The sequence below is a fragment of the Astatotilapia calliptera genome, chromosome 5 (genome assembly GCF_964374335.1).
Source record: "Astatotilapia calliptera chromosome 5, fAstCal68.1, whole genome shotgun sequence".
Taxonomy (NCBI): Eukaryota; Metazoa; Chordata; class Actinopteri; order Cichliformes; family Cichlidae; genus Astatotilapia; species Astatotilapia calliptera.
The window spans coordinates 34,484,567-34,628,745 of record NC_137426.1 but is presented as its reverse complement, the minus strand read 5'-3'; the positions used below and the strand labels follow the sequence as shown (position 1 = coordinate 34,628,745).

At 42.2% G+C, this 144,179-nt stretch overlaps 5 protein-coding genes across 6 annotated transcripts; 4 read left to right on the top strand and 1 right to left on the bottom strand.

Moving 5' to 3' along the window:
• The first annotated feature begins 26,669 nt into the window (after positions 1-26,669).
• nucks1a (nuclear casein kinase and cyclin-dependent kinase substrate 1a) lies at positions 26,670-50,879 on the top strand. The gene is made up of 8 exons (XM_026169026.2): positions 26,670-27,028; positions 39,432-39,481; positions 40,888-40,972; positions 41,920-41,966; positions 42,064-42,213; positions 46,170-46,319; positions 47,588-47,737; positions 49,520-50,879. Exons 1-8 carry the CDS (start codon positions 27,012-27,014, stop codon positions 49,771-49,773), a joined length of 903 nt encoding a protein of 300 aa, XP_026024811.1. The 5' UTR covers positions 26,670-27,011; the 3' UTR covers positions 49,774-50,879.
• Positions 50,880-65,418: 14,539 nt separating this feature from the next.
• Positions 65,419-79,158, top strand: slc45a3 (solute carrier family 45 member 3). Of its 2 annotated transcripts, XM_026169025.2 has the most exons (8): positions 65,419-65,564; positions 66,849-67,295; positions 68,067-68,308; positions 71,359-71,471; positions 71,927-72,396; positions 72,475-72,740; positions 74,008-74,277; positions 77,290-79,158. In XM_026169025.2, exons 2-8 carry the CDS (start codon positions 67,136-67,138, stop codon positions 77,431-77,433), a joined length of 1,665 nt encoding a protein of 554 aa, XP_026024810.1. In that variant the 5' UTR covers positions 65,419-65,564; positions 66,849-67,135; the 3' UTR covers positions 77,434-79,158. The 2 variants fall into 2 exon arrangements, with proteins under 2 accessions (XP_026024810.1, XP_080158262.1); XM_080302136.1 differs by lacking the exons at positions 65,419-65,564; positions 66,849-67,295; positions 68,067-68,308 and adding an exon at positions 69,416-70,077.
• A 3,287-nt stretch (positions 79,159-82,445) lies between these two features.
• LOC113023003 (uncharacterized) lies at positions 82,446-88,866 on the top strand. The gene is made up of 3 exons (XM_026169024.2): positions 82,446-82,674; positions 85,192-86,368; positions 88,548-88,866. Exons 1-3 carry the CDS (start codon positions 82,536-82,538, stop codon positions 88,714-88,716), a joined length of 1,485 nt encoding a protein of 494 aa, XP_026024809.2. The 5' UTR covers positions 82,446-82,535; the 3' UTR covers positions 88,717-88,866.
• Positions 88,867-100,213: 11,347 nt separating this feature from the next.
• On the top strand, positions 100,214-122,370 carry elk4 (ETS transcription factor ELK4). The gene is made up of 6 exons (XM_026169022.2): positions 100,214-100,428; positions 113,066-113,280; positions 117,442-118,215; positions 120,171-120,413; positions 121,923-122,042; positions 122,123-122,370. Exons 2-6 carry the CDS (start codon positions 113,074-113,076, stop codon positions 122,219-122,221), a joined length of 1,443 nt encoding a protein of 480 aa, XP_026024807.2. The 5' UTR covers positions 100,214-100,428; positions 113,066-113,073; the 3' UTR covers positions 122,222-122,370.
• Positions 122,371-127,542: 5,172 nt separating this feature from the next.
• slc60a1a (solute carrier family 60 member 1a) lies at positions 127,543-143,604 on the bottom strand. Its single transcript, XM_026169021.2, has 10 exons — positions 143,241-143,604; positions 136,995-137,193; positions 135,515-135,769; positions 132,122-132,245; positions 131,924-132,039; positions 131,180-131,353; positions 130,146-130,293; positions 128,664-128,734; positions 128,249-128,369; positions 127,543-127,917 (listed from the first exon to the last, which is right to left on the bottom strand). Exons 1-10 carry the CDS (start codon positions 143,468-143,470, stop codon positions 127,865-127,867), a joined length of 1,491 nt encoding a protein of 496 aa, XP_026024806.1. The 5' UTR covers positions 143,471-143,604; the 3' UTR covers positions 127,543-127,864.
• Between the last annotated feature and the right edge of the window lie 575 nt (positions 143,605-144,179).

Genomic DNA, 144,179 nt, shown 5'->3' with positions numbered 1-144,179 from the left:
CGTCTGACACGTTGCTACTGTTCATCCGGTCACTGTATAACTGTTGCAGGAGCTTGGGCCACATTCCCAGTAATAGGTCAGACTCGTTCCTAGTGCGAGTTGGATTCTGGTAGGGTTTCCATTTGTTACCAATTCTGTTTAGAGTTTTAAGGACGTCCCTAACTACATCCCTAACCTCACCTATGGTCACAAGTTCTGTGTAGTGACTAAAAGAATAAGATTGCAGAAACCAACAGCAGAAATGAGCTTTCTCCAAAAGTTGACTGACTTCTCCCTTAGAGATAGGGTAAGGAGTTCAGTGATCTGAGAGTGGCTCAGAGTAGAGCCGCTACTCCCCAACATGAAAAGAAGTCAGTTGAGGTGGTTTGCCTCCCAAGGAGGTGTTTCAAACATGTCCCACCAGAAGGGGGCCCTGAGGCAGACATACCCCTGGAGAAATTACATCTCTCAGCTGGCCTGAGAACGCCTCTGTGTTCCCCCTAGATAAGCCAGAGGAGGTGGCTGGGGCAAGGGGGGTTGGGGCATCTTTGCTTATGCTGCTGCACCCTCAAGCCAGCCGTAGGTAAGTAGAAGAAAATGTATGGATGGATGGGATGAATAAAAATAACCACCCCAAAAAACCACCAAAAAGATACTAGATACACCAGGTTATACACATGATGGCCCTCCTTCCTTGTGTAGGCCTGCTGTGTTTTCCCCCCGTTTGGTCTCCCTGTGTTACGTTGCAGGTTAGTAGTAGGTGGAGTTAATCAGTGCTGCTGATGGTGGTCCATGCCTGCAGCATTTAAGAGCTGTCTATCTCAGCTTTCTCTTTCTTTCTATCTCCGTCTCCCTCTCTTACCAGACATCCAACCCACCCAGCACTATGTTTCTTGTTCGGTTGACTTTGGCATTGCTCCTGTACAGCACCACCACTTAACAGACAAACACTCATTCAACTGCTGTCATGCCAGGAACCTTTTAACACATTTCATAACATCAATTATGGTTTCTGGCTTTTCTTTTCTTTTTTTACAACTGACATGTAATTTTTCATGAACAGCTGGACATTTTGCAGTCTGAGCCCTCACAGTTGTGTAGTGGAGGGATCTTCCTTATTATATGTTCTTGTTAAACAGAGAATGTGAAGATGTAGAGCAGCGGTCCCCAACCTTTTTTGCGTCACGGACCGCTTTAATGTCAGACAATATTTTCATGGATCAGCCTTTAAGGTGTCGGGGATAAATACAACCAAATAAAATGATACGATCAAAACAAAAACTGTGGTATTTTGTAAATATAATGAAAATAAACGCGAACTGTGTAATTGTGTAACTTTATTAGCAGCGTCCTCCTGAAAATGCACCAACAACATTAGGAGTAAAATCATCCTCTCTGCCCTTTAATGCTCTCTGGTCACTATATGAGTGACCAGCGTAAATATTTCTTTTGAAATAAGACACACAACTACAACACGGGAAAAGACCCAGGGAAACCAAGTTAATGATAAAAACCCTGAAAACCATAAATTTCACACCTGAGCCTCAACTCTTGCGGCCCAGTACCAAACGACTCACGGACCGGTACCGGTCTATGGCCCAGGGGTTGGGGACTGCTGATGTAGTTGTTGTTGTTGTTGTTAATTTATTTCAAACATGTAAACAATATACAGGTACATTTAGTAAAGAAAATAAGAGAGAGAGAAAAAATACTATACAAAAGTCAATACATTTCAACATAGCTACCGTCCTGATTCATTTACATGTTGAAAGGGAGTGGGAAGAATTACACACTTATTTAATCCCACCCCTTTGCCAGAAGTTATCAGTTAATGTTTAGTCAGCTTCATTACTGATATAATCTGTAATAAAAATAGTGAACAGATTTCTGATATAATATATACTATATACTATGAAATCACATCATGAAATCTTTTAAATAGAGACATTCACTTAACTTCAATATTTTCCCTTTCTTTATAGTTCGAGAAGATCATATTTTTTAACTCTTTTTGAACTGTTTTATGTTTGGAAGTTGCTTTAATTCCGTATTCAAACTGTTCCACAGTTTCACTCCATGCACAGAAACACAAAAGCTTTTTCTTGTAGTTCGTACCTTATAACTTCCTTCTTGCAAGAAAAACATACTCTGAATATTACCTGGCAGTTTTGCTTTGAATAGAATTTGTGCTGTTTGGAATTTCACTAGTTCGTCACTTTTCAATATTTCAGACTGCAAAAATAGTGAGTTTGTATGTTCCTGTAACCTGCATTGTGGATGATTCGAACTGCTTTTTTTTTTTTTTTGAAGAGTAAAAAGTGAATGTAGTGTCGTTTTATAGTTGTTGCCCCAGACCTCTGCACAATAGCTTAAGTATGGTGAAACCAGTGAACAGTAGAGAATATGAAGTGATGTTCTGTCGAATACCTGTTTTGCCTTGTTTAGTTTGCAATGCTACGTGATACTTTGGAATGAACATATCTTACGTGAGCTCTCCAGTTAAGTTTTTCATCTGTTATTACCCCCAGAAATTTATTTTCACTGCCTCTTTCAATATCAACACCATTTATTTTTATCTTAGCATTTGTATTTAAACTACTACGTAGAGGACAGTTAGCTACTTGACTTTTAAAGTTTAGCAACATTTTGAGTGCTGTTATTCCCTCATTTTTTTTATTTTTTTTTTTTTGGGGGGGGGGGGCTAAAAATGTTTAATGTTTTGATAGACACACACCTAACCTGATCTAACCTCTGTTTCAGTGTCTAACTGCTGGTCACTCATTTGCACCACCCGCTACATCAGTCACTGGCTTTAACACAGACATCCAGGCCTGACTGGCATGTCGTCAAAACTGACACAGTGAGCATCTTATCAGACACAAATATTGTGCTGTCGGCTGGTATTAGTTTATTTTGTCAGTCTGAAAAGTCACTTCTTTCTGTCATGTGAACTTTTTAAATAAGGTTATGAATAACCTTATTTATAAGAAAAAACAGCCAAAAAAAAGCCCAGCCATGACTCATCTGTGACACACAGCAAGCATAGATGGTTTGTGTTTCCAAGACTTTGCTTTTTAAATAGCAGTCGCTGCTGGTGTGTGTGTTCTTTTTTTCTTACAGTGTAATTAGGTGACTGAGTTCTCAGCAACACTCACATTCACCTTATCTTCTCCAGCTAAGTTAGCGCATCATGTTGGACGGGTCTTAAAGTGGTCTGAAAAAAAACGTTCTTGAAATGAATACGGTGTGTATAAATAAATAAATATATATATATATATATATATATATATATATATATATATATATATATATACCGACCAATAACCTGCCTCAGTACTACATGGAAGCTCCTGTCAGGTATCATATCGGCTAAGATGAACAGGCACATGGGTCAATACATGAGCGGGACACAGAAAGGAATTGGCAAGAATACCAGAGGTGCAAAACACCAGCTACTGGTAGACAGAACAATCAGCCGAGACTGCAAGACCAGACTGACCAACCTGTGCACTGCCTGGATTGATTACAAGAAGGCCTATGACTCAATGCCCCACAGCTGGATACTGGAATGCCTAGAATTGTACAAGATCAATGGGACCCTAAGAGCCTTCATCAGGAACTCAATGGGGATGTGGCGTACAACACTAGAGGCCAACTCCAAGCCCATAGCACAAGTCACCATCAAGTGCGGGATCTACCAAGGAGATGCTCTGTCCCCACTGCTGTTCTGCATAGGCCTGAACCCCCTCAGTGAGATCATTAACAAGACTGGCTACGGATACCGACTACGGAACGGAGCAGTTGTCAGCCACCTCCTGTACATGGATGACATCAAGCTGTATGCCAAGAGTGAACGAGACATCGATTCACTGATCCACACTACCAGGCTATACAGCAATGACATTGGAATGTCGTTCGGACTGGAGAAGTGTAGTCGGATGGTAACAAAGAGAGGGAAGGTAGTCAGAACTGAGGGGATTGAACTACCAGAAGGCAACATTGCAGACATAGAGGACAGTTACAAGTACCTGGGGATCCCGCAGGCAAATGGGAACCATGAAGAGGCCGCTAGAAAGGCTGCAACCACCAAGTACCTGCAGAGGGTCAGGCAAGTCCTGAGGAGTCAGCTGAATGGTAAGAACAAGATCCGGGCCATCAACACATACGCCCTGCCCGTGATCAGATACCCTGCTGGGGTAATAAGCTGGCCAAAGGAGGAGATAGAAACCACTGACATAAAGACAAGAAAGCTCCTTACCATGCATGGAGGGTTTCACCCCAAGTCCAGCACCCTGAGGCTGTACGATAAGCGGAAGGAAGGGGGCCGGGGACTGGTGAGTGTCAGCACCACAGTCCAGGATGAGACAAGGAACATCCAAGAATACATTGGGAAGATGGCCCCAACTGACCGAGTGCTCAGTGAATACCTCAGGCAGCAGAAACCCAAGAAAGAGGAGGGAGACGAGGAACCATCATGGAAGGACAGGCCCCTGCACGGTATGTACCACCGGCAGATAGAGGAGGTGGCTGATATCCAGAAATCCTACCAGTGGCTGGACAAAGCTGGACTGAAAGACAGCACAGAGGCACTAATCATGGCAGCACAAGAACAAGCTCTGAGCACAAGATCCATAGAGGCTGGGGTCTATCACACCAGGCAAGACCCCAGGTGCAGGCTGTGTAAAGATGCCCCAGAGACAATCCAGCACATAACAGCAGGGTGCAAGATGCTAGCAGGCAAGGCATACATGGAACGCCATAACCAAGTGGCCGGCATAGTGTACAGGAACATCTGTGCCGAGTATAACCTGGAAGTCCCGAGGTCAAAATGGGAGATGCCCCCAAGGGTGGTGGAGAATGAACGAGCTAAGATCCTGTGGGACTTCCAGATACAGACGGACAAAATGGTGGTGGCTAACCAACCGGACATAGTGGTGGTAGACAAACAGAAGAAGACGGCCGTAGTGATCGATGTAGCGGTTCCGAATGACAGCAATATCAGGAAGAAGGAACACGAGAAGCTGGAGAAATACCAAGGGCTCAGAGAAGAGCTCGAGAGGATGTGGAGGGTGAAGGTAACGGTGGTCCCCGTGGTAATCGGAGCACTAGGTGCGGTGACTCCCAAGCTAGGCGAGTGGCTCCAGCAGATCCCGGGAATAACATCGGAGATCTCTGTCCAGAAGAGCGCAGTCCTGGGAACAGCTAAGATACTGCGCAGGACCCTCAAGCTCCCAGGCCTCTGGTAGAGGACCCGAGCTTGAAGGATAAAACCGCCCGCAGGGGCGTGCTGGGTGTTTTTATATACATATATATATATATATTTGCATTATTTTAAGATGAAAGTGAGAAAAGGATTAGTTGTTTCCACTGAATTCCAGCTTGATGTTTTACTGTGCAGAAGTGGGCATCTAAGATCATTTCCCGCTCATGCCTGTGCTTTACATAAATCAGCCAGTTAAGAATTAAGTTAAGCAGCACAGGCTCCTCTCCATCTATCTCTCTCACACTCTCTGTATTTCTTTTTCCACTTATCCACAGCTTTGCCTGCAGCTACTCATCTGAGAACAGAGCAGAGAAAATGAGGGAATCAACTCCAAAGTGGTGCAGGATGATATGTAAGAACAATCATTGTGCCAGGAGGCACGATAAGCCTTTGAAAAGGAGGCTCATTTATGGAAGTTCTTTACCCTGTTGCTTTTTCTGTTTCCCTCTCAGAGCATCAGTGGGTTGTTTGCAGACTGTCAGACAATGAGTTCATCAACTGAGGGTGTCACAGTCAGGTCAAGAGACATTTTAATCAGACGTTCACACACACACAGGCAGAGGTATTAAGTCAAACATTTGGCCAGCAGGCATCCACCAGTAGTGGCTGACTTGAATTTGTAATATGTTCCCTGTGCCGACGGGCTGTAATCCAGCCCAACTACAGTCCTGCACTGCCCTCTTTAGGTCAACATGGGAAGTGACGAGGACAGAGGCAAAAATGTAAAAAGGTCATTTTGGTCCCGTATTCAATAAATGTCCAAATTGTCAGGAGTAAGACTATTTAGTTCAAGCATGAATTTAGCGCTAACCTTATTTACATATAACCTCTGAAATTTAAAGTGCAGTGAGAGCTGTTATTGTAAAGTCTAGATGAGTTATGTTATGTTGAATATTGACACCAAAGCTGTAATGGTGGAAAGTAACTGAACGACTTAAACTAAACTAGCAACACTTGAATTCAGTTGAACTTTTTGTCAATTTTACTGTACGTATTTAATTTCATTTATTGCTTTAAAAATGATTGAAGTCTTCTTAAATCATTTCAATTGAAGATTAATCTTCTGCCTGTACCTCAAACATTTTTACACCACACTCTCGCTGAACTCAATCCTCCTGTGCAAGTGTGCTGCAGCTGTTCATTACACTGAATTATATTACATACTCATTTTTAATATCAATTGTGAATATGCCCCATGAAAAGCAGTCAGAAACACTGAATAACTCTGTGTTATGCAGTAGCTCCACGTTTTTGAAGCTTATATGATGATGACTTTATAGATGGGCTATTTAACAATGAGCTGCTAACATATTTATAGTTTGAGTTGGACAACTAAAGTCTTAAATGCATTTTTTTTATAAGAAGCAAATCTTGCTGTTGATGCAGAGTAGGTGACAAACCACTGTGCCGTGCTCACCAGACACCAGATTACCGGGAAAGAAAATCATATCTGGAGATTTTTTTTCTTCTGATAACAGACAGGCAGCCATGCATGATGTCTCTATGGACAGATGAGGTGTACAGGTTCTAAACCATGCTTTCTGGTGTTTCATGTGACAGTAGCGGACATTTTCTAAATCATTTGCCTATTTTCTAAAGATTTATTCACTATAAACAGGGAACAATTGGTAAAATACATAGCTATAGGTGCATGTGAAATCGTGTCATGCTCTGCCACTTTGAATTGTCCAGTTGTTCACTCACTCATTCACTGTATAATATTTGCTAGAAGGTACAGTAATAGGGAACAAGTGCAGACAGGTACTAATACATTTCAGACACCACATGGATGTTGTGCTACTATGCCGTGATAGCCCTGATTATTTTTTATTTTAAAATGGTATCAGAATATCTGGGGCCATGGACAAGTCAGGAGTTCTGTTTTTGACTGCAAACACTTGCATTTCACATTTTAATTAGTCCGGCCACAGAACATTTTCTACTTTGCCTCAGACCATTAGAAATTAGCTTTAGCCCCCAGAACAAGGTGGTGGTCTGGATCATGTTCATTTATGGGGTTTTTTGCATGATAGAGCTTTAACCTGCATTTGTTGATGACACTGTGAACTGTGTTCAGAGGCAATGATTTCTGGAAGCTTTCACGAGCCCACACAGTGATTTCCATGACAAAATCGTGCCTTTTTTAAATATATTGCCACCAGAGGGCACGAAGATCAAAGGAATGCAGCGTTTTGGGGTTTTTTTGTCCTTGTCGCTTGTACACAGAAATTTCACAATTTTTTTGATATTGTCAAGGATCGCTGTGTGGCAGGCTGGAGGAGGACCCAAACGCAAAACTCACAGACACGGGGATGAACTCAAAAATCACAGCTTTAATGCTGGAATGGCAGAACATAGGAAATACAAAACTAAACTGGGAAAAGTAGACTAACATACGCAGAGAGACACAGGGAGATCCACACAACATGAGGGACGACGTCACACTGAACAGAGGGAGACACAGACAGAAATACACAGAGGGTTAACGAGGGAAGTGGGAGCACACGGGGAACACAGCTGACACAGATAACCATAACGAGACAGGGCGGGGTGAACTGAACACTGACGGGAGAGGTGGAACAGGGAGCACAGAGGTTCAGACAGGAGGAGAGAGAGCACGAGTAGAACACCAACATAACAGGCAGGGGAGACACGGAATAAACACGAAAGGGGACGAGGGCTCATAAATACATAGAGGGCACACAGGGGGAAGAGAGAGCACGGGGAGAACTTAGACATGATGGGCAGGGGAAGCATGGAATAAAACATAAGGAGAGACGAGGGCTCACAGATACACAGAGGGGCACACAGGGAGACATGAAGGGCAAGGGATCAAAACTAGAAGCCATAGAATAAATCACAAGTACAATAATACGAAAATCACAAAGAACTAAAAACGCTGGGTCAGGAGACCCAGGACCGTGACAGTACCCCCCCCTCAAGGGCTGGCTCCAGACAGCCCAAACACAGAAAAACAAAACCAAACAGAAAACAACCCAGGGCGGGCGGCGGGGGCCCAGGACGGAGGGCTCGGAACAGAAAACAAAGAGCACAGAAAACACCGGAGCCCAAGAAAACAACCCAAAACACAGAGCAGTTCAGGGGGCCGACCGTGCGGAAGGCAACGGCGGAGACGCGGAAACAGTTCAGGAGGCCGACCGTGCGCAAGGCAACGGCGGCGACGCGGAAACAGTTCAGGAGGCCGACCGTGCGCAAGGCAACGGCGGCGACGCGGAAACAGTTCAGGAGGCCGGCCGCGCGGAAGGCAGCGGCGGCGGCGAAGGAGACGACGGAGCAGTTCAGGAGGCCGACCGCGCGGAAGGCAGCGGCGGCCCTCCAGTCTCAGGCGTGCTGGCCATGGCCTGGTGGGCGCAGGGCCAGACGAGGCAGAAGATGCGGAGGCTGGACCAGACGAGGCAGCTGATGCGGAGGCTGGACCAGACGAGGCAGCTGATGCGGAGGCTGGACCAGACGAGGCAGCTGATGCGGAGGCTGGACCAGACGAGGCAGCTGATGCGGAGGCTGGACCAGACGAGGCTGCGGCAGACGAAGGCTCTGAAGAGGAGGCTGCGGCAGACGAAGGCTCTGAAGAGGAGGCTGCGGCAGACGAAGGCTCTGAAGAGGAGGCTGCGGCAGACGAAGGCTCTGAAGAGGAGGCTGCGGCAGACGAAGGCTCTGAAGAGGAGGCTGCGGCAGACGAAGGCTCTGAAGAGGAGGCTGCGGCAGACGAAGGCTCTGAAGAGGAGGCTGCGGCAGACGAAGGCGCTGAGGCCGGGCCAGGCGAGGTTGCAGAGGCTGAGGCCGGGCCAGGCGAGGTTGCAGAGGCTGAGGCCGGGCCAGGCGAGGTTGCAGAGGCTGAGGCCGGGCCAGGCGAGGTTGCAGAGGCTGAGGCCGGGCCAGGCGAGGTTGCAGAGGCTGAGGCCGGGCCAGGCGAGGTTGCAGAGGCTGATGTAGCCGGGCCAGGTGATGACGAGGCGGTCGCAGATGGCGGCTGGACAGGCTCCTCGGGCCCTCCAGCTGATGCGGCGTGAGGCTGAACGGGCCCCTCGGACCCTCCAGCGGAGACAGGAGGCTGAACGGGCCCCTCGGACCCTCCAGCGGAGACAGGAGGCTGAACGGGCCCCTCGGACCCTCCAGCGGAGACAGGAGGCTGAACGGGCCCCTCGGACCCTCCAGCGGAGACAGGGGGCTGAACGGGCCCCTCGGACCCTCCAGCGGAGACAGGGGGCTGAACGGGCCCCTCGGACCCTCCAGCGGAGACGAGGAGGTGCTGGCCGGGCTCACTGGAACCCCCAGCGGACGAGGTAGATGGCGGCGTGGGAGCCGCGGAGTCCTGGATGAGCTCATCCGAGCCTCCAGCAGGAGCCGATGTAGAGCCAGAGAGGATTGGGACCCCGGGCTCAATGTTAAGCTGGCTAAAAAACCGCACTGCTACGGGGAACTGGGCCAAAGGTTCAGGTGCGAGCTGAGCTGCCGGACACACGGGGACCTGAGCTGCCGGACACACGGGGACCTGAGCTGCCGGACACACGGGGACCTGAGCTGCCGGACACACGGGGACCTGAGCTGCCGGACACACGGGGACCTGAGCTGCCGGACACACGGGGACCTGAACTGATGTCTGTAGTAACGGTGGTGGTGAGAGTGGAGTAGGTGGTGGAGTTAATGACTCCACAGGGGAATGAACTAGAGGTAGTGACGGTTGTGGTGCTGGTGGTTGAGTGGGTGACTGTGCCACTGGGGACTGCACTGGGGACTGCACTGGGGACTGCACTGGGGACTGCAGTGATGGTTGTAAAGTTGGAAACCGAGCTGACGATAAGGCCGATGATTCCTCTACCAACTGAGCTATTGACTGGGCTAAAGATTGAAATAAGGTTTGTAGTAAGTCAGGCTGTGGATGTGACTGTGCTATGGGAAACGAGGCTGAATGTGGTGGAGGTGGCGACTGAGCTTCGGGCCGGGCGGCTAACAGAGATTCATGGCGAGCCACTCCTAGCGACTCTGTAGGCCTTAAGCTGTCCATCTTAGGAGTAGCAGTCTCTAAAACAGTCATTGCACAGGAAGATCCAGGTTTAGCAGAGTCAGAGTCCGTAATACCGGGCACAAAGGGATCCGTTATGGACACAGGAGCATTCACACAGACCGTTTCTAAATATACAGGTTGGGGAGCAGCATAGTCCAGGAGTGAAGAAACATCATTCACAGTCTTATACTCAGCAGGTACAGGGACCTCAGAACTGTTAACTTCACGGTGTTGTTCATGAGTATGCAGTTCGACAATAGTCTTTTGCTTCTCTAAGGTGAGATTATCAGTCTGTGTGTTAATTGCTGCTGACCTGGGAGGAGCACAGGAAAAATAGTCACACTGAAACATGGGCGTGAGGGTAGGCAATGCAGGTTCAGGATTAACCGACCCAGAATTACCAGACACGGAGTTAATGGCCTCTGGGATGACGCGCATGGAGCTTACAGTGCCAGGATTCTTTAATTCAGCATGAACAGCAGTCTCTGGGGGGGTAATAAACTCAGTCTCGTGCTTAAAAGGTGCGGAGGTGAACTTAGAAACATTAAGAGCCCTGGAAACACAGTCATATTCAAACTCGCTATTCATTTCTGATGTGTTACGGACCTGAAAAACAGCGGACTCAGGAGCAGAATATTGTCCGAGTTGGTCCGACTTGGAAGTGGTATGGAAGAAACAGTTAGTGTCACTCACCACCGGAGTTTGCTCAGAAACGTTAGGGCGGCGGCGGCGTGAGCGCCGTTTTCGCCGAGAGGGGGGAGGAGATGAGCCGGGCCGCGAATCCTCCAGCGGACCGGGCTGAACGTCCTCCGACCCCTCACACTGGAGAGGCAGCTCCGGGCGGACGCCTACGGTGGAAACAAGGAAGTCCCGGATGTGGGGGTGCAGCGCGCCGAACAGCCACGGGAGTCCGGACACCATCCGCTGTAGACGGGCGGCTACGACCTCCCGGTGTTCGTCTCCTGGCAGCGCCTCCCACTCCTGACAGTGGTACTCCACCGTATAGATCAAATCCTCCCGGAGCTCAGCGGAGGGGTTGTGAGTTGCTGGGTCCATTACTGGTGACGTCGTACTGTCACGAATCGCTGTGTGGCAGGCTGGAGGAGGACCCAAACGCAAAACTCACAGACACGGGGATGAACTCAAAAATCACAGCTTTAATGCTGGAATGGCAGAACATAGGAAATACAAAACTAAACTGGGAAAAGTAGACTAACATACGCAGAGAGACACAGGGAGATCCACACAACATGAGGGACGACGTCACACTGAACAGAGGGAGACACAGACAGAAATACACAGAGGGTTAACGAGGGAAGTGGGAGCACACGGGGAACACAGCTGACACAGATAACCATAACGAGACAGGGCGGGGTGAACTGAACACTGACGGGAGAGGTGGAACAGGGAGCACAGAGGTTCAGACAGGAGGAGAGAGAGCACGAGTAGAACACCAACATAACAGGCAGGGGAGACACGGAATAAACACGAAAGGGGACGAGGGCTCATAAATACATAGAGGGCACACAGGGGGAAGAGAGAGCACGGGGAGAACTTAGACATGATGGGCAGGGGAAGCATGGAATAAAACATAAGGAGAGACGAGGGCTCACAGATACACAGAGGGGCACACAGGGAGACATGAAGGGCAAGGGATCAAAACTAGAAGCCATAGAATAAATCACAAGTACAATAATACGAAAATCACAAAGAACTAAAAACGCTGGGTCAGGAGACCCAGGACCGTGACAGATATTATGTATTGTAGATGTCATGTTTCGGCTGTGTGCAGGCAGGAATTGGACCCAAACACAAACTCACTAGAAACGGGATTGAACTCAAAATGGCAGCTTTTATTGCTGAACAAAGAACTCTACAAATCCTAAACTGAAAAGAATCTAACAACAAACAAACACACACACACACACACACACACACACACACACACACACACACACACACACACACACACACACACACACACACACACACACACACACACACACACACACACACACACACACACACACACACACACACACGGAGAAACACATAGCATGAGGGCAATCACAACACTGACACAGAAACACAGGGCTTAAATACACTGGGAAATAACGAGGGGAATGAGACACAGAAGGAGAGCACAGCTGGGAGAAATCGGACATAACGACACCCAAGGGAAGCGAAACTCAATACATTCACGTAGGACACAGACCTTCAAAGTAAAACAGGAAATGTAACATAGACGCAGACTTGACTAGGGGAGACAGAACAACTAAGAAACACAGAGAACAATAACAAGGAGACAGAGGGCAGCTAAATACTCAGAAAACTAAAGAGAATACAAGAAAGCCAAACTAAGACACTAGACTAAAGAATAAACTGGGGCAACAAAGAGAACTAAGTTCATAATACAAAAACTCAGAGACACAAGAAACTCAAAACACTGGGTCACCGACCCAGGACCGTGACAGTAGAAGATGAAATATTTACAGTCTTCACAATTTTATGTTGAAGGAGATCATTCTGAAATTGTTCCCCAACTTGTTGATGCAGATTTTTGCATATTGGTTAACCTCTACCCGTCTTTACCTAAAAATCCATCCTCTCAGCATCAGCAACATCCAACCTTTAGGAGTGGTCAAATCAACAACCTGGTTCATTTTTAAAACGAACGAATCCTCGGGGCACACACACAAATATAAACACAGTGGTATGAAAAAGTGTTTGCCATCCTGTTTGCCACACTTAAATCTTTCAGATCATCAAACAAAATTTAATATTTGACAAAGATAACAGAAGCAAACACAAAATGCAGTTTTCAAATGAAGGTGTTTATTATTTAGCGGAAAAAATCCAAACCTATGTGACCCTGTGTGAACGAGTGATGGCCCCCCTTTGTTTTAACATAAATTAGCTGTGGTGTATCACATCTTTGGAAAGTTGAGTTCAGTTTCTCAGCCTGATTATTATTATAAGACCTGCCTGACAAAGTGCAGTAGACCAACTGATCCTCAAAAGCCAAATATCATGCCCTGATCCCCAAAAAATCAGTAAGATCCAAAGAACTGTAGGCCTCACTTGCCTGAGTTAATGTCAGAGTTCATGACTCCACCATAAGAAAGAGATTGGACAGAAATGAGTTCCAAAGACAAAACCACTGCTCAGCAAATGGAACATAAAGGCTCGTCTCAGTTATGCTAGAAAACATCTTGATAATCCCCATGACCTTTGGGAAAACACTTTCTGGACTGACAAGACTAAAGTTTAAATTTTTGGAAATGTACATTGTGCCTTGGTTTAGTGTCTGGAAGAGTCCTGTCTCAGTCAATTATAGATGATGTGAGAGGGCGGGTGTGTGTGTTTAGGGCACGGATGGCTTGGGGATAGAAGCTCCTCTTGAGTCTCTCTGTCCTTGCCCGGAAGATGCGGAACCTTCTACCAGATTGCAGAAGTTGGAACAGTTTGTTGTCAGGATGGGACGGGTCCTTCAGTATCTGCGCTGCTCTAGTCCGGCATCTCCTGGTGTAGGTGTCCTGAAGCGGGGGGAGAGCAATCCTGCAGCAGCGTTCTGCTGTACGGATCACTCTCTGGAGAGCTTTTTGGTCCTTCACACAGCTGTTCCCAAACCACGATGTCATGTTCTGTGTGAGGATGCTCTCCACAGCGCCTGTATAGAAAATCCTGAGGATCTTTGGAGAGACCCTGAACTTCCTCAGTTGTCGTAGGTGATACAGGCGCTGCCTAGCCTTTTTGGTCTGGATCTGAATGTGGGCAGCTCATGTCCGGTCTGAGGAGATGTGGACACCAAGATACTTGAAGGACTGCACCCTCTCCACTGGAGCTCCATTGATGATGATGGGCTTGTAGTCTCTGTGCTGACCCCTTCTGAAGTCCACCACCAGCTCCTTGGTCTTGCTGACGTTCAGCTGGAGGTGGTTGTCCTGGCACCACGATGCCAGATTCTTCACTTCATCCATGTAGGCCGCCTCATCGTTGTTGGAGATGGCACCCAACACCACTGTGTCGTCAGCAAACTTCACAATGGTGTTGGAGCCATGGGTGGCCACACAGTCTGAAGTGTAGAGGGAGTAGAGCAGTGGCGAGAGGACACATCCCTGAGGTGCTCCTGTGTTGATGGTGATGCTGTTGGAGAAGCACCTGCCCACCCTCACCACCTGAGTTCTGCCAGTGAGGAAGTCCAACACCCATGCACACAGACGGCTGTTGAGTCCCAGATCCCTCAGCTTTGTGAACAGTCTGCAGGGCACTATTGTGTTAAACACTGAACTGTAATCAACAAACAGCATTCGCACATAGTTACCCTGTTTCTTGTCCACGTGGCTGAGAGTGGTGTGTAGGACGTGGGCGATGGCATCCTCTGTGGATCTGTAGGCGAACTGCAGCGGATCTGTGGTGTCTGGGATGGCGGAGGAGATGATGTTCTTCAGCAGCCTCTCAAACACCTTCATTACTACCGAGGTCAGTGCAACTGGCCGGTAATCGTTCAGGGATGAGGGTTTGCTGTTCTTGGGCACAGGGATGATGGTGGATCTTTTGATGCATGTGGGGACCACAGACTTCGCCAGGGACTCGTTGAAGATGTAAGTGAACACACCTGCTAGCTGGTCAGCACAGCAGCGCAGCAGACGGCCGGTGATGCCGTCTGGCCCCGCCGCTTTCCTTGTGTTCACTCTCCTCAGTGCCGCTCGGACGTCATGCTCCGCGATGCTGGTCACCGGTCTCTCGCTGATGACGTCACTGTCCTCGGTAGTCAGGCAGTAGATAGCATTAGCCGCCTGGCTAACCTCAAAACGGGCGTAGAACCGATTCAGCTCGTTGGTGAATGCAGAGTCGGCGTTGATCGGCGCAGTGTCCCTGGCTTTGTAGTCCGTAATGGTGCGTAGTCCGTGCCACATACTCCGTGTGTCGCCCTGGTGGAAGCGGCACTCCACACGTTCCCGGTACCTGCGTTTGGCATCTCTCACCGCGCGCCGCACGCCATATGAGGCCGCTTTGTAGGCGCTCATATCGCCAGTGGCGAGACCCGCGTTGTAGGAGGCGGTCCTGGCGTTTACTGCAGTGCGGATCGATCTGTCCATCCACGGTTTCTGGTTTCGGAATGTGGTGACTCTCGCAGTGGGGATAATCTCCTCCGCTAGCATATTGACGAAGCATACTGCTACTTCCGTAAACTCGTTGATGTCGACTGCGCATGCTCTGAACATGTCCCAGTCTACGTCGTTGAGTGCGTCCTGTAGCGTAGCTTCTGATTGGGCAGTCCACCGTTTTACTTCCTTCGTGGTCACGTCTTCCCTCCGTATGCTTTGTTTATACTGGGGAATGAGGAAGATGGCGTTGTGGTCAGACTTCCCAAAAGCCGGGTGTGAGACAGCTTTGTAGCCCTGCTTGTATGGCGTGTAGCAGTGATCCAAAATCCGATCCCCTCTCGTTGGACACGAGACATGCTGGTAAAAGTTTGGCATGACTTGTCTGAGGTTCGCTTTGTTAAAGTCTCCTGCTACAATGAGGGCTGCGCCCGGGTCCTTGTTTTGAAGCGAGCTCAGCACATCATGTAATTCGGACAAAGCCATACCTGTGTCCGCTTGGGGTGGGATGTAGACCGCCGTGGCAATGACTGAGGTGAACTCACGGGGCAGATAGAAAGGGCAGCACTTAATGCTCAGGAACTCCAGATGTGGCGAGCAGCCGCTGGAGAGAGTAGAAATGCTCCTGGCATCACACCACTTTCTGTTTACCATGAAACACACTCCTCCACCTTTGGTTTTGTTCGACTCTGCCGTTCTGTCCGCGCGGAGCACAAAGAATGAATCCGACGGAGTTACGGCCTGGTCCGGCACGGTGGGGGACAGCCATGTCTCCGTGAAGCACAGAATGTTGCAGTCCCTCATCTCACGTTGGAAGGTGACCCTTGCTCTTAGGTCATCGAGCTTGTTCTCCATGGATTGTACATTGGCCAGTAGGATACTGGGCAGTGGTGCGCGATGCGCCTGCTGTCTCAGTCTGTTCCTAATACCAGCGCGTTTTCCCCGGCGCTTCTTTGTTCTGCGCCTCGGATGAGCGGCCCGTCCTTTGTTGTTCTCCGCGCCGCGTAGAATCTCTGGCGGCCAGGAAGGGTCAGGTTTAAAAGTGTCCAAGATTAGATGTGCAACCTTGGCACCGATGTTTACAAGTGATCCGCTGTCGTATACTATAAGACTAGAGGATTTTGGGATGTAAACCAGAGCAAAAAATAAGTAAAAAACAAGAAAAGTGGATAGTCGGAGCGGAGCGGTCAGGAAGGCGTCTGGACGTGGCCGCGCCATCTTGGATATCTTGTCTGTGTGGTAACGACTGGGTTTTTCAACAGGACAACGCTACAGTACACAATCCCCGCAGGACAAAGGACTCCTTCCAGGAGAATAACATCACTCTTTTGGACCATCCTGCATGTTCCCCTCGTCTAAATCCAATTGAGAACCTTTGGGGATGGATGGCAAGGGAAGTTTACAAAAATGGACAAACAGTTCCAGACAGTAGATGCCCTTCGTGCGGCCGTCTTCACCACTTGGAGAAATGTTCCCACTCACCTCATGGAAACACTTGCATCAAGCATGCCGCAACAAATTTTTTGGAACTTTGACTTCTGTTTTGACACTTTGACACTTCACCTGTTGCCTACTGGTGGTGGTCAGAGGGCCCGGTGGCGCCAGTGTCCGGCAGCCTCGCCTCTGTCAGTGCGCCCCAGGGCAGCTGTGGCTACAATGTAGCTTGCCATCACCAGTGTGTGAATGTGTGTGTGAATGGGTGGATGACTGAATGTAGTGTAAAGCGCTTTGGGGTCCTTAGGGACTGAGTAAAGTGTTATACAAATACAGGACATTTACCATTTGAGGGGCTTACAGGGGGTTTTTGGAGGTGAGCTGAGCTTTTCATCAGCTGCAAAACAGCCTGTTTCATTTTAAGCACTGTTTTCAATAAATTGCATGCTCAAAAAATGTTTTGTCTCACTCCTATTTCTTCTTGTTGCATGTTGAAGCTCTACTTGGAACCTTGTTAAGATGCAAAATACGATTATTTTTTTTTTTGCCAAGTGGTCTTAAACTTTTGATCGGGACTGTATGATGGTCTGGGGCTGTTTTGCTGCCTATCCTGGAAGACTTGCTGTAGTAAATGGAACCAAATTCTGCTGTCTACCAAAACATCCTGAAGGAGAATGTCAGGCCGTATGTTCTTGACCTGAAGCTGATGTGCACTTGGGTTCTGCAACAGGACAATAATCCAAAACACCAGTCAGTCTGGTGTGCTTTGCTGGTGTGTTTACTTGGTGCTAATTCTGTGTAAATGAGAGGGAGACAGATGTAAGAGATTGAAGACACAAGGTGGAGAGTTAGTGAAAATGAGTGAGTCTAAATACCTGGGGTCAACTATCCAAAGCAACAGACAGAGCACAAGAGAGGTGAAGCCTCTAGCTTGCCTAAGAGAACTCAAGCTGTTTTGCAGTTTTGTGGATTAGAGAAAATTAAAATAAATTCAAACTTGTGCGCCTAATCCTTTTTCTTGTTAAGTCATTAAGATGTCTGCTGTACAATCACTCCATCCAAAGAATAGTTCAAAGAAATCATTAAAATCTCAAAATTTCTCTGACATTCATTCATCCATTCTCCCTCACTATCATCAAAACACCACATGATATGTTTCATCAACCTGACTGTTTCAAACACAGTAAGAACCCCTGAAAGGTTTCCTATCTTTAAACATTACCTCTCAAAAACTGGGTGGTAGTATTTGAGGTATTTGAACCTCTGACAGGGTCCTTGATGACCAGGGGGAATCTGGTTGTATTTACAGGTTGTGTTTTTGCTGCATTGCAGTTGGCTAAACGGGCCACCTGGTGTCAGTGTTACACAGATGAGGACACAGAATAACAAGCTCCCAACTCCTTGTTTCTGACTTGCACTTAACATTTTAGTGTGATTGGCGCTTAAACATAGAGCACTAGATGGTTTAATCCACAAACACTGTTTGGAATTTTTAGCTGGAGGTCAGTGCTGTTATGATGCACAAATGACGTTCATCATCAAACTTTGAAGAGGTTTATTACCAAGGCTGAAAGGTTCAAAGGCTTCTGCTGTAGTTCCATAGTGATGGTTACAGCGCTCAGACTTGAGCATGAGCCACTGGCCAATGTGAAGCCACCAAAAGAGAGGGAGATGGAGGTATAGAGAGAGCGAGAAGGGGGCTGGAGTTTCTTCCCTGGTTGCTATGGAAACATACCTGCTCCTCACTCACAGCATCATCCCTGAACACAGAGACAGAAGTCTGTCTGATGTGCAAGAAACAGAAGACACAAGGCATGCATTCTAACAGTGTTTCATCACGATACACAAAACTCCTAAAACACTGATCAGAATTCAACAGCCTGTCTCCTAAAATCCAGGGTAGCATCATCACCGACACACACGCACACACAGTATAATGGGAATAACTCACATTCCAAACAAACCCTCAACACAGCCTACAATTTGACAGAACCTACTCAAACTCACTGCACGCGTGGGTGGACCTGAAATTCAATGAGCCTAGAAAACAAATGTTACTTCCATTCAGTGTCAGAAAACTCAACTGCAATTCTTAACAAAAGACTGTATATTTCTGTGACAGTCTTAATTTTATATACTCTCAGTAACTGATTAGTTAGTGTGTAAATACCGAACAATTAAACTGCTGTACCTGACAGTTTACCTCTCACATGGCCCGATCAGGTCCAGCCCTTATCCTTTGGACACCAAAGCATAAGGGCTCAAGTTCAGACTGTTTCATAAAAGACCACAAAAAACTCACCATTAAAACTCTGGTTTAAATGGAAAAAGACTATCTCTGAACTGAGGAAATGGAGCCTTAGAGTACATCTTTCAGCATCTTACCATGCTAGGATTGCAACCTTTCCTTGACTCTGTGAATAATACTCATTTCAAAGAACAGAAATGACACTGATCAATGGCAGTGACAGTCTGCATACTAACAATGAGGTCATGGCCCATGATTGGTCAGTGCTTCTAGTTTTCAGTCATTATGCATCTTTGCTATTTATAAGGTTGGGGATACCTGCAACCACCTGAGACTGAAGAAGTCCCTTGGATGAGTGACAATAAGTTTCTCCTGCTGAAAATGCTGTGAATAGAATTAGCTTTCTGGGAGTTCCTTACCTGGAAGATTGAGCGTTCATGATGTATCAACCATGCATCCATTTACTTTTGCCCCATTTCACCCACCACTTCCCTACTGTTTTTGTGATTTTGTGGGAAATCACATTGCTTTTAATTTGAAGGTAACTGCTATTTTATCTATTTTTTGGTTTCGTTATGTATCTGCAGGTTTGGAAGCAAATACAGCTTTATTTCAAATATGCTGGAACAGACTTTGCTACTGAGTTTGCTTCTCCTAAAGATGTTAGCTCACATAAACTGTAGAGGCTTTTTTGGTTTCCTACGTATTTGTTTACTAAAACCAGAGGTAACGCCATGTGTATTGTTGTGTTCAGCTGAAAAAGCACAGAAGACTGGACAGGAGCTGTGATATCTGGGACAAGGCCCAGCTACTCATCTTTGTACCTGGAATGATGAAAGAGTTTTAAATGACAGTAGAGCTAGGAGCAATGCACTCAATGAAAAGGACTTACAGGGAGTGAATTGTTCATGGAGGTAACTGATAGGCTTGGGCAGAAACAGGACAAACTGGCAGGTGTTACAACCAATGACTGTTCAAATAAGGACAGTGGATGCAAGGATGTGGGATCTGAGAGCAGAAATTCAAGAATGAGAAGAGAGGTAAGGATATTTCAGAGCTCTCAGATGCAGAGGCATTTCTTGCTTTTACTGAATTATGTGATTTCACGAATTACTTAACTAAATAATTAACTAAATACCAAACTGCAAGGCCTATTTGCATGCAAAATATACAGTCTGGTTTTCATGAGAAAGTTACCATTTCTTTTAAGCCAGGTTGAAAGCATCATTCTTACTGGCATACCAATGGAGAAGATGTTGGTTCTCATCTGCCTTCATACGCAAACAAACATTCTTAGTGATGATATTTAACAACTCTAAATTATTTCAGTTACAATCGGCTTGTAGATCCACTGCCCTTCGCATTTCCAATTTAGAAACTGAATGTGAGTTTAATTCACTTGTTCAGCAGAAAAATTAAACTCACTGAACAAGATTAAACAGCTAAAAAAATTTGCAAAACAGCAATCAAACTTTGTATAATTAAGAGACTGAAAGTTCACAAAAACATGTACATTTTGTTTGTGACTGCTTTTTGGGAATGTTGAAAAAAATGGTGAATAATTAAAATTTTATTATGCCTCTCACATTTTTCTAATGGTAATATCTAGTCTTACTAATAGCAGTTTATAAATAGACAAATTTAATATTGCACAAAATTGAGTTCGGCTTATTGGTGCAGCCCACCACAACAGTGTCAATTTCTCATAAAAAATAATTGCCCACTCCTGGTTTGAAAAAATACAACATAGACCTCTGGGGGCTTAAACCACATCATAAACTGGTTTATATAATTACATAATTGCTCATAGATAAATATAGCCACAATTACAAAATTGCATAAAATACATTTTTCAGGTAGAAAAGTTAAGTTAAGAGAGATGCTTTCGTAAATACACCTTGAGACGTTGCCACAGATGTGTATGTGTCACTGTCCTGTGAGTGCAGACTTTCTGCATTACATTTGTTCTGTAATTTTCAACAGAAAGCATCCTTTAAAGCTAGCTTCACAAGCTGATGAATGTATTTTGTTTCAAAGAGACATTTTTCAGAGTCTTGCTGGACTGACTGACTGCAGCTCAGGAGGTATTGGGTCATCTATTAATTGGAAGGTTGGTGGTTCAATCTCTGGCTGTAAGAGTCTGCAAGCAAAGTATCCTTGGGCAAAATACTAAACCGCAAGTTGTTCTCTGATGTGTCAGTGTTACACAGAAAGCATTTAGGTGTTTGTCTGAATGAGGCACAATGTGTAAAAGTGCATTTAGTCCTACAGTAGTAGTGACAAAAGTCAATTATGAGTTATGAATTTCTATTTAAAATGGACTGTAGACAGATGAAACTGTTTCCAAGTGAACCCTGTAGCAAAGATATTTGTTATAGATCATCTCAGTCAAGACTGTTATCTGCAGATGTCAGGTGAGCCACAATCATACACTAAAACGTTAAGTAAAAACCCAGCCACAGGCCAGTGTATTCCTAGTGCCAGTCCCAAGCCTGGGTGAATGGGGAGAACTGCTTCATGAATAGTGTCCAACGTATAATCCAAATCAAATCAAATCAAATCAAATCACTTTTATTGTCACATCACATGTGCAGGTACATTGGTACAGCACATGTGAGTGAAATTCTTGTGTGCAAGCTTCACAAGCAACAGAGTTGTGCAAAATACAATAATGTAAACAAGCAAAATACAAGAATGGCTACATCTGAAACTAATAAATACAGTGGGGCAAAAAAGTATTTAGTCAGCCACCGATTGTGCAAGTTCCCCCACTTAAAATGATGACAGAGGTCAGTAATTTGCACCAGAGGTACACTTCAACTGTGAGAGACAGAATGTGAAAAAAAAATCCATGAATCCACATGGTAGGATTTGTAAAGAATTTATTCGTAAATTAGGGTGGAAAATAAGTATTTGGTCACCTCAAACAAGGAAAATCTCTGGCTCTCACAGACCTGTAATGTCTTCTGTAAGAAGCTTTTCTGTCCCCCACTCGTTACCTGTATGAATGGCACCTGTTTGAACTCATCATCTGTATAAAAGACACCTGTCCACAGCCTCAAACAGTCAGACTCCAAACTCCGCCATGGCCAAGACCAAAGAGCTTTTGAAGGACACCAGGAAAAGTATTGTAGACCTGCACCAGACTGGGAAGAGTGAATCTACAATAGGCAAGCAGCTTGGTGTGAAAAAATCAACTGTGGGAGCAATCATCAGAAAATGGAAGACATACAAGACCACTGATAATCTCCCTCGATCTGGGGCTCCACGCAAGATCTCATCCCGTGGGGTCAAAATGATCATGAGAACGGTGAGCAAAGATCCCAGAACCACACGGGGGGACCTGGTGAATGACCTGCAGAGAGCTGGGACCAAAGTAACAAAGGTCACCATCAGTAACACACTACAACGGCAGGGAATCAAATCCCGCAGTGCCAGACGTGTTCCGCTGCTGAAGCCAGTGCATGTCCAGGCCCGTCTGAAGTTTGCCAGAGAGCACATGGATGATACAGCAGAGGATTGGGAGAATGTCATGTGGTCAGATGAAACCAAAGTAGAACTTTTTGTTATAAACCCAACTCATCGTGTTTGGAGGAAGAAGAATACTGAGTTGCATCCCAAGAACACCATACCTACTGTGAAGCATGGGGGTGGAAACATCATGCTATGGGGCTGTTTTTCCTGCCAAGGGGACAGGACGACTGATCCGTGTTAAGGACAGAATGAATGGGGCCATGTATCGTGAGATTTTGAGCCAAAACCTCCTTCCATCAGTGAGAACTTTGAAGATGAAACTAGGCTGGGTCTTCCAACATGACAATGATCCAAAACACACCGCCCGGGCAACAAAGGAGTGGCTCCGTAAGAAGCATTTGAAAGACCTGGAGTGGCCTAGCCAGTCTCCAGACCTCAACCCCATAGAAAATCTGTGGCGGGAGTTGAAAGTCCGTGTTGCTCGGCGACAGCCCCAAAACATCACTGCTCTCGAGAAGATCTGCATGGAGGAATGGGCCAAAATACCAGCTACTGTGTGTGCAAACCTGGTAAAGACCTATAGTAAACGTTTGACCTCTGTTATTGCCAACAAATGTTATGTTACAAAGTATTGAGTTGTATTTTTGTTATTGACCAAATACTTATTTTCCACCCTGATTTACGAATAAATTCTTTACAAATCCTACCATGTGGATTCATGGATTTTTTTTTCACATTCTGTCTCTCACAGTTGAAGTGTACCTCTGGTGCAAATTACTGACCTCTGTCATCATTTTAGGTGGGGGAACTTGCACAATCGGTGGCTGACTAAATACTTTTTTGCCCCACTGTATATGTACAATATATAATAGTATATGCATATTTTACAAATTAAATAGAGTAAACAATGAATAGAATATATAAAACAAATAAAATAAAATATACAGAGTGAGACATGTGCAAAACAGTGGCATTACTGTACAGTAATCCTGGCCAAATCAAACATGCAGATCATAAAGAATGAGATTTCTATATTGGATTGGTCAGGGCCTGGGTTAACAACAACTGTCTCGGCTGTTTGTTAGACAACAGAGACAAATGAAGATGAATGAGGGAAGGCATGTTGAGAGGTAGTGAGAGAGAAACAAAAGCTGGAGTATGGAGATGAGAGTAGCGACTCTAAATGTTGGTACTATGACTGGCAAAGGGAGAGAGCTAGCTGATATGATGGAGAGAAAGAAGGTAGATAAACTATATTGCCTGAAGTATTCACTCACATATCCAAATCACTGAATTCAGGTGCTTCTCCATCTGGCAAGCCAACGGACAAGTCTGGGTTTGGCAGCTGCCAGGAGAACAGTACTTATCTGACTCCATTATGGCAAGTATAAGGTTTGGTGAAGGGAGGATAATGATGTAGGGTTGTTCTTCAGGAGTTGGGCTCAGCCCCTTAGTTTCAGTGAAAGGAACTCTTTCACCATAGACAATTTCATGCTCCAAACTTTGTAGCAGCTTGGGGATGGCCCCTTCCTGTCCAACATCCCTGCCCACCAGTGCACAAAGTAAGGTCCATGTATCATGTCTTTAGTCTGGAAGAACTTGACAACTAAAGGGAACACCTTTGGAATGAATTACAGTTAGAGCGCAAGACAGGCCTTCCTATTCCTACTAACACGCTCCTAAACCTTGTGGAAAGCCTTACCAGAAGAGCTGAAGACATTATAGCTGTAAAGGGTGGGGAGACATCATATTAAACGGTATTGATGAAGAATGGGATGTCACTCAAGTTAATATGCAGACAAGCAAATACTTTTTGCAATATAGTGTCTCAGCTGTTTCTGGATGATTGCATTTGCCAGTTTAGCACAGTTAGCAGAGCTTTTAAAAATCATGACTACGACCAGTATGTTGATGCAACCTAAAATGTGACTTTGTTACCTTTCAGTGTTTTCACGTACCTATATGGCTCAAGTACATTGGGTATATTCAGAGAAAGTACCTGAATTTTTAGATCACTCAGATCAATGAAAAAGAGAAAGTGTGGTTCATTTGGCAATATTACATTGTTGTAATCATTCAATTACATATTCTGTCAATAGAGTTGGTCATTAGAGGTTTGCTTACTCTGCCTGACCAAAATGTGTGTTTAATAGCAATAAGCAGATCCACCATCACTTAAGGAACTACATTGAATTTGATATCTATATTTTATAGACTTTTTACATCAACAACTGACTAATTCTGGTAATTTGACCCATGAATAAGAGAATGTAAAGATCAGCAAATATCTGAAAAAAAAAAAACATTACAATACAGACAAGAAAACAGAAACAGAAATTCATCATAGCTTTTGTATGTACATGGGCTGTCACTGTATTGCATGTGTGCCCTTCATTCAAATGTGTGTTAATGAAGAGGACAATCCCTAATTAGATAACACTAGTTGGCTTCTGATTTTATTTCAAATCATATACATGGTGGGTATTTCAGGTTGTTAAAAGCCTTTTTTGGTTCTGTTTTGTTGTTTTGTAGATTTGATACCAGTGAAGAATATCAATGAGAACTAGAAGGGACATTCTGAATTATGTGCCCCTCCACTGTCCCCCAGACTCTAGGACAGGGGTGTCCAACTCCAGGCCTCGAGGGCCGGTGTCCTGCAGGTTTTAGATGTGTCCTTGAACCAAGACAGCTGATTTAAATGGCTAAATTACCTCCTCTACATGTCCTGAAGTTTTCCAGAGGCCTGGTAATGAACTAATCATGTGATTCAGGTGTGTTGACCCAGGGTGATATCTAAAACCTGCAGGACACCGGCCCTCGAGGCCTGGAGTTAGAAACCCCTGCTCTAGGATGTTGATTTCCAAATGAAATGCAGCATTTACTTTCATCTGAAAAAAAGGACTTTGGACCACTAAGCAACAGGCAAGATACCTTTAAAGTCTCTGGTTCAGGAGCAGCTTGATGTTACGAATGCTTCCTGAAGATGTCTGTGTACGGTGGATCTCAGTCCACTCCTTGTGATGTTCCCCCAACTTTTTGAATATATTTTTCTTGTCAGAGCTCTCAAGGCTCCGGTCATCTGTCTTGTTTTTGTATCACACGTTTCCCTTCCAGACAACTTTCCATTAATGTACTTGGATACAGCACATTGTGAACAGCAATGCTTTTCAGCAAAGATCCGTAAAATAACCGATTGTATTCTGGACAACTTGGTCAAGGCATCAGTCTTCCCCATGACTGTGGTTGTATGTACATAACTAGACCGAGAGATACACACTATTTTAACTTTTTGAACAGTAATTTAGTCAAATCAAATGAAATATTCTAATAGTTTGAGGTAATTTCAATTTTGTTTGTTTGTTTGTTGTTGTTGTTTTGGGGGGGGGGTGTTAACTGGTGAGGCTAAACAAGAATAGAATAACATTACTTTTGGTTTTTGAATAGCAGGAAAAAAAAATATTTCTAATCATAATTTTAACCAAAATGGAGCAGTCAGCAACAAGTATAAACCCAGGTCAGAAACACTGCTATTAAACGTAGCCTGAACAGCCCAGTCCAGTCACAAGAACCTAAAAGAAAGGCTTATCAGGGCTCAGTCTGCATTATAAAAGTGGATTTTATTTAGTAGTTTGGAGAAGAAATCTGTTTTCACATCCAGGAGGCTACTAGATTCTCACAGCAGTCTGAGAATGAAACATATGCACAGCAGTATAAATTCTTTTACTGAGACAGGGATAACATGTTAACTGACATGTGGGCTAAAAATGTATAAATGCAACCGCTACCTGCGCTTCATGCTGCAGCGGTCTGCCAGGTGAAACAGAGGAGAGAAAGGCTTGTCTTAGTAACAGCCACATCAAAGAGATTAGTGAAATACGATATATGTTCATATGAACATACATGCACATTATAACCTATTGATGCAACGTTGCTTTATGGTCTTGTGGGACCCACACTGAATTGAATGTATGTATCCAACCTGAGGGCCTCTTTTTGTTTTCTTAACAGTGTCATTTCAACCGAGCCTGTTAACGGAGGCGGGGAACTATATGCTAAAAATGCTCTGATGAGCAGCTAAAATGTCCAAGAAGAAGAAAAGTCGTCGTTTAAATCAGCCAATGGCAGCAGCGGAGCACCGCGCTGCGCCTCTCATGGTTCATTGGGGGGCGGGCCTTGCCGGGGAGGCCCCACCCCTCAAGGCCGCGTAGTTTGGTTGAGCACAGGCTGCAGTTTCAGTTTGTTTTATTCACCATTTTGAAGGTAGCTGGAGGTAAAAAAAAAAAAAATAAGAATTTTTGCGTTAGGAGGACTACTGGCTGCCGTACTTTTATTTTCACGCGCTAGCTCGGACGGTGGAGTTGTGCGTCAACCTCACTCCCCTCGGTGTTTTGCAGAGCGGGAATCTATATTCCTTCCCCCCCCTGTGCTTTTTCTTCTCCCCCTTTCTCACATCCTTAACCTCCACAGTATTCCTGCAAAATGTCAAGACCAGTGAGGTAGGTGTGCTAAATATGTCTTCTGCTCTCTCCGAGTTAATAACGACCCCGTGCTGGCGCCTGGCGTAGCCGATAACGTGCACGTCTCCACCATGTTGTGTTTTATGAACTGGGAATTTGTTTATTTCATGAAAAAATAATGGGAATGTGTGCATGCGTGTGTGTATGTGCGCTTCTCTTCTCGCGTGTGCACCCTCATTTTTTCTAATATGGATCCCAGCGCTGTGGACTGTTCGCCATGTCTTGTGTGGAGATACGCGCAGCCCGCCGCCGTGTCGTGTCTATCATGCTTTTAAACGGATCCATGATGTGCATTGTTGGCTGCTATGTAGGCCAAGCGGAAAATTAGTCGGTGTGATTTAACCAGCTACGTTTTACGGCTTACTTAAGCCAGGTCAGATAACGTTTTCCCCATTTTGTTTGAGAATGAGAATATGGCTACCCATTCATCCAGGGTAGGCTCCAGAAACGCCAATACACCCCCACACGAAAAAAAAAAATCTCCGGAGGAGGTGGTGGTCGGCCTCGGGATTTGATCTTGTTACCGCGCAGACTATGAGTGTCGTGTTGTAGTCGCCATTACATCGCATTTCGGGGGGGGGTTCGTACTTTGAGAACATTTTTAAAAATGGTGTCAGCCAACGAAAATGTCGTTGTTGTTGGGGGAGGAGGAAAAAAGAGCACTGAGAGCGGGTCTACATTTACAGAGCTGGCAGTAAATTAACACTGCTGGCTGATGTCAGAGGAAGGCGGAGAACTACAAGAAGTCACCACACCCCCTCCAACCCCCATCCCCATTGCAAGATCCCCGCTGTGATTATAACGCACGAGGTGCATTCAGACCTTTTATTCAGATTAAAATGCCTTTTTACTGTAAATCACATTAATGCTAATCTAATGTAAATTCAGTTCTCGAAATTTTGTGGCGACAACATGGAATCTTTTACTGGGTCATTCTCGCAGAGACAATTGGGTGAATATTTAGGGACTGTATGAAAATTACTCCTTATTTTTTTTTAAAAAGCTGTGAAGTTAAAAGAAATCCGACATTAACTAATGTTCTTCTTAATCTTATATTCGGGTTGAGAAAACAGGGTTTCTGCCTTTCAGAGTTTATAAGCTTTTAAAGGCATTGCATTAAAATAAATTGTAAAAATAAGGGCTTAGTTGGATTTAAAATGTCTTGAGGTATTTTTTTTGTTGCGTTCAAGACACGCCTAGACTAAGAACGTAACAATGTTAAAATATGCTTTGTAGGATTTTAATATTTACTTTTTCTTTTTTTACATGCTAAACACAAAGTCTGTACGTGAGCCCTCAACAGGTATAAAACAAAACTAAACATGTCGATTAAGACAGGTGAAGTCAATGAACTTTGGACAAAATAACACTGCCTTACTCTTTTTGTCAACACTCAGAGCACAGCAATCACATTTGAATAAACTTTATTGGAATTGTTACTTAACAAAGCTTGAACATGTGCGCCATCCAAATGTTGCATGCCATATAGTCATTGTCTGGCAGTAAGTGATGGATTGCAGGGCTGCCTCATATAACTGAATCAGAATCAGAAAGGGGTTTATTGCCAAATGTTGAGCAGGTTTACAACATTAGGAAATTGCTGCTGTGCTTCAGTGCAAACATACTGTCATAAATTGCGATTAAATAGACATGAAAAAATAAAAGTAGGAATAAGAATTAAAAAGTGCTACGTAGAAAGATATGTGCATGAGATATACATGAGATATACATGAGATATATACATGAGATAAGAATTAAGAGTGCTGCACTGTGAAAGATTTGGGACAATGTGCGCCAACATAAAACCTGAAAAGGATGAAAGACTAGTGCTCTCAAAACGATTAAAAAAAGCAAAACTCAAAAATGTTTAAGCATTGAGTTATAATTTTAAAGTCACGAGGACGACCAGTAGAACAGGACAAAATGTCTTTAGGAACATAAATACTTTCATGCTGAAAAAAAGCAAAACAAATAATTAGCATTCGTTACATAGAAAGGGCATTTGATACCTTGGGCAAGCTCTGCTGGGAATAGCATATTTTTTCTGTTTGTTTGTTTTTTTTCTACACATAAAATTAAAAAAAATAAATAAAATCAACTCGATTAGACACTTCCACAGATCCATTGATGAAGTCATTGCAGTTAAGATTTTTGCATTTTGTTCTTTATTGAGGTTGCCAGAAAGTCAATACTAAAAATGACTGTTGGACTAGATACTCATTTACAAAAGTGTTGTCCCTCAACCGAGACAGCTTCACACAGCACTGTTGCAGATACTCAGGCACACAGCCCCTCCCCTCACTAGCAGCTAAACACATGAACAATAGTGGACATTTAAAAAAACTTTGAGGAATTTTGTAAAGCTCCATTTTCACCAACATTGACGCATTACAGAGTTATAATAAATGCTAACCTGCCACTGTACATTTTAATGTTAGCTATTAGCCGCCATCCAATAGCTACATTAGCTGCCTGTTAAATCCTCATTAACGTGGTGGCTAGCGACAGTGGCTAATAGGGCTGCCACGATTACGTCGACTAGTCACGATTACGTCGACTATCAAAATCGTCGACAACTGATTTAATAGTCGACGCATCGTTTGAAGCTTTGTAAGATCCCAAAAGACGCAGGAATAAGTAGTAGGATTTAAGAGTGTAATAACGGACTGAAACAGAAGATGGCAGCACTGCATGTACAAGGATGCCAGCTGCCGTTAAACCCCGAAGAAGAAGCAGCTGTGTCCCAGAATTCATAGCGCGGCCCAGCTCAGTTTCCAACGATGGCGGCAGCTAGTTAGTTTTAATGTTACTCTTATTATTCTTTCTGGGTCACAAAAAAAAACGTTTAACATATGTTCAGGCGAGAATGTAGCTGTGTAAACCTCAAATATCTGCTCAGTTTATCAAGACACCACATATTTTCAAAAGCGCTCCGACGTTTTCGGAGACGTCTGTTACCCACTAGCTCGATAGCTAGCTGGGGGCTAGGCTCACTAGAGCTGTGAGAACACCGGACTCCCGGCAAATCGTTTTCAAACCCACCGCCGTCTTTCGCTACTCAGGTTAAACATGATATATAAGTCACTTAGATAACTTAAAAATGTTATTGTTTGGCTTTTTTCAGTGTTTTATTTGTTCCTGAGTAAATCGGTTTGGCTGAGATTAAAGTTATAGTTTTTACACAGCTGAATAAACGTCAAGCAGACAGCTGATTATCAGAAGTGTGAGATGCTCGAGAATATCCTCCAGTGTCCTGTTATATTTTAGATAGCAAGGAGTTTATTAAACTTCACCGAAACAATCTGCAAATTTCATTAAAATTTAACAAACTATCATCTTGTCTTTATTTTTAGTTAGCACCTTAAACACTTACAGCTGTAAGCTAATGATAGTCATATAAGAGCAGATGCTGCTGGTGCAATAAGCTGTACGTTTTACGTCCAATGGATGATGATCTGATTAGTCGACTAATCGCAAAAATAATCGGTGACTAGTCGACTATCAAAATAATCGTTTGTGGCAGCCCTAGTGGCTAATAGTAAAATAATACATTAATATGGGAGCTATGCTGCAGGCGCTGTCAGTTCTGCCCATCTGTAACATTCATAGACAGTGTTACTTTAACATAATGCAATTATTTGTGCCTATAGTGTGTTACATTACATTACATTACAGTCTGCCAGAAATGATAGCAGCCTACTTTACCAGCTCTGTTTGAATAGAAATGAAATTAGAAGCCATGTCAGCAGAAGCACAGCTATACCTCAGACACCTTAAAAATATTCTTTTTGTTGCGTAGCACCACCCAAAAAAATCTTGAACACATTCTTTACAGGTATGTTGCTTGTGTTACTCATGCTATTGTTTTTAATGCTCAAATCTCCTGATCAATAATTTACTAGTAGTTTAAACTAGTAGTAACAAGAAATAATTGCATGAGACTATAACATTCCTTGATAATCAAATGTTTTAAATATTAGTGAGAAGCGTGGTACCTTGCGCTGTGTCTACAACTGCAGTATATGGTGATGCATTGCTTTGGTAGCGAGGCTTTATCAGTTAACTCTAATATAGCCAACTTCATGTATCTTTTTTTTGGAGGGGAGGCAAGAGCTCCACCTAGACCTCGGCAGCATAGCTTTACATTTTCACGACCTACTGGGCTACAGAATTTAACCATAGAAAATGGTTCGATTGGAAATACACTACACTTTGACCTACGCCGTAACCTGAACTGGAATATCATTAAAATGGTGTTTTTACAAGAAAAAAAAAAAGATGCAATTGTACACTTGTGTGTTCAACCCAGCTGTGACGACAATGGCACAATGTGCCAGATTCTAAAAATTAAGAGGCGCACAGCAAGTCAGATGGCCACAAAAGCAGTGGTGCATGCTACATGATGTGACGTCAGAAGTCGTCCCGGGCCACCCACGGTGGGTCACGTGGCGAGAATAAAAACACCATAAGAAAACGAAAGCTGTCAGTAAAGTCAGGAGAGCTATTCTGTGTAATTAAGAGCTGTTTACAACTGTTAATTTGGTTGTTTAATAAACAAAATCTAACGTTGTGCATAACATTGCGCACACAGTGTCAGATTAATTTGGAAATATTGCTAATGTCAGCATTGCTAGCACCAGCAGCCAGGGTTGTCAGCCTGTGTACAGGGTGTTTGACTGTTATTATTATCGTGATTTGTCCCCCCCCGAGCCTGATTCTACTGGAGGTTTCTTCCTGTTACAAGGGAGTTTTTCTTTCTTACTATCACCAAGTGCTTGCTTACAGGAGTAGTCTATTTTAGGGTCTTTACCTTTACGATATAAAACACTTCAAGATGAATGTTGTTGTCATTTGGCGTTATATGAATTGAATTAAATATGCCAATTCAGTCAGATCAAATGACCAGTTCTGTAGCAGCTTTGTCAAATTACTTAGCCTAATAAACTGTGTGGTTATCTATATCTTAACACTGCTTGTTTATGAGCACATTATTTTATCACTGAAATTATAATGGGTTCTGTTGTAGATTAGTGGAGGTAGCAATTATTCTTTGTCTACCATCTGTGCTTGTATGCTAACATGAGATTGAGTCTGATATTCATTATACTTATGCCACATTATGCTACACTGGAGCTCAGTTTGCCTTAATTCTTGTATGAACTGCTAGCTGCACTCCTTTTTTTATTTTTTTATTTTTTTTAATGCAGCTGGTAGTTTTACTCATAGGCAGTATAAAAGCTGCATTCTTTTAAATGGCCACCGGGGGAGATACAGTTGCTGCAAAAAGACTGCCAACCCTTTATAGTCAGCATGTGTTGATCTTTTTGATGTTACATCACGTTGCGTGCACCACTGTATTTGAGGTGCTTCAGTCAGTCGTGCCCCGCTTCATTTTTGTAACCTGGCGTATTGTACCACGACCGTCACAGCTGGATTGAAGACAGTACGATTGTGTCAGTGTTCATCATGTTAATGATGGTCCAGTACAGAAGCTCAGTGATACAGGTGACTGTGTGATGATGACGTGGCAGCGAGCTAAGTGACCAATGCACAGGGTATACTGGCGCCCTGTCTGTTTGAAAACGGCTTTCTGATTTGACTTCTATAAGTAGTTTCCTGTTAAGTTTGTGGTCTGTTACTATTTTCAGGCTGTGTTGAATAAAATATCAAGCCCGCTTTGTAATACTTAGTCATACCGTGTTTCAGGGTAATACTGTGTATCAACGGTATACTCATTAGTTAGAAACTTCTGATTGACAAGGCACTGGCCAATTATCATTCACATCTGGTTTCAAAACACCAAGATGGCATTGTTAAAATCTTCAGAGAGTTCAAAACAAGATTTCTAATATCAGTTGGTGACATTGTTTTGCTGTATCCATATTTTGTACCGTTTTAGGTTTCACCAAAGTAACATTACCGGTTTAATAAAAGGCAAAATCCCACTGCTGATCTTATTCAGGACAGACCTGCTGTTTTGCTCTGGGAAAGTTGCCGTAGTCAACTCCGTCCGTTTCAGGTCCCAAAGTCAAACGAACACTACGGTATCACTGAGAGTTAAAAACTGTCTAATTTCTTTCATCTGTAATAAAATGATCAGCGTTGCTGCTTTACCAGGTGTAACAATTAAGTTTAACATCCAGGCATCCATGAAAACAGAATTTATTAAATTCAGTTAGAAGTTAGCGGGAAGTTAGCTCGCTAGCTTCCACCTAAACATGATATAGCATGTTCTGACTGAGTGATTTCTGAAACAAATTAAAACGTACAGCTCTGCTGTCACTTCAAACATAAATGAAGACAGAAAACTAAACAGCAGTGACATTTGTAGGGTTACTGAAGTTGGGCTAGCTGCAGAGGTGGGACCAAGTCATTGTTTTGCAAGTCTCAAGTAAGTCTCAAGTCTTTATCCTCAAGTCACAAGTCAAGTCTCAAGTAATGTCAGGCAAGTCAGAGTCGAGTCTCAAGTCACTGGTGTAAAAGTCCGAGTAAAGTCACAAGTCTGAAATTTTGAATTTCAAGTCCTTTCGAGTCTTTAAAAAAAAAAAACGAAAAAAGAATGTTGCAGTTATGCTAAATGTAAATATTAGACCATGTAATTTTTAAATCTGTGTTTTTCTCAACACATGACAAAATAGTGAACTTAGAAAATATACACAAATTGTGAAATTGCACCTCTTTAAAATGCAGCTCAATTAAACCTAGCTCCAAGAATAATTTTCACCGACAGTTCTGAGATAAGCTGCATGTTATTCTTGGATGCGGTTGTAGGACCGGCTTTAAAATCGCATGACAAAAATATCATACACATTAAAAAAAACGGTATCACCAACGTAGCCTGGACAACATTTGCTAGTTAGATGAAGTCATGATCTCATCGTAGCATATTTATATGCATATTTATAATCATACGGTTCTTGGAGTGAGTGCACACACTCATGAAGTTTAGTAACTTCAGGTCACTGCAACAAGTCCAGGTACAGTTTACCGACGGATGGGTGCAGGACCTTGAAATGCACCGTGTAGAACGAAAGACCATCGTACGTATCATAAGTTTACCAGTCTCACAAATCGTCGTCATAAATACACATTCGTTAACCGTTTATTAATAGGACCTTTGAGCTCAATGGTAATAGCAGTGGAAATAATTTCTGGTACCCATCACAGAAATGTAGCAGTGACAACAATATTGTATGCTGTAATCGTACTGGGCAATTAGTGATACAAAAAACCTGTTTTATCCTGTGAATAAAAGTATATGTTTTTGTCAATGTACCATAATAACAGAAGCGAAACGCAATATTGTGTCAGGACAATTCACTATTTATGCACAATAAACAAAGGAGCATAGCGCGACAATTTCTGTTCAGCGCCAGACTTGCTTGTAACCTATATCACCAATTATGTTATGAAAATGACGTATTAACTACTAAAAAACACTGACCTTCGTGTAAATGCTTGGAGCAGACTAACCTGTGAGCTGGAGGGTTCTGGGACGTTATATTTGATCTTTGAATGGCTGCAATCCAGGCCACCCGTCGCCTCTTTGTTACTTCGGAAACATGGCTCGAACAATTTCTCTTCAACGACGTAATCCGATAACAACCGATCTCTTTACCCGTCGGCTTCCCGTGGCTGTCATGCGACCGGCTATTGCAGTTAATAATACAACGGCTTCTTGACATTTTTGTTTCTTTTTATCGCTGTGTGACTGATTTCAATTGAAAGCCTGCGTTGGCTAGTACCTCTTGCCACGAGTTCCCAGAATCCTTTGCGGTTCTACCCGTGAATGACGTCACATTTTCAATCTCTATATAATATGCATGTTAAATTTTATATTTGGGGTAAAATATCAAGTCTTTTCAAGTAAACCGGTTCAAGTCCAATTCAAGTCCCAAGTCATTGGTGTAAAAGTCCAAGTCAAGTCACAAGTCTTAGAACATTTTTTCAAGTCAAGTCTAAAGTCATAAAATTAATGACTCGAGTCTGACTCGAGTCCAAGTCATGTGACTCGAGTCCACACCTCTGGCTAGCTGGTATATAATGATGTGCTACGTGATTGCTAGCGACACAGCAATGTTAGCATAATATAAACACAGTGAAGCTGGAGGATGAACGCTAACTTTTTTCCACTCGATAAAAGTTAAGTGAGGGTTTCTGGTGGTTAGGGACAAATGCAATTGCATGGCAGGATGCTATAAACGGATCAAACTTCAGTCAGGAGAACAACTGAAATAATCCATCCACAATACGAGGTTAGTCATTAATATACTGCAACAACATGGGAATAGAGCAGCTGCCAGAGAATTCAACATTAATGAATCAATGATAGGGAAGTGGAGGGAGCGCAGGTTTCCTCATATTCCAAAATTGCTTCGTCTCTTTGCTTTTACTGTTGCCCGGCATAATTAGCAGATGATGTTGTTTGCAGCCGCTGCAATGCTTTTGACCAAAACAGGCACAGCTTGATGACCCCATCAACATGTGCTATCGCGGTAGAGCGGTATAGTCAAAATCTCTACCGTTGGCCAGATTTATATCGTTTCTACCGTATACCGTTTATACTGCCCCCTAGGGCTGGGCTATATCATACCGTTCAGGGTAATACCGGTGTAATTTTGGGCAACAATAGGAAAATAAAATATTGCGATAGAATATGGGTAAAACGCGCATGCGCAGTGCCTATGTTTACATACGCACATGGCGGCGACGTAGAATGAGAAGAGCGAAAGCGGATTGTTTAATGAAACGGATGAACCAGAATTGGTTTGTAAAAATGCTGCAACTTCAGTGGTGTGGAACTGGTTTAGCTTTCGTCCGTCAGATACACAACAAAGCACTGTTTTTGGTAGAGCTTGCTAGCGGGCCGTCGTTATTACCATGTTGTTTGGAAAATACGGCACACTTAAAATCAACCCTTTGATTTTTCTGAAAATTGACAGAGCCCCTTATAATCCCGTGTGCCTTATGTATGAATTCTGGTTGTGTTTACTGACCTCGAAACAATTTTCTGTGGTACATGGCGCTCGAAAATCTGTCAAATGTTTTAGTACGACTTTGCTAAGCTACGAACCCGCACCGCTTGATGGATTGTCGGAGCATTACGGCTATCGTAGGCAGGCGCCTCGCGGAGTGATACGTACTGTGCTTCAACATAATATTACCGTATTGTGTGTGTATAACCTCTTTTTAAGTTTTGTGGATATTATACATGTTTATGCTGAGGATATGTCAGCCAGTTTCCACTGGAAATGCCTTTTGGTTAAACTGTCAGCAAGGAATTTGCACTGTTACGTTTTTATATAACTTTAATGCACATAAAAAACAGATGCTTGTTTAAGTGAAAATACATTGATGGTTTTTTTGCACTAATAAAGTTGTGGAGTTGTAAAGTATTTTGTCTAGTGTCAGTTATATCGTCAGTTATATCGTTATCGCAAATTTTCAAATGTATATCGTGATAAATATTTTTGGTCATATCGCCCTGCTCTACTGCCCACCCCTAATTCAGGGGTAAATTTTTTCCCAATGATTTTAACCTGAACTGTCTGTTTGTCTTGGTCAGTGCTGCTCTTCAGTTTTCCAAAGGGCGTGTTACCTGAAGTGCAGTCAAATACTGTCACTGAGACTTCCCCCATACACTTGGCCCAATTAGCCTTTGTAACTGTAGAAGGTAGACCAGTGTCCAGTTCAGGGCCCCCTGGCTGGAAGGCGTTTTATGTCTCGTACCAAATAATACGATCGAGACATTCATACACAGCCAGCACGTTGCCACTTGCACCACCTGAACTGCTGGACATTACATATGATAGCTTTGTTGCACTCTAGTCTACACTGTCTAATATCGGGTTATGGCAGTTAGGGCTGCCACGATTAGTCGACTAGTCACGATTATGTCGACTATTAAAATCGTCGACGACTAATTTAATAGTCGACGCATCGTTTGAAGCTTTGTAAGATCACAAAGGACGCAGGAATGAGTACCGGTAGTAGGATTTAAGAGTGTAATAACGGACTGAAACAGAAGATGGCAGCACTGCATGTACAAGGATGCCAGCTGCCGTTAAACCCCGAAGAAGAAGAAGCTGTGTCCCAGAATTCATAGCGCAGCTGTCAACAATGGCGGCAGCTAGTTAGTTTTAACTTTACTCTTTTTATTCTTTCTGGGTCACAAAATAAACGTTTAACATATTTTCAGGCTTGAATGTAGCTGTGTAAACCTCAAATATCTGCTCAGTTTATCAAGACACCACATATTTTCAAAAGCGCTCCGACGTTTTCGGAGACGTCTGTTACCCACTAGCTCGTTAGCTAGGCGGGGGCAAGGCTAACTAGAGCCGTGAGAACACCGGACTCCCGGCAAATCGTTTTCAAACCCGCCGCCGTCTTTCGCTAGTCAGGTTAAACATATATATAAGTCACTTAGATAACTTAAAAATGTTATTGTTTGGCTTTTTTCAGTGTTTTATTTGTTCCTGAGTAAATCGGTTTGGCTGAGATTAAAGTTCTAGTTTTTGCACAGCTAAAACTGTCAAGCAGACAGCTGATTATCAGAAGTGTGAGATGCTGGAGAATATACTCCGGTGTCCTGTTATATTTTAGAAAGCAAGGAGTTTATTAAACTTCACCGAAACAATCTGCAAATTTCATTAAAAATTAATAAACTACCATCTTGTCTTTATTTTTAGTTAGCACAAACACTTCAAGCTGTAAGCTAATGATAGTTATATAAGACCAGATGCTGCTGGTGCAATAAGCTGTAGTTTTACGTCCAATGGATGATGATCTGATTAGTCGACTAATCGCAAAAATAATCGGTGACTAGTAGGGCTGAACGATTATGGAAAATAATCTAATTGCGATTTTTTTTGCCCCAATATTGCGATTGCGATGCGATATGCGATTATTTTTTAAGGTATTTGTCTTCTGTATTATTAAACAAAGACAAGCAATACATCATATAGTATGGCCAATACTATATTACATTAATTTTAAACTGTTCTTTCCTGGAAGACAGACCTCTGTTATGATGACATGAGGTGATGCATGAATTGATGACTGACATTTTTATTTAACTTCTTCAATCACAACAGTATATTTGAACATACACAATAGTTTATTTTTAGCTTACAAACATCTGAGCATAAAGTGCTGACAAGGAACCCTGGTGTAAACATTAAAATGAAAGTCAGTACAATGTGCAGATTGCAGAAATATACATAAAAAAAATCAGTGGCTTTACCACACTCAGTTTTTCGACATCTGTGAACTACTAGACAGTCATTCAATTAAAAAATAATATTAAATAAATAAAACTAATAAATAAAAAATACACACATCTTACTGATCTCTGCAGTCAGTAACATTACACATAAAGTGCAAACATAATAGCAATTGTATAAACACACACACAAACACGCCTTTAAAATTTAAAGGCGTGAAATTGGACGGTCTAGTTCTGATTAGCGTCACCGCTGTCTCGGTGGAGTTTAATAAACTCGGCCGTCTGCTTCTTGCTATCTAAAATATAACCAGACACTGGTGTAAATTCTCGACTGTCTCATATTTCTGTTTAATAAGTTTTCTGTTTGACGTTTAGTCAGCTGTGTGAAAACCAAGGAGGAACCCACCCGGGGGATTAATAAAGTTTTATTTTATCTAATCTAATAACTTTAATCTCAGCCAAACCGATTTACTCACGAACAAACAAAACACTGAAAAAAGCCCAACAATAACATTTTTAGGTTGTCTAAGTGACTTATATATTACGTTTAACCCGAGCAGCGAAACTCCGCGGTGATCTGAAAATGATGTGCCGGGAGTTGTGCCGTTCTCGGCCGCATCAGTAACCCTCGAGCTCCCGGCTAGCTGTCGAGCTGGTGGGTAGCAGACGCCTCTGAAAACGTCGAAGCACTTTTGCAAATATGGGATATCTTGATAAACCGAGCAGATATTTGATGTTTACACAACTACTTTCTTGCCTGAAAATATGTTAAAAGTTTATTTTGTGACCCAGAAAGATTAGTATGAGTAATTTTAAAACTTAGTAGCGGCCGCCATTGCTGGAAACTGGAGTTTGGCTGGGCCGCGCTATGAATTCTGGGATATGGCAGTAATTTGGACAGCCTTCGGCGCGTCGCTGTGACGTAATCGGTCTACAAATGCGGCCTCAGGAGGATGCAGCCCATGAATTGTATAATATAATCGCAGTATAATCGCAGCCTTTGCGGTTAGAAAATTGCACTTGATCATGTCGCGATATTATCGCAAATGCGATATATCGTTCAGCCCTAGTGACTAGTCGACTATCAAAATAATCGTTTGTGGCAGCCCTAATGGCAGTAACTTAATGTAATCTAATGCAGTGTGTTCTTCTTCACAGGAACAGGAAGGTGGTGAACTACTCACAATTCAACGAGTCTGATGACGCAGGTAAGTGAGGCTTCAGATGTGTTTCATTACAAATGGAGTGACACAAGGGCAATGTACAGATTAGTCTCTGCTATAGATATTTAGCATCAGTGCACAGTAATGACACAATTTAAGGTAAAAAGTATGAGGTAAAAAAAAAAAAAACCTGTCCTGTGAGGCGATACTGTGTTTTGGTACATTTATATGCGCACAGTTTCTCTTTACTTTGTGTCGACCAGTAAATAAATACCTCTGCAGAACAAATGTTCCAGTTTTGTGTCTGAAAGTAAACAGAATTTTAGCTGAGATATCAGATTTTAAATCCCCAAATATCAACGTTGGTTTTTAAAATGCTTCATCAGTTGGAATCTAAAAGATATTCAGTCTCCTGAGAAAATCATGGTCCAAGTTTCCAAGTTGAGGCAAAGTGTAACTTCAGGTGCTGGTTTGGCTCATGGGGCGAGAAGGTGGCTGGGTACGGCTGCCTTCCTGACCAATCGTTACTGCGATATCCAGCCAAAGCAACAAGTACAAAACTAATGGTCTTCTGTTAGTTTTAAGTATAAGCAAGCTAGCAATAACTGAGCCTAACAGCTGGTTTTATTCTGGTAGTGTTTTTCTTTTAATACAAAGAAGCAGTTTGTTGCTGCAACATTTTTGCCTCTTCTGGATTATGGAGATATTCTATATATGAATGCTTCTGCTCAGTGTCTCTGGATGGTTGATACTGTGTCTCATGCTTCTCTGAGGTTCAGCACAAACCGTAAATTTCAGACTCACCACCGTGAGTTATACCCTCTGGTATGATGGCCTGCTTTGGCCAGTCAGTCTCATTTATACGGTTTTATATATTAGGCAATACTCGGATTGCTGCCTTCCTATATACGTTCCCTGGTTGCAGTGAAACATGCTGGTCATTATTCTCTTCGTCCGCATGGTTACTTGTTGCTTTCTGTTCCATTTGCCTGAACTGAACTTGGCAAAAGAGCTTTAGTCCATTTAGCAACTCTCTGTTTGGAACGAGCTGCAGAACAACGAAAAAAATAACAGAATTCATTTATTAAGTGATTTTAAATCAGAACTAAGAATCTTTGAGGCCAGTTCCATAACATGCAACTGTTTCAATTAGATTGCTCGTCATTTTAATTGAATTTTATTTTATTTATTAACCCCCCCCCCAGAATATTTTACATTTATTTGTGTGTGTGTGTTGTTGCCTTTGTTTAATTGTGTAATTTGTGTAAAATCTCAGTGGGATCTTCCTGGTTAAATAAAATAAAAAAAAATGAAGTCATTGAGAGTAATTTAGGGTGGTGACTTTAGCATTTAACTCAAAGCACTGTGATGTCTTAACTGGTATCTTGTAGAGCTGCTAGCATGATATTGAGTTGTGTGTCTTAAAGGTTAAAAGTGCGCTTTCTCCTTAGATGAGGAGTATGGTGACGACAAGCCGAAGAAGGTGCGACCAGCCCCTCGTGAGCACAAGCGCTCAAAGAACTCGCAAGATGACAGGTGAGCCCTAAGTGGAGATTTGGTAGGATTGTTGTGTCTGGTTACAGTTTCTAATGCAGCGTCAGACACTGTGATCAATTCTACACTTTATCACTTGGATGTAGGGCTGGGCCATATTATACCGTTCACGGTAATACCGGTATAATGTTAGGCAACGATAGGAAAATGAAATATCGCGATAGAATGGGAGTAAAACGCGCATGCGCAGTTCCTTTGTTTTCAAATAAATTGTTGATTTAATATATGTTTGAAAAGGAGAGATCCAGGTAACAGTTATCAGTTTTTCATACAGGGCTGGAAGAAGGGAGGACAAAGTACATCACATGTTGTGTGTATCATGTAGTTGACACATAGGAAAAATCAGGATATCAGAATATGCATATTTTTGTTAGTGAAAGAGCTCAGTGGCAGGATATTAACTGTGCCAGAGACAAACACTGGCACCGTTTATGAATTTGTTTAATAGTTCTTGGATATCAAAGCAAGTGCCAGTTATAGTGCTGATTGCTCAGTCTCTTACTGCTGCTGCCACCTGTGGCCCAGCCCACCACAGGTGGCCTTTATTCTCTCTATCATGTGTGATTATCGCGCTGTTTAATCGGCATGTTGGTGTGTTATTTGGCAGATAAAATCACAGTTATGTGAATAAATTAGTCAAGTCTGAGAGACTGAATAGAGGAGAAAATGGTTGTTTTGTATTTTTACATTTTTTACTCAGTAATGCAACAGTAGGCAAAATGAAACATGCTTCCCACTGAATGAATAATGTTGAATCAGTGAGAGTAACACTGGCTGGAGCTCATCAGGACATCTTTCAGACCAGTCCTCAGCACATTACGTCCATATTATTTCATCCATGCCAGTCCATTGCAGTCTGTCTTGTTGAAGAGTTCCTGGCTGCCTTTCCTGAAGACACTGTTTTGTTTATTTCTTGTTCTGCTCCCCAGTGAGGACTCTGATGACAAGCTCTCCAAACCCAAAAATGATTCAGCAGGTAAGTCAGTCTGAGCTACATGAAAAAGGTTGATTCTCTCTGAAAACAGCTGGAGTTTGATTAACGCTCACTGACTTCCTCTGTGTTGATACTAAAGATGACTTTGGCAGCGATGATGAAGACAATGACTTTGGAGAGGAGGATGAAGATGGAGGAAGTGACTATGAAGAAAAAAGAGGGAAAAAGGGAAAGAAAGCCAAGGTGGAGAAGCCCAGCAAGCGGGGGCCGAAGAGAAAACGGGCTGCAGGTAACGCAAGTTTGTTTGAAGGCTACTTCTAATTCTCTGCTACAACTCTGGCAGCATCAAACACTGAAGACGTATGCAGCTTTTAATGTTGATCAGCTTTGTTTGTTGTATATGGAATTTTACTTTGGACAGTGTTATCCACACACACGGTCAGATTGACTAAGAGGGGCAAATGATGATGCGCTCGCAATCTCAGGAATGCGGTGATGGAGAATGGGAAGATCTGGGAATGCTCTCAGGGCTTCAACTGGCATTATGCTAATTTATAAACAAAAGAATGCAACAAATCAAATAATGACCAGCAAACCTTTGCAAGAGTGGTCGGAAAACAAGCAATCAATCATATCAAAAAATCATACGGTAAATGTGTAGGTTTTCCTCATTTTCTGCATAAAATTCAGATCACTTAATGACAGCTGAGGAAGAAACAACGTTCTGATGTCAATGTGTTTGTGGTCTAACTGATCCAACAAGCTCTGATCCAGACTGTGGCATCGAGGTAGGTCTGGATCAGAGTTTAGGTGGAGATATTGAGGTGTTATTTATCTGTTAAATGCCAGGTCTCTCTTGGAAATGAGACTTTTACCTGGATAAATAAAGGACTAATAAAAAAAGTTTGAGTGATCGAGCACATGATTTTGATTTGCTCAGCTCTCGTCGACCCTCTGAGTAAAAAAGGTTCAACCTCTGAGAGCGGCACATGTGTTTAACATTTCCACAAAGTGTTTTCTTGAGAAAACAAAACCACTCAAGGAATAAGTCATAGTTTTGAGATTGATATTAGTCATGGACTGTTTACTGGTCGCCTGGTAACTGGTCTAAAGGAAAAACTAACCAAGAGCCTCATTCTTGGTAAAAAGCTCTACCTTTATGTAGAGCTGGGCGATATGAGATTTTTTCATATCACAATATGTTTTTTTCATTTCAGGCGATAACGATATCTATCACGATATAAGCCAAATAACTATATTTGTAAGATTTAAATGTGCCGTTGCTCACAAGTAAAATGTGAAATAATCAGCAGCTTGTTTTTATTTAAATATTTATTTCCCATAATAAGTTCAACAGGGTAGATGTACTTAAGGAACATGAGACTTTTTCAGATAAATAAAGGCAAATATTGCAAACTACACAAAAGGCAGCCGCTAAAGCGTTTAAGTTTTAAAATAGAACAAACGAAACAGACTAAATTGTCAATTCCACTTAGAAACAAAATATTAATTCTAAAAATAAATCTTAGTTTGTTTTACAGAAGAACAGACAAAACTGACTAACTTTTGTCAATATCAAATAAACTGAGAACTAAAAGGAAATTCTCAATCTCTCCTTGTTGTATAGCTGAGCTTTTCAAACAGTTTTAACAGTTACTTTAGTCTGACAAAAGCCGAATGACGAATTAGCGCTTCCAGTCAGAGACTGAGGCGACGTCCACACGTACACGGGTATTTTTGAAAACGGAGATTTTCCGTTTTCGTTTTAAAAATAATCCCGTCCACACATAAAGGCAGAAATGAAGGAAAACGCTGCTATGAACATGCCAAAGCAGCAGGTGGCGCTAGATTCCTAACCGTGCAGAAATGTTGGCCAATCAGAAGTCTAGAAGCCTCGGTGGGAAAAAGTAAACAAAGCTGGGGCACAGAAGCAGAACCGAGTCGTATGTGTGGACGGACAGTAACTGTGTGTATATGTAAGCATTTAAACACTGCAGAGAGTAGAATTAACAGTAACAGTATTGTAGAAATTCATTTCACCGAAACAATAACGTGGCGCACAGTGTGACGCATGCACCAGTTTATTGTATTTCCAGACTTGCTTTCGGCACAATTTACAGTGCACGCTACTCTGTTTTTTGTCAGACTTGAAATAGCCGAAATACCTTCACACTACGGAACTTCTATGGCTCTTCCGTTCGACAATCTCTCCGGCATTGGAACCATCATCTGTTTTCTCTTCGGTCACGCTCGGTTGATTTTTCTAGTCGGCACACTCATTTCCTCCATTACGCGCTGGCTCCATTACCCGCTGGCTGCTTCCCAAACAAACACACGTGCGGCTTGGCACTTGTGCTGCACGTAACAAGTCACGCGACGTGACGCTGCGGCTGTGATTGGTTCGGCTCTGCACTACTTAATTTGGATTGGCTGACCTTTTTTTTTTTTTTTTTTTTTTAAGAGGACAAGAGCGGCGAGGTCTATCGCGATAGCTTAATTTCTCTATCGAGTAAAAGTTATATCGCGATACATATCGTTATCTTTCTATCGCCCAGCTCTACCTTTATGTTTAGTTTTTTAAACTCTCAGAAACAGGCTGTAGTCTGAGCTTCAGATGTGGCGCTATACATTTTAGCCGCATCAAAGAAACAAAGGAGTTGGCAGCTAAAATGTCAAAACTGTCTAAAGTTTGATCTGTTGTGCTCTGTCTGTATTCTTAGATGTGACCAAACGAGGCGGATGTCAGTTTATCAGCTTTGTTCTGTGTAGCCATGGCGGTGTGTTATAGCTTCAGGAGACTCCACAATGTTATCCTCGTGGTTTTATCTTAAACGATAAAGAGATCATTGACATCGATCGCTTGACATTACACATCCAGCTGGAGGATATCTCACTCAGCCCACCACAGCTCGAGAGCACTGGATGTGCTCTCCTGGACATTTATTCCTCCCACACTTTCAACTGATTGAAGCGTTTGCTGTCCTACAACGGTCCCCGACACTGTGATTTATTATTACTGTGAATGGAAGCTACGGTGGACGAGGCTGATCAGTCACTGTCATCTGCTGAGCTGCGATTATAAATACTGACAACATATCGGTATTTGTAATTAATATATTAATTAATTAATTGATGGTCCGGACAATATCCTGTTCGTATCTGCTGCCCACTTTTTAGTTATAGCGGAGCAACTTTATGCTGCTGATTTAAATCAGCCTTTATATTTCTGCCTCATCAACAAACAAGTGAGTAGTTACACACAGAGAGCTCTGTGTGTGTGCGTGTGCAGTGGAGCCAGCAATGTGGGCCTTCAGATGTCCTACATGGCATAAATGGCTTACCTGCAATGCTCCACTGTGACTTTTCATTACACATCAGGGTTGTACATGTTGTGTTTGTGTTGTATTGCTTTGCTGCTAAGCTGTTTAGGCAGTATCCCCTCACGTATGTTCATTAGTTACAGTATGGATGTGAACCGTGCACTCATGCTGGTAGCCTGCGTTTGTGGTATTCATACTGGAAGTGACTCCTCAACAGCAGCAGTAATAAGTTTTCTGTGTTTGGGGCACTCGGTATACATCATGGAGGGTGGATGGCACCGCCTAAAGGCCACAATATACCTGCTGTAATGGTCGTTTCACTCACCGCAGCAACCACAGGAAGCCTCTGCAGTAATTACCTGGACAATAGGTGTCGCCAATCAGACAGTCAATACCAAAGCTAAGACTTTGGAGAGGGGGCACAAACGCTGACGTTTTCAAACTGTTCCAAGCGGTCTCTGAGCTCCTGAGCTGGAATATCATTAAAATGGCGGGAATAGCCGGCATGATTATGCACTCGTGTCCTCAACCCGGCGGCGGCGGCCACAGCGCAATGAGCCCAATTGCAAGAATCTGAGCACGCGACAAGTCGAGCACAATGGCACTGTTAATGGGTGCATGCTAACCACCAGCCTGCACTGGCATGGCTGCAGCTGTTTTGGTTTTTGCTGATCTCGCAGAGGAATGATGGGATGGGACAGTAGAACTGTCCTTTTTTTGTTTTTTACGACCAGTTGATGTGGAGGATTTGTTGTGGAATTAGTGGAAAGATCTACGTCTGAATAGAAATAAAGTTGCATGATACCGGAGATCAAATAAAAGCACTATACAGAGCAGCATTAAGGCACTGTTTCCGTTTGTCTTGTTTGTTTTACCCATCATCCTCTGAGTCGTTGTGTAACTGTCTGTGTGTGTTCTTGTGTAGATGACAGCGATGACGACAGGGAAGTGAGTCGAAAGCGTACAGTGCGTCAGGCGGCCTCAAAGGCCGTGTCCAAACAGAGAGAGATCCTGCTGGGAGATGGAGGCAGCGAGGATGAGGAACATGAAGATCAAGAGGAGCCCTACATGGACCGTATGTAGAACACAGCACACTTTGATACAGCAGCTCATGTCTTCACTAAAAACAATGTACCTGTATCTTCATTTGCTAGGACACAGGCAACAGTGAGCTGTTTTTGTAGTATGAATTTTTATCACAGCTTAAATGGTATTTTAACTAGTAATTGTTTTCAGACTTTAGGTCTGGTTTTTAGTTTGATCTATAGCCTCCATTCTTCGTGGCAATAGTACTCATACTGTGAGCATGCATGCACCTTTTCTGGCCTCTTTAAACCATAGATAAACCATCGTGTTAGTGATGCTTTTGTTTGAAGCCTGGAACGATTTGGTTCTTTTGAAACTGTACAGGAAGCCATGCAGTTCAAAAGCTTGACAAAAACAAGACACCATTCATCTAGCTGTTCATCCAGCACATAAGCCACTGTACATACCTCACTCTATCCAGGTATTCACACTGGAAATAGCCGGGTGTTTACTTTAATTCACTGTGTTCTCCACAACATATACACATGATGGGAAAATGGAGGCATTAGAAAACACCCAGATACAATATTTGGTCCCTTTCTGCTAACATAAACAGTGCATTTGATTATAACTCCTGTGTCCTGGAGGTTAATGTTCAACAGCGTGTTTATCTCCACAATTTACAAACTGAACTTCAAGTTGTTTTCACTCACCAGAGTTTGTCAGCTAAGCTAAGCTCAGTAAGCTTTTTTCTCATAACTTAATTGGTTCTATTACTAGTTTTAGTAGTCTTTAGTCTTGTGTTTTTGCTCCCTGTATGTTTCTAGTAGAACGATAAAGCAGGTTGAGTTTGGGGGCAGAGCTACATTGGGATCGACAAGTCTTTAGATCATGAACATGCAGACCTACCCCTCAGTTTCAAAATGCCTGGTTTGCTTCTTGGTGGGACGCTGCTAATCAATAGGTGACGCTGAGGTCACTACTCCCATCTTTTATGTATAGTCTGTGGTATCACTTGTCTGTGATATCAGTAGACTCCCAAGTCTTGCAAATTGGATGTGACCCAGAGAGCCACAACAGTCAAACTGGAAATGGAATCATCCTCTAAAGCCGCAGTGCTATCATGGTATTAACTGGAACTGGAAATGGATGAAGACATTAAAGTACCTCAGTGTTTGAAATGGTTTTTGTTTTAAACTGAAGCTGGGGAGGCTTTAATATTCCAGGCATGCTGTGTATGTATGTAAACAGTGACTCTTGTTCAGTTGGATACCCTCTGTGCTCGCTCTCTGAGATTCTTCTGTGTCCTGTTTGCAGCTGACGAGTCTGGCAGCGATGAGGACTTCATGGTGGAGGATGACGATGACAGCGACTACGGTCACTCCAAGAAGAGAGGCAAGAAGGTGATTCGACGGCGACGGACAGACAAGGAGAAGAAAAGCCCCAAGCCACGGCTAAAGGCCACAGGTGAGGCAGCCAATCAGAATACAGGTGCAGGAAGATGGGTCCCAGTATGCCTGTGACGTGGCTTCCTTGCTCACCGTAACTTCATTGTGCAGTCACAGGAGGTCACTGCAGTATTCTCCTGAACGATAGGTGCCGCCATTCAGACAGTACAACCACAAAAATGCTGATGTAGGAAGAGAAGTAGTCAAAACCGGAAACAACGACTTTCCAAGTGTTTTTTTTCCCCCCACAAAGTTTTCAAACAGCTGCAACATTTCCCTCTGTATATCTGTGTATCTCTGAGCACACAAAACCTTCAGTTTTTACACCCAAGTTGTTTATTTTAGAAACTGTCAGAATATTAAATTAATATGTTAAGTAAGTTGACATGCTGGCTGTGAATCCTGTTCAAAAGTTACAATCTTAAATGCTTATACGAGGCTGGGTTGCAGGCAGAGAAGCCCAAGCCTTCCCCTCAGTCATGTCCAGCTTATCTGGGGAAACACGGAGGCATCCCCGGGCCAGCCAAGCAATATAATCCTTTCATTGAGTCCTGGGTGAGGTGTTCTAGGCATGTCCCATTAGGATTTGACCCAGGGGGTGACCATCTCTAAGTAGCAGTGCTATTTTGAACCCCTCTTGAATGACTCAACTCAGAACCCTATCGGTGAGAGAGAGGACAGTCACCCTTCTAAGAAACCTAATTTCCACTGTTTGTGTCTTATTTTTTGCCTTCAAAATAATGAACGATAATAAGCTGCAGCTCCATCTGGTGGCAGATGGCTACGTAACATTTAGGACACGGCGATTTGTAGCATTTTCAATGGAAATGTTAACAAATAGATTAAATAACGAGTGCGTCGAGTACTAGTGACAATAGCGGCGATCAGTCGACTAGTCATTACCCTGCCCTCCCTTCTCTCACCCCAACCGGTCGCAGCAGATTGCCCCGCCCCTCCCTGAGTCTGGTTCTGCCGGAGGTTTCTTCCTGTTAAAAGGGAGTTTTTCCTTCCCACTGTCGCCGAAGTGCTTGCTCATAGGGAGTCATATGATTGCTAAGTTTTTCTCTGTATGTAGTATTGTAGGGTTTACAATATAAAGTGCCTTGAGGCGACTGTTGTTGTGATTTGGCGCTGTATAAATAAAATTGAATTGAATAGTCGTGCACATCGTGTTTTGTGTGCTCTAAAACGAGAGCTGAACAAAATTTTCCTGACAAATGCAGGAGAAAAAAAACACACTCCGTTCCTCATACTGTCAGAAAAACTTTCCTGTCAGGATCAAGTTTGTGCAACCCGGCACATTCAGAATAATCCACCTTGATGAAACTACAGCACATCACCACTTTACTGCTCACTCAGTGAGCATCACATCCCTCTGTGTTTATCTGAATCTTTGTCTTGTGAAAGGGAAAAAGTGCTCATTTCTTCCAAAAGTACAAATATGAATGTGGATAATGACATTAAGTCATAAATAAAAGTAAGTCGCTGCTTGCTGACAGAAATACTGCAGCAGGCTATTACAGGACTACACATATGCAATGTACATTAACAAGTACTTGTTAAGGTTGATGGTGCAAAAATGTGTCACTGAGTGGATCCTGATCAGAAATGGAAACAGAAAATATGAATTGGTTTGCCTTTGCTTTGCACCTTTGCTTCAGGTGTGTGCCAGTGCAGAGCAGTGGGTACCGACCAGTGTTAAATATATTCCTCATTGTGAGTCAGAGTTACATGGCAGCCCGCCTGTGTGCATTTACCTGTGCGATTAGTCACTGACTGATTTGTGTCCTTCTCTCTGAAGTGACCCCCAGCCCAATGAAAGGAAAGGGGAAGGGGCGCCCCAGCACCAAGGCGATGGAGAAGAGCTCACCCAAAGAGGAAGAAGAGGAGGAGGACCCAGAGAGTCCCCTGGAGGAGGAAGAGGAGGAGCCCGAGAAGAAGGAGAGTTCCCCAGCTCCCAAGAAGACAAAGGAGGCCGCAGGAGGAGAAGAGGAAGAGGAGGACGAGGAGGAGGAGGATGGCTCAGAAGAGGAGGCACCCTCTGGAGAAGACTAGAAGATGGTACCCATTTGAAGCCCATCCTCCACATCTCTCTCTGTCTGTTCTCAGTGGGTTTTTTCTGTTCTTCTTTTTGTTGTTTTGTTTTTTTTCTTTTTGTTTTGCTCTGCGTTTAGACTTTTTGTTTTTTGTTTTTTTGGTTCTTTTGGTTTGTGCCGGTGGCCTGGCTCAGTGGTTTGGACTTGGTGTGCTTCTTTAACCTCCCCCCTCCTTCTCGCTGCCTCCAGCTTGGACATAGTGCTCCTGTGGCTGTACAGCATATGTAAGGACTTAGCATTTTCTCTTCATCCTTTCTGGATTTTTGTGTGAAAACTGTCAGCGCTAGCAGGCATCCGTCCCGAGTGTGAACACACCCCTTCACTGCTGTGTATCTTTGTTTCCTCCTCGCGGTTATCAGGCATGACTGGCCACACTCTTTACTATTTTTTTTTTTTTTTTACTGATATGTGTCGGTAAGTTGAGCACTGTATTTGCAACATGACGTTGAGTGAGCACGTGCAGGCAGCGGTCAAGCCTTCACCCTCTCTGGTTTGCTTTTTTGGCACCAGGTGGTTGTTTTAGACGGTTCTTTGAGTTTGAGCAGCGTCTTTTAAATTCTTTTTAAAGCTAGCTCCGCTTCCTTCAGACACTTTGATCTACATAGTTTGCGGCTGCTGTGTTCGCTACATGTCAGACTGCCACCGTTGCACATTTCAAGAAGACGCGCGTGTGTGCCTTTGCATACACGCTTAAATTTTCATTGGGGTACTTTTTGTATTTTTCCTCTAAGCCCATCAGCTGCCTTTGTGAAATGGTTTCTGTTGTTGTACATCAGGCTTTCTAATAACCTCCTTTTAAAAAACTCACGCAATTTCTATTCCCTGCATGGCTACAGCATCTTCTGAACACTCAAGCCCTTGTGCCAGGCATCCTGAAACCGTTTTATTTTAAGAAAGAGGTGTTTTTGTTTTCTTTTCTTTTGTCTTTATGTTTTCTTTTCAGAGTTAAAAAATGAATGTTTTTCTCCTGTTGGTTATTGTTCTAATTCTCTATTCAGATTTTTTTTGTAATGTTTGTTTTTTAAGAAAAAGAAATAAAATGTATCTTGATTTTAAAGAAAAAAATGTCGACCCTATCCAATCTGTTCTTGCCTGATGGTTTGATCAGCCATCCCTTCTTTGACTTATTCTGTCCTTTTCATCCCCCTCCCACCCCCAAACACATCAGCTTTAGCGAGGTCCATGTTTCCTGGAGGCTTTTTTTTTTTTTTTTTTTTTTTGCCCACATTACTGTTTCCACAAGTGGACACCTTTTTGACTCCAGATTTCCACAGTCCTGCGACTCGGGAGTAGATTAAAAGCGGGCAGCTCGGTATATATCCGGCATTTGTTTCTCTGTCAATGCCTTAATTTTCATTGAGTTTCGGTCGTGGCTCTGATTATATCGTCACTGGAGGCCCGAGAATGTAATCTGTCCTCAAGTTTTAGGTCTTTGCTACAAACGGCAAATTAGGCTTAAAACGAGTCAACAATCTGTACGATCAGCAATCCAAAGCCATAAAACGATCTCAAAACTAGTGACTCGGAGATCAGGTGCAGCACTTGTGAGATTAAACGTTTTTTGTTGTTTCTTTTTTTTTTTTTTGCAACAAATAGTGTTTGATGTCAAAGCGAAAAAACAAAGAAAAAAAGCAAAACAAAAAAAAACAAAAAAAAAAAACAAGTGTATTGCGGTCTTGGGAGTGTGTTTTCACATCAAGTCTGAGGCTGCAGTAAACGTCAGTCCTGGATGTGTACAGGACCCACTCGAACCTAGTCCCTGGTTCAGAAGCACATTCGATTGTTTTCCGACTGTCCTCGTTCGCAGGTTAAAGTGTTCTTTCTACGTTCAGGTCCTGAATTGGCACCCATCTGTAGCTACTGTCATTTTCTGATTGGAACTTAAAAAAAAACAAACCTCTCTTTATATCAACCTAACGCTGTTAGCGGTAGGGTCAGATAGCGGCTCGTAGTTCACAGCACTGAGGGCTTGAATGACGTTCCTATCATCTTCCCGCAGGAGCCACATGGCATAAGGCTATGAATTTCTCCTCACTCATTCATTCTACAACTTCTGTTCTCTTTCTGATGTCTTTTTTTTTGTTTGTTTTTCTTTCAATCTACCTTCAGTTGTACTGGCAATGTAAATGTAAGCCAAGTTGTGATTCCTACAGGAGACCAAGTGGAGAAGATTTTGTCAGTAGTATGGAAAAGGAACACTGAACTCTTGAATCTTTTTGCATGTTGTGGAAAAGTGCGAAGCGGTGATGATGATGATGGTGGTAATGGCAATATTGTGGTCTTACAAAAAAAAAGTATTAACAACGATGTTGATAATGTTTTTGGTTTCCCAGCTTCTAATAAAGGCAACCTACTTTTTATACAGATTAACTACTTGTTTTGTGCCGTTGAGCTCTGTGTGGGTGGTGACTGGAGGGATGAGCAAGAAGGGTTTGATGGGTAATAAACTGCAGTGCTCCCTGACTACCACTCGGGGGCGGCGTGTTCAACAGCACCACTATGTTTTCAGATGTTGATCAGGTCTGGTCACCAGATGCTATATTTAGATGGGCTTAGTGACAGTGCTGCTGAGGCACTCCTAACCCAGAGGGGGTAGGAAGAACATTTGATCTGTGTGTGTGTGTGTGTGTGTGTGTGTGTGTGTGTGTGTGTGTGTGTGCATATATTCCCTCAATTTTACACTAAATGTGGGACCTTTCTATCTAAATAGATTTTACACAAAACACAGTACAGTTTATTTTTTTAGCTGGTCCACAATAAATTATAATTGCCCCAGCCACAAACCATCAGTCTAATGCCACCTGAGCTCTTTAGAGCTTTACACAACAAAAACTTTAGTAAGGCCTCGAAAGCCAATAAAACAGGATATAATAAAAGTGAACACTGATAATATAAAGTGAAAGGTCAGAGGCTGACTAAAACTACAGCGATTGAAAATAAGGATTAAAATAAAGTGCAGAGGTAGTTTGGTGTAAATCAGGGGTCCCCAATCCCAGTCCACAAGGGCCGGTGTCCCTGCAGGTTTTAGATCTCACCCTGGGTCAACACACCTGAATCACATGATTAGTTCATTACCAGGCCTCTGGAGCACTTCAAGACATGTTGAGAAGGTAATTTATCCATTTAAATCAGCTGTGATAGATCAAGGACACATCTAAAACCTGCAGGGACACCGGCCCTCGTGAACTGGGATTGGGGACCCCTGGTGTAAGTGTTGCACCTTGTTGCAATCAGTGTTATAGTTGAGAAAAACTGAACCATATCTAGATGTGGTAAAATGTTTAGTAACTGAAATACAAACCAAAATGGAAGTAATGTTGTGTACTCAAGAGTACACTTCAAAAAATGGGGAAAAAAGGAACACTTTTTAATCAGTGTGGCATAAAGTCATTAAACGTTTTGTGATATTGATCTGGTCAGTGAAGTAGCTGAGGGGTGTTAATGAGATTAACAGATGGTGCACAAGAGAGGCAGCAATGAGACAACCCACAAAACAGGAATGGGTTTAAAGGTGGAGGCCAAGAAACATTTTTTCTCATCTTTTCTGGCTGTTGTCTAGTTTTCCAGTCGGCAAGGGTCAGTGTCACTACTGGCAGCATGAGGCGGTATCTGAACCCTGCAGAGGTCGCGTACGTCCAACTCCTCCAGGATGGCACATCAATACACGCCATTGGCAGAAGGTTTGCTGTGTCTCACTGTGCATTCTCAAGGAGATTCCAGGAGACAGTCATTCTAAAAGAGCTGGACGGGGCCGGAGAGCGTCCTTAACCCATCAGCCGGACCAGTATCTACACCCTAGTGCGAGGGGGAACAGGATGAGCACTGCCAGAGCTATGACATTACCTTGAGGAGGACACTGATGGGAATGTTTCTGACCAAACAGTCAGAAAACAGCTTCATGAGGGTGGGCTCACAGTCAGGCACTCTGGAGCCCAAATGATATTTGCCATAGAATATCAGAATTAACAGGTCCATTGCTGGCCCCCTGTTCTTTTCACAGATGAGAGCAGGTTCATTCTTAGCATATCTGACAGACTTGAAAGGGTCAGGAGAAGCCGTGGAGAACATTATGCTGACTGTAACATGGTTCAGCATGACCAATTTGGTACTGGCTCAGTGATGGTCTCGTGATGCGTATCCACAGAAGGACTCTTTGAGTTCAGCTGTCTTAAGGTTAATCGTTTTCATTTCTCTAAAATGATGTGGCATCGTTTCATTCCTAACACATTACCCAGACCTTAATGTGTTTTCTTTGTGTTGCTTTAAATTTTTTAAATAGTATATAAATGACATTTCTTTAGTTATTGTCAGTGACTTTATCTGAGACTCACTGAATTTTGGTATAGTTCTGCAAAATGATGCCCCTGTTGAACAATTTGTGAAATTTAGCTTCTCCTAGATATTCCACTATCATGTGTGAGTGATATTGGAAAGTGGAGGAATCACAGCAACCTAACCACCGTAAAGAACGTAGGTACAAACAGGGGTCGTTGAAGTCCATAGTGCATCTCCAAAGCTCCCCTGGCATTAACATCAGCACAAAAACTGTGCTGGGAGCTTCATGGCGTGGGACCTTACGATTTCCTTTCTTCATGTATGGACAAAAGTGTGTCCTGCTCTCCAAAATCATAGAAAGCCTTCCCAGAAAAGTGGAAGCTGTAATATCTACAAAGGAATAGGAGCAATCCAACGGATGTAGAATGAGATGTCATAAAAGCTGCTGGAGCTGAAATGTGTAGATGGCCCAATACTTGTCTATGTAGTCTTGTCTATGTGTTCTTTCTTTTAACTCTCTGGTATGTCATTTATGGAATCACCAGCAATCAGCTGCGTTGATTGTATAACAGCATGTCTCAAATTAAAGCTCATCTTCAATATTTTTTAATACAGACAGTGGAACAAGCACCTGTAGTGTCGGTGCCCCATATTGTTGTCTGCACTGCAGAGCTAACCTCGCCTTTGTGGCAGGTTTTTAAAACTTTTCAAGAGTTGTGTTTTGGTTTACATATTTAGTTGAAGCAGGTTTTTGTCCAGAAATGTCTAAAGGAGTGTAGAGAAATCAAAAAACCCAAAATGTCACGTGTCTACAAAAACAACTCAAAGAGGAAGGCTATCCTGCTTGGTGTCTGTTTGATGCTTAATAGTTAGTTACATTAGTAACATATTAGCCATCAACTTTGTACTATGTAACTAATGTATCTCTTCCATACAACCACAAAATATTTTAATGTAATTTTTTGAAGGTAGTAGTCTAAAGTAATCAATAAAAAATTACTTATCCTAAATTTTCATTTCTGTTTGATCACGCTTGGCATGTTTTAAATGTTTCTGGTAGAATTTGTTCATTATCTACAAAGAAGATGAAACTTTAAGGAAGAAATGGTGAAGTGTCAGGGTATCAACTAATGCTTGCAAGCTTGGCTCGCAAGCTGCATCCATAAACTGCAAAAATCCAACACACAGCCATGTGTAGCATCCAATTAGAGCCAATTAGTAGAATAGTGAGGTAACAGAATTTGACTGTTCACTGTAACTGAAATACAAATTCGGATGAATGGCAGGCTATATTGTTTGTGAGAAAATGTCATTAAAATGCTAGAAAAGACACCAACTGCATAAACACAGTGAAGAGGTTCAACTATCAAGGCCTTCCAGACAGCTATCAGCAATACTGTCCATGGTCCTAATTCCTAACAACCACCTCATAGTTGGGTGAAAGGGTGAAACTGTCCAAAGAGACCAAAACAATGGTCTCTACCAGGCTGTAAACATGCTTTTTAATGCTGTAAAGTTGGTCAATTCAACATGGGAGCCAATAGGGATTTACTCTGTTTGGAACTAGCCTCAAGGTCCCATTAGTAAGAGTGCAGTTTTTACCATGCCCTGGCTTCATTTTTATGCTGTGTGGCTCGCCTCTCTTGGCCTGTTAAGTGGCAATGCAAACACACATGTATGTATCAATAAAGACAAATTCTTTGGTCATCTTTCTGCTGATTCCTGATGAAAATGTTTATATACCTGTGCTATTGCGCAGGTCAACTTACCGTTACTATTAACAGCAATTCATCTGGCAATGCAGCCTGACTGTATCTATGATTCTGACAGCATCTATGCATGTATAGCTATGAGTTCTCAACCTTGCAACACTAAATCTCCCCATGTTTGCTCTGACACAACAGTGGCACCAATACCCTCTCTACTGTCTGTGGTTGTGCTTCTTTGTGTGAAGGCGTAAGCACATGTTCTCTCTCAGCTTCCCTTTTTACAACTTGTGTACATCTCGGCTCCTCAGCACTTTTTAGTGCTGCATTGTTAACACTATGAGTTGAACACACAAAACACACAAACCAAGTCGTATTTAAGGTCACAGCGGTAGAAGCCAGTGACTGCTAACCAGATGGCAACATGCTCGTTTTACTTGGAATAACAAAGTGAGTAATATTGATTTTATTCTTACTGTCTGCTGTTTTATTGTCTCCAACGCACCAACACTGTGTTTCTTACACAGCTTTCTTTCCCTCTATTGTCACTTCAGAAAGCAGCATGCTCTGTAGCTTTGGGGCTCTAGGACTTCTTTTCTAATGTGTAGAATAAAAAGTAAATAGACTACAGAGCTTGAAAAGCTTCTTCAGAACTGTAGAAGCTTCTCAGATGAGAGGTGAAAATCTTCAATAAACTTAAAGAAGTCCAGTCGCTTTTCTTTCCAAGCTCCTTAGATGACCTGGATGACAGAACCGACACAGACAGTACACAATAGAGTTTTTTACTTCCACATATCCATGCTGTTACACTGGTATAAAGTTCAAACAGATATAAAGGTCATAAAGCTATCATTAAAAATGGCAGTTAAAGAAAACAGCATTTTATTCACTCCTGAAAACTGAAGTTCTGCCTATCAACGTCAGGAAAAAACAAAAAAATAAGTAGTCGACTGGTTTTTCAGTTTTTTGCTAAGCTGTAATAAGCTGACACCTCTGCTGCAGTCACTGACTTTAAATGCTAAAAACGTGGGGAATTATCAAAAAGGTTTAAAAGCTGCATTGACCAGCGAATCAAAAGCTTATGAATTTTACATTTGTAATTGTGTACAGTTGTGTTTATTACAGGGTTTATGTGTGGGATAGGGAGAGTTTTTAGTAACTGTCAGCCAAGCGGAAATCTGAAGAATGAAGCCGACATTAAAAACACAAAAACAGAAAACCAACAGTTAGAGTTCCTCTAATGCCCACTTGAGGCTGACTACAAAAGTGAGTCAATTCCCTTAAACTTGGACCTGACCTCCCCACTGCGTTTGGGGTGTTGCTGCTTTATGGCTGAAGCTTGCCATAAAGTAGATATCATAAGCCCCTCCTGCACATTTTGGGGGTTTTTTTCAATTACAATTCAGTTGCTATGACGACGTCATTGTCGTCATAGCAACCCATCTGTGGGTCCCGCAACGTAATTAATATGGCACACGAACGCTACAACGCTACAACAAAGATGGACGTCGAAGCAGAAATGTACCTGCTGCTCGGTCTGTGGCTTTTCGTCAGACTCTAGGACCATGATATCGTTTTTTGCAGCCATTGCTGGATTTCAAAAGTGACAGGTTTGAGTTTTGTGAATGAGAGGCTCTTGTGACTCATCGAGTGATGCTACTGACCAGCCAACCTGTGGCATGCAGTCTGCCAATGTCACATTTTAGTACCTGCTTGAATCACTTGGGACCCTGGCCGAGCAGGTACTAGAAAAGTACCTGGTACCAGGTACTATGACCTAACGGAAAACCCTTAAAACCGTAGCGACCCGTGCCGAATCGATCCGAGTAGGTACTAATGGAAAAGGGGCTTTAGTGTTTGGAAACAGGAATGTGGCAGGCAGAGGGTGGATCAAAACTGACTCGAGGCTAACGGGAGGTGACTGTACATTAATTTCAGTTCGGTTTCTACCTACCCTTTATTTGCAGTTGGCCATATTTTGATTGGGCATTCAAGTACAGCACTGGGAAATCATGGGACAAAGTCCAGATGTTGTGCAGCAATAAGGTGACCATTTTTCCAGAATCTCTCTTGTATCTGCACAACCACAGTGTTACCTGTCTCCTTCATTAAAGCAGCAGCATTGTTTTTGTCATTTAGACACGATGCTCTTCCTCTTCCATGCTACTGTGTCTTCTCTTTCCCCTTCTTTCTCTCAGTTGTCTTCTGTTGTTGAAGTAGTACTGCACTGCACAGATGATGGTCTGCATCAGCTTGTAGAAAAACTTCAAAAACTGTAGAAACACGTCCTCCTCCAGATGTAAAGACATGTCATAGACTTCACTGTCCCATCCTGGATCAGTCTCCTTCCTTTTATGTCTGAGTAATGAGCGAATTTGAAAAAAAGATACAAATAAATCTGATAATAAACACTTTCAAGTCAGAGTCTTCCTGAGCATACAAGCTGTCGCATGAGGTTTAAGCAGTGCCGATCGCAATGAACAAATTGTGTATTGTATCATCCGCTTGAATGGCAACGAAAGGGGCTGGTAATACCTGTTTGGCAACCTCCTCTCGATACGTTGAACATGTTCTCCAAATGTTTATTTCGAATTGTTTCGAAGCCTTTGAAATAGGGCTGTGAGGCCCTCTGAGCCCACGATCATCTGCATATATTGTTCCAAAAAATTCTCTTATAAATGTACGGGTTTAATAAAGCTCGTGGTCGTGGTCAATTTCACATTTCCCACAAAGTTTTAGCTGCATGTGTCCCAATCCAGTGAACTTGAACTTTGTGTCAAAGATTCAAGTTGCTGTTATTTATATTTCCTATCACCTTAAATTATCACTCAAAGACAAGCATCTATGACAGTGTATATATAGATGTATCATATATAAGAGACAAATATTGTTTGTTTAATTTGTTGGCATTATTTAATTTGGCTCAATGCTTACATATATGTGTAAAAAGAAAACATACGAGCTGTGATAACTGTGTCTGATAGAATGAAGAGTAGACCGATATATTAAATATTCCTTTATTGGGTGAGAAAATCATACCATGTAATAACTGCTTTAAGTCATACAGAATAGATATCAGAGCCTTAAACAGGCTGACTTCTGCTAAATGGGTCAAACTGGGCAGAAAGTCTACAAACACATAACATCCTTATAGAATATGATGTTACACTATTGATCAACTTACCTCAGAATATATAAAGCATATAAGCAATTACAGCAATATGATGCAACAAACACAGCAGTACTACTAATCCAAAATACTCAAAGCTTCATAGAACTGGAACAAACATTTATTTTTAGCTCCATTCTGCTGCTGATACATACTTTAGGTTTCTGAACATTAAACTTGTTTCTGCCTTTCATAGTGTGTAACTTGAAGGCCCTGAGTACTTTCTCCCACACTGAAAACACTGGAATGATAAAATTATTTAAACATTACCTAATAAGACTGATTCAGCTGATGTGCAGCAGTGGGTCCCTCAGTCTGTCCTCACTCTGGACACTTGCAGTTGTCACACATGGAAATCAAATGTGTAATAAGCTGCAGGATTCAAACACAAGTGTAACTTATAAACACATGTTCATACTTTTATTACACAATCAGAGAGAAAGAAACAGAGAGTGCAGGACAGACAGACAGGTGACAGTCTCAGGTGTAGACACTTCTACAAAACAGCTCAAGAGAAGGAGGATTTAGTGTTTGTGTTATTACGAGTGCTAAACAAGAAGAGTTCCCAGATGGTGCAGTGGACACATGTGTGTGATTAAAGCATCTTTCTTTCAGCTTAACGAGTGAACCGTCAGCTCGTTCAAACACACGTTAAAGTCCGTTTGGCTCGACACCACCGAACAGAGGCAGCAATGTAACATAGCTAACATTAACAGTGCAGTGAATCCTGCTTGTGCCGCGATATTCAGGACTGCAAACCGAGCAGCATCACTGACTTTCAGCTTGTTGTGTTTGTGGATATATGACTGACTTTAATTATCCATAGAATCATCACATTCTCTGTAAGATTAAGGTCGACTATCGAACGGCGTATATTTTAAAGTGAAGGCTTTAAAACCAAGTTAGTTCAAATATCACTAATGTCACATAACTTTGCCGACATGTGGCCAACAGTCATGTTTTAATGTTGTTCATTATTAAACATTTGCACATAAATAAGTGACATAATATTCAGTACTTACTTTTAAAAGTTTACTCTTTGGCCGCTCCGCTTCAGCCGTTTGCCGTATTTTTTGGCAAAATTATCCACACCCACCGCCGCGCTATGAATTGTGGGATATATGGGACCACGAAGTGTACACCGGACCACACTTCAAATTTAGGGAAATCGATTTGGAAACCCGGACTGACCCCCCGGCTGCCAAGACTGGCAATAGGGACATGGAATGTCACCTCTCTGGTGGGGAAGGAGCCTGAGTTAGTGCGTGAGGTTGAGAGGTACCGGCTAGATATAGTCGGGCTCACCTCTACACATGGCTTGGGCTCTGGAACCAGTCTCCTGGAGAGGGGCTGGACTCTGTCTCAGTCTGGAGTTGCCCCTGTTAAGAGGCGGCGGGCTGGGGAGGGTATTCTAATATCCCCTCGGCTTGCTGCCGGTACGTTGGGGTTTTTCCCGGTGGATGAGAGGGTTTGTTCCCTGCGCCTTAGGGTTGGGGAACGGGTCCTGACTGTCATCTGCGCTTATGCCCCGAGTGGCAGTTCGGAGTACCCAGCCTTCTTAGAGTCCCTGGGGGGGGGGGGGGGGGGGGTGCTGGAAGGTGCTCCACCTGGAGACTCTGTTGTCCTGCTGGGAGACTTCAATGCTCACGTGGGTAATAACAGCGAGACCTGGAGGGGCATGATTGGGAGGAACGGCCTCCCTGATCTGAACCCGAGCGGTGCTTTGTTATTGGACTTCTGTGCTAATCACAGTTTGGCCATAACGAACACCCTGTTCGAACATAAGTGTCCATAAGTGCACATGGCACCAGGACGCTCTAGGCCGTAGGTCGATGATCGATTTTGTAATCGTATCACCAGACCTGCGACCATATGTTCTGGACACTCGGGTAAAGAGAGGGGCTGAGCTGTCAACTGATCACCACCTGGTGGTGAGTTGGATCAGGTGGCGGGGGAGGACGCTGGACAGACCTGGAGCACCTAAACGCGTAGTGAGGGTGTGCTGGGAACGTCTAGCAGAGGCCCCAGTCCGCGAGATCTTCAACGCATTCCGAGGGAGACTGGGAACATTGAGTCCGAATGGACCATGTTCAGCGTCTCCATTGCCGAAGCTGCTGCATTGAGCTGCGGCCGCAAGGTGGTTGGTGCCTGCCGTGGTGGTAATCCCCGAACCAAATGGTGGACACCAGAGGTGAAGGGAGCCACCAGGCTGAAGAAGGAGTCCTATCGGGCTTGGTTAGCCCGTGGGACTCCGGAGGCAGCCGACAGGTATCGACAGGCCAAGCGGAATGCGGCTCGGACAGTGGCTGAAGCAAAAACTCGGGTGTGGGAGGAGTTCGGAGAGGCCATGGAAAAAGACTTTCGGACTGCCTCGAAGAGATTCTGGCAAACCGTCAGGTGTCTCGGGAGGGGAAAGCGGTGCTCTACCTGCACTGTGTATAGTGCTGGCGGAGCGCTGCTGACGTCGACTGAGAAAATTGTCAGGCGGTGGAAGGAATACTTCGAGGACCTCCTTAATCCCACTGACACGTCTTCCGAGGAGGAAGCAGAGTCTGGGGATGAGGGGAATGACCCGCCAATTTCCGGGGGCGAGGTCACTGAGGCAGTTAAACAACTCCTTGGTGGCAGAGCCCCTGGTGTTGATGAGGTCCGCCCCGAGTTCCTGAAGGCTCTGGACGTTGTAGGGCTGTCCTGGTTGACACGCCTCTGCAATGTTGCGTGGAGATCAGGGGCAGTACCCGTGGACTGGCAGACCGGGGTGGTGGTCCCCATCTTTAAGAAGGGGGACCGGAGGGTGTGTTCCAACTACAGGGGGATCACACTCCTCAGCCTCCCTGGGAAAGTCTATGCCAGGGTGCTGAAAAGGAGAGTTCGTCCGCTAGTCGAACCTCGGATACAGGAGGAACAATGTTGTTTTCGTCCTGGTCGCGGAACACTGGATCAGCTCTTTATCCTCTCGACGATACTTGAGGGTGCATGGGAGTTTGCCCAACCAGTCTACATGTGTTTTGTGGACTTGGAGAAGGCATTCGACCGTGTCCCTCGGGGTGTCCTGTGGGAGGTGTTGCGGGAGTATGGGGTGTCTGGCCCATTGCTACGGGCCATTCGATCCCTATACAACCATTGCAAGAGCTTGGTTCGCATTGCCGGCAATAAGTCGGACTCGTTCCCGGTGGGTGATGGGCTCCGCCAGGGCTGCCCTTTGTCTCCGGTTCTGTTCATAATTTTTATGGACAGGATTTCTAGGCGCAGCCAAGTGGCGGAGGGCTTTCACTTTGGTGGCCTCAGAATCTCATCTCTGATTTTTGCAGATGATGTGGTTCTGTTGGCTTCATCGGGTGAGGGCCTCCAGCTCGCACTGGAACGGTTCGCAGCCGAGTGTGAAGCAGCGGGAATGAGGATCAGCACCTCCAAATCTGAGGCCATGGTTCTCAGCCGGAAAAGGGTGGAGTGCCCCCTCCGGGTCGGGGATGAGTTCCTGCCGCAAGTGGAGGAGTTCAAGTATCTCGGGGTCTTGTTCGCGAGTGATGGGAGAAGGGAGCCAGAGATCGACAGACGGATTGGGGCTGCAGCTGCAGTAATGCAGACGCTGCACCGGTCCATCGTGGTGAAGAGGGAGCTGAGTGTAAAAGCGAAGCTCTCAATTTACCGGTCGATCTACGTCCCTACCCTCACCTATGGCCACGAGCTGTGGGTAGTGACCGAAAGAACGAGATCGCGGATACAAGTGGCAGAAATGAGCTTCCTCCGAAGAGTGGCTGGCCTCTCCCTTAGAGATAGGGTGAGAAGTTCGGCCATCCGGGAGGGGCTCAGAGTAGAGCAGCTGCTGCTCCACATCAAAAGGAGCCAGCTGAGGTGGTTCGGGCATCTGACAAGGGTGCCCCCTGGGCGCCTCCTGGGTGAGGTGTTCTAGGCATGTCCCACTGGGAGGAGGCCTCGGGGCAGACCCAGGACACGCTGGAGAGATTATATCTCTCGGCTGGCCTGGGAACGCCTTGGTGTTCCCCGGGATAAGCTGGAGGAGGTGGCTGGGGAGAGGGAGGTCTGGGCCTCTTTGCTTAGGCTGCTGCCCCCGCGACCCGGCCTCGGATAAAGCGGATGAAGATGGATGGATGGATGGATGGATGGATGGATGGATTTGGAGACCGCATTTGGAGACCGCATTTGGAGTACACTTCAGATTGGGACAGATCGTTGCGTCGCTGTGACGTAATAGGTCTCAAAATGCGTACTCTGAAGCGTGCGTTCACTGAATTGAACCACAGTTTCCTTTTTTTCTTTCCCTCATTTCAACTTCAACTTTATTTGAATAGTGTGGCGACCCACTAGAGGGCTCCACTCACACCCAAGCTGGGAGGAAGGGTTCTGCTGTGTTTGGGCGCAATATGCTCAGTTCATGTTTGGAGGTGAATAAAGTTGGAGTGTAAAACTAGAGCCCCTTATTTCATGTGTCACATGCCTCCATAATAGCACATTTAAAAACTATAAATGACCAAAGTGCTTTACAGGCTCAGCTAGCAAAAACAATAATAAGGGACACTAGAAATAATAGAGTAATCTAAAATAAAATAAATATTTTTTTACTAAGCACATTACTCCTCCTCCTCACTGAGTCTCGTCTTGTTGTGCCGGTTCTCCTATGTTGTGCCGTGGGTTTGTGGAGTGACTGTTTCCTATGTATAGGTTCGAGCATTTCTCAGTGCACAAATGGATCCTGTCAGTGCTCAAAGGGTGGGTGCGCAGTGGCCCTTCGATCATTCCATCCACTCCATAGTACGTCGACCCACTGGGAAAATCCCCCACATGCCGCATAACCAGTCCAGGCCTGTCCTCTTGTAATAGCAACAAGACACTAATGTGACAAGTTAGCCATAGTTATTTCAGACTAAAATAATCCATCCATCCATCCATTCGCGTCCGCTTATCCTTTTTAGGGTCGCGGGGGGCGCTGGAGCCTATCCCAGCTGTCATAGGGCGAGAGGCGGGGTACACCCTGGACAGGTCGCCAGTCTGTCGCAGGGTGTACCCCGCTAAAATAATATTTTGTTATATTGAACAAGTATAGCACAATTACCTCCAACATTTCCACCTCTGCAGTATACCAATGGCACTTCTGTAGAGCAGCCATTATTAGCATTTTCCTGTTCAGCTGTATGACATCATTTCACGACTAGCATGAAGAACTGTTGCTAGCCCAAAGGTACTGCTCATTTTCCTAAGAATCAAGAAACTGTTGCTAAGGTGTGTACCAACGTAAAGAAGGGCTATGCCATTTACGCAAAAATAATTACTACTACTAATAATAATACATTCTATTTATAGGCACCTTTAAAGAACTTCACGGTCAACTTACATTAGTACAACAAAATAAAAACATAAGATAAGCAAATAAAAAACAACTATAAAAGTTAATCGAGGTAAAAAACACAATAAGACCAAGTCATAATAAAGGGTATGCAATTCTGAATAGATCGGTTTTAAGATGTAATTTTAAACCAGAGAGTTTGTAGTTGGCAGATCTGGTGGAAGTGCATTCCAAGGACTCGACGCTCAAGCTAAAGGCTCTGAGCCCCATGGTAGTGAGGCAAGCAGTTGTAACAGACAGAAGGGAAGCTGAAGAAGAGCAGGGAGGGTACGCATGGAGAAGATCAGATAAATATGGAGGAGCGAGGTTATGAAGCACTTTGAAAGTAAGAAGTAGGAAATTCACTCTTAGGTGAGCTGGAAGCCGATGGAGCTGTTTAAGAGCAGGTGTTATTTGTTCAGTGGATCCAATTCTGGATATAATATCAATATTTTGAACTAACTGCAGTTTATGGATGATTTACCATAGAGAAGAGAATTACAGCAATCCAAAACAAGATGTGACAAGAGCAGCGACAGGTATGGTGGTACTGTTTGGAGTGAGTGAAGGGCGAAGGCGGTTAAAATTACTAAGATTAAAATAAGAAGACCCTGTGATATTATTTCTGTGTGCCTTTAAGGAGAGAGTGCTGTCGAGGATGAAACCAAAACTCTTAACCCAAGAGGAAGATGTGATGACAGAGAAATAAATACAAAAAGAAAAGACATAAAAATAAGGAGTTTGGATTGATTGGCTAGCACGAAAAACAATGACCGTTTTATTTATTCATATTTACTGTTGAACCAGTCAGAGCATAATGCAATAATTTGCATCAGGCTTACGCTACAGTTACAGGAAGTGACAAAAGAAAATGCACTATAGATTACTGAGTGCTGAGTTTCAAAGTAAGTTAGTAATAGTTTAAAAAATAATTCAATGAACACATTTTTCAGTTGTTCCAAATGTAGCCCCAACAAGTGTCAGCCTTTACAAATCAACAGTAGCTGAGCAAATCATATGAACACATATATAAAAACAAACCCAACATAGGAATGTCAGCACTACCTGTAATCCCGCCCACATCCTTAACAGAAAGCGTGACGTGAGTAATAATCTCACCTTTGTTGTCATTTGCGGCACATACACAGCTGTATACACCACAGGCTACTGAACTTTAAAGGAAGAAAACCAGTAGCCACTGCTGACTTTTCAAACAACTTTTGCTGCTCGAAGAGAGATCAAAGGACTTTGATGAGGCAAGTGGAAATAAAAATGCTAGTGGTTTATTGCTTAATGTTTTAGAGTGTGTCTCAGAGAAAGAGGAGCTTCTGGTTTAACAAGTGAGTGAATAACACACATGCACGCACACAGTGTGCCAGATGAAATCATTAGGAAATGAATGAATTATGTGCAATAGCTTACAGTAAGCAGGAGGCATACATACCACAAAGAAACAGACTGTTACATATTAACAAATTATGCAGTTTTCTTTGTCGTTCATTCTCAGGATTTTTAACATTGTGAGAATTCAAAGAGCCATAAGGTGTACTTATAGCAACACTTAAAACCATAATAATCATCTATATCCCTGACACACCTTACATTCTATACCTCTCTACGTCTAACGCCTAAAGGTACTATTCATTTTCCTAAGAAACAACAAAGCGCTTCTAAGGTGTGTGGGAAGGGACATGTCACTTATGGATAGGACGAGCTCAGACTATAGCCTCAAAAGTCCTCAAAACCAGATGATTTTACAGTCATGTTTACACCTTCACTGAAATCTATAGACAATAGTGTAAATGACACTAGACAGCAAGAAACACACTGAAACCACATTTATGGCAATGTTTATAGATTTCTAAGCAGTGATGATACTTCCTAAAAAATGAAAGGAAGTCAGAAAGATCTATCAGGAATAAATACTGAACCAGTTAAAATGATTTTAATTGCCACTAAGCACAAGATTTCTCATTAAAATGACAAATATCCTTTATTAATGTGCGTGACAGAAAAAAACAAGTTGTATTACATTTTTTAACATACAGATACATACAGGTAGTAAAACTAAGCATGTCACCTCCATGTTTTTATTTTACTCCGTTTTCGAAATTCACGAAATTGTTCCTATTAGTTTTTAGAGTTAGAGGTTTTTTTAAGTCTATTTTTATTTTTATTTTAGTTAACTAAAAAGTTTTTCACGTGTAGTTTTAGTTTTTAGTTATCTATAAATACCTTGATGCACAGTATTGTTTCAGTCAGTTTCCATCTTGTTCAAAAGTCTAGTTTTTATGTACTTTTTCTTCAGTGTTTCTTTAATTCTAAGTTTAGTTTTAGTTCACAGTGATGGTCTGCCCAACAGAAAATGACTCAGTAGATTGATGTGAGTTGGTGAATGGCTAAAATGGGAGTTGAGGTTTTGCTAATAGATTGAACAAAATGACTTTTCCCCATTTCACATTTAGATATAGAAGGTAATCTTTTTCCAGATTTTACAACGATTTTTTCAGGCTTTGCTGTGCTTTCTTTGAATTATGCAGGAAGACACCACACTGGCAGGTGAAGATGCCGGCCTCTGCTGGGGCGCTAATGGAACCTCAAATAAAAAGGAAACTTAAGAAAGTTGTCTTTGCTGTTCTCTGATGACCGCTTCATTCACAAAGCACATCATGACAAGGAAGCTGTCCAAAACTGATGACCAGCCAAAACCCCTCTGGGAAACCCTTTTGTTTAATAGTTGTCTTTACATTAACTTAATATTTCATATCAGGACTAAAGACATTTGTACATTCAAATAAGTCTCTAAATAAAAAATTGAAGAGCCAAGATGGTTGTGAAAAAGTGGTTTCAGTGTCAGATGTGGAAGTTGTTGCTGGTGAACACTTTATCATGTGGCCTGGAGGTGTGCATGGCTGCCGGGACTGTCTACATCCCACCTCTACTGCTACAGGCCGGCATGGAGGAACGCTACATGACTATGATGCTTGGTAAGTGGAGGGGAAAAAAATCACATGAGCATTACAATTTTATAGATGTTCCGTTTGTGTGTTTGAAACATCTGTTTGTAGTTTGAAGCACCAGTGCTGACAGTGCATGTCTACAACTACTAACTAGGAAATGTATTCAAATAGCTTCATTTAGATTTGTCATTATATAATGATTTTTCATTATCAATAGTTTTCATATGTTTTTAAAACTAGCGGATCTTAGGTAGCTTAGTTTCAATAACGACTTTGATCCATGGACAGAATCAAAGATGGGCGTAGCAAGTGTGACATCACTTGTTGCTTTGTCAAGTCTTGTTTTTAAGCCTTACATTGAGGTTTTTCACAGCTGCCATATTGGTTGCCTGATAATAATGGTCGTCTCTGGTTTTAAAACTGACAGAATGCAGTTTGATCAAAAACAAGAAAAGCAATAACACTGGAGAACCCCGAGTACTGTGGCTATTCATTAGCAAGATAGCAGAAAGCTAATATTTATTAAGCTAACAAATGGATACACCTAAGTCCTAAGTTAAGCGGAAAAATGTAAATAATGTCTTTCTTGCTAGCTAACTGTCACTGGGCGGGCTGTAAACCTTTCCCAGACTGTTGGTAACTGTAATGTCGTCAGTGCAGATAAAGTACGACTACAACAGAAGTTTAAGTGCATTATACCATAAAAAATAATGACTAGATCCCATCTGATACTTCCCTGGTAAATGATTGAGCTTTAAAGACCACTAAGAAGGTTAACAGGGTCTTTCTTTTTACCAGCTGTGACTCCAGTTTTGGGCTTGATCTTTATACCCATGATCGGCTCAGCTAGTGATTCTTGGAGAGGGCGCTTCGGTCGACGCATGCCCTTTATCTGGATCCTGAGCCTGGGAGTTTTGCTAGGCCTGCAAATAATTCCCCAAGCCAGGCGGCTGACTCTACTGATTTCACCACAGCACCCTCACTGGGTGCAAGCCGGCATGCAGGCTGCAGCTGTGTGCCTTGTCGAGTTCTGCGCACAGGTGAGTAAACTTTACAAGTAAAGTTGTACAAAAATAAAAATTATATACTCAGTTATACTATTAATTCTTATTCTCGTGCTTCTTGGGAACTAGATGAGGGATTAACAGGGATCTCTTCCAGGGGTCCAGTGGTAACCAACATGGATAGAGCACAGTCTCGTGTCCTTTTTTTAAAAATCCTTGACATCAGTTCTTTGCTTTGATGCTTCGTGGATCTGGAGTCTGTTTACACACTCACCCCACGAAGAGCAAAGAGGTGGAGCCATTAGCAAGTCAGTGAGCTAAGGGGTAGAGAAAGAAAATGTTTTTATATTGTTTAAAGCAGCAGTGCTTGTTCCTGTAATCACCATTAAAACCTTTACTGGGAAAAAGCTAGCGGCAGTCCTTCAGAACCTGTTTAACAAGCACTGACGTGAAGAAAAGTAAACTTTGTAGCTGCTCAATCCACCGCTGTTTGTTTTACACTGAAAAGGGAAGCTACAGCTGTTGTAATAAAATATGTTGTAATATCTTAAGCCCCAAGCCTACCTGATCTCCTGCCTTTTGCCTCAGTATCAGGGGGCGTTGGGGCTTAAGAGGTTAACTTAAACCATGTTTAAATCAGGCAGCATGCTGAAGGTTGGCAGCAGCCATCCTTTGATACCTGCAGCAAGCAGGGGCGAATCTAAAGTGGGGCATGGGTACTAGATCATACACTATTTCAGTGCGCCCCAGGGTGGCTGTGGCTACAATGTAGCTTGCCATCACCAGTGCATGAATGGGTGGATGGATGACTGGATATGTAAAGCGCTTTGGGGTCCTTAGGGACTAGTAAAGCGCTATATAAATACAGGCCATTTACCATTTACCATTTATTTCAACACTTTCATAACATTGTTTTTCAGATTTAAAGTGAAATAACATGAAATATATTCATAAAATTATATTAGTATTTTTTTAAAAAAGAAAATACTAGCTTTTTCCCACAGGCCAATAAAAATGCTCATGGAGCAGTAAAACTCTGAGCCACTAACCTGGGGCTGTTAGGCTGGACATTATTAATATCTGCACCCTGAGGCTACGTCCACACACGGGTATTTTTGAAAACGGAGATTTTCTGTTTTCGTTTTAAAAAATAATCCCGTCCACACGTAAACATAGAAATGAAGGAAAACGCTGCTAGGAACATGCCAAAGCAGCAGGTGGCGCTAGATTCCTAACCGTGCACAGTGTTGGGGAGTAACGGAATACATGTACCGCCGTTACGTATTTAAAATACAAAATATGAGTAACTGTATTCCGTTACAGTTACCGTTTAAAAAGGTGGTATTCAGAATACAGTTACTTTGTTGAAATAAATGGATTGCACTGCGGTACTTTCCTGTTTCATTTTGTCGCGGGTCAGGACTGTTTGGGTTTTGTTTGACAGCTACGTTCTGTTGTTCCAGGCGGCAGCGTTACGGTTGCCATGGTTACAAGGCGACGCTCTCTCTCTCTCTCTGTGACTGTGTGTTTCCTGGGTGAGAGAGCGCCTTTTCGTTGTTGTTGTTGTGCTAAGCTAACAGGCAGAATGCTACAAGCATAGCTCTAAAGAATGTAGCATCATGGGCAGTGTAGTCCGTGTTGCAGGGAGAATGGACTGCCATACACGTTATGTGTCTGTGAGCGCCAGGAGGGAGAAAAAGGGAAGTGGAAAGGTACCAGGTGTCATCGAGGAAAAACCGGAGCTGGAAGCATGTAAATATAATAATAACCACTGCAGCCAAGAAGAGTGCCTGACGAGCCCAGCTGTAAGTAAGCTATTAAGACTCGACTGTACACCGTGTTCCTGTTTTCCTCCGAAATTAACAAGTTCCGTTGGAGCAGTCTTTCAACGCCTCTCTCTGTCTCTGGCAAGCAGAGTTGACCCACACAACAAAGTAAAGCTATTTTTCGGCTACGAGCTGACAGGGACCCCGCCGTATTAGTCAGAGGTCCCTTTACTACAGTTCGGAGTCGCGGACCTTCAGTAATAGTAATAAATCACACAGCAATAGTACATTCACGTTGTTGTAAAAAGCATGATAATATATTAAGTAATCCAAAGTATGCAGAATACGTTACTGTCATTGAGTAACGTAACGGAATACGTTACAGAATACATTTTGGGGCATGTATTCTGTATTCTGTAATGGAATACATTTTAAAAGTAACCTTCCCAACACTGACCGTGCAGAAATGTTGGCCAATCAGAAGTCTAGAAGCCTCGGTGGGAAATAGTAAACAAGGCTGGGGCATAGAAGCAGAACCGAGTCTTATGTGTGGAGGGACAGTAACTGTGTGTATATGTAAGCATTTAAACACTGCAGAGAGTACAGTTAACAGTAACAGTATTGTAGAAATTCATTTCACCGAAACAATAACGTGGCGCACAGTGTGACGTCAAAAAAGGCGCACACCTTTGACGCTGCGTTTTCTCCGTTTTTCTCGTCCACACGTAAATGCAAAAACGGAGTTTTCAGAAATATCCACCCTGGCCGGAGTTTTTAAAAATCTCCGTTTTCAGTGACCGAAAACGCCGTTTACGTGTGGACGGAAGGTGCAAACGCATAGAAAAATCTGCGTTTTCAAAAATACCCGGGTACATGTGGACGTAGCCTCAGAATGTCTGTTTTCAACTGCACAAAAAAAACGAGTATTTCAGAATGCTGAAATACTCGTTTTTCTTCATTCCAGCCATCACATACACGTAGGCACACAAACATGTACAATAACACATTCACATGAACACACACCTAATCTACGTCATCCAGCAAATACAGTACAGTCAGAAGAAGATATAGAAGATAGAATATTTTATTGCTAAATTAATCAATTTACTGTATGAGATTCTCTGTCCCGAGGCTAAATTTGTAGTTAATGTAGTTATGAGTGAGTTTTTGTACCCCTAAAATCAAATCTAGACCTTCCTGGTTCACTTAATAACTTTGGCAATTAAACACTTGTATTATTATTTTTTATTTCTGAAAGAATAAGTCTTTGGTTGAGTATCATAATTACATGTATCAGCTAACTCTCAGGTTTCTCCTCAGGCCTGTCTCACCCTACTGCTTGCCCTGCTGTCAGATCTGTTCCCCGGGGAGGAAGAAAACCGAAAAGCATTCTCAGTTAATTCCCTGATGACAAGCCTGGGGGGATGCTTGGGGTAAGCCACTTATTATCTTTTCTTCCTAACTGGTTGTGTCTCATACTTCATTTCAGTTCAGTTATATTTATACAGTGCCAAGTTACCTCAAGGTGCTTTATATTGTAAGGTAAGACCCTACCATAATACAGAGAAAACCCTAAAATTCAGATGAACCCGATAAGTGAGCACTTTGGCGAGAAAGTGGAAAGGAAAAACTCCCTTTTAACAGGAAGAAACCTCCAGCAGAAGCAGATTCAGGGACGGGCAGCCATCTGCTGCAACCGGTTGGGGGTGAGGGGAGAAAGACAGGACAAAGACACATCATTATATTAGCTGTTGTACCTATGGTACAGCTGTATTAATAGTAAGATTTAAAAAAATTCTCCAACAGGCACAATACAGTCACAGCATCCAAGTAAGTGAACAGGCCTAAAAGACCTAATATTTCAACATTTAAAATGTATTTTTTCCAGGTTTTTGCTTCCTTCCGTGGACTGGAGCCAGGTGCCCATAGCAGTATATTTGGGAGGGCAAGAGGCCTTTGTTTACACCCTGCTCACCCTCCTATTTTTTGGCTGCCTCCTCTCCACAACCTGCATCAAGGAGGAAGCAGGAGTCAGAGGAGAGAGGAAGATTCTTGTTCATCCCCCTTTAAAAAGTTTGGGGAGCAGATGCTGCCCGTTCCCCTTCCTACTTCGGCCTCGTTGTTTACGTGATGTGCTGTGTCGACGTGCAGCAGAGGGTCTTTCAATGCTGCATCATTTGTATGCGGTGTGCACACATGTGCCACAGGTCATATGGAGACTTTTTGTGGCAGAGGTGTGTAGTTGGATGGCACTGATGAGTGTCATGCTCTTCTTCGCTGACTTTATGGGGGAGGGATTGTACCAGGGAGTGCCAGGTGCAGATCCAGAATCACAGGAAAGGAAACACTATGATGAAGGTAGGGTAAGTTCTTCCAACCGTTGAAGTCAGTCAGTGAGATTATGTTTTGCATTAAAACCACTTGATTCTTGTCCAGGTGTGCGCATGGCCAGTCTGGCTCTCTTCCTGCAGTGTGCAGTGTCGGTGCTGTGCTCTACGCTAATGGACCGCTGGGTGGCTCTGCTGGGAGCCAAAGTGGTATACACTAGTGGGGTGGCTCTTCTGCTGTTGGCCACCACCGTCATGAGTGTCACAGACAGTGTGATGATGGTCACTGTCATGGCTGCTGTGACGGGGTACACGCTCTGTGTCCTGCAGGTGCTGCCATACACACTGCTGTGTCTCTATCACTCAGACAGAAAGGTTAGTTCTTACTTACACAGTGTGCAGCCTTGTGTTTGATATAGTGGGAAATCTGCAAGAATGAAGAATGAATATTCAGGAAGTCCAGTGTTTGTGAGGAAAAGGATACAAAAAATCTATTAATATTTATCTGTTGGAAATAAGAAGCAACAAAATCAAAAGAAAGAATATGAATATCTGCTCTCAGTCAGGTTGTTCTTTTTAACATCAGCACTGATCCAGAATTTTACATTCGGTGCTTGGCTGCCATTTATAATTAAAGCTTACATTTAGCTCGTAACAGCTCTGTTAAATTTACCATTGCATGCATTTTCCTTTGAGAATTAAACCACTTACAGTCATGGTGAAAAGAAAATGCATCCTTTTAAATCTTAAACGGTAGAACTGACAGAGGGTGTATTGTCTTTTTACTGTATAGCATGGCATCACAGGAACTTGTTGTGGATGCTGCTTCAGCACTTGATGGGTGTATATGCCTGACCTTTTTGGGGTCAGGCATCTTTGGGGCATAATTACCATTGTTACAACAACTAAGAAACCACAAGGCAAGTCAAGTTAGCAGCTAACAGTTAGCATGAGACAAGCTACCTGCCTGCTGTTAACGATTCCTCACCACCAACTTTCTGTTACTACTGGATGTAAATCACAACTGGCTAATCACCATAATTTATATTATTTATTTAATTGCAATTAATATACAATTATAAATAATTGTTTTCCAAATTATTACAAAGGAAGAGACACATCAAAAACTATTTTAAAGCATTTTCTTTTTTATAGCTTCAAATTGGAGCCAGCAATCGGTCCTCAGCAACCCACCTTCAGCTGTTGATTGGTTTTCGCAGCCTTTAATCACACTGTTCAGTCTGGTCAATTATTCAGTCATTAAATCTAGCAGGCTGGACATTGCTAGAATGGTAAATGGACTAGTATTTATATAGTGGTTTTCTACTCAAAGTGCTGTCTTACTACTAGCCCCATTCACCCATTTTCACATGCATTCATACAAGCACCATTTCCTGTGCCTAAGTGCTGGTAATCTAACAGTCACACACACACTACTCTGATGGATGCATCAGGGGCAACCCAGGCTTTAGTATCTTGCTCAAGTTTACTTTGATATTCAGACTATTAAATGACTTATGCTCTGATTAGTAGACACATACATATACCAAGTAAAATCACGAAAAATAGCAAGTCCCCCTTACATCAGATGATATTGTTTAGTGATGACAGTGAATGTAATTGGTAACTTTTTCTCTTTAAGATTTTCTTCAAGTCATCCAGACCCAGACCTCTTGAGCGGACTGAAAGTAATGACCCAACACTTGCTAAGCCTGTTCCCTCATGTGGTCCACCTGCTAAGCACCAAGCTGTGGGGCTGATACCTCCTGTGGCAGAGCCCTCTGTTGAGTCGCCACATCTATCACTTTTGGTGGCTGGAGGTGATAGAGCTGAAGCAGACTCCACACAAGTCTCAAACAGAGGGATGGGCTTTGACATGGCAATACTGGAAGCCGCGTACCTTCTCTCCCAGGTATGGGTGGGCAATTGGAGCCGAATTAATTGGTGGTGTACCTGATCTCATTTCATGCGATATAAAGTATATTCAGATCTTCTTTGAACAGCTAATTGCATTTATTGATCAGTTAAGTTAATCAGTTGGAGTTAATCAAGTTAAATTATACCAAATCTCGCCGCTTGGTTGGCTTCTTGAAATACTCCTGGTGTCACTGCCGGACAGTGTTGGGCAAGTTACTTTGAAAAAGTAATTAATTATAGTTACTAGTTATTTCTTCAAAAAAGTAACTGAGCTAGTAACTGAGTTACAAGATTCTAAAAGTAATTAATTACTTGAAAAGTAACTATTGTGTTTCTTAAAAAAATGTTTAACCCTCTGGGGTCCAGGGTATAATTGGCCATTTTTAACTACTTTTGATGTTTCCTCTACATTTCACCTTTAAAAACTCTTTACTTTGCTTGTTTGGTATCATTGTTTTCAGCACAACCTCACGTGTGTGAATTTACAGTTATGTTTTCATTTTGACTGTATTACCACAATTGATCTAAAATCAGACAAAAAACATAAAGTCAGAGTAGAAAAAGTGATTTTTTTACTGTTACAACCACAAACATGTTTATTTCATAACTTTAAATGCAAATATAAATTGTCAATTTTAAAATCATATGCACAAGTTTTGTAAACAACAAAGTTATTTGAAGCCTTTTACCCTTTTTTAATAACCATTTCAAACTATTTACAGAACAATCAGCTGTTCTGCATTCAATAAGATGCCACACAAATTATTTGTGCCACTCCAAATATTTCTGTCCACTATAAAGGAGAACATCACAGCCTGATACCTGCAGGCCTGACAGCAGGTGCTCCTCTCACTCCTCCTGTTTTTCACCTGGAGACAGCAGTCGCCTCATTGTTCTGACACACAACACAAAACTATCCACAACACTCACACACTAACTACACAAGACAACACATTAACTACACACTCCAAACACGTTAAACGTCACAAATCCCTCACATCTTAAAACTCGCTCTCTCTCTTTTTCTGCTGTCTCTCTCTCTCTCTCCATCACTCTTAAAACTTCCCCCTCTTCCTAAACATCCAAATGTCATGTTGCCATATTATTTTTTGATTGGTCAACATGGTGCATTTTTCCACCAACACGAACAGGCTGTTTTTTGTTTTGTTTTTTTATTTTTTGCTCATAAGCAGAGAGTGCTCGCTGCGCTGTCCTTAGAAAGTAAACGTGACGAAACTATTGAGGAAAAAATGCAGTGTATATTGTTTATCATGTCTCTGGTTTTACGTGGACTATCAACACAATTTAAAAACTGGTATATATCACCTTGTTGCTTTGTCATCTTGAAGTGGTCATGTGATTGGCTTACCACGACTACTTTATTCTTCCTCAGTCAAACAGCAGCACTCATGCAATTGTTTTGCCCCCTTTGCTTCTGGTGTTGTGCCAAAAAGTGATCGTCTACAAGAAAGTGATTGCCGTCCACGGTAGCGCGCAGATTGCTTACATAGACAAAAAGAAACGCCGTTAGTAACGCCGCTACTTGTAACGCTGTTATTCTCATCACTGCTGCCGGATGGCTGGTGTGTTTGAGGAGTGGACCCGAAAGTAGATACACAAGGGACAGGACTAAAGTTTAACAAAAAGCGAGCCGTTCATTTAGGCTGATAACTACCACAAAACAAAAGCGCAGGGGTGAGAAACTAAATGATAAACTTAGAAAACTGGGAAAAACTAACGCAGGACATGGAATTCTAACGATAATCATAAATCTAACATGAACATGACCAGAACCTGAGATAACTAAGACTAGAGAAACATCCATGTAGCATGAGGTTAGATGAACAGACAACCCAGCAATGAACAAAGGGAGACAGAGGACTCAAATACACAGAAGCATAATGAGGGAAGTGGAAACGCCTGGGGAACACAGCTGACACAAATGAATACGACGCCACAGGGGAAGCAAAACCAAACACACTGAACACGGAACAAGAGACTGTCAAAATAAAACAGGAAGCATGATGAGACGTAGACTGTGACAACACGAGCTTGACAATAGGACATGGAACATGCAGACATGAAACACAAGGGCATACGAGGGCACGGACATAACTAAAAGTTTTACAATGGGGGTGTCCAAATTCATGGGCTGCATCCTCCTGAGGCCGCATTTGTAGGCTGATTACGTCACAGCGATGCGATGAAGGCTGTCCAAATTCGCAGACTCCTCCGAATGCAGCCGACAAATGCGTCCTCCTTTTTCCCGAATTTGAAGGATGGGTCGGGTGTGTCCTTCGTGGCCCAACCTATCCCAGGATTCATTGCGCAGCCCAGCCAGCCCCCGCAGTCTTTCCATAGTTTATTAAACTCCACCGAGACAGCGGTGACGCAAAACTGAAGGCTAGACCGTCCAATTTCACTACCGGTCTACCCGCCCTTCATAGGAAGGAACAGGAAATGACACCTAAAAAAGGAAGCATGGGTGATAACATTAACTAGACTAAAACCTAACTACTTTATAAACACTAGAACTTAACATTTCTCTAATACCTCATAAGAAGTCAAAAATACAAAACAAACTCAAAATGCTGGATCACAGAGCCCTGACACCTGGGCACTTATTTTGGAAGTCATGCTGAAAGATTATCTTAACTTTCATTTCAATGCTTCAATGCTCCACAGGACGTAAAACCTGATTTTAAAAAGTGAAAAGGTTTTTGTTGTTTTTTTAACTTTCTTTCCCCCTGGAAGTTAAACTTTTACCATCATCTTTGCTGCTGCAGAATCCTCCCATAGATTTGAATTCAGGATTCTCTGAATACCGTACCTCTCTTTGATAATGTCTCTGCAAATACTTTTAGACAGTTTAATCAGGTCAAGCAATTAAGACAATTTTGCGGTTAACAGAGAGATGAAGATGGGCTATTTTACAACTCAAGAGGACTGCTTTTTAAATTGTGGTCATGCATTTAAAATGCTGCTCTTTTCATCTGTTTACCTGCAGTTGCTGCCAGCCATGTGTCTCGGTTCCATAGTGCAGCTGACTAACAGCGTGAGGGCGTACATGGCCTGCGCCTGCTGCTTCAGCCTGCTGGCTTTGCTCTTTGCCAGAAGAGTTGTCTACAGCCACGCTGACCTCCAGTGTTGATCGAGTCTCCATCAGGAACATCAGCCGACGCAAGAGTCATGTGCTGGAAACAGTGGATCCTGAGTGTTCTCGTGTGGGGGAACACAGAGCATTCTTCAGGTTTTTATAGATATTCAAGGATATAAAGCAGTCACAGAAGAATCATGCTGCCACTTTAAGATCATACCACATGCCAAATGTAGTGTCTTTTTAATACAATAAGGTCCATGAATGCTGTGTTTCCGTCACTCTTATTGTGAGTGAAATGACACAGCACACAGAATAGACTGTATCAAATAACTTTGTTTTTTGTATTCTTGGATAAGGAACGACAGGGAATGATATCCTGCCGTGTGCTGTTGCTAAGAAACAACACTGGAGCCTTGACACTCCTTGTGTGGTGCATTCTGCTGCAGTCTCCTCATCCATATGCTCAGCTTGGCTGCTATGGAGATTCATTTACAGCTAGCATGTAACCTAATTACCCAGTGATTAGAAAGCATGTTTAAAATACCTTCCTTCTGAGCCGTGTGTTCCAGCCGTTTGCGGCCGTAGTGGTTGTAGTCTTACGCATGATGGGCTGAGATATTATGGTAAAATGAACTCTCCACTCCCTGTCCTTCTGTTGTAGAAGAGGGTGTGGACAGATCAATATTGACTTGAGCTTGAGTTTACAATACATCTGTGCAGTCTTATCTACTCTGAGTCCACGTGTGCATCCAGTATAACCAGGGAGGCTGAAATATTGCACTGATGTCATCTTTCTCATCAAAGTTGTCTGGAAATTGTGCAGCTGAAGGATTCCTTTAAAAGGGACAATGAGCCAGTACCTTGTATTTATTCATGTCATTATCTTGTATTCAGCCATAAGGCCCTAATTTATTGAAGTAGACATGACATGTAATTTGTTGTCAATTAATCAGGAGGCAGCCCAGATTCCCCAGTTCACCACGTGTTTGACTGGCGTGCTGGAAAAGCTGTACTAATCACCATATATATATATAAATTCTTCACCATTGGAGGTTATAGTTTTGAAAATGACACAACTGCGTGTAAAAATGCTCAGCTGGAAATGTTATTGACGCAAAACATGTTTTGTATGTGTCATACTTCTGGGATATATTTAGAGATGGGGTCTTCTGACTGAGATTTTTCTTTTCTTTTTATATTTACATGTGTTTGAGTTGTTTGAGATACTTAATTGCACTAAGTTTATAGGTTATTTGGGAATTCGCTTGGGGGATTTTGTTTTTAAGTTGTCCTAATTGTTTTCTGAATCTTATAGGTTTAAAGAATGGTAGAAGGTTTAAAAAGTCTTACTTTGAAATGTAGCCATGACATGTGAATAAATGTGTTGTTTTACTGGCTTTAATATTTTCCCATTTTAGTCACGTTTAGTGTAAAGATTCATCTTCTGTCTGAGTTCCGTAGCCCTTCCAAACCACCAGAGGGCCCCTTTGCACAACAGAAAAGCTGCACAGCATGAAGTGTAAATGCATGAAGGTATTCTTGCAGGTCAACTTTTATATGTTCATTCTTCTAACAGTGTACATGCATTAACAAATGTGATCTTGATATGTTGAGAGTTTTTTTTAAATAAAAGTTTTATGTCCTCAAAATAATGTGGAATATTACAGCTTTCATGTTGTATTCTAATTTTTGCCTCATAACTTTTGCACTGTCCACTTCCTGCTGTGACAAAACAAATTTCCCACATGTGGGACTAATAAAGGTTATCTTATCTTATCTTATCTTATCTTATCTTTCATGTTGATGGAGTATAAATCAAGGTGTGAAGTTTGGTTTTGCCTAGCAGTGAGAAGGATGCGTTTCATCAGTTCCTCCAAACCATGAAGATCATTCTCAGCACGTCAACACTTTGTGCCGAGATTCTCTCACATCTCCACAAGGAGATGCTTGAACTGCTCAAACACATTTGACTTTAAAATTCTTTTAAAACGTGAACTATGATGTTATTATTAATCTCTTCCTCCCCTCACTCCCAACCAGTCGCAGTAGACGACTGAGTCTGGTTCTGCTGGAGGTTTCTTGCTGTTAAAAAGGAGATTTTCCTTCCCACCGTTGCCAAGTGCTTGTTCAAAGGGGGCCATCTGATTGTTGTGCTTTTCTGTGTTATTGTAGGGTCTTTACCTTACAATATAAAGCACCTTGAGCTGTGATTTGGCTCCATATAAATAAAACTGAATTGATAATGTTTATTGTATTATATTACTAATAACTGTCAGTGTTTCAAAATGCGTATGTGTATTTGGTCTTCAGATTATTTTCTGATAATTAAAGACTTCATCAATGAATAATTTTGTTAAAGAAAACAGAAAATAGTATCTTATGATATATTTATCTTTAAAGTGTTGATTGCAGTCTTACAGCAGACAAATGAACTCAATATAAAAGAAAACTAAGGCCACTTGGGAAGTGATCCAGATCCTCATTATAACTGGAGAAGTTCCACCAAGTTTCATGAAACTGTAGGTCTTGTAGTTTTTGCATGATGGCCATAAGACACACAAACTTAAATACTGAAAACATACCAGAATATAAATCTATGTTTGACACACAGTCCCAGTTCAACACAGGCCTGTCATAGTGTACTTCTGCTGTGAATATTTTAACAGACTTGAATATTAAGATGTAATGGGTCACCTGAGTGATCAGTGGACACTGGTAGTGGATGGAAATCCCTCTTCTCTAATATCCTTTATATCAACACCCCAGTAATGAAACTGTTTTTGAGCCACAGAAAGTGATGTAGTGCTGCTGAGCCAAAAATGCAAGTCAGTTTTTGGTGTCTGGAAGAGGCCTGAGCAAGGTTGCAAAGTGAAAACGCATTCCTCTTTCGCTGCATCATTACTGACCTCTGGCAAGCCATTGCTTTTCTGCAGCCACATGAGCTCAGCCACAGCTTTCCCGTCTATGAAATCTTCTGACTTCTCACACTGGAAATGTGTTCTGGAAAACCTGTGTTTGTACCAGCAGAGTTAATCTGACTAACAGCTCGGCCCTTACTTCTCTAATGATGCTTATTGGACAGACTTAGTCATTCAGAGTGCTGTGATCATTATTGGCAAGTTAACGAGACCTGGACTAAGAATGGTCCCAGAAAACAACAGCAACAGAAATTAATTTTAAAAATCAGGGAAGTTCTCCACAGAAAAAGTTTGCATTCTAGAAGAAGGGTTAATCCACATCTGTGTCAGTTTCTTCCTCTTCTGATGCTTTTAATTAACCAGATTCATGGATGACACAAAACTAACTACTCAGGTACATCTTCATCAGCAGCACTGTTGTAATCAAAAGTCTCCGGTATCAGACAAAATGCTGTTGAGAACTAATCCTGTAAGCACACTTCTGTATCGTTGTGTATTTCTTCAGCAGCATAACAGCGCCCCGGTGTGGTCGGCGTGACAATTACAACTTTGCCCTCTCGAATTTTCAATGCACAACACGAAAACATTAATTCATTAACCAGATACATGCTTTGGATCACTAGAGATCCTGCATATAACAACATTTTTTTTAAATCACCTGTAATCATAAATAATCTATTGTGTAATGAGTTAATTGCTTATTCCTTAATGAAACAATAACTAATCTATGTAAATTTGAGGAAAAAAATAGATAAGGTGGTAATAAAATGTTATTTCCGTGTAAACGAAGGTGCAGTAACTTCTGCCAAAGCAGAATTTCTGAAAACTGAAGTCCAAGTTTAGCCAGTTTCATGTCTGCACTCGTAGCTTCATGGCAAATTCGACTGAGTTCAAAAAAACATCCTGACAGGGGAAAAATAAATGTGCAGACTTTGTGTTAGACTTAAAAAACATGGAGAATGAAAATGAAAAGGATGCGACTGTGAAGGCGTGAATGATGGATAATGGAAGTCCTACCTCAGGAGATTTAGATCATCAGGGGCTTCATTTCCTACATTGTGAATTTTTGTGCAGCACTTTGAACCTTTTGCATATCTGTTTATGCCAAATGCCTCTGGCCAGCAGACCTTCTGTGGGGATTTTAAGTTCTTATTCTTTCGCATTTAAGATGATAACTTGCTGAGCCAACGGCGCACATAGGCACAATTTACTCTTCTGTCCTCTTTTGAATGAGACAGTGTGACAGTTCTGCCTGATTTCAGGTAAATTTGGAGCTGCTCGAATGTGCACATATGTCACACGTATCCTGTCATTACATTCATGATGAATTCGTGCACTTTTTACTCATAAACACCTGGACTTCAAGAGCTCAGATGTGAAAGCATCACACATGTCTGTGATTTTAAGGAATCATAGCGAGTTGCTATTAGCGACTATGTTATTCAGGTTGGCTGGAAATCAGAAGCACAGGCAACATTTCCACTGGATTAGTTACCAAACTGGTAACAACCCTTCTAAATCTTCTAAATAGTGTTTTATTTTTAACACTGAAAAATTAAAAAGAAACTTCTAATATCGGGCTCTTTCTTCCTTTTGCTCTGGACCAACGTGTGTGAAGGGGATAGTCAAGTTTACCTAAAAAGATTCATAGGTGGAGTAAATCACGGTCACGTGATTCAGAGCACTGTTGCCCCACAACTGGAAGATTTGAATCTTCTGGTAGGCTGGAGCCTCTGAGTGTTGAGTCTGCAGGTTCTTCTGGTTCCTGCACAGGTTTCATCCAGCTGTCCACATGCATGTTTGTTCCATCCATCTATCCATGTTATGGGTGGATGTTGTGCTATTTGATATAAACAGATGCTCTGTGTGCCTCCCTGATTTTCTCGCTTCACGGAACTTAGACAACTGGGTAGCAGTGCTTCCACGGCAGCTTTATCTCTAGCAGTAACTGCAGGTTGTTCTGATGGCCCAGGTTAATCTTGACCTCTTATCAGTGTGTCCGTCACCCCCACTTCCACCTCCTTCCCCGCACATCTGCTGGCTACGGTGCATCCTGTTAAAACAGCATAGCTTCCCCTCTAACAACACATGGTAGTCAGAATTTATTGAGCGGCAGCCAATCAGCGCGTTCCTTTTTGGGCGAGCCTCCGCGGCGCTGGTCCAATCAAAGGCGCGGAAAGGGACCCGTGCCTCCGAGTTGTGCAGCGATGCCGTCACGTGACGCTGGGAAAAGAAATGCCAACATGGACCCGTGGCAAAGACGGGACGCGAGTGCGCGACGACAATAACACGACGGAGACGAGAAATAAAGGCGAAACACGGAGAGTCGTGGACTGCGCCACCTCCGCGAACACTCTCCCCGCTCTGAAGCACGGTAGGTCGAAGCAGCCGCCGGGATCGCGCCGCTCGACTCCTCCGGAAAGACCGAGGAGTATAAATAGAGCAGTTTTTATGACCCAGGCGAACTTGAGGCTCGTGGATGTCTGAGTGGGCACAGTTGTACTGCCATGCTGTCGGAGGAGCGCTCGCTCGTTTCTCAGGCAGTCGCGCCGTGGATTTTCCATCTTTTCTCTCTCGGTGATCCGACGCTCGCGCTCTCTGGCGTGTTTGTGGGCGCGTCTGTGCGGCCCTTGTTTACCCTGCGCAAGCGGCCGTGCTCTGCGCGAGCAGCGAGGCCCTGCTGCCACATGTGCCCTCTGACAGCACCCACAAACAGCCTTTACATAAGCACACGAGGTTATTGTGATCAGGACGCTGGCTTTAAACATAAGGGCTGCGGACATGTGAGGGGATGTAAACGCACTCCCGGGGACCCTCCATCGGATTAAATCTGAGTCCCGATGCGTTTTGGGGTCCCAGCACTTGTTGCATAACTCTAGACAGGGTTGCTGTTTCTTACACTGTTTAGCGTTCACATCAGGCTTTTTCTGTGTTTCAGCACCAACACTGCGATGGACGTGAGAGGTCAAATGCACTGCAGCTTAGGAAATGACTTTAAAAAATAAAAGCTGCAAAAGCACACAAAATAAAAGCCAGCCTGTGGTTACAGGGCACCTGTGGTGTAGCGTTAAAGAAGAGGCCTCAGTCCATGTGAACCCTGGTTTGACAGCAGACACACTGCCAGAATTCTTTCATAGGGGTCGCCATAAAAATATTGGGGTGGCACACCAAAAATATGATTTCCAATTTTATTATGCTGTTGTCAAACATAGGTTACTTGAAAAATATGGGGAAAAAAGAGAAGAATTCTATGCCTAGTTAGAAAATAGGTACATATGAAAATCAAATAAGAGGGTGGCGTCCTCTCTCTTGTGCTCACGTTTATTAGAATTACCAACATAGGACAGTCTTGTAATGGGAAGCCACTACCAGCAAAATTTGAGGGGGTGGCCAGTGCCCCCCCAGCACCCCCATTGGTGGCACCCCTGGTAGCCCGCCCTTTTGCTTCTAGCTGTTGGATCTCCAGACATGTGCATCTCCAAGGCGACAGAGTGGAGCCACAGGTTTATTGTGGTTTATTATTGGCATGCTTGTAAACAAATAAATATAACTAAAATGCAACATGTAGCCTTACATGGATTATTCTAAGCAGTATAAACAGACATGTTTGTTAGTCACTAAAATAACTGGGCAGGAAATAGCCCGGTGACAATAAAAATGTTTTAGTTGTATCATAAGCTGCTGTGGTTAGATGAGTTATCCTCACACAGGAACAGGATTTCCAGTGTGTGGCATTCATTGAGTAAATAAAACGCTTTTATGAGCAATCAACTGTCTGAAAATTTGGTATTGATAGTTAGTAATACTGTAAATGTACAGCAGCGCCTCTATTTAAAGGGCCGCCTCAACCCAAATGACTAACACCCCCCACCCCCACCCCTCACCCCCTGGGGTTCCCACGTTCTCACTCGAGTGGATAGTTGAAAGGTGGTAACCTTGCTGAAGTACAATGACAGTCAGATTTGTTGTGCCCTGATGCTGTAGCAGCGTGCTGCACGGGCCCTTTGTCAGAGTCCACGTTTAGTACCTGACTTGTTTAACGTTATATTAGAGCTCAAAGTATTTATTTATCCAAGTGAGGACCAGAGACTTACACTAACTGGGAGTAGACTCTGCATTGCACCACCAAGGAATTCTCACACTCCTGCTCATACATTCTTACTTTTCTCTTCACAGAAGCAGGAAATAAACTGCCCAGAAAGTATGCATGTACCAGCGGGAGAGCACCCAATCATGTTTAACCTTGTTTGCGTGCAGCAGCAAATCATTCAGCTCATCCCCAGGACATTTGTTATGAAATATCACCACAGAGATTTTTCAAGACTCTTATATGTCTAAAAACTGCTAATAAGATAGATCGGTAAACTCCAACAGTGTATTGGTTCGGGGGGGGCTTAGACCCAGCTGTCCGCAGGGGTCCTAATATGCTGCTATGCATGAAAAGTTTTGCAACAGTGTGACTGAGAGGATGCCATGCACTCATCTGCCAAAACTTGTTATATGTATGGACATCCAGTATTAAAAGAGAAATTTTAAATGATGCCATTACCCCAACTACCCTGCATATGTTTTTCTAGATATTATCGATATTGGACCACCGGGTACGTTTATACAGATATGTGTGTGATTCAGCGCATCATTAGAGTATTTGCTCATTTCTTTTTCTGTGTTCCAGTATTAGTTTTAACCCTCTGACATAATCAGAGTTTACAATATAACTTTGACTTGAATATTAAGGAGAAAAACTGAAGGAGAAAAATGTTTTTTGTTGCCAAATGCATCGACTATATTTATTTTGAAGTCAATAATCGAGTCATTGAGGTCCTCAGGCCCTCCTGCCTTTTTACTTTCTGCTGGGTAATAAAATCTGGTCTCACTGCTGCCTTTGCAGGTCTTTGTGTCTCCTCTTCTGGATCGAGTTTCCTCTACATCCCCTACATCTGCAGCGTTCGGACAGGATCAATGGTGTCTCTCAGCAGCAGAATGCTGAGTTTGGAAAATGACCTGTTCAGGGACAGCAGCAGCCTCTTCTCCCTTGACCTCGGGGACGGAGACCGCAGCCAGGGGGGCAGTTCGGCCTCCTGCAACAGCCCAGAAGCCAGGGAAGTGGAGGTTCTGCACAGCTCCAGCCCAGGAGAGGATGAGGAAGATGAAGAAGAGGAGGAGGAGGAGGATGGAGAAAAGCGTCTCCATATTTTCTTGGGAGAATTGGGAGAAGGGGAAGCTGCCAGTCAGGAGCCTAAGCTGCCTGAATTCTCGTTCCACCCCTGTTCCCCGTTTTCCCCAACCTTGGAGGACATCGAAGAGTTTTTGAGGGAAAAGATGGAAATAGTCAAAGATGGGATGGTTGTTCCAAAGGAGGAGGCCTCCCCTCAACCATGCAGCTCCGCTGACCCTCCACCTGCCTCGGCTCTCCCGGTTGCTTCCTCAGAGACTATCAATGATCCAAAGACTGATGCCTCCCAATGCACGTCTAGCTCAGATGCCACTCAAGGCGGGAAAAATAGCCCCATTCCAGCTGACCCTTCTTCTTGTGCCCAAGTTAACCCCTCACCACCCACCTTGTCCCCACCGGTGCTCCTGGGTGCTCCTTTGGTGCTCCAACTCCAGCCTCTTCCGTTGGCCCAGGCCCAGAATCCAGCAGGCTCTCCTGCAGGGGCCCAAAGTGGGATTTTGCTCACCCATGTGGTCATGGGGCTTCAAGGTGCTACAGGACAAAATGTAACCCTGCTGGCTCCCCAGGTGCCCTCCACCCACACCACTCTGTTATCACTAAACAGTGGTGATAACAAGCCAACTGACCAGAAGTATGTAAAGATCGCCCCTCTGCCAATCACTATGAGGACTCTGGAGATCACAGGCTTGACTGGGGTCGGGGGCCATGGAGGCGGTGTGCTAAAAGCAATGGCTCCTCGGATGACGAGGGTGCCACCTACTGAAAGGGTCCACAAGTGCTCCCACCCAGGCTGTGGGAAGATGTACACCAAAAGCAGCCACCTGAAAGCTCACTTCCGCCGTCACACAGGAGAGAAACCCTACACGTGTAGCTGGCCCGAGTGTGGGTGGAGGTATGGAACATGATGCAGACTGTAGCAGGTTTAACAGTTAAGATGAGGTTTTAGGGGTTTTTCCCCATGATTGATTGTTGGCACTGATTAAGCAGATGGCCTGATCCAGCAAGACTAGTTAGAGCAACAGACCTTGCACAAACACGCCACGGTACGTTTATTACAATATGAGGAAACGGAAGAAGAATAAACAATTTCAGCTGCTCCTTTATTCACAAGGGTTTGTTATGCATTCACAGAATACTTTCATAGCAACAAAGAATTTCAGTTTCCATCTCGGTTATACTTTACGAGTTTAACAAAGCATCTTCCTGGTTAACAGCCCATTAAGCTTTGTGTCTAGTGTTTTTTTCCCTTTGGCTCCAAAGGTTTGATGGTAATCAGCAGTCAAATGTCAAAGCTATTTTGTCAATTGACAATATTATGCACATAAATTAGCATAACTTTATATGAATACCTTCATGTAAAAACAGTTTACTTAAAAGATGTGTGAAGCTTCCAGTTCTGGGAAGTGAAGCCAGTATAGAGGTGGCTAAAACCTGCATTCCTTCTAACAGTCAGTAGGGGGCAGCACCTCTGGCTGCAAAATGAAGTCCGATTATATCGAAGCCCACAGTAAAATGACTCTTGATCTGTGGCCTTAGTAAATGTTTAGCTCATGAGTTTATGAGATTCAAGTATTCTTCAAAACAGCATGATGTTAGATTCTTTATATTATGTTCATCTTGACGTCTTGACGAAAAAATCTAAAAGGCTAGCAAAGACCTGCATGTAGTTTAGTAAAAATATAACAAATTTATTATGAACAATGAAACTATTTGAAATTTGGAATGCATCAAAATAATATGAATAACATAAATAATCAAATAGATATTGAGGATTTAATACCCAGCAGGTTGCTTCAGAAAGTGTCTCATGATATGATTATGCTCACCCAGCCTTCGGGATCTTATCTTCATGCTGATGTCGCCTGCTCTGCTGCACTTTTAAGCAGTTTTACACTGGCTTATTTTGTCGAAGATAAAAACCGTTAACAAATATAGAACATCAACAAAATAGATGAACGTACCAAATGTGCATGAAACGTCAACAAGCATGCGCATGGTGAACGCAGGTGTAAGGTCACCATTCGGCGTTCAGTTAACTGTAAGATAGGGATCATACATACATTATTATGATATTGTGTGTTTTAGGGCGGGGCAAAGGTGGTTGAAAAGTACCTGTGAGGTGAGCTGAGATGTGATGGTGATCACCGATGAGACTGAGATGGTAGTTATTAAACATGAAACGTTGGTCTCCCCGGGTGGTCTCACTGATATGAAGAGAGAGGGGTGTTTGAGCCTGTGCTACAGTGTCTGCACAAGGCCTTCCTCAGCTGCTGAAGTGGTGCCTTAAATGATTGTTGAGGTAAAAAAATCTGATTTTTCCAGGGCTGTTAACACACTGGAGTGCTTCATATTAATAAAGAATCATTTGTAACTGAGCGTGCGGAAACTGTTTCATATGATCATTTTCTCATTTTTATCTGCTAAATATTGATTTCAGCCTCTCAGTCTCCTGTTACCCATTGCCAGCTTATTCAGTCTTAATAAGGAACGGTGATTACGTTTGTGTCATTAAAGACTTTTAATGCCTTTTAGCTTTGAGGATTGATGTCAGGGACTTCCAAAGGGACTGAGACTTGTTTTAACTCCTTATCTAAGTTTGAAGCTCAGTGAAGATAATAGTCACTTCTTAGCTGTTCTACTCTCTCTGTTACAGGACTAAATGACAGACTGTGAGCAATTACAAGATAAATCCTTCTCTTTATGCCACAGTTCCCACTTTTATTCTGTGAATGCTAAACATGACCTGCAGGTTTTTTTTTTTTAAAAAACTTACAAAAGCACAAAAACATTTGACCAATCAGCACGCTCGGCCCCAGAAGTTCCTGAACCTTTACTGTACCTCCCACACAGGAGATCTGCTGGCAGAAGTTCTACAAATATTTCATCTTTAACTGCAAAACATGAGAATGGATTTGATTCATATAATAAATCCAATATTAATTTGTGTAATCTTATCCATCATTGGGAGGAAGGGATTTGGTATGTCCCGATTAATGGATATGTTAGCTGGTGTGTCTCTAAACCTCCTTCAAGCTGTGGATAACACCGACCCTCTGTTCTTGTGTCTCCAGGTTCTCCCGCTCCGACGAACTGTCTCGTCACCGCCGCTCTCACTCGGGCGTCAAGCCTTACGAGTGCTCACTGTGTGAGAAGAAGTTTGCCCGCAGCGACCACCTCTCCAAACACACAAAGGTCCACCGCAGCTCCAGGCCCAGCAGGATTATCAGAGCCACCGTGTGATACCCTCAGCTGACCTGACCCCTGCCCAGCATCCACCCACCCACACCTGCCGTGCCTCCCTTGCCCAGCTTCGATTTGGGCAGCGCGGTGAGGGTCCGGGCCTCCTCAGGACTTTTGGTGCTTTACGAGCTGGACTTTCAGAAGAATCTCGGGAGTTGGCTGCCGTTTCACTTCAAAGTTTCTGTCCCGTCTCTTCCTCCCCTCTGTTTTACCTTCAGTGCTCCTTGTGAGCTGCTCATATTGTACCGAGCTAGCAGCCACCTCAGGAAAAAGTCAGCTCAAAGTGGATTTCCTGGCCTTTGCGCACTCATGCGTGGCAGAATGCAGAGCAGCAGACATTCTTATAAGGGATCCTCTTGTAACCACTGCGTGCCCCACTGCTCCAGTTACCAAGCTGCCAGGTGCTGTGGGAAGTAGAGTGCTAACCAGTAATGGGAGCATCTGTAATTATAGAATCTTTTTTTTTCTACTTTTGCAATCGATTTGCTTCCTCAAAGGTAAACTTCAGGGTTCAAATGGTTCAGATGAAGCTTCCGTTGTTGCACTTATGTGTTCTAATCGTTAACGCGATACGCGCGAGAGTTCGGAAACCCGCTCCCAATTTCTGAATTCTTCTGAAAGTACTTTCAGAGGGATGCCGAGGCTCCTCACAGCAGAGATAGTTTAGTCGTATTGAACTGCTGGTGTCCCTGATAATTTGGCCAAGTTGAGCAAAACTCACTGTTTTCTGGACCACACCTCTGGCCTTGATCGCATTCATCCAGTCGTGATCCAAAATGCTTTGGACCTGTATGCCTTTTCTCAGTCCCAGTATGTCCTAATCTCTTTATCGATGCCTTTGTCCATTTCACAAAACCTCTGTTGAGCCTGCTGTTATCATATGACTGCTCTTATTTAACTGTGACTCTGAACACGGGGTTGCCAAACCTGAAATCCCTGTTCTGGCCCTCTGTGGGAGGATGAAAATGACACCTTCGTTTATACGGTTTATAAGCTCTTTGTTCTCTGGAAATCATTGTGCAGCCCATTGATGTGGCTTAAAAAAAATACACGTGCACACACACACACACACACACACACACACACACACACACACACACACACACACACACACACACACACAAAGTAGTTATGGGCCTATAAGGTGCAACAGTGATGTGAAACTTTGCTCTTTTTTTAAATTTACAGTAGCACTTACTGTAAACGTTTATTTTTTTGGTTATAGCAGCAAGAAAAGCTAATAGTATGAATAGCTGGAAAGGCAGCTAACATCTATCCAATCATTTGTATTAGCATATTCAATATAATGTGTACTGAATATTAAGGACACAGATGACGTGTACAGCTTGTAGCCTTTATATAGATGTTTGTTTGTTTTGAAATCCAAGGATTTTCAATCAGCGCATTAAGCTATTCAGTGGTGTTCCTGGAGAGGTTTTCAGTCTGTTATGTGAGTTTGATTGTAGCGCGATCAGTCTGTGGAATGTCGGACTGATTATGCTCTGGGATTTGGAGTCCCGCTCTACCCGTTCACATAAACCATTAAGCTGAGTCTGCTGGTCTCAAGTGCACTTGTGCTAGTGAAAAGTGAGAAACAGTCAGAAAACACTCCTGCTCTTATGGCAGTTCCATAAAATGCACTGGAACAGCAAAATGCGAAAAAAAAATAGTGAAGCAATTTTTGTAAGGAAGGTTCAACTGCCCGTGGCGGTCGGTATTACCGTGTGTTATTAGATCTCAACATTGTGGTGCTTGTTAACCTACCGGTGCTTCACAAAATAGGCTGTAATTACAAGCGTAACACCTCACATAGCTGGATTATCTCTGTTGAACAGGCACTTATAACTACCGGCAGTCTTAACTTTAGCTGGAGCAACACTGGTGCTTATGGATAAGCGCAAAAATAGAGCACTTATTTACACAGCAATCGTTCTTATATCTGTGATTCTTAGCATTCTGGAAACCCTAGGTTTCATTCTTTCCAAGCAGCCATGCTCTGTAGCGTAGAAACAGACGGGCAGACGTGTTTATCTGTCTGAACCAGTGCTGTCTTTGTGTCTGAGCCTCCCCAGGCTGCTTCTACTGACCTACATCCAGACCTGTATTCCCTAATCATCATCATCCAATTCTCTCTCTCTCTGTGATGCCTGAGCACAGGCGATATTTTCTTTTTGTTTTGTTTTTGTTTGTTTGTTTTTTTTGAATACCAGAAATGCTATTTTCCTATTTGCAGAAATAAAATTAAAAAAAAGAAAAACACTAATCCTTTTGCTATGTTGTTATTCTAGTAATGCTTGTTAGGCAGACATACAGTTGTGGTCAAAAGTTTACATACACTTGTAAAGAATATAATATAATGGCTCTACCGAGTGTCCCGTTATTTCTAAAACTCTGATTTTTCTCTGATAGAGTGATTGGAACAGATACTTCTTTGTCACAAAAAACATTCATGAAGTTTGGTTCTTTAATGACTTTATTATGGGTTAACAGAAAAAAGTGATCACATTTACTGGGTCAAAAATATACATACAGCAACATGAATTAGCAATTTTGGTGACTTACAAAGTTGTCAGTGAACTGAGCTTCATAGCATGGCCTCTTAACTTCTTGTGAGTGATTATGAGTGACTACAGCTGCTGACTTCTCTTAGACAGGTTAAATAGGGCTCATTGGATACAAACGCCCACAAATGCTACAATGGGAAAGTCAAAGGAGCTCAGCATGGATCTGAAAAAGCAAATTATTAACTTGAACAAGTCAGGAAAGTCACTTGGGGCCATTTCAAAGCAGCTGCATGTCCCAAGAGCAATAGTGCAAACAATTGTTTGTAAGTATAAAGTGCATGGCACTGTTTCGTCACTGCCAAGATCAGGAAGAAAACAAGCTATCACCTGCTGCTGAGAGAAAATTGGTCAGGAGGATGAAGAGTCAACCAAGAATCACCAAAAAGCAGATCTGCCAAGAATTAGAAGCTGCTGGAACACAGGTGTCATTGTCCACAGTCATACGTGTTTTGCATCTCCATGGACTGAGAGGCTGCCGTGCAAGAAGGAAGCCCTAGCTCCAAAAGCAGCACCTTAAGGTTCGACTGAAGTTTGCTGCTGATCACATGGACAAAGATAAGACCTTCTGGAGAAAAGTTCTGTGGTCAGACGAAACAAAAATCGAGCTTTTTGGCCACAATGCCCAGCGATATGTTTGGAGGAGAAAAGGTGAGGCCTTTGACCCCAAGAACACCATGCCTACAATCAAGCATGGTGGTGGGAGTATTATGCTGTGGGGCTGTTTTGCTGCCAATGGAACTGGTGATTTACAGAGAGTAAATGGGACAATGAAGAAGGAGGATTACCTTCACATTCTTCAACATAACCTAAAATCATCAGCACGAAGGTTGGGTCTTGGGCACAGTTGGGTGTTCCAACAGGACAATGATCCCAAACACACATCAAAAGTGGTAAAGGAATGGCTAAATCAGGCTAGAATAAGGGTTTTAGAATGGCCTTCCCAAAGTCCTGACTTAAACCCCATTGAAAACATGTGGACAATGCTGTTCTTCAGCATTGTCCACATGTTTTCAAGTCCATGTCAGAAAGCTATCAAATTTAACTGAACTGCACCAATTCTGTGAAGAGGAGTGGTCAAAGATTCAATCAGAAGCTTGTGGATGGCTACCAAAAGCGCCTAATTGAAGTGAAAATGGCTAAGGGACATGTAACCAAATATTAGCACTGCTGTATGTATATTTTTGACCCAGCAGATGTGATCACTTTTTTCTGTTAACCCATAATAAAGTCATAAAAGAACCAAACTTCATGAATGTTTTCTGTGACAAAGAAGTATCTGTTCCAATCACTCTATCAGAGAAAAATCAGAGTTTTAGAAATAACGGGACACTCGGTAGAGCCATTATATTATATTCTTTACAAGTGTATGTAAACTTTTGACCACAACTGTAGATCAACATTTGCTACGAGGTTTACAGTGACAATGTACCAGCATGTGAGAAAATAACAAGTATAGAAATGGTGTGAAAGTATTTTTATTCACACTCAGTCTTTTTATAACAAGCTTATAGTGTGAAATATCTGTGTACAGTGTACAGTACAGAAACCAGAAATCTTGAGTACTGTTCTTAGTGATAGTTTCGAATGCACTGTGGGAAACAAAGGTATCTTAAAAAAGCTAAGGGGCTATTTGGAGCTGTCTTCTTGGGGTTTTTGTTTTTGGGTCCCAGCTTACATGAATAGTCTGATATATCTATTTACTGGCACTAAATGAGACTTTTTATGTTCTTGTTGAAGACAAATAAGTAAATAGGAAACAAGTTTGACTTTAATTCACCATTTGGCCAGAATCACATGTCAAATTGAATGCTAATTTCCCTTTGTGTCCGGTGTCCATGCAAAGGTCTGTTATGAGTAGACTCCATTTGACTCGTCTAACATTCATTGATTCACATCAAAAGAAACAACAAGAAACACAGCAAAAAATTGTCAAGTCCAAGGAAACATTAGCATCGATATAAAAATACACATGCAGAAACAGTGATTGAAAAAGGATAGTAACAGATGCACAACATTCCCCAACAAATCTTGGAAGAAAGAAACATGAATCTTCAAATATCGACAGTTTTGCGGTACTGGCAGGCAAATTTACCAGCTTCTCTCCTTTCATTTCTCTGTAGTCACCTGCTCTCTGATAATACCAGAGATTGTCTCATAGAAGTGACACCAATCTGAATTTCCTGCAGTGCTAAATGACAGCAGGGATTACAGCACAGTAAATCTGGTTTTAAAAAAAAAGCAGCAGGCAGGTTTCAATCCTGTAATTACTTTCCAGTACTCTGAATCCTGCTGCATGCTGCACCACCTCTCACTTCGGTAATCTACAAAGCTAAGAGGAAGCTACAGCTCTCTACACATATCATGTTTTGGCTGTCAGTGTTTTCTAGCTGTGCTTGACTGCATGGGGAATGGGAGGGGAACACCTGGAAGGAACTGGGACCAGCTTCAAAGCAAAAAAACAGTTTCCTCCTTTCCTGCTCTGCTCTTGGACACTTTTGCTAATGTGGCCTGAATACGCAGTCATAAAAATGCTGATCGTCTGAGTCCTGTTTTGATTCCTAAACTGTAGGCAGGCATCTGGCAAGAACGTAGGGCTGAAGAGGAGGAGAGAAGCAAGGAGGGAGTTTCCTGTTAGAAATGAAATGTGCCCACAAGCTGTAATGTAATAAGAGTAGTCGACAACAGTCATGACCAGAGGTTACTGTAGGACAAAGCGCTGCGCTGCTCTTTAAAACAGAACAGTTTGGCCTTTAAAAAGCTATAGATTTATTATGATCAGTAAATGGGACCAGAACATGAAGCTGAAGAACACAGAAGAAGGCTTTCTGTTTATCTCAATAGATGCCTGCAGCAATTCTTTGTGACTGTTAACAAGAAACTTTGTTGAAGACTACTCCTTTTATTCCTTCTTACCTTCTTTCATTCATCACCCAGCCTAGGTGGAAACTAAATAGAATCCATGCTGGGATAAAAACACAGCTTAAGGAAAGATTAGTGTTTAACAACTGTGTAATTTAAGAGGATGTGTGAAAAATAGACAACACAAGTGAAAGTCAGTGATCTGAATACTACAAACAATATGCAGCTAACTAATCAAACCTAGATAATAAGGATAATTTCAACTGTGATATTAATAATACGTTTTGCAGATTCTGAAATCATACAGAGGCGTTACATACAGAGGACGTCATGCGCACGTCACTCAAGACCTGTCTGCCATGTTGGACGTAATCATCACTAATCCGTTGTTTACGTAGAAATTATCACTACTTTTCCCTCACAACGCCTACATGCTGCGGGGTTAGGTGCAGTAATCATCAAGGACAATCAAGGACAGAGGGAAAATCTTTTTCTAATCATGTTTTTTAGATAGAAGAATACGAGAAAAAAAATTAATGAATAAAGGCATCAGATAAATAGTATAACAGTATAACAATTATGGGTTAGTTGAATTTTTTAAATAACCAGTATCTGTTTCAAACAATATGTACCATTTAAAATTTTTATGTTGATATTTTCATTATTTCTTCTTCGTCTGCCTCCTCCAGCACAATTCTCGCCTTCTCATCTCCATTTCATCCTCTTCCTCCTAAACTAACGTTAGGGTTCTAACATAAGAAGTCTCATATGAACATAATTATTTAATCTTGATATTACTGCAATGAGTTATTGTCAGCAGATGTGACCCTCCCGTCTCTGGACAGGTAACAAGAGATGGCTAAGCGACAACGTAACAAGCTAACCATGCAAGCTAGTCATGCAAGCTAACATTAGCCTCTAGCATCCTAAAACTTAATTTCCCTCTGATTAACAGTTTGATTTCACTTTCACATCACAAGAGTTTATTTGCTAAGTACGAGTCTGCCAACGTCAAATCCATTTCAAAAAAAGTTTCAGTAACAGCCGTGAATACCGGTGAACAGGAGCTAACAGCAGAACACACTGATGGAAAATTATGGCTATCCATATGCCTTGCCGAGTTTTTCCAAATAACAAGCAAGATGCTTGTCAAGAAAATGTACTTCCTCCAAGATAGTATATGTTTACTATGTTTAGTAAACCATATTTCAGGATTATTACACATCCAAAATGGACCAAACGGCACCTTATTTTTATGAATCACACATCTGGTGCACATCCTCACATCTGGTGTGCATGATGGGCCATCACTGATGGCTGTGACTGGACACAAGCACAATAGCCCCGGCTAAAACGGGAACCCTTGTCACGTGGTAAGCGGTCATGTTTCTGCAAAAACCCTATAGCCTCCCAGTTTGGGTGATGAAATGTTCTTTACAGTGACACATTTCTCATCATTGTATCCCTTGAGCTCTGCAGCTTGTTTTAGTGTCTTTAAGCACATTGTTTTTTATTTTACAGCCTGCTTTTCAGCATTGCTGTTTTGATTCTCTAACAGCTCATATCTACTTACTTTTAGCAGCAGGCAGCTGCTCTGAACATATACAAATACTCACCAGCACCCCATCTAGGGGCTTGTGATTGGACTATTCCAACACAGTGGTGTGCAATTACTTTTATTACAGTGAGATAAACAGAGATGACAGACCACCTGACTGTGGCTCAGGTGGTAGAGCGGGTTGTCTGCCAAGTTCGGTGGTTCAATCCCTGGCTCCCCAAGTCTACATTTCAAAGTATCTTTGGACAAGATTCTGAACCATAAGTGCCCCCCCCTTCTCCCATGTATTCATTGAAATGTGACTGTTTGTGTGAACAGTATGTCTTTTGTCCTGAGCCTGGTTCTGCCAGAGGTTTCTTCCTGTTAAAAGGGAGATTTTCCTTCCCACTGTCGCCAGGTGAATTCTCATAGGGGTCATCTGATTATTGGGGTATTATTGCAGGGTTTTTACCTTACAATATAAAGCACCTTGAGGTAACTGTTCTTGTAATTTGTAAATATATAAATTAAACTGAATTAGATCAAAGTGCTTAAAAGCACGAAGGTGTGTGATTGGGTGAATGAAGCTTGTAGCAAAAAGTTCTGAGTGTTCAGTTGGGGTTAGAAAAGCACAAGACCATTTACCACAACTGTAGACCTTTGCCTTTTCCACTGCCCTCTAGTGACAAAAATATATTTAATAATAAAAGCTGGGTTTGCTTCAGTGCCAAATGTTAAAAGAATGTAAGGCTTCTGTGGAATTCAGCAGTCTTACTCCTGAAATCTAGATGTTCACACTGACTAATGTGACAGGGACCAAAAATAAAACACAAAACTCATTACAACTGATTTTGTCATGCCTTCAAAGCCCTTAGACTCTCACTGACAGACAAGCCTTTTTCTGGCATCCAGAAATATGAGGTTATTGAAATCCTACACAAGATATTAATTAGGGCAATTCATATAGAGCAGATTTCTACTTCAACTGCGAATGAGTCACTCATCCGCCAAGTCAATCCAGCTCCACCACTCTATAAATAATCACCCTCTGGTCTTCGACTGCTTTGCATTTATATCTGAATAATGCTGGTATTTGTTTTAGCTAAATGTGCCAGTCGGGTCTGATTCTGTACTCTCACTCTCCAGCCTGAGGTGTATACAACAGCTCAGACTTTTTTTTCGTGTAGTAACATAATGCTGTTTTGTTTTTTAAATTGTTATTAATTTATTTTTTTTAAATAATACATAACCTAACCTGTTTTTTCTCAGCTTTTTTAAATGCAGTTAGGCTACATTTAGCAGTATGTTTGCTTTCTGACAACATCAGATAATAACAGATGAATGTCCACAATAACAAGACTAGAATCTGCACAGGGCTCACTGATGCTACTGTGACTGTTAGCATACGCTGCCACTTGGTGGTTAATCTGACAACATGCAGCTTCTGGACGTGGAGGTTAGATTGTTTTTTGTTGCTAATGATGTTCTGTGTTGATGGAAAATCCAAAATGACGTTTAACATGGTTCTTTTTTACAAATTGCTTTTTGTATAATTTGTATACACACAAAATATATTTCAATTGTAATATTTTGACTCAATCAACTCTTTTTTTGGTACACCTTGCTAGAACTGGGCTGGATCTGCTTATACCTATAATTGGCTTAGTTCTTCATGGCACAGTTTCAATAAGAGGTTGAAAGTTTTCCTCAGAGATTTTGGTGCATAATAATCACACGTGTGCTATTGCTCACATGTGTGATTCTCACATGTCCTCACATCCCAAAGGGCTATTTGAGTACATTAAATTCAGTGTTATGTTCAAGAAACCAGTTTAAGATAATCTAAGGTTTGTGACATGATGTCTGCATCCACCCTGCAGCCACCAAAAGATTGATACACTGTGGTCATAAATGGATGGCCAGCAACAATACTCAGGTAGGCTGTGGTACTTAAATGATGCTCAGTTGGTACTAAGAGGCCCAGAGTGTGTCATGAAAATATCCTGCACATCATTACACCACCAGCTGCCTGAATTGTTGATACAAGGCTGGATGAATTGAGTACTTTATGTTGTGTCTGCCAAAATCAAGATTCTTTAGCCCTGGCTGCAATTTAATGTTGATTGAGAGTTCGTATGAATTACTGTCTCAGTTTCTAGATCTTAGCTGACAGGAGTGACAGTGGCCTGGTGTTCTTCACTGTGGCCTATCTTCTTCAAGATTGCAGATGTCGTGGGTTCAGAGATGTTTTGCATATCTTGGTTGTAATGAGGATTTATTTCACTTCCTGTCGGCTGAAAATAAGCCATTCTCTTCTGACCTCAATGGATAATTTCTCTTTTTCAGACCACTCTTAAAGAGATGGCTGGAGTAGATCAGCAGGACTTATGTTCAGACTGCCATGGATATTTATTTGAGTGTTAAAAACAGGAAAAACTGCCCACAGCAGCAACGTTTTGTGCTTCTTTTTTTTAATCTTTTCTATTATATAATCTATTTTTCAACTTCCTCTTCTTGGTAAATTCTGCTGTCACTTCCTTTGCTGCTCATGTCCACTTTTCAGCTGATCAGCATTCTTTCTGTTGCCTAACATCATATGCATGTGGCTCAGTTGAAGGCCCGCACACATGGACTGTGAATAGCCAGTCCATGTGTCAAATACATGCAGTGCTGCGAAAAAGTATTTGCCCCCTCGTACCAGGGTGAACAGCCTCTAGCGGGGTCGACTTCCCGTTGCCTCTGGTCCTCTGGGACTCTTTGGCATTGGGCACCCCATCTAGGGCCTCCCTCCTTCTGCTGTTGTCCTGGTTCCTGTTTGCATCTCTGTATATATAACGACACACACTCTCTCTCTCTCTCTCTCTGAAGATTTCATAGACCACGGAATATAGGCCATTAAAATTTCCCAACACCAGTGTCTGGATGTCACTGTAAAGTTCTTCCTCCCCACTGTTGCCAAGTACTCGCTCTCTCTTATATTGTAGTCTTTAATTGAAATTCCATTTGAATAAAGAGACCATTTAAATGGTACACTTTATTACGCAATATGTGTTAAACAGATGATAAAGTACCCACTCCACAAATAAGAATTTATTTGTTTTTTTAAAACAGTCCCACAAACATAAATCAGAGACACATTGTAACTATTCTGAGAGTTTTCATTTTGAATTTGAATGCAATTACAGTTGTGACAGACTCAAGCAGATTATTCCAGTGGCACAGGGTTTTTAAATCTTTGAAGTTATTCTCAGCTTGTGAAATAAATAATATTTTTATATAGATTTTAGTGAAAAGTCCTTAACTTATATCTTTGTAAAATAGCTTGAAATTAAGATTAGAGCCTCAAATAGCTTAAATGTCCCCAAATGGGATTATTTATTTTGTAGTAGCACAAAACAAACAAATGACCAAGTATTAAACAGAAAGTATGTAAGAGAGAGAGTGAAAAAACCCACTTTGGTACCCTGCAGGTAATAAGGGGAACACTGCGTAGGGGTTAAGTCTGCAGTTGTGAACAGTATGACTCTGCTTCCACATTCTCACTTTTTTTTGCTATTAGATTTAATTACTTGGCAGTGCATTAGCTAAAGGAACTACAATGTAAAGCAGTACAATTCCATAAGAAACTAGGGAATATACAGTGATATGAAAAAGTGTTTGCTCCTGTCTGGATTTCTGATTTCTTTTTTTTTTTTGTATGTCTGTCACACATAAATGTTTCAGATCACCAAACAAATGTAAATATTAGACAAAGATAAGACAAGATAACACTTCTACATGAAGCTGTTTATTAAGAGGAAAAAATCCAAACCTACATGGCGCTGTGTGAAAAAAGTCTGTATTACAGACTCAATGTTACGAGACTTTTGTTTTCATTTCTTATCAAATTTGATTTGGACTTATGTTATTATCTGTAAGAGCAATACTACACAGAAGAAGCCCACTGCTATTTGGAACTTTTAGGTAAAACAATAACGTGACACCAACGGTCAAAACGAGCTGGTGAAGGCTACAAGTATGTGTAAAAACTGAGTGGACACAATCCCTTTTTTCATGTAATTGCCTTGCGATTTCTGCTGTGGGGATACCAGTAGTACTGCGAACTGTGAGTAGAAACGTGTCATTTCCACTGCTGAAGTTGTTTAAATCACAAGTAAAGTACTATTGTTGTTTAGCTACAGAATATATAAATTAACTACAATGACTTTGACACACCTGCAATAAACAAATAACGACAAAGGAAGTGAGCTCAGCGTGAGTTTAATGACGCATTAACGTGCTTTTGGTAGAGCAGGATTTTTTGCAACCAAAAGCAGGTGCAAACACTGAAGATTGCACGGTATAACTTTTAAGCCGATTTAATAATAACACTGCTAACATTAAACGCATATCCAGCAAGAAAAGCGACTATTCTTACACTAGTTTCGTAACTCGAATGCGTTTGATGTTCAGGTTTTACCAATAAAAAAAAAATCTAGTGCCGCCAGCACACTGAAGCAGTTGAAGGCGGATAATTCACTGAACTGGAAGTGTACGAGGAACGTTGAACGCGACATTATTTCCTGTTCAGAGGATATCTCGTCAGTGGGAGCCAAATACAGTTTAATGTGTTTGATGTTCAGGCATTTGCTTGACGTTCTGTTTGAAACTTGTTTCCTGAGCTATGGTCGCATAGAAAGCCCTCCGGAAATGTTTGGGGAATATTTCGATGCGGCTCGACGACTCGGAAATTCAGCGGGCTCCGCGAGCGAGGTAATGTTAGCAGGCAAAGCTAACGCCAGGTTAGCTAAGTGCTAACTTAGAGTTAGCAAAATAACAGACTGCTTTGATTTGTTGGTGTACGCGGATGTTTGCGCTCGCGCTAAACGTAGCTTCGAAGCTATAGCTCGAGACTTGCAAGTCTCGAGGGGGAAAAGACGTCCAGCCTGTGTTGACGGTGACGAAACTAGCAAACGTTACCTATCAACAAGTGGTCTTTTATTTTGAACTGTGTGGGTGCTTTGCTGTGACAGGGGAGAAAACCAGCAACTCTGGTCCTAGCGTTCGCACCACACGAATAACACACCTCATTTGACTGATTTGACCTAGCTGACGTTATCTGCATAGATAACATTTGCAGCTAATGTCAGGAGTTGCATAACATTCAGTGGTAATCTTCTTCCCTGGCACCAGTTTTGACACTGTCCTATTTTTGCCCTGATATCACCGGTTTAACACGACAGTTTGGGACAGATTGTGTGAGTGTGTGGGTTTGGGTGTCTCCATCCCAGCAGGTTTCGATGAGTCAGGACAGATTTATTATTCCCTGGCCCATAAGAAGCTTATATGCACACATGTTGACAGATACTGACGAGAGCATAAGTCATATTGAACCTGTTACTTGGACAAAATAACAAGAATCGCAGATGAAAAAGCCAGCAACACACAGCAGCAGCAGCGATCACCTCAGTAATAAGTTGTTGTGCGCAAGAGGAGTGGAGCTGTGACTTACAGGTACATAAAACCTGCAATAGGAGATGTTATTAAAACTGAAGAGTAAGCATGAGGAAAAAACGAGCTTCTTACAAAATAAGGCAGCCACGACCTTTTCCAAAACTACATCACTTGTAGATTACTGAGACTGGGCTCCAAGCATGATCCATTAGACTTTTTAAATAAAGCTATCATGCGCATATATATATATATATATATATATATATATATATATATATATATATATATATATATATATATATATATATATATATATCATCTGAACACAGCACTCCAAAATATAGACGGGGGTGATGTTGGGTGGCTTTTATCAATGCTTTTATTACTTTCATTTGATAAATGCGTAAAAAAATCTTTCTCACATACACACATTCGATTCTATGTACTAATGTCCTAATTAGGGCTGCCACAAACGATTATTTTGATTGTTGACTAGTCACCGATTATTTTTGCGATTAGTCGACTAATCAGATCATGTAAAACGTACGGCTTATTGCACCAGCATGTGTCTGCTCTTATATAACTATCATTAGCTTACAGCTTGATGTGTTTAAGGTATGTCCTAACTAAAAGTAAAGACAAGATGATAGTTTATTAAACTTTTGATGAAATTTGCAGATTGTCTCAGTGGAGTTTAATAAACTCAGCTCCTTGCTATCTAAAATATAACAGGACACTGGAGTAAATTCTCGACCATCTCACACTTCTGTTTAATCAGTTCTTTTTGACATTTATTCAGCTGTGTAAAAACTATAACTTTAATCTCAGCCAAACCGATTTTCCGAGGAACAAATAAAATACTGAAAAAAGCCAAACAACAACATTTTTAAGTTATCTAAGTGACTTATATATATATATATATGAGTAGCAAAAGTCCGCGATGTTCTGGCCGCTCTAGTGAGCCTTGAACTGAAAAACGAGCTATTGAGCTGGTGGGTAACAGACGTCTCCAAAAACGTCGGAGCACTTTTGCAAATATGTGATGTCTTGATAAACCAAGCAGATATTTGAAGTTTACACAGCTACATTCTCGCCTGAAAATATGCTAAAAGTTTATTTTGTGACCCAGAAATAGTAATAAGAGTAATATTAAAACTAGAGCTGGGCGATATGAGATTTTTTCATATCACGATATGTTTTTTTCATTTCAGGCGATAACGATATCTATCACGATATAAGCCAAATAACTATATTTGTAAGATTTAAATGTGCCGTTGCTCACAAGTAAAATGTGAAATAATCAGCAGCTTGTTTTTATTTAAATATTTATTTCCCATAATAAGTTCAACAGGGTAGATGTACTTAAGGAACATGAGACTTTTTCAGATAGATAAAGGCAAATATTGCAAACTACACAAAAGGCAGCCGCTAAAGCGTTTAAGTTTCAAAATAGAACAAATGAAACAGACTAAATTGTCAATTCCACTTAGAAACAAAATATTAATTCTAAAAATAAATCTTAGTTTGTTTTACAGAAGAACAGACAAAACTGACTAACTTTTGTCAATATCAAATAAACTGAGAACTAAAAGGAAATTCTCAATCTCTCCTTGTTGTATAGCTGAGCTTTTCAAACAGTTTTAACAGTTACTTTAGTCTGACAAAAGCCGAATGACGAATTAGCGCTTCCAGTCAGAGACTGAGGCGACGTCCACACGTACACGGGTGTTTTTGAAAACGGAGATTTTCCGTTTTCGTTTTAAAAAATAATCCCGTCCACACATAAAGGGAGAAATGAAAGAAAACGCTGCTATGAACATGCCAAAGCAGCAGGTGGCGCTAGATTCCTAACCGTGCAGAAATGTTGGCCAATCAGAAGTCTAGAAGCCTCAGTGGGAAAAAGTAAACAAAGCTGGGGCATAGAAGCAGAACCGAGTCGTATGTGTGGAGGGACAGTAACTGTGTGTATATGTAAGCATTTAAACACTGCAGAGAGTAGAATTAACAGTAACAGTATTGTAGAAATTCATTTCACCGAAACAATAACGTGGCGCACAGTGTGACGCATGCACCAGTTTATTGTATTTCCAGACTTGCTTTCGGCACAATTTACAGTGCACGCTACTCTGTTTTTTGTCAGACTTGAAATAGCCGAAATACCTTCACACTACGGAACTTCTATGGCTCTTCCGTTCGACAATCTCTCCGGCATTGGAACCATCATCTGTTTTCTCTTCGGTCACGCTCGGTTGATTTTTCTAGTCGGCACACTCATTTCCTCCATTACGCGCTGGCTCCATTACCCGCTGGCTGCTTCCCAAACAAACACACGTGCGGCTTGGCACTTGTGCTGTACGTAACAAGTCACGCGACGTGACGCTGCGGCTGTGATTGGTTCGGCTCTGCGCTACTGAATTTGGATCGGCTGACCTTTTTTTTTTTTTTTTTTTTTTTTAAAGAGGACAAGAGCGGCGAGGTCTATCGCGATAGCTTAATTTCTCTATCGAGTAAAAGTTATATCGCGATACATATCGTTATCGTTCTATCGCCCAGCTCTAATTAAAAGTAGCTGCCGCCATTGTTGGAAACAGGAATTGGCTGGGCCGCACTATGAATCCTGGGATAGGTTGGGCCACGAAGGATACACCCGACCCATCCTTCACATCTGGGGAAATGAAGGACTCATTTTTCGGCCGTGTTTGAGGGAGTCTTCAAATTTGGACAGGCTTCGCCGTGTCGCTGTAATGTAATTGGCCTACAAATGCGGCCACCGAAATGTGGATACAGCTACAATACCAGGCACTGCTTCTTCTTCTTTGGGGTTTAACGGCAGCTGGACTCCTTGTACATTCCGTGCTGCCATCTTCTGTTTCAGTCAGTTATTGCACTCTTAAATCCTACTGCTTATTCCTGCGTCTTTCAAGATCTTAAAAGGCTTTAAACAACTCGTCGCCTATTAAATTAGTCATCGACGATCTTGAAAGTCGACGTAATCGTGACTAGTCTACTAATTGTGGCAGCCCTAGTCCTAATGAGGGAAAATGGTCAATAGATAAGTTTTTTTTGTTGTTTTAAAAATTTTTTTAAAGAACAGCCCTTCTTCCATTTATATCAGTGTGCATTGATATATTAGTCAACAAAACACAAACCTTCTAAGCAAAGTATTAAAAATTATTCCTATTCAACAATGATTAAGTCTCTCTAGTCTCTCATCACAAGTTCTCGGTAGCAGGGTTTTCCCTGGCTCGAAACTGGCCTTTATAGAGTTCGGAAAAAGTGTCAGCTATGTACCATCAGTGTATCAGCTAAGAAGAAACTTTACTCACATTTATAATGTTGTTTTGGCAGCATTGCTGTTGGAAATAAGTTAAGCACAGGGTTCTCAGTTCCTCACATATATGGACCTGTGCTGGTGCTGAATGATGGGGCTTGACTCAAAATGCTGGGAATTCTATGATATACTACCATTAAAGCCAGTAGGAGAGTGTGTGTGGCACAGTATTTGGACAATGAACTGTACAAAAATGGAACCCAGTCAAAACCAAAACATTGCAGCTTAGCTAGTCGATCCAGTGCCTTTTGGAAAATACAGCCAGTATGGATGGAGACAAAGATGTTGTATTTATGTGCTGTTTGTGCATTTGATTCATTGCATTCACAGAGCGCATGCATTGCATTCAGTCTTGAGAAAACTCAAGAACTCAAGACAACTGAAAGACGTTGATGACCACCACAATAGCAACCTAACCAACCAGTGCATAGGTAGCTGGTTAGCATTGACTTAATTTTCAAAGAAGGGTGAGTAAATTGTGAAAAGTAAAGCAATTGTGTTCTGTGAATGAAATAATTAAATTAACGCTGGCATACAGTCAGCATAGAGCTGTAGACTGATACCATTAGTACTAGGGCTGGGCGATATGAGGAAAATCTAATCACAACATGTTTTGGCTATATCATGATACACCGTATACTAATGTTGTTTTTAACTACATAGTGCCATAGAATTCAGGAGACAAAATAAAACAATTGAAATTAAAAAGGTGTTCTTTTTGCTTATATAAAAATTGTAAAATAAAAAATGTGATGACCTCAAATTACAGATCTATACAGTGAGTGACTATAAAAACACCTGACCAAGAACAGTCACAAGTATCACAGCTGATTTATTTAACATTTTCTTTGGCGTGTAGGGAGACGTTGACATGCCGAGTTTAAAACAGTCTTCATTTTGCAGTGGATGACTTTTCAGCTGGTGGAATAAATTCGTGGTACTGCTACCTTTTGCAGCAATAGTTTTATGGAAAGCTTTGCAAATGATTGCATTTTGTTTGGCATACTCCGTATGAAATCCGAACGACAGCGAGTATTCCCTCGCATGTCTGAAACTCCCGAAGTCTCCATATTTTTCCCTATCTGGTAGTATATAAGCACGCATGCTCAGCGTAGTGTGCTAGGTAGAAAATGTCCTGGTTCGGAGGGGGAATTAATGATGCATTCACAGCATGTGGTAGAAAAAACCCCAAAGCTGATACACTGCAGACAGCTTAATATTTCCAATTTATACGTGATGATTACAATAAAGCCATTTTAACCATTGTACGTGGAAAAACTTGCAAATATGCATGAAGTATATTCAGTATATTGCCCACCCATAATTAGTACTACATGATTAATACCAGCTTACTGTTGGAAACCAACAAGCAAAAGATCCTGTTAGGGTTAGGCGCTAGAGCTGGGCGATATATCGAGTTTTTAAAAAATATCGATATATTTTTATACGAGATATAAGATGTGACAATATCTTTTATATCGATATAGTCTATGTTACGTTATAATTATACTCGTGGAGCCGCAAGTTTGCCTCTCTTTCGTCCACTTTCGTCTTTACGCAACGTTACTCGGCCTCACCTCTCCTTCACTGAACACAACTCCCCTTCCTCCCCCATTGCTTCACCTGCAGGAAGAGACAAGATGGACACGGCAAATCTCCGTTAACGAGTTACTGCGCATCGCCCCGTGCGTGGGGCTGGACGGCGTCAACGTGTTAGCTAGCTAACCACGCTAACGAGCTAACCACGCTAACGCCATGCAGCCCAGAGGTGCTGCACGGACTAAAATCCTTTCATTTTCTCAAAAGTTGACAGCGCGCCTTATGTATGAATTCTGGTTGTGCTTGATGGCCGCGAACCGATTTTATGTGGAACACGGCGCTCAGCAATCTGTCAAAAATGTTTTAGTACGACTTTGGTAAGCTACGGAGCTGCACCGCTTGATGGATTGTCGGAGCATTACGGCTGAGCCTCGCGGAGTGATACGTACTGTGCTTCAACGTAATATTACCCTACTGTGTATAAGGACCATAAATGGCACCTGTTAAGAGACGTGGTTGCGAAGCGGATTTCAAACTCCAGGCTGTCAGTCACGCAGTACAAGTTGGGAACAGAGCAGCTGTGAAATCTGTCTTTGTTATAGTGCTCGTCTTTTAGTTTACATTTTGACTGCACAATTGTGAGCTTTTTGTTATGCACAAAAACAACATTGTTTTCTTTTATTTATGGAGCATTATTATTTAATAAATGCTCATAATTTATTTTTGAGTAAATTTTATGTACATCTGCTCTATGTTAATAAAAGTGCCTGTGTGACATCTGGGACACAGCTTTGACTAAGAACTCTCTTTTTGTTCTTACTTTATGGCTTTAAAAAAATATATCGAGATATATAGCTTATATCGCCATCCAGCTAAAAAATATCGAGATATGAATTTTGGGTCATATCGCCCAGCCCTATTAGGCGCTTTTGCTTGTTGCTCCACTGCCTTAAATTTGATGTCATTGTTTTGGAATGAGAAACTGTCGCACGCATTCCAGTGGTGATTAAAATAATTGATAAGGCTGCAGGCATTTAATAATTCTATTTTTTTTTATTCTATTGGAAACAGTTGTCCATTCCCCTTGCTTGTCACCAGACAATCGCAAATTACTGTTGAACCTTTCTTTTAACAGTAAACTAATACCAGAAAACCAAAATATACTGAACATGTTACAAGGAAGCTCATCATTCTATTGCCCTATCTTTGATAAATGCTGCGATTAGCCTGACCCAGGCTGCAAATGTGCTGTAAAACCGTGCATTCTAACATGGGTGTCTATGGAGATTGGCTACGTTTTGGAGCAGGAGGGCCACATTTAATGTGCCTGATGGTCTTAGTTGTGCAGCTCTGTTGTTAACGACTCTTGCTACAATTAGATACAAGTTGTAGAGCAGCTTGCTTGCTTATCACATACATTTTCCGCCCTCCATTTCAGATTTGTTTAGCTACATTTACTCTACACTTGCACGGTCTTTTGCTCTTAATATGCAGTGAAAAAATTGAAAGCATTTAGCTTTAGACTGTTGCTTTCCACAGCACAGCAACTGCACGAAAATTGTTGTCATAGCATTAAAGTGTGAGAAAGGACCAGAGATTCCAGGTTATTGTTTTCATAATTCTAAACAGGTTGAAAAAAGGTTACATGAAAAGTAGGATGTTGTTATAATGAAACGGTCACCTGCCCCCAGCCAAATAGAAAGAGATTGTCCACTCTTTTTTTTTTTATGTCCAAAAACTGCACGAGTCCAGAGAGTTGGCAGGATAAGGAGCACCGGAGACAAAGGGCAGCTATACTCTTGTGTACTTTTAGGGTTATGTGTAGTATCCGCTCACTCAGTATACATTTGTTCCTCTCCTGTCTTCACTATAGGACTTGCAGCAGTGTCACTCACAACATGAACTCAGCTGATTTTTTTTCTAATTCCATAGAAGCCTTTTCCCTGCTGAGAAAAGGAAGTTCTCATTTTTCTTTTTGAAACCATATAATTAGGTGACCCTTGAGAGATGCACCCAGCTGAGGTAACAAGCAGGAAGAACTATAGTTAGGCTGTCTTGGCTGGTTTGAAGTAAGATGTACCAGTTGCCTGTGCTCTTGATTTCAAGACCACAAAGCATGGAACAAAAAGAAAATAAAAGTTGGTGCTTACAAATATGTGAGTTGCAATGTGGAGAGAGATGGCAGTCAACAACATTCTGTACACTCCTACATAGTCCTAATTAGTTATAGTGAGGACACCTGTGTGGGTGTGCCGCCTGTGTTTGTGGGCTGGAATCAGAGCGCACTGTCATATCAGTAAAGTCAATCACAAGTATGAAAGAAAATCACACCGAGGACATGATCTGAAAATTACAAAACAATACAGGAAACCAAAGTGTTATCAAAAGTCAGCCTTTTGATTGTTACTCAGTTGTTTGCAGTGTTGTTGAAACCGCGATTTATCTGCAAATAACAGGACTCTTTTCTGCTAAATTAGCATAATAAGCATATTCACTTGGTGTTTTTTCCCACCATGACTCAAAGACAGTCAGAAACACATGGGCCTCAGCAGGCCTGCATATATCTAATATGTAAATGTGGCAAAAATGGAGTTTGTGCAATTCTACTGAGCTTGAAAGTCAATATTTGGTATGACAAAATCAGATTGCTCTTTTCTGTGTTCATTATTCCTTCATCTTTGACAAGATCCCCAAATGCAGTTCCAAACCATGACAGAGGCTCCACCATGTTGTACAGATGCCTGGAAACACACACTGTTGTACCTGTCTCATGACCTCTGGGTATTTGGTGATGATTTAAACCTAAGATTTGAATCCATCACTTCAAAGGTCCAGCTGCTTTTCAGTCCAGTTCCTGTGTCATTTGGCATACTTCATTCTTTTCTCCCCGTTTCTCTTCCTTAAGCATGTCTTCTTAAAAAGGACACGCTACACACCAAAAGATCATATAAGTTATCAGTTTTTGGCTAATAACACTTTTACTAATTGGTGCAACAGTACTATTTTGTGTTTGTCAGTGATGGCAAATTCTGTGTGTCTGAAGATAGAATTATATATTGGTTCTTTGCTAAATTCTCTTACGCTGGTTCATCCTTTGAGTTAGGTGCCTTTTGTACTTGAATGATTCATAAGTCATAATAATAAATCCTAACCCATTCCTCTGAAAATGGTCAGGTAGAAGGACTGGACTGAAAACAAGTGAGTGAAGTAAAAATTTGAAAGACATTCAGAAATCCTGGAGAACTATTGCTCAAGATTACTGGCTTTTTGGAGGCCAAATCTAAAGAAATGAGAGCTGGCTTGAGGCTTTTGAACAGTACTGTACGCCACGGTATGAGGCTATAGTGAAACTGATCGCTTCATCACACAGCCAGTAAGGATTGGACAGAGTCAAATCGTTAAGGCTGCATGGTTACACTTTTACGGGTGGCAGTCGTATTAATGCTGCTACCACTGTCATTGCTACAGTTATTGTGTTATTTGGGGGATGCACACTTCTGATGGTGACCACCTCAGACTTTACCCTTCTTTAAAATTGCTGTCTACTTAAAAACCGGAGTGCAGTTATTTGTGGCTGATTTGTGAAGTGATGTAACCACCGTTCCTATGATGGCAGTTCTACATATAACACTTAGATGTAACTGAGTAGACAGTTCTTAAAGTCATTTGACTGTGCCAGGGCCTCTGACTCACCGTCTTTATCAGACAGTCCATGTATGTTCTGGTAACAAAATAATGATCAAATTCACTGTTGTTCCAAGGCAGCTGGCAACTGTTAAGGTGGAATGTTTTCCTACATATAATTTAGTGCATGAGTTGGCAGCTTGAGTTGTTCTGGCTGTTTAAATGCTCAAACATCTTTGTCTTTTAGCTTTAAAAAAAGATACACAATTAAAAAACAAAACAGGGAATCAATGAAAAATAACGACAGTAAGAAGAAAATGAGACAAAAAGAGAACTATCACTGTTGCCTCATAAATGGACACTGGTCAAAATGGTCAAAAATGAAAGGGTGCCAGATCTTTTCTCATTCCTTCTGTTTCATTTTAAGAAAAAATCCACTTGCTCCAAGTCTTAGCTCAACTAGCCAACAGTGACCATTAGGGATGGGTACCGGTGTCCGGTGCCATGATGGCACCGGTTCTGACATAAACGGTAGTAACCAGACCGAAAAGCAGCGCACATTTCGGTGCTTTATTACAGTGCTTTTTTTTCCTGAGCTGTGATACACTTCTAGCCAATCATTTTACGTTTCCGAGGATAGTAGGCGGGGCCAGGTACGTACGTTCTGTTAGAGCAGAGCTACAGATTAAAAATGCCCAAGGCGAAGCGGTTAAAAGTCTGGCTGTACTTCACAGCAAAATATGCAAACTCAGCAGCCTGCAACAAGTGCTTTAAGCTGATACTGTGATACTGTCAAAGGAGGTAACACCTCAAATCTGATGAAACACCTGGCGACGCATAGCGTTTTCTTTTTAAAGCCGAGAAATGCGCCGTATTTGATAGCTTGCTGCGAGACCTCACACCGAGCACATCTACTGCGGGTGGGTTGCCTGTTATGCAACATCCCCCAAAAACACGAAGAGGAGAGTCCTGGCCCCTAGCCCTGCCAGTGTAGCAGAAATGATGAGGATGATGATGCAGCAGCAGCCGTTCTTCTCTGCGTGAGTAGCTAATTTACGTTGAGTAGGCTAACCATGTTATTACATTAATGCAGGTAAGGTGAACTAGCAAACATCATCATAGCTACATGCGGCTGTCTTCTTGTTTGATGGCAGATACTCCCTTCACCCTGGCCAAAAAGGCTAAAATGACCAAAGAAAAAGAGGGAAACGGCTAAACATGAGAGGTTTAGGACAAAGTTTGTGTTTTTTCCATTGTTTAAGCACTGCTTCCAGCCAAGAGTGATACCATATATGCTCTATAGCTGCAGAAAAGGCTAACATTGTTATCTTTTTACAAAAAAAACAGCTGAACATGAGAGGTTTTTGGACCAATTTTGTGTTCTCCATTCTTTAAGCACCGGTTTGAGCACCGTTTGAGCACCGGCACCGTTTCAAAAGTACCGATTTGGCACCGGTATCGGATAAAACCTAAACGATACCCATCCCTAGTGACCATTTATTTTGGTTTTGTCGGCCCTCTCTCAACATACTCTTGAGTGGTGATTGCATCTTCTAGCATTTGAAAAGATGTGCATTAATTAACCAAGCTGTAAATATTCTTATAGCAATCTTTGTCAGAGTTCTGTCACAGTTATCCAGAATTGCACATCAATGATTCTCATCCTCAGCTCCTCCCCTCGTGTCTTAATCACTCCCACTAGAAATGTGAGCAGAGGAGGCAAGAAAACAGCCTTCTAACTTCTAACAAAAACGAGTCACCTTTGACTTGGATCCATCACTTTAAAGCAGTGCCAATTAAATGTGACCTTTGACATACTGTTCTGTTATAGTGTAACTACTGTTGTGCCTGTGATAACGAGGTGTGTTATTTTTGGTTCAGAATAACTGGTATTTAGTTTCAAAGTGTAAATGCGCCTGGAAGAACTTGTTACTTATTATACATTTACATGATTTGTGTGTGTGATTCTGTCTTTGCCTTCCAGACACTCGAGCAGCTGTTTAGTGTATGGCAGAATGAGTCTGTTAGATAAAGAGACAATTTTAGCCACATGAAATCAAATGTAATTGATTACTGTGTGGGTAAATGTGTGTTGAATCTGTTATGAATAAGGGTGCTAATTTTAGTGTGAAGTGGAGGCAGTCACTTATCACTTATACTTATTATACTTAGGACTCACCCGTTTTTATTCTTTGTACTTTTTGAGGGTGTTCAGGCGACTGTATCCCCAGAGAATGGAAAACAGTCTCAAGTTTCTGGGAAAGACCAAGAATGGAATTTTAGATCCTTTTAGGTATTTTTTTTTTATTTTTAGTTTTTTATTAAATTGTTTAATGTAAATCCAGTATTTGTGTTAGTGACCGTTTCTATTGTAGTTTATAATACGGAAAATTGTTTTGCTTGTCGTAATTGCCTTTTGTAAAATTTGGAAACAGCCCTGTCTAGCAAAGCGTGGGCCATTAGCAGCAGGGTAGAAATAGCTGCCTGCTACCTAGTCGGGGGTTGCTGCTTGTGGATGTCACAAGTGCTTCATAGTCCCGCAATGTTGAACACTACATTAAAGGCATGGTACATTAAAAATAACAAACGCTGGTCTGCACCAAGTTCTTCCTCTCTGGTCAGTGATCGAAGCTTAGCTGCTGTCAATTCAATTCACAACACGGTGCAGTGCAACAACATATCAGACACTTTTTTTAAATCACACACAGAGAAACAGTGAAAGGCATGAAGTTTGATCATCTTTATAAAAAAACAAACCCATAAAAGTTCTTTTAAAGAGTCCTGGGGTGAGAGAAGGAAGACAGGACAAAAGACATGCTGTGGAAGAGAGACAGAGGTTAATAACAGATATGATTCAATGCAGAGAGGTCTATTAACTCATATACAATATATACATAAACACCTCTGCAGATGACACACCTGTGCATATCCTGGGCCCCTTCAGCAAGTGATTTTCCATTTAGTATGAGTGTGTCATGGTCGTAAACAACCGCAGTCGTTCAGAATGCTCCTGCTCACCAAGATATGAAGACGAACCAAAGTGACTGTGTTCTCTGCGTATTAGAAATTTCCATCGAAGATTTTTGACTCAGTCCAGCTGGTAAAGAAACAAGTCTTCCGTTTATTCAGCAGAGTGTGTGGCTGCATTATTATCTAGCAATTCAGTTCAATTTTAGTTATACAGCGCCAAAGCACAACTACAGTCGCCTCAAGGTGCTTTATATTGTAAGGTAGACCCTACAGTAATACAATGGCAGAACCACACAGGTGAACAGTGCTTGTAGCAGATATTCCACCTGGTCCTGTAAAAGCTGTAAATCTTTAGTTATAAGATGTAATATAATATAAATTGGGGCCACATGTCTGTGGGATCTCAGTATTTGATTTAATACTGACCCAAAGCAGTATTAAATAAACATTTTTTTATTTATTTATTTGTCCCTGCCTTGTTTTTTTTTTCAGTGACAGACATGGACAACTCCGTCACCCTGTGGCAGTTCCTGCTTCAGCTTCTGTTGGATTCCAACAATGAGCAGCTCATCTGCTGGACCAATGACGAAGGGGAGTTCAAACTGCTGCAGGCTGAGGAGGTGGCCCGGCTGTGGGGAGCCCGCAAGAACAAGCCCAATATGAACTATGACAAACTGAGCAGGGCACTCAGATACTACTATGACAAGGTAAGCACGTCTATAGTCTTCTATCAGGTGAGATACATCGCAGCTGAAAGCTCAGGGTTTTTTTGTTCTTCAAGTAACAGTTATTACACTTTCAGTTCATTAAGACTGAACATAAACCATTCATTGTTCTTCAGTATTCTTAAACATTCAACCAATTGCAGGCTGGTGTTCATGTAGGCCAGATGATGTCAGGATATGTTTTTTCCTGTGGCTGATAGGGTGGGTACTGTGTGGTTGGTGGGCTACCAGCTGCTGTGAGCCTTAACTGCCTTGAAAAGTTGTTCTTTTGTTTTGTTTTGTTTTATTATTATTTGGGTGTTTTAAAAATCCCCCTCACCCAGCTGAACATGGCTATTTTAAAGAAGCTAGCAGAGGCAAAAGGGCTAAAGCTACTCATAGCCAGTCACAAGCTAGCAGGCTAAGTACAGGCAAAGGATCAAAGTGGTTATGAGGAGAATTATAGAGACAGGTGAAAAAGAGAGTAGCGTAAAAGTCTCTTTATCGAAGGAGTTTATAAACATACTGCAACGTGATACGAGTTACTGCCATTTGTTTTGCTGTACGAAACTGTTGCACCTGCTTCTGTGTTGTAAGCTAAAATATGTCAGGTCACTTGTTTTCAGAGTTTGTACCTCTTACAGCAGGAGAGCAGTTTATTTTCAGTTGTTTAAGTGAGAACTTGTGAAAACTGTAAAGTTGAATCATTTCTGTTATTGTGAAAATAAAACTTTTTATTGAAGAAAAGTTGTTTTTTATTTTATTATAGGTTTTAGAAAGAAAATCGGGTATAAAAAGAAGATCTGTATCGGCGGGATGCAGTTACAACAAATCAGAATCAGCCAAGAAAGTTGCAGTGATTGCAACTGTAATAATCTGAATCTGAGACTGGTCTGTTACTGGTAACTAGAGCTGGGCGATAGAACGATAACGATATGTATCGCGATATAACTTTTTCTCGATAGAAAAATTAAACTATCGCGATAGACCTCGCCGCTCTTGTCCTCTTAAAAAAAAAAAAAAAAAAAAAAAAGAACAGCCAATCCAAATTACGTAGCGCAGAGCTGAACCAATCACAGCCGCAGCGTCACGTCACGTGACTTGTTACGTACAGCACAAGTGCCAAGTCGCACATGTGTATTTGTTTGGGAAGCAGCCAGCCACCGTACCGCCCGGGTAATGGAGGAAATGAGTGTGCCGACTAGAAAAATCAACCGAGCGTGACCGAAGAGAAAACAGATGATGGTTCCAACGCCGGAGAGATTGTCGAACGGAAGAGCCATAGAAGTTCCGTAGTGTGAAGGTATTTCGGCTATTTCAAGTCTGACTAAAAACAGAGTAGCGTGCACTGTAAATTGTGCCGAAAGCAAGTCTGGAAATACAATGAACTGGTGCATGCGCTACGTCCACACGTACCCGGGTATTTTTGAAAACGCAGATTTTTCTATGCGTTTGCACCTTTTGTCCACACGTAAACGGCGTTTTTGGTCACTGAAAACGAAGATTTTTGAAAACTCAGTTTTTGCATTTACGTGTGGACTAGAAAAACGGAGAAAACGCAGCGTCAAAGGTGTGCGCATTTTTTGACGTCACACTGTGCGCCACGTTATTGTTTCGGTGAAATGAATTTCTACAATACTGTTAATTCTACTCTATGCAGTGTTTAAATGCTTACATATACACAGTTACTGTCCCTCCACACATACGACTCGGTTCTGCTTCTATGCCCCAGCTTTGTTTACTTTTTCCCACCGAGGCTTCTAGACTTCTGATTGGCCAACATTTCTGCACGGTTAGGAATCTAGCGCCACCTGCTGCTTTGGCATGTTCATAGCAGCGTTTTCCTTCATTTCTGCCTTTATGTGTGGACGGGATTATTTTTTAAAACGAAAATGGAAAATCTCCGTTTTCAAAAATACCCGTGTACGTGTGGACGTCGCCTCAGTCTCTGACTGGAAGCGCTAATTCGTCATTCGGCTTTTGTCAGACTAAAGTAACTGTTAAAACTGTTTGAAAAGCTCAGCTATACAACAAGGAGAGATTGAGAATTTCCTTTTAGTTCTCAGTTTATTTGATATTGACAAAAGTTAGTCAGTTTTGTCTATTCTTCTGTAAAACAAACTAAGATTTATTTTTAGAATTAATATTTTGTTTCTAAGTGGAATTGACAATTTAGTCTGTTTCGTTTGTTCTATTTTGAAACTTAAACGCTTTAGCGGCTGCCTTTTGTGTAGTTTGCAATATTTGCCTTTATCTATCTGAAAAAGTCTCATGTTCCTTAAGTACATCTACCCTGTTGAACTTATTATGGGAAATAAATATTTAAATAAAAACAAGCTGCTGATTATTTCACATTTTACTTGTGAGCAACGGCACATTTAAATCTTACAAATATAGTTATTTGGCTTATATCGTGATAGATATCGTTATCGCCTGAAATGAAAAAAACATATCGTGATATGAAAAAATCTTATATCGCCCAGCTCTACTGGTAACACCACTTAAGTAACACAAAGAGTGACTAGTGAAACAGACTTAGCTTTCAAAGGTAACGGAGGCAGAGGGTAAAGAGCCAAAAGCACACAGTTGTGACAATTTCTCAATTTTTTTTCCTTAGTCTGAAAAGATTTATATACCCTCTATGGTTTTTGGACTCCTCATTTTGAAACGTGCACTTTGGAGCCAAAGCTGACCATATTTATAAACTGTACAATGCAGAGAACTACAGCGGTAAGTAACCGACTAATAAAATGACTGAATTTCACTGAAATTGAAGCACAGACTTATTGAATGGGTTTTGTCTCCCAGCGGGATGTTATTTATCAAATTAGGCCATTAACATACTCAAACCCTCAAATGTGGTCAAGCGATCGAGTTCTTTGACTCCAATTAGCAGAGCTAAGGCCTAACCATAACCGCATCTGTCAATCCAAGCTGACATGCTCCTTACTGTAAACCTCAGTAAAATCCAAACAGGAGAAGTAAAAACAAAAACCCCTCAGCTACCATGCATTTGTTGTGAAGGAGTAAAATAGCCATTAGTTGGAAAACCATTTTTAAACTGGAATGTAAATATGCTTTTTCACGATGTCAAGTTAAGGCTTTTAAACTGGGAGTCTGTGGTGATCACTTTGCTTTTGCAGCCAGGTTCAAGTGACCTTTAGAGGACCTGCAGTTTACTCATGGTAGTGTCATTCAGCTTCAGAGATGGCACCTTGGGCTGAGGGCCATATAGGTTCAGATCATCTCTGATTTCTCTAGTAGAGATCAGCAATAGTTTTCCCACTAAATGTGCAGCACAGTCTCCTGGCCTTGTTTTCTAGATACTGATGATTGTTTTCAAAATAAGATAATGCTGGAGTATATGACATTAGCACAGTTAATCTATGATGAATCACTTGTTCTATTCTTGTCCTATTTCTCGAATTTCAAAAAGCCCCTGAGGTCAGATGAAGCAGAAGGGAATTTTAAATTTGAATATTTAAAAATGCTCCCCGGCATGTTGTCCGGGAGGCAGAATGTTAACTACATAAAGACTCACATTCCAAAACGTGTACTGTAAGTTTGATCACATTCTGATGTGTGTGAAATCAGGTGTGCAGCTGTTGTGTGTTTTGAAGCAGCAGCTGGAGACTCGGAGGTCGTTTCTTCCAGGCAGCTGCATCAAAGAGCAACCATTCCAGAGTATATACAGACGTATAGAAAAACAGTTTTCAGTAGTAATCTGTGACACATGTGGCACCATGATTGGCTTCAAAGCAGTAGTAATGTCACCGAATCATTCCCACTTCCTCTTTAAGTACCACACTTGGTTGTCTACAATAAGAGTCAAATGCATTTTTGAGTGTGGGGAGGGGCCTTTCAAACCTACTGCTCTGTGACATGTTGAAGAGAAGGAGAGAGCTGTCTGTCTCCCACTCTGCTCGTGGTTTGGCTGAGTCTCAGGCTGACCCTGTGGGCGTGCAGGGCAGGGCTGGTCTGGTATGTTTGGCTGCAGCATTCGTGGTTAGTAGATTCGTACAGACAGGAAAGACGGATCTGTCCCACGCACAAAGCCTTTCTGTGGTTTGACTCTATATTTTTTCTTAGAAACATACTACCACAGTCTCACACTGCACTAGCTGTGTGCGTGCATAATTATCACGCTGTGTTTCTGTTTTGTAGAACATCATAAAGAAGGTGAACGGTCAGAAGTTTGTCTATCGCTTCGTGTCCTATCCTGACATCCTCAAAGGAGACGTCGCTCGAGCAGAGGGCGTGGATGCGGGCGCAGGGGGTACCACTCCACTATCGAAGAGGGCAGACGACATTGTGCAGGAGGCCGAGTCTGGCGACAGAGCCAGGGTGGGAGTTAGCGCAGCATCTCTGGCCTCCAGCACCAAGCAGTCGAACCGCAATGACTACATTCACTCTGGCATGTACACGTCCTTCACGCTCAACTCGCTGCAAAATGGGCGGCAGCTCTTCAAGTCCATCAAAATAGAGAATCCAGCAGAGAAGATGGCTGAGAAGAGGGCTGTCACTGCCGCTTCACAGGGCCAGGAGACGCTGGCTCAAACGCAGCAACCCACTGCTTTGCCCTCGGTCATCAAGTTCGGAAACACCCCTCAAAAACCAGCACCAGCACTGCCTCCTCAGGTTGCTATAGAGCCCGGCCTCATGCCCAGCCCCTTGGATTCTCTTCAAACTCCTCCCCGCAGGGCTGAAGACATCAGCACACACTCCTCCCTGCCACCACAGACCATTTACTCATTCGATAACATCCGCCCATCAGAACCAACGTTCAGCCTCCCAGATCTGACCTCAACCAGCCCCTCGCCCAATCTAGTGCCAGACTCTTCCCAGGAGCTGGTGATTGACAGCGACATTGAGTCTGGATCTTCTCAGCCCACAGACGCTCAGGCACCGGAGCCCACAAATTCTCAGGCACAGGAGAAGGCAAGTATACATTCAAACGCAGAGAGACAGTCACTCTGCTCAGTGGAACAATCACACATCATCATAGTACAGTACTGTGCAAGAGCCTTGAATCATGCCTCAATTTTAGTTATAATTAAAACTGAAATTATTAAAATTTTTCTTGGAGGTGCAACGATTTATTGAAACATGTGCAAACAGATGTGGAAATACAGTACACATGAGATTGTACAATTTTAAAGAGCTTGAAACTCCATATTTGGTATGACCACCTTTATTCGTCAGCGGTACTTTAAGTAGTCTTTAGGAAAAGTTCTCCAGACTTCTTGAAGGACATTGAAAGCCATTGTTTGGATGTTGACTACATTTTGTTCTGTTTCTGTTAAAATGTTCCCACGCTGCTTCAGTGCTGGCTCTGGGTGGGTCACTGACTGATAGTAGGGCTGTGCGATATGACCAAAATCTCATATCCCGATATATCGTCCCGACAACGCTATAAATCACAGAAATGTAACATTTTCTGTAAATTCTGTGAATCTCGGGCAGCTCGACCTGCGTGAAGTGTTCTCAGCTGCGCGTCATGTAGCTGGAGTCGAGTGTTTTAACTGATGCATGAAACGATACATTTTTAGACATAGTTTTGGGTGCCTTGAAAAGCGCTATATAAATCCAATCTATTATTATTATTATAGTTGTAACGGCCGCCGTTTTCTTTGTATTTATTACACGGCGTGCTGCGGGGAAAAGCCTGTTCTAACGTTTGAGTCTAAGGTTTATTTTGAGCACCTGACGGCTCTTTTTTACTTCTCATCCATAAACTGTCTCCATACTCTTTCACGTGATTCTTGCATAGGTGGTAGAGGTTTGCCGGGTTTCAGTCTGAGGTGGGAACCGGTTTCCTGTATAATTTGCATAGTACAGTTTTCTGGTCCATGGCAGACTTTTCATAACCAAACCATGTACATGCTACAGAGGGACACGACCTCTGCTGTGTTTAACAGACTTTGGATGCTCACTGTTGGCAGTTTTGCCAGCCTTTCCTTCCCAGAACATGACCTTTAGATACTGTTCATCTGCTATAAGTAATTTTTTTGCCCCTTCTTTTTGATATGCCAAGTTTGCAGCTAATAGCTCTTTCTGAGTCACCTTGCAAAAAGTGCAAAAAGAAATAGGATTGCCAAGTTTTCTGTTACATGTATATACAACACTGTTTATTTATGTGCCTTTCTTTTTTGCTTGAATGATTCATAGGTCAGTGTTAAGCGACTAAAGAAACAAAACCAAAAAAAGGACTTGGGGAAAAGGCAGCCAATGTCTGCAGAAAAATCTTTGACAGGCCTTCAGAAAGTCTGGAGAACTCTTGTTCAAGATTACAGAAAACCACACAAAGTCTGGAGTTTTACACAGTACTGGATATCATACATATTTTGAGTTGTCAAGCAGTTCATTTTCTTTAAAAATGGTAGAACTTTTTTAATAATACAGGATATTTGATTTAGTTTATTATGTGTGTTTTTATATTGATAGTAATAAAAAGAACGTCAAAGTGTATTTTAGAATTCTGCAGCTGCTTTTTTGTGATGCCTTAAATACTGGTGATAAAACAACTGACTGGATTACTCCATAAATTTTACAGTCCTGTCAAAGTCTGACTTTAATCTCCTCTCAGCGCTACACTCGATGCACCTTTACCAAGGTTATTATAGTTAAGTAGAACTCAGCTAAAACTTTGACTTGTCTGTTAGAATATATCTTTTTGACGTGGTACACCTGACAAATACCCCTCCATATAATGAAAAGTAGAACTAATTGAAAACAATAAACACCAATTTAAACTAGATATTTTATAAATAAAGTTAAATGGAATGAGCATGCCCACTAAAGTCACTATGGACTCCTGTTCTAGTTCTCTTTGGCGGGGTTGTGTTGTAGTTTGAATATGTCAGAGAAAAAACAGAGAACCTGTCTTTGAGCAGCAGATGGAGAGCAGCGTTGTCCTGTCTGGAGATGAGACCAGCATGTTGGACACTGAAACCAGTTCCTCCTCAGTGAGCAGCAGCACCACAGTCAGCACCCAGAGCTCAGGAAAGGCACGCAAGCCCCCCAAAATCCTGCACCTCAGCCCACCAGCTCTGCTCGTCACTGCCTCTGACTTCTCCCCCATGAATCTCTGCAGCCCCTCACTGCCTACTGCCTCGCTCACACCAGCAATGCTTCAGGTGAGTTCACAGAAACGGCTCAAACAGGTAGTGATCATGTCCAGCAGGGGGCAGCAGTGCTTCAGGATTAACTGATGCTCCCTTGCTTTGTTGTGTGTTTGAGTCTTCCTGGTCATGCTATTTACAGATCACATGCCTGCGTGCGCTGCTGTATAAAATGTCACAGTCTGTTAGATGTAATTGTGTTGTTGATTCACTATTTGTCCCCCAGCAGGCCAGCCAGGTCTGATCATGAGATCCAGCTCAGACTGAGTTCATGTTTTCTCTGTTCGCAGCCTGTGATGGAGTCAGAGCTGCACTGGTGGCATCAGAGGTTTTAGCTGTAGTTTATTTTTAATGCATGGTGATCCATCCTGTTATTTCCTGTCTTTCTATAAAACTAGATCAAAATCCTATCCAGATATTTTTAGACTGAATGGGGATCTTTTCAACTAAAGCAATGTGTGAGAGGTCTCGATCACTTTTAATAACAATGAAAGAGTAATTTCCAAGGTGTCATGTAAAAGCAGTTTGCTTCTGTTTGAATGTCTCTTTATGTTTTCAGGAAACTATTGTTCTTTTTTCTGATGTCTAACATAATGTCTGTGTTGTTGGGTAAAGAAGTTTTGCCACTGGGGAAAAAGTCTCCTACGTCACACAGCCTGGGACTTGTTTGTCTCAATTTGGTCACTTGGTATTTATTATTCTGTGTATTGTCTTTGAATGTGTCAGTGTGTGTCCTGCCTTAGACATCGTCATTATATGCCACATATAGTGTAATAACTGAAATAACACAAATAGAAATGAGTAATGTTAAAAGAGTCATGTGAGCAAGACGAGCCTGTAGAGATTCTCTAGAGCTGTTCTTGCAAAAGCAAAGTGTGTTTGGCACCACAAAGGATTCAGATCACAATTCTGATTGCAAAAACTGCCAGACAATAAACAAAAAAGAAAACCAAGTGAAAGTGCTTTGGCACTAACTCGGTGGTAGTTGTTCCTTTGGTTTGTGATTCTCTCTCCGTGCCATATCAGATCATATATCACATGCATATTTATTCATTCAAGTAGCTGTGGATGTGCAGATTCTCTATGATCCCCTTGGGTATCCTGCAGCATCCTAAGCATCCTACTTCCCGGACCTTGATAAGGTCTATTAGTGCGTTGTAATTGCATTCTCAGGGTTCCTCCGAGAAATACATGCTGCTGCTGCTAATGGGCAACACTGGAGTCGAACAAAAGCATCGTGATCCTAACAGTTAGACTAGAAATAAACTCCAAAAATGCAACGTGACACCTCTGTGCAGCACAATGACTAGAAAGTCATGACTCTGTGTTTTTGCATATTTGGATAGTGAAACAGTGAAGATGGAGAGGGAAGACATGCAGCAGGTCGCTGCTCTCTCACTGAGCCAAACTGACACCCAATGTGTATTTATTTATTTTAAAAAATCTGCTATAAAAACATCTTTATCATTTATGCACATTAATCTCAGTCTAGTTTAAGTGTGGGCCTTGTTTTGTCCTCCTTAGACTCCAACGCTTCTGCTGACTCCAAGCCCGCTTCTCTCCAACATCCACTTCTGGAGCACGCTCAGTCCGGTCGCTCCACTCAGCCCAGCCACGCGACGCCAGGGAGGCCACCTGTTCCAAGTCAGTGCCGCTCTCTGCTCTCAGTCAGTCTTTCTGTATCTATCGGTGCATCTAACTCACCCCTTGATAATCTCTTTCAGTTTCCGTCAGTCGTCACCCCCCAGTTCCAGATCCCAGTGCACAGCATGGACGGGACCAACACACCTGGCCCCATTTCACCGGACCCTCAGAAAACATAGGAGTAGCCCGTCTCCTTCTCCCCTCAGTACCAACACATTTGGACCCAGAAAGCCAGACACCTACTCTTCTCCCGCTCCTACTCCACCTTCTCCACCCACATCCAGGACGATGAGCTGAGTGTTTATTTCACATCACTCTGGTGCTTTGAAGTTCTCTGCCACAGGATTCACACTACGCTCAGGTGTGTGGAGAAGTGTCGGCAGGCCTGCTGTGTGACTGCTTTGCTGTGCTCGTTTATTTTCATCTTCACTATTATCTTAATAATATCAACACACTTAAACAGAGTCTGGCTTTTTTGGGGCTCCTTGTGTCACAAAAGTTGAAAGAAAGTTGTTTTTTGAAACCCCTTTTTTATGGAAGCAGATGTGCACGTGGACTGAACCCTCAGCAGCTGCAGTCTTCATACCTGGACACACGGAGCAGCTGAATCTTTCCTTTTATAGACTCAGACCTTCTTTTCTCGTGCTAAAGTGTTCTTGCCAAACACGACACCGGGCCTGCTCACAGTGATTCTGTTTGGTTTTGTGCTCAGTCCTTAACTTTTCCTCTAGTTTAAAGGATTTATTTCAACCTGCATGTTTACCTGCAGCTCCTCTATCTTTCAGCCAGGTCTCAACACAAATTTAAATGTTAAGCCTAGCCTCAGCTGCTCTGTCTTATCGTAACATGTGGTCATAATCCAAGCTGAACCATGAACCTTGCCTCGGTGTATCAGCTCTAGTGAATTGTGCGTCTCTAGTAGAATAGGTCTGAAATCCAGCATGAGCTGGTCTGCCTCCGGTTGGTAAAGCTTTCACGTGGGAATGAAAGAAAGCGAAGCCATAACTCTTTCTCCAAGCAACGACAAATCCTTCATTTGTAATTCAGGCATCATGTTAACGGCTCTTACCATAAGTGTCTCAAACAAACCATGTAAGAGAAAAGCCGAGAGAAAATAGCATAGCAGCCACTCTACTGCCACTCCAGCAGAAGCCGCTAAAGCTCAGTGATTAATATGCATAACATTAGTTCAGTATGGATGAAAGCTCACCTGTGCCAACACCAGTTTATCATTATCTGATGTAGTTATGCAAAAGACAGGTGATGTGGAGAAGTCTCCAGTACAGCATTAAAATGTATGTTTACAGCCTCTTGTTTCCTAACACTGAGGCTTCAAAATGTTTAAACCAAAACCAATTGGCAATGTCGTGGAGACTGTGTCCATCTTCTCTGTACAATTTGTTTAACATGCAGTAAAAATGGCAGACATCATATATACTGGGTTATTCTGTCAGCTGAGCTGGTGTTTTTAAAGACGTAATATCTTTGAGCTGATGTATTAGTTGATCTTTGGTGGGAGCTGAAACCAGAAGGATTCTTCTCCCAGGAAACATTCCCAGCATCTTTTACAGTCTCACTGATATCTGACGTGTTGCTTGGCGTGTCAGTGCTGTTGTTGGTTCCCAGCACTGGCTGTTAGTCATCTGAACATGCAGTGACGAGCCAAAGCATTTATGGTCACCTCTCATCATATGCTAATGAACCTTCATGTGCCACAGTGCACACCTGCTGTGTTGGGGATTATATCAGACAGTTGAAGGTGGTTTGTTGGTTACTAGCCCACACGCCAGCCTTGGTGTTCCATATGTGTTGTCGCTGGCCATTGTAAGAGCTATCTGCTTGTTTCTCCGAGATTTACTAGTTTGCAGTTCGCTCACAGTACCTTTAAACACACCCCAGATTATTCTCTCTTCATGAGAGCAGCCATCATGTTGTGGCTCATCTGCAGAAAAGCTCCTTCCCCCTTAGGACCCTCTATTCGCTGATCAGCCATGAGAGGTTTGCACCTTCTTTGCCACTGATTTTAAAGCCATACGTCTGAGTGACAGACTGAAATCCCAAAGGTGGTAAATCCCACCTTTCTATGCTAAACATGCAAATTGTACATGACATGTTTACACAATACTTGGATAAAACACACTGAATTTTGTGTGTTTACCAGACTTTGCACCCCAGGGATGGATGTTGGGGAGTGGGGGAACTTACTGCTCATTTCTGCTCAACTAACTGACCCCACTGTCCATCAGAGTGATATATGGTGCCTTACCACAGCCGCGCCCACGTCTCTCCCGATACTGGATGGAGGTAAAGCGATGGAACAGTATACCACAGCTCTCCTCTTCGCTTTTATGCCATATCTTAGACCAAACCCCGGAAGTTTGGAGTAAAACTTCACCAGGGATGTTTTGTGCACAAGCACACTGCAGCTCAAATGTGCCGCAGTGACCTTCTGGATGCTTTACTGTACATACGGACAGCAACATGCACAGCATGTAAAATGTAATCAGGCAGTGTATTAAAGTTGGCAGCCATGTCTGTTTCCAGCCTGCTTCTCAATGTTCTACTCAGAAAGTATATGAATATATATAGAAGACCTGTTTAAGCTTTTGTTTGTGTGTAATCTTCTTTATTTTCCTGTAACACAAATAGAATTTTAAGATTAATTTCTATTTTTGTAATGGCCAAGTAGTTAGATGTCTCCTATGTTGGGTTTTCTGATTTAATGTTCTCTCTGTGCATGTGTTTCCTCTTGTGGATTTAGGAGGAGGTGGCAACGACGGCCCCGTGGCGATGTTGGCCATTTTTGTTTTGTTTTGTAGGGAATCAAAGCCTTATGGGATAAATCTAAATCTGCATTTTCTATGTTATGTGTTTTGATAATAGTGCTGATATTGTAAATGCAGATGTTGTGATGAAACGTTTGCACTTAAATCTTCGGGGTTCCTGTAGTATTGGATTCTGTCACTTTTCTATGCCTCAGAGTTGCTCTTTGAAATGTTGTTTGCTTACTGAAAAATGTCTATTTTCCCAAAGGGAGGAAACAATTATGCACTTGGTATTTTATATGGCAAACAAGAGTTTAATCTTTTACCGTGTATCAAATAAATTTACAATAATTTGTAATCAGGCACTGCCACTTAATATTTATTTGTATGACTTTATACCCAATAGAATTGGTAAGCTATATTGCATATTTTTGCAGTAACTTTAATGAAAAAAAACTATGAAATAGCTGGAATGTGACCTCAACCTCAACTCCATTTAAAATTTCCTCTTGGCCTTTTATTCATCGACATATTTGTTTTTGTATTCTGATTTTATTTTATTTTTTCCCCCCTTGACTTTTCCTTCAAATGTAAAATCTTGTTTTGGACAAATTGAGCCCCTTCTTGCTTTGTATTGTCCAGTTCTCCAACTGTTTGATGCTTTTTTTCAAATGTTTACAAGCTGCTTGTCTTAAGTGGCGTATTGATGTGCGAGGAAGTGTTTATATCAAAAGAGTTAGGTGAGACCAATAATAAAAGATCTCTAACTGACTGCTTCTTTAATGTCCGCCAGGAAACAAACACGCGCATACACTCACACAAATCAGTTTCACTTTTAAATGAATTTCACTTTCTAAACGTATTCAGACTCAGAAAAAGTGAATTTAATTTTATTGACTGTAAATGATCAGGAATAGCCTCTAAATACATCGATTCTCTGTTGTAATTCCAGTAGTGCTGTAGTCCAGCAGCATCAGCATCAAGCTTGAAAACATTGCTACATTGTCTACATCACCACTTTGAATACAAGTTGTTCCAGACTAGGTTATGTGCTTAAGTTACCACATTGATCTGTCCAGTTCAAACAGTGAAAGCATCTTGACTGAAAACTCTTGAAAGACTTTAAGAATGAACCTTAATAAACTCTCAAATATTAAGAATTTAATGTGCCCAAAGGTGTTTTGGCATGCAGACTGAAACAGCCAGGGATCAAACCACCAACCTTCTAATTAACAGATGACCTGCGCTGTCTCCTGAGCTACAGCCACCTCAGGTCGCTCCTGAATGAAGTGTGAGAAGCTTCTGAGCTGTGCTAAGGACACAACAAACTGGACTTTTGTTCTGTGATCCGGTCCTCTTTTCAGATTAAAGCAAATTTTGTACTTCATTTGAAAATCCTGGAGGAAGAGTGGAGAGGCAGTAAGTCCAAGGTGTTTGAAGTCTAGTGTAAAGCCTGTGATGACTCTTGCACCATGTCCTTTGCTGGTATTTGTGGTGGTCGGTCCACTATTATAAAGTCAAAAGCCAAACTTTGCCATGTCATTTCAGAACACTTCATGCTTTAATCTGTTGACAAGCTATATGGAGATGGACTTTAGCTTTTCAGAAGAACTTTACCAAATGGTTTTCTGGCCATATTCCCACTGGCCAGCCAACTCGCTCACACATGAACTCCACATGTTGAAAAAAAAGACAAGAACCACCCAACCTCAAACTACAGATGAGCTGAAGACCGCTATCAAAGCAACCTAGGCTTTAATAACACCTCAGCAGTCCCACAAGCTAATGAACTCCATCAATACAGTCAGTATTTAAATGAGCATACTTTTCAGATATTTCTGTAAATACTTTTCTGCTTGACCTTGGAAAATATTCTAATAATCTGAGATAATGGATTACCGATTTTTATGAGCCGCACGCTATGAAAGAGGTGTAACTATGGAAGGTGTTGGGATACTGAGTCGTTTTACCACAGGTAACCATTTTAATATAAATGGTATGTTGAACATGGTACACTTGAGCTCCCCAGCCTCCCTCAGGATTCTTTTGAAGGCCTACCAGACGTGGGAATAGTCTTTACAGCACCACTTAGTACCCTTTCAAATGACATATGGCAAAACCAAATTTAAACTTTAGAATAAAAGAACCGTTAAGTCGAATATGCATAACATATAGTCTATATAAGACACTTGAATTGAAAGATAAGATCTTTTGGTATCTGACACTTTGCTTGTTGTCTGGTGTGGCTGTAGCTCAAGAGGTCATCTACTAAACAGAAGCTTGCATCCATCAGTGTGTAAATGTTGGATATACTACTTATAAGTACTTAAGCATAGGGAAGAAAAGCACTTAGGTGAATGAGACATGATGTATAAAGTGCTTGGATTGTTCAGGTAGAATAGCAAAGCACTATATAAGAACTTGATTACCATCTATTTTATTGTAGGATCTTTACCTTATGAAGTGCTTGAGGTGACTGTTGTTGTGATTTGATTCTATATAAGTGAAAGTGAATTGAAACTCTTTGCTCGTAACATCTACCAGTTCAAAAGTGAAACACTTCAGAGAAAGGCCTGCAGTCTGGCCCCATCCAAAACCACTTTTGATGACTGATAATCTCCATTAGTGACTCACTTTACATGCACACACAGGATTGACTGTATTGCGTATTGATGTGTGAGGAAGAGTTGATATAAGAAGAATTGCAGTAGGAGAAACCAATAATAAAAGATCTCTAACCGACTGCATCTTATCTTTATTTTCCACCACCGAACGAGTCCTATTATAAGAGTCCATTCACATTCATACTGAAGAGGTCGTATTTAATCAACGCACAGTTTAATGTGCTCAAAGAGATGATTGTGTACACTCTAATCATCCATTGAGCCGTTTGTTGATCATCAGGCTGTGAAAGTAGGGTGCAAATAATTATTCAGCATGTGATTTCCATGACGCAGGAGTGTGATTGTGAACCCTCCACCCCGGGGGAAGAAGTGTCAGCTTCTCCTGAAGTATTTCTCCCTTTGCTGTATCCTCTGTTCTCTGGGTTCCAGTGTGTCACGAGTCTCCGGTCTTTGGCTTCTCTTTCATGTCTGTGCATTGAGACAAATCTGAGAGGTAAAAGAGTTGGTTACTAAAGGAAAACAGGAGAAAAAAAAAAGACATCCACAGGCTGACACGTCACATCGGATGCGATATTGTCAAGGTGAAAAAAATCTATGAAAAAGGAGGTTTGATTGTTGGTTTGCTACCTGTGAGCGCAGATAGAACCAGAATGAAACGTCAGAATTAGTCCAAACAAGTCCAGGCAGCAACCTCCAGGGCAGAAAATGTGACTGAAGCACAAGTGCCAAAATTGCAGTTCCTCTAATGGCCACATGAGGCTGCCTTTTGCATCACCAGTGTTTTGGCAAATCATTTAGTCTTTCTGCATGTATTTACCTGTGTGCTGGCTTCTGTGGATATTCTGGATATAGAGGAGCAGCAGGAACAGGCAGAAGCCGATAAAGGATGCTACTGTACCGCACAGCAGGAAGGAGTAGCTGCCCTGACTGTGGATCACCTGCAGGACACATAAACACACATTGAGTTCCAAATCGCAAAGATCTCAGTGGTCAACCCTGGGAAGCCACTAAGCAACGTTATTGAGGCACTTTAGCCTAATTCATGCAGACACAGCAGGCTACAGTCACTGCACAAATGCTCAGTAGTGACCTGAAAGCCTGTTCCCCAGTGAGGGGACATGCACTATTATATTACACTTATTTAAATGTTTCAGAAAGAAACGAGAAATTCATATAAAACACTGAATGTAAAAGCATTTTGTGAAAGCGAAGAGTCTCGAATCCTTTCTTACCGATCCAACAAGCAGCTGAAGCAGCATCTCCCCCGTGCTGGCACTCGTTACCAGCACTGTTGTGGCACAGCCTGTAACACACAATAAGCACACAGGAATAATCTACAGCTATGGGACAAAAGTTGCACGCTGTAAAAGTGTACATGAGGCAATTAATTAACAAAAAAAAAATCAATGCTTATTATTAAGTTATAATAATTAATAATCAAACAAATGAACAAATGTGTTAGATTATGATCATATGTGTGTGTTACATGGAGAGCAGGGTTTCTGTTTATATTAAACACTTGATGTAAAATATATCGAGAAATTTTAATTAATTTGAATATTATAATAAAAACTGGATGACATAGAAATTGTAAAAACTAATGAAAGTATAAATTAATCAGTAAGATCTGATCATTAAGAACTAATAATAAATCATACTTGAAGACAAACATGTATATTTAAACAATCTTTGTCTGTTTTGGGGGAAATTATTACACTCAAGTGCAGGAATGTGGGGAAAAACCCTCAACAGAACTGTAGAAACACAGTTATTTATGATGCGAATTATAAACAGAACATCAATATTTTATTTTTACATGTAAAAATGCTACATTTTTATGTGATAGTTTTAATTTCATGTATTATAAATCTCTCCTTCTGCTGCCTTTGTGGCATGAAATTCAAAGTGAGCACATATTTCCATGCCCACAGTTTGATCTGCTCTTCATCCAATATTGTATTTATATGTTTTGCAAATAAGTTATTCTGTTTTACACTTTCACTGTTAACTTTTCTGTAACTGAGTGTCATCAGGAATGATTTTACTCATTTCCTACTGGTTTACAATATATAAGGTTACTTATGCAGCAAATGCAGTATGCACGCTGGTGCAGTGAAAAAGTATTTGTCCTCTTTCTGACCGTTGTTTTCTTTTTCTACAAATCCTAACAAAGACAGAAATATTACAAATGAAAATACTTCAGTGAGCAAACTGTATGAACGCTGACCTTAACTGTTCTTTACGTGTTTGTCTGCGTTCCTTTGTGACCTGAATAAGCCACGAGTGCGCTCTTATTTTGATAGGAGTTATTTTTTCCTCCTGTGAAGGTTCACCACTGTTCAACATTATATCCATTTTTGGAAATTAGCTCTCTCAAAGTCATAGAAAAGACCTTTCTAGACTGATTTTGTTTCTCTTCTTGAGATTCTTTACATTTTGGCATGAAGTGTTGCTCTATGAGAACTTCACTTGGTCAGATTCTATTTTTTGATTCAACAGGTCTGGCAGTAATCAGGCCAGACTATGGCAAAACAAACTGAATTTAATTTCATAAGCCACTCTCTGTTGGGGAGGTTACTTTTTTATACCGGGCCAGGTAGGGTTGGGAAGCCTTTTCCCTTTAATAAATGAAATCGTCGGGTTATCTTAGCCTAATATTAACAATGACTGTTTGATGGCTGTACTCCTGTGAGGCACTGACGATGTGTGTGTACCTTTGTATTCTAATATGTCCTCTGTGAAGGCTAACACAGAGGGGAACACACTGCTGATGCACAGGCCCAACACACAGGTGCCAAAGAACAGAAACACAGAGCTGGTGTAGAAGATTAACAGCAGGCACTGAACCAGTATGACTCCCACCTGAGAAACACACACCCACACACACACACACACACACACATGCACACACACACACACACACACTAAATATAAAATATACATAAACAGAAAGAACAACAGAGAGGTGATGCACAGACGTTGATGGAAATGTACACATACTGTTGTAAAGTGGAAATAACAGATGACTGGATTTGAAAGCTTAGACTAACACTGGAAAGTCCTGCTAAAGGTTAAAAGGGAACTAAGTGCTGCCAAAACCCAGCAAAGAACCAAAGTCGGCTTCAGTCTAACACTTGACCAGCTGAGATATTCAACACATAACAGAGAGCCTGTTGTGACGAACAAAACTAGAAACCATTACAGGTTAAAACCTGTAAACACGATCATTTAAAATCACATCGGGCTCCAGGAAACTGTAGAAAATTTGTTTTTTTGCATTTCATACAATTTTGTTGTTGTTAAACAAAATTAATAAAGACAAAAAAACACCAGTAACACTGTTTGCATGAGAAAGGCAAACTTTATGTTCAGGCTAACACTGCAGAAAACTGATAATAACAATCCTTACTTATGAGAGCAAGCAGGACGGCCTTTATACGTTTGTAATGGACTGCTTGTCCACAGAGACACTACAATGCCGAAACTGAGTGGAATGAATCAGACTGATGTGGTAAAGTGAGACTGAACCAGGTTAGCTCAGACACACTGTGTGTACCCACTCAGACAACAATCCTCTTCTCGGTGGCTGCATTCCCACCCTGTTCAAATATTTGGTTTGAACTGTCGTAAGACAAACGTCTTATAGCTTTAAGAGGAATAAAGCCTGACCCCTGATGGTCACTTCTGCTTTTCCTGCCCTGTGATATCTCTGTTCATGCAGGTTTGTCCTTCAGACACGTGTCCATACCAGACTGACGGTGAGCAGCTTGGGTGCCGTGTATCTGTAGGACAAGTACATTGAAGCCAGTCTTCCCACGGTGATCGCGGCCCAGAATATGCTGTCCAGACAGCCTGCCATCTTATGGCCCATCAGCAGAGGAGGGGAGACGGCGTAGGTGTAGACGAAGCCAGCATAAGAGCCCTGCAGGACAAGAAACCCGGCCGGAGGTCAGTTAGATCAGGCCCAGGAACAAACTTTGTCGCTCACTTTTTTCCCTGTTCTCATTGGTAACATATAATCAGATCAAATAAGGCACCATAATATCTGAGCCGTGTTCTTAAAGCTTTATATTGCCTGTTTACACTGGATTCACAGACAGCCTTCAGCCGGTCACTCTAATAATGACGTGTAAAGGTGCTCTTTTTGTATGATTTCTTACCACATTTATAGAAGCAATATCCCTTCCCAGGATATTGCTTCTATAAATATAACACGGGTGCAATATAATATATAACACAGTGTAATAAACAGTCATGATGTCACAAGTGCAAACTTTCTATTTTAACGGTGACGGCACATCGATGTACTGCTCTGTGTTGCTCCTAAGCAGAGTCTTAGTCGATTAGATGATGTTTTAATACAGCAAAGCCAAAAGCACTGAAGCTCTCACATATCACGATCCTGTTTTGTGTGTAAAAGGTTATTCTTGGATTGTTCCCATTTTACTTGGGTTCATGTGTAATTGTGTGTGGTGTTAGCTGGAAGCCTTACTATAATCCCATCTGTGATAAAGAGGATAGCTCCTCCTAGAGCGTGGATGATGAAGAAAGTAGCAGAGCGATCCCGGAGTTTGGCAGGGTTACAGCAGCTAAAAACACTCCCATGTTCTGGGGAGACAGTCACACTCAGAGGTCTGCACTTTCATCTCAGCAAAGTTGTCACACAGACACACAAACACGTGTGCACTACCTTGGTCCGTGTCCCCCGTGGGGCTCCTGTTGGAGTCTGCATCAAGCAGACGTGGACTGCTTCTGGAGCAAGGCAGCAATCGCTCATGGGACATCAATGCGAGCACTGCCGCTGGGACAGGGAGCTGTCAAAACACACACAAACACACAGACACACAATGAGAACATTGTTCACCAAATGAAGAGATAACACTTCTTGTTTGTATGTTTGTGAGAAGAGGTTCTCACAAACATACAATCTTCTTTTCTTGTCGTCAGCTTGAAACTGATCCAGCACACTCTGAAAATGCTGCACGCAGTGATGGGGAAGTCTGTTTACTTCATCTGAACTTCTGTTACTTCTAACCCAGATAAACTGTAAACAAGAGGTTTAGGCAACTCTGAGGAGCAGCAGTGCTATCTGGAAATGTCATTATATCATTAACTTCCATTTGAGCCATTTTCATGTGAAATTGTTCAGCACTACTCGGGAAATCTAGTCATGGGATACATCAGTGATTTCATTATGGGGAAGAAAACTACGCTAAAAATCCGTGCAGATTGTTTTGTTTCTTCGCCGCCAGCACCCCGAGCTAATTACTCGACCAAGCTAAACATTTAACTTAGGTACAAACTTACACACAAATTCAGTGTTTAAGAGAAAGCTGATTATATTTCTTACACTGTTCTAGTAGCATGTTTGACTACTCTACTAACAATGAGGCAAACATGTCAAACAGGGGCTCTTTGTTCATTCAGAACCACACCTGACCAGTGTTCTATTCATAAGAGGATCCTATTCACAACACACAACAGACAGCTTAGATTAACTTTCAAGATCATGTATTATGTAACTATGTGTTTGCATTATTCACATCATGTCCTGTACCATGGGAAAGTATGTGCCCCTTCATGACTTTTTTTTTTTGCATATTCATCACATGTACACTAGCGGTCAAAAGTCTGGACACGCCTTCTCATTTAATGGTTATTCTTTATTTTTACTACTTTCTACATTGTGATACAAAATGAAGACATCAAATATATGAAGCAAGATACATGGAATTATCTAGCAAAGAAAAAAATTGATCAGTAACACTATGTATTATGGTTTAAGATTGTTGAAGATTGCTTTGTTGACAGTGCTCCAAACCGTTGGCCTTCTCTCAGTGACATCATGATATAGTCACCTGAAATGGTTATCACGACAGGTGTGCCTTGTCACGGTTCATTTCTGGAATTTCAAGCTTTCTTAATGGGGTTGGGAGCATCAGTTCTATTATCTAGAAGTCAGGTTGGTACACAGCTGACAGCTCTATTTGACAACTGTTATCAATCAATCAAAGCTTTATTCGTCACATGCAGGTTGCCCTGCAGTGAAATGGGACCCCCCCCCCCCCCGACCTTAGAATTCATATTATGGCAAGAACCAATCAGCTACCGTGGCTCAAGGGGCGACCGTGGCTCAGGGGGTTGGGAAGCGTATCTGTAACCGGAAGGTCGCCGGTTCGATCCCCGGGCTCTCTGTCCTGGTCGTTGTGTCCTTGGGCAAGACACTTTACCCTACTGCCTACTGGTGTTGGCCAGAGGGGCCGATGGCGCGGTATGGCAGCCTCGCTTCTGTCAGTCTGCCCCAGGGCAGCTGTGGCAACCGTACAACCGTAGCTTGCCTCCACCAGTGTGTGAATGTGAGAGTGACTGAATAGTGGAATTGTAAAGCGCTTTGGGTGCCTTGAAAAGCGCTATATAAATCCAATCCATTATTATTACTGTCAGGTCAGTCTGGAAATGTTCTAAAACTGAATGCGTCCCCAAGTGCAGTCGCAAAAACCATCAAGTGCTACGAGGAAACTGGCTCACATGAGGACCGCCCCAGGAAAGGAAGACCAAGAGTCAGCTCTGCTGCTGAGGATAAATTCATCCAAGTCACCAGCCTCAAAAAGTTCAGAGGAGACTGTGAATCAGACCTTTATGGTCAAATAGCTGCTAAGAAACCACTACTAAGGAAAAGCAACAAGCAGAAGAGATTTGTTTGGGCCAAGAAACACAAAGAGTGGACATTAGACCAGTGGAAATCTGTGCTTTGGTCTGATGAGTCCAAATTTGAGATCTTTGGTTCCACCTGCCGTGTCTTTGTGCGACGCAGAAAAGGTGAACAGATGGTCTCCACGTGCATGGATCCCACCGTGAAGCATGGTGAAGGAGGTGTGATGGTGTGGGGTGCTTCACTGGTGACACTGTTGGGGATTTATTCAAAACTGAAGGCACACTGAACCAGCATGGCTACCTACATCCTGCAGCGACATGCCATTCTATCCAGTTTGCATTTAGTTGGACCATCATTTATTTTTCAACAGGACAATGACCCCAGATCAGACCAGATGGCCTGGCCTCCACAGTCACCTGACCTAAACCCAATTGAGATGGTTTGGGATGAGATGGACCACAGAGTGAAGGCAAACAGGCCAACAAGTGCTCAGCATCTCTGGGAACTCCTTCAAGACTGTTGGAAAATCATTTCAGGCAGTGGCGGTCCTAGCCTGTTTGGCGCCCTGGGCGAACACTCCCTCTGGCGCCCCCCCCCCCCCCAAATCATCAAATTTTAAATTGTTATTGATCCCTTTATCCTTAATCCTAAAGTGTATATTTATTTTCTTACTCTTCTTATATACATTGTTTACTTGCACTGCTGTAACTGGAGCCTCGCCGTCTCGTCTCTCTATATACTGGACTGTAGCGGAGATGACAATAAAGTTTACTTTGACTTCAGCAGTGAGCAGGCGCACCGAGGGCTCTCGCGCTCACTTTTCGTTTACAGAATTTCGAAAAAACATCGGTGCAAATTATAAGTCTGTATTATAATGTCTGGTGTTTTCGTGTTTGTTGGTTTGTTTTTATTTTGTTTTATTTTGCGAGTTGGTTATTAGATGCCGCTCCAGCCGGTCAGAGACTCCCTCGCCGCCCCGCCCTCTCCTCTCTGTGCCGTTAAGCAGCAGGCGCACCTCGCAAACGAAGGGCAGAATTCATGGTTCCACCAATTACAGCAAGTCATCCATGTTCTGAAGCAGCAAAGCAGGCCTAGACCAGCACCATGTTTGACTGCTGGTATGATGTTCTTTTTATGAAATGCTGTGTTAGTTTTAGGGACTCAAAGCTTCCAGAAAGTTCAGCTTTTATCTCATCAGTCCAGAGGGGGATTTTTTTGATTCAGTGGGTCTGGAAGTAATTAAGCCTGGTTACTGTAAGAGAAATTGACCTTCTTTCCAAAAAATGTATTTAATCATCACTTAAAAACTCTGTTGTATTTTCTCGGGTTATCATTGCCTAATATTTACATTGGTTTGATAATCTGAAACATTTAAGTGTGAAAAATATACAAAAATTAAGAAATCAAGGATCATCACATTGAACTCACATTGATAAGAGCCATGATCCAGAAAGCATACGACACCCTGGTGACGACAACCCCGTCAGTATACAGACGAAAGTGAGAGATGGTGTGCAGTGCTGCTCCATGGCCAGCGAGGGTGCTGCGGAGATGCTGTAGGTTCCTGGGAGAGGATGAGTTGGTGGTCAAGTTAGCTCCCAGCACACAGCTGTCCTCAGCCAGGAAGGGATCGGCCACCAGGGGACTGACCAGTGCCCCAAGGCCTGTGAAGAAATGCAAGGCCTAGCAAGAGACACGAACAGCAGCCTCCGTTATTCAAATTAAGAGGATCTAGCAGTCTAGGAGTCAGAACTTTCAAGATTAAAAAAAAGTTTTGTTTTTACTTTTTAAAATATTGCACCCTCCTCCAGCCCTGCATGTACTTATTCATTTATTTTAGCTGGCATTGTACTAAACTGCATTTCGTTGCCCTGTACCTGTGCATGTGCAATGACAATAAAGTTGAATTCTATTCTATCAGCCAGATCTGTACAATTAATACAATTTTAAACTCAATCACAATTTTGGTTTCCAACAATCATATGAGCACGATCAAGCGATATTTAAAAAGCATGCTCTGTTGACCAAATCAGCCGCTGACCAATTATCACAGCTGTTCCCTGAACCACACAGCTTGAAGTTTCTTGGAATAGTCTGAACAAATACACGGCATCAGAGACAGGACGGAATTACAGACTTTATATTATTTGTCTGCAAAGACTAATTTATTAGCATAATGTAGCACAACGTAAAGGTGAAATGAAGTGAAAGTGTCCTTCTGAATTAATTTTGTGCTACATTTTGGTGTGTTCTGTTTTTCTTACATGTATTTTCTACTTTTCTTCTAAGAGATGCTCAGCTCAATAATGAAGAGATGTTATATTTGTGCTAAGATTTATACAGACGTTGAGATGTGAAAGCAGTATTCAATTTAAATGACAGTGCAATAAAAAGACACTTTGTCTCTAAAGACTGTTAATAATCACTACAAATAAAAGTAATTTCAAGACTGAACAAAATAATTGTGATAATCATTCTTGCCATAATCGTGCAGGCTTAGTGTGGTGTGTCAAGGGCAGCGTGATAAGGGGTTATTTGCAATGACAAGCAAACAGGATTTTCACCTGACTGTGCAGGCGCCTGGTTTCTGTTGGCACGATGAATGTAAGTCACACATTCACTCTCCTTTTAACCTAGTTTGGCCTCCTAATGAGCCCAATGAAAGGAATCCAAACAGTAAACAAATGAGTAACCTATAAAATCCATGAAAATCCAGACACAAAACCATGTGACTGTTTGACTAAATAAAAATGCTCATTAAGGCACCATTATTCTCAGTTACTCCCCTTACTTTTTTCAACAAGGCTATGTCAAAGAGTGATTTTCTTTTTTTTTTCCCCAAATTGACCGACAGCAGCTTTTTAACTGCACCGACACAAACACACAGACACATCAACATCTTAGTGACCTGCAGGAAGATGGCAGAGTCCTTCTGGTACAGCTTCACTAGCTGCAGGTTGGCGATGGTGTCGATCACGCCCATGGCTTTGCCAGCCAGCGCCATGGCGATGGACAGCAGTATGACGTGGTGACATAGTGGTATGACGGCAAACACCAGCGAGATGATGAGGGTGCAGATGAAGAGGGCTAAGAGCGAGGACTTAAGGCTAAAAAAAAAAAAAGAGGATAGAATACACATCCTGTGTACACATGATAGAGTTTTGTTTGAATAAATAAACTTCCTATGCTCTACTAACCTAAAACTAAAGGAAAATACCAACAATAATCCTCCGCCTACATTCACACCTACTTACTGCTGCAGTAAAGTCACCTTGATGGTCTGTCGCTTAAAACTTATTTACCTAGCCAAAATTATCACAGCCACCCCCCCCAAACACACACACACACACACACACACACACACACACACACACACACACACACACACACACACACACACACACACACACTCAGCAAACCTACATCTTATCTTCACCTTACATTCCCCTTCTTCTCTTTCAGCTTGTCCCAGATAATCCTCTGTTAGCTACAGGGACATTCACAAAAACCACCGGAGGGTGAAAAGCCAGCAGCAAAAATAATGAATCACACCTGCTGAGTTTGTAAAGGCTTCCACTTTAAATGATATAAATGTACTGTTTAAGGCTTCCAAAGTGCACACAAACACATCCAGGATTAGCTTTTGGGAAATGAATTCACCTACGCAGGTGTGCAAGGTGAGCAGCAGACACGATAAAGATAAAGGAGCTTTCTCAACAGTGATAATGAAAAAACAGTGTAGGTGCACTAAAAGATAATGGTTAAAAAAACAAATGTCCAAGAAACATGGTTGGCTGTTTAACCTCTTAACAGCCACTTGACTTTGCTTTAGCCACATGCCAAACAGGCCCGTTTTCAGAAGCTGAAGCTGGATCACAGCTGAACATTTCAAACTCACTGTTCCTGAATCATTTTGTCTTTGTGGCAGGGTGCATTATTCTGCTGAAAGAGGCCACAGCCATCAGGGAAAACCCCATGAATACACCCATGAATCGTGGTGGGCGTGGTCCTCGACAATGCTTAGCTAGGTGGTACAAGTAAACTCCACATGGATGGCAGGACCCAAGGTTTCCCAGCAGAACATTGACATTACCTTTCTACAGTGCATCCTGGTGCCTGGGTTAGGGTTATGTAAGCATTCGGCAGTGGACAGGGGTCAGCGCTTCTCTTGTATCTGACCACATAGGCCAACCACTAACATGCATCACTGAGACTTGGCCAACCATGACTCAGTCTCTGGTTCACCACTGTTCCTTCCGTGGACTCCCTTTCATAGAGACTGGGAAAACCCCACAAGAGTTACAGTTTTGGAGATGCTCTGACCCAGTCATTTAGGCATAACAATTTGACCTTATGCGTGCCTATTTTTCCAACTGCTTTTTGCAATGTGCCAAAATTCTTATGGATTATTTAAACATACAGTACTGTAGGTCATTAACTATAGCACCAAAGCTTTTGTAAAGTGCTTCAAGTTTGTTAAATCTATAAGTGAACTATACACTTCAAACTGATGAAAGTTCAACACCTAACAGCATATTGGCAAGTAACAGTAACAGGGGAGAACACAGCAATGTACATAATGACCAAAGTCACTTATTAATTATGTTGTTTGTTTGTATGAATGCGGCAGCATTATGTCCTCTCTGTTCGTAATGGATGGTCCAGCGTGTCTTTGGTAAAGGAGTGAAGAAAAAAAAGCACCTTTCCTCAGTATTTAGAGAATTCCACATGCCCGTATGATAGGTACCAGGCTGAAACTGCGCTGTGAAAAAGTATTTACCCACTTCCTAGTTTCTGTTTTTCCTCTTTTTCCTCACACGTTTCCCAATCAAAAACCTTGGGTTGACTCTACTGTCAGGAGAGCTCTCAAAGCACGGACCACGGCCTACAATATGGGGCTCACATCGGGCGATATGACCAACTATAAAGCAGCTTCTTATGGTTTAAGGAAGACTGTGAAAGCGGCTAAAAGGCGTTACAAGGACAAGGTGGAGTCGCATTTCCAATATGGCGACTCCCGACGTATATGGGACGGGCTACGAACAATCACAGATTATAAACCCAGCACTGTGAGATGTACGAAACCGGAGTTAGCTGACGAACTCAATGCTTTTTTTGCGCGTTTTGAGGCGCCTCAGTTTCAATCTCAGAGCCCTGCACCCGCCCCCGCTGCTGAACCAGCACCACTGATACTCTCTGAGCATGACGTGAGGAGAGCTCTGAGGGCAACCAACTGCAGGAAGGCAGCGGGACCAGATAGCATACCGGGACGTGTGCTAAGAGTATGTGCAGATCAGCTAACTACAGTTTTCACTAACATCTTCAATGCCTCCCTGGCCCAGCAGGTAGTTCCCACCTGCTTTAAAACATCAGTGATTGTTCCGATCCCTAAGAACACCCGCCCAGCCAGCCTAAATGATTATCGCCCAGTGGCCCTAACATCTGTAGTGATGAAATGTTTTGAGAGGCTCATGAAACCCTTTATTAGTTCTTTCCTCCCTCCCGACTTGGACTCATTGCAGTTTGCATACCGGACAAATAGATCCACTGGAGATGCTGTAGCACAGGTCCTGCACACCACACTGAGCCATCTAGATGAGGGACGTGGGAACTATGTGAGAATGCTGTTTATAGACTACAGCTCAGCGTTCAACACCATAGTGCCCCACATCCTTACGGATAAGCTCCGGGATCTGGGATTCAGCACATCCTTGTGCAGGTGGATTCACAGCTTTTTGACTGCGAGACCACAGTCGGTGAGAATAGGGGATGTGTACTCTCATACCCTTTCACTGAACATAGGGGCCCCCCAGGGATGTGTGCTTAGCCCTCTTCTTTATTCCCTCTACACCGCGGACTGCACGGCCAGATACCCCACTAACTCCATTGTGAAGTTCGCTGACGACACAGTGGTGGTAGGACTCATCTCCGGGAATGACGAGAGGGCCTACCGAAGCGAGGTGGACGGATTAGCAAAGTGGTGTGTGGCAAACCACCTCTCCATGAATATCAGCAAAACAAAGGAGATGGTGATTGATTTTAGGAGACAGAGAGGCAAGAAAACTCACACCCCAATTCAGATCAATGGAAACCCTGTGGAGAAAGTCTCTAATTTTAAATACCTCGGTGTTTATATCAACGAGGACCTTAATTGGAACACACATACGGACTTCCTCATCAGCAAAGGCAGACAGCGCCTCTATCATCTGAGGCGTTTAAAGAGGTTTAAGATCTCCAAGAACATCCAGAGGAGATTCTACACCGGGGTCATTGAGAGCATCCTGTGTAATAACATCACGGTGTGGTACGGGAACTGCACAGTACAGCAACAGAAAGCCCTGCAGAGGGTCGTGCGCACAGCTGAACGCACTATGGGAACATCTTTACCAACACTGCAGGACATCTACGCTGAAAGGTGCAGATCCCGGGCCATCAGGATCACTAACGACTCCAGCCATCCCGCTTACAAACTGTTCAGGCCACTGAGGTCAGGGAAACGCCTCTGTAGCCTGAAAACAAGAACTGAAAGGTTCAGGAGGAGTTTTTACCCACAAACAGTGAGACTCCTCAATCAAAACACAAATCGGACAACATGATGGACAATTCCATACACAGTATATAATTTTCTTTTGAGTTTTATCCTTATTTTTATTTGTATTTTATCATTTACATCTGTATTTACGTAAATACGTACACTATAGCTCTTAACTATTACAGCGTAATATTTTGCACGATATTATACATTTTTATACTTTTATATAGATATTTTTTATTATAAGTTTAGTAAGATGCACAGTCGGGGGGGGAGTACTTTTTAGCCGGAAAAAACATTTCACTGTGTGTTGTACTAGTTATAACTACATGTGACAAATAAATAAAGAATTGAATTGAAAGATCACGAAACAAATTTAATTATCTTAAAAATAACCCAAGTAAATAGAAAATCAGTTTTTTAAATGATGATTTATTTTAGTAAATATTATTTTATATTAATAGTTCCCTCCTTATTCAATCATAAATTAACTGTGATTAACTACATTTTTTGGAAAGCTAATCTCTGGTTCAACAGCCACACAATCCTGAGTACTGCCAGACCTGCTCACTGAAGTAGAAAATGTATGCATGTATTAAGTGAAGTAAGCTGAAAGATCTCTAAAAGCAACACATCATTGCACAAAGAAACATCAAGAACAACTCAGCCAGGATGTCTCTAAAGTCTCACTTGTCTCAGTTAAGGTCAGTTTTGATGATTTAACAATAAGAAAGAGACTGGGCTTCCATGGGAACGTTCCAAGGTTCCAAAGGCTTTTTCCCATTAACCAAAAAACCCAACATTCAGTGAAAGGAACTCCTAATGCTTCAGCATACCAAGACATTTTGGACAATTTTTGGACAATTATATACTCCCAAGTTTGTGGGAACGGTTTGGAGATGGCTCCTCCCTGTTCAAACATGACTGTGCACCACTGCACAAAGCAAGGTCCATAAAGACACGGACGAGTTAGTTTGATGTGGAAGAACTTAACTGGCCTCAAATCAACCTGACAGAACACGTTTGGGATGAGTTAGAGAATCAGTGTCTGGCCCCACAAGTGTGATTCTGGAAAAATGGTCAGAAATTCCCGCAAAAACTAAACCTTGGTGAAGCTGTTATAGCTGCAAACAGCGGCCGACATCATATTAAGCTCTATGGATTAAGAATGGGATGTCACAGACGAGTGAATGTGTTTGGCATCATACTGTATGTTCATTGTGTCCCAACACATGTAGATTTCCATTTCACACAATCTGTCATTCCTGCTCAGTGGCTGGAAATTTCAAACAGAGATGTGAACCAAAACTCTGTCATTTGCATGCCACAGATCTGCCAGTCAAATACAATATTCAGTCCAACTGTCACAGGTGAAAGTCTAGCTGCAAAATTATTTCAACACTATTGTTAATCAGGAACAAAACATTTCATACTGAGCCGTCCATCAAGACCACAATATTTTGCAAACTCTCAACTTCAGTCACTAAAAAGAAAAAAAGAAAAGAAAAAAAAATCCCATTTGGTGTAATAATTCATCTGCTCAGTTATTTTATCTGTGCATTCATAAACCTGAACTCTCGTTTGAATGTGTTTATTTACAATGTAACTTTATTCTGTTTTAGGGCCAAAAAGCAAGCTTTAAAGGTAGCAGAGATATCAGCAAAGGCACGTCTTTGTTACCCACAGGGTTAGTTACTGTATTTGGCTCTGTACTCTGTGAAACTCTAAACCACTGTCCTGCTCAAATGTGAGAACCAGTTATTCTGCCAGAACAAGAACGCTGATATCACTGCAGGTAAGTCCTGTAATTAGAAGACGCAGGTGAATTAGAGGACATAAGTGACATAACTGACTTAAACTTAACAGGTAAACTCGTCCTCCTTTCCTTATTTAAAAAGTTTTAACTTTTTTTTAGCTGCTTTCATGGTTAAGTGGCTCCCTAAAACTTAACAAGCTGAAGATCCAAACATGCCACGCCACCCACTGTGGCACCCCCTTGTGAATAAGTGTGTTTTCAACATGTAACAGAAGGCTAATAAGACATATTAACTAGTTTAACAATTGTGGTTTTGGTATCTAGAAAGGCTCCTGCAGGCAGTTGTGCTTGTAGTCACAGAAACCCTGATAACAGACCCACCTGAGAGAGTAGCCTCTCCTATAACCACTGACGTCAGTGGCTTCAGCTTTGCAGCCAGCAGTTTATTCATATCATGCTTTTAGTACAAACCAGGTTCTTTTAGGAAATGTGTGGAACAGATTGAAAACAGTTCATAGTAACTCCCTTTGCCACACAGCTGGGACCTGTAAAGGTGAAGTATATGATCCTTTGTTTATTATAAAGTTCATCACTGACATGTAAACTATGTTATCCTACACACTCCTTGGGTGTGGGTTCACATGGACCCTGTTAGAAACCGTCCCAGTGGGCTTGTGTCTAACCCATCACACATGCAGAGTGAGAGAGGATTCACAGCTTTCACAGCTGAGCTCTGATAACAAACACAAGTCAAAGCATCGATGACTGGCAGAGGACGCACTGGATGAAACACAGTGAGCGGTGAGGTGTTTTACATGTGAAGCTAGACCTCGTGAAAACACCCTGTGTTCACTAACCAGACTCACGTTTTCTTAAACAGTCCTCCCACGCTGCTGCCCACCAGCAGAAAGAACTGCTGAGAGACAAACACCCAGGTGATCTGCTGCAGGGTCGACTGGGTCTGACACCTCAGGTCCAGGATAGTGGGTCCCAGGAAGGCGATGCACAGGCCGAAGCTGAAGAACACGCTCCAGTAGGTGAGAGTCTGTGGCCAGTGGCGCTTAAACAGCAACCAGATCCGCTCGTCCAGCAGCATCGTTAACACGTCTGAGCAGACGGAAGTCCTGAGAGGCCTCACAGCTGCCAGCTGCTCATATCTACAGAGCCGGCTCCTTCACACTGAACTGAACACACTGCCAGCCGACAAAGTAAACAGAGTGCGAGCACTCAGCCGAGTAGTGATGGGTCGTTCGCGAACGAAATGGCTCTTAGAGCCGGCTCTTTGACGTGAACGACGCGAGCCGGCTCCTTATCGCGAGCCGTCACGTGGGTTGTATTTTTTTTTTCTTTCTCTCACTCTCTCTCTCTCGCACTTTTTTTCCGCTTCACTCTGCACGCGAGCCTTGTGCTTTACGCTGGGCAAAGGGGGGAGGGGCGGTAGTTACACTCAGTAGCACAGGATCAGAGCCAGAGGGAGAGAGAGAGAGAGAAAGAGAGCCAGGGACAACAACGTCACATTAGAAAGGTATAGTAATCATCCACAGCTATTTTCGGTTGCAGGTGATAAAGGATTCAGAAAGTTTATTCATGCAGGCCCATATGACAGAGAATATGCATGTTCTTTTTGTTTTCATATTATAATTTATATTTAATTGTGTTGTGGCTTGCAGTGTTTTGTGTTGTTTTCACTTTAAATTTGTAAAAGGAAAAAGCTGAAAATGTGAATAGTTGATTTTTGTATTATATGATTTATTTATTGCATTTTATGTGGAGTGAATAAATAAAAGTATATTTACGGTGGCCCC

What these genes read in the sequence shown, in the direction of transcription:
- nucks1a (XM_026169026.2), top strand. An exon ending in ACCCAAAAATGATTCAGCAG is followed by an intron (nt 41,967 to 42,063) that starts GTAAGTCAGTCT and finishes TTGATACTAAAG; the next exon opens with ATGACTTTGGCAGCGATGAT. An exon ending in GAAGAGAAAACGGGCTGCAG is followed by an intron (nt 42,214 to 46,169) that starts GTAACGCAAGTT and finishes GTTCTTGTGTAG; the next exon opens with ATGACAGCGATGACGACAGG.
- slc60a1a (XM_026169021.2), bottom strand. Translation starts at nt 143,470, where the DNA reads ATGCTGCTGGACGAGCGGATCTGGTTGCTGTTTAAGCGCCACTGGCCA. An exon ending in ACTCTGCCATCTTCCTGCAG is followed by an intron (nt 135,770 to 136,994) that starts GTCACTAAGATG and finishes GTCTCTTGCTAG; the next exon opens with GCCTTGCATTTCTTCACAGG. An exon ending in CACGGGGGACACGGACCAAG is followed by an intron (nt 132,040 to 132,121) that starts GTAGTGCACACG and finishes CTGTCTCCCCAG; the next exon opens with AACATGGGAGTGTTTTTAGC.
- elk4 (XM_026169022.2), top strand. Translation starts at nt 113,074, where the DNA reads ATGGACAACTCCGTCACCCTGTGGCAGTTCCTGCTTCAGCTTCTGTTG. An exon ending in TCAGATACTACTATGACAAG is followed by an intron (nt 113,281 to 117,441) that starts GTAAGCACGTCT and finishes TCTGTTTTGTAG; the next exon opens with AACATCATAAAGAAGGTGAA. An exon ending in TCACACCAGCAATGCTTCAG is followed by an intron (nt 120,414 to 121,922) that starts GTGAGTTCACAG and finishes TGTCCTCCTTAG; the next exon opens with ACTCCAACGCTTCTGCTGAC.
- LOC113023003 (XM_026169024.2), top strand. Translation starts at nt 82,536, where the DNA reads ATGCCAACATGGACCCGTGGCAAAGACGGGACGCGAGTGCGCGACGAC. An exon ending in TCTCCCCGCTCTGAAGCACG is followed by an intron (nt 82,675 to 85,191) that starts GTAGGTCGAAGC and finishes CTGCCTTTGCAG; the next exon opens with GTCTTTGTGTCTCCTCTTCT. An exon ending in TGGCCCGAGTGTGGGTGGAG is followed by an intron (nt 86,369 to 88,547) that starts GTATGGAACATG and finishes TTGTGTCTCCAG; the next exon opens with GTTCTCCCGCTCCGACGAAC.
- slc45a3 (XM_026169025.2), top strand. Translation starts at nt 67,136, where the DNA reads ATGGTTGTGAAAAAGTGGTTTCAGTGTCAGATGTGGAAGTTGTTGCTG. An exon ending in TTGTCGAGTTCTGCGCACAG is followed by an intron (nt 68,309 to 71,358) that starts GTGAGTAAACTT and finishes GTTTCTCCTCAG; the next exon opens with GCCTGTCTCACCCTACTGCT. An exon ending in AAGGAAACACTATGATGAAG is followed by an intron (nt 72,397 to 72,474) that starts GTAGGGTAAGTT and finishes ATTCTTGTCCAG; the next exon opens with GTGTGCGCATGGCCAGTCTG.